Source organism: Crinia signifera, chromosome 9 (assembly GCF_055691185.1).
Source record: "Crinia signifera chromosome 9, ASM5569118v1, whole genome shotgun sequence".
In the NCBI taxonomy this organism is placed as follows: Eukaryota; Metazoa; Chordata; class Amphibia; order Anura; family Myobatrachidae; genus Crinia; species Crinia signifera.
In genome coordinates, this window is record NC_139225.1 from 146,998,532 (window position 1) to 147,140,909 (window position 142,378).

The window sequence follows — 142,378 nt, forward strand, 5'->3', positions numbered from 1 at the left end:
TGTACGCCCTATGTGAGAGCTATAGAGGGGTATAGACGGGAACACATATGTCCTATGTGGGAATTATATAGGGGTGGCTCTGAGATTTGGAGCTTATGGTGGTGTGGGCATCCCTGGCACTGCAGATGGGGCATCAGTGGAACTGCAGTTGCAGTGTTTCTGGAAGATGGGTGTTAGGAATAGCAGAGGGCAGTAACGAGTGTAGCTGTGTATTAGGGGTGTGTACTTCCTCCTCTCACATTCCCTCTCCTCTATGCTGTATACAGTATGTGACCATCCAGCCTGGGACTGAGAGGGGACATTCAGCGCTGTCACAGTGAGTTCTATGTGTGCTTTGTCCTGCTGCATTGTGTCTCTCCCTATATTACTGTGCATTGTTCTAATTTCCATTTATGTCTCCTATACTGTATATAGACATTATATAGTGGTGCCCATGTTATCATTTTTCTAAGTTGTATGCTGTATCTCTCATGCTGATATACTTTTGCCAATTACATTGTCATTACATTCTCTGTTCTATGTTTAATCAATCTATCTATCTATCTATCTATCTATCTATCTATCTATCTATCTATCTATTTTTTATGATCTTGATGGGTTTGGAAAACCTCAGTTGCATCCCAATATTTTTGCAAACAACTATAGAAAATTGTTCCTCATCTGCACCCCAATATTAATTCCCATTGGCCAGGAACTCAGAAGCAGCCGAGCATACCTGTCCAAGAGGGCATCCTTGATTGGATGAGAGTGTCACGTGACCAGCTTATGCCTTACCTTGGGATGCCATCTTTGTCTAGGTACGCCCTGCTACTGATGTACCTTATTGGTCACAATCTAATGCGGTTGTAGGACCAGTGCTAGGCAGAAGGGTGTCACAGACAATTTACATAGTTTTGTTAATTATTTGCTTTATTTGAACTTTACAGTGAACATTTCATTACATAAGTTATTCTAGATCCGTAATTTGCTCGTCCCCCCCCCCCCCCGTCCCCGTCCCCCCGTCCCCGTCCCCCCTCGCAGACGGCACACGTGTGATAATTGATCGGCATGTTTCCACCGCACAGTAAATCTCTCCGGTTCCCTATATGTTGACATTACATTGTGCAGGAAATCTGGGATTGACAGGGGGGAAGAGCTGATGATAAGGGAGCTGAATTTTCCATTGAGCAAAGTTTTTGATCTTTCCCTAGTGCAAAATGATAGCGCCGCTGAGGATGCGCCCAGCGTCCACTGCTATATGGGGCGCTGCGCAGGCGGTGAGGGCCGGCCGACACGTGGGGATGTAGACCCTGTATGGTGACCCCTGACTGCCAGATCTGCAATAGGTTCTTATAGGAGCTGCCTCATTTTGGGGTCACATGAAATGAAATGTAGACACATGAAAAGAATCAACATGCATTAGGTCAAAGGGTCGACACCAGTAATAGGTCGAAATGAAAAGGGTCAATATGAAAAAAAGTAGATGTGAGTTTTTGGTTATTTTGTTGTTGTTGTCTATGTCGACATAAGTCTACATGGGCACCGTATAAGTGTTCCGCCTTCGCTCGCCATGCTCCGGGGACGGTGCCTATATTCTCACTCTATGGCCCTTATTCAGATCTGATCGCAGTACTAATTTGTTCTCAAAATGGGCAAAACCATGTGCACTGCAGGTGGGGCAGATGTAACATGTGAGTTAAATTTGGGTGGGGTGTGTTAAAACTGAAATCTAAATTGCAGTGTAAAAATAATGCAGCCAGTATTTACCCTGCACAGCAACAAAATAACTCACACAAATCTAACTCTCTCTGCACATGTTACATCTGCCCCACTTGCAGTGCACATGGTTTTGCCCATTTTGAGAACAAATTTGTACTGCAATCAGATCTGATTAAGGGCCTATGTCCACTTGGATAGTAAAATATGAATAAGCCTCTTTATTTGAAAATAAATGTGAAAAACCCATATCAAACTTTTTCATGTCGGCATATGGCATGTGAAAACCTTTTGACTAGGGATGCCAATCCCGGGGCATTTTTCAAACTCGGGGTTCGGGATTGAAAAATGCTCAATTGCGGGAATCCCGGGATTGGTCTCCCTAATAAAAAAAACATGACCCCTGCCCGCCCGCCGATCTTCCCCGTCCCCCCTGCCCTGCACTGTCACTTACAGAGGTAGTGGTGACAGGCAGCAGCAGGACTGACCATCCATCCATCTCCTGGCCGGGTGGGCGATAGCAGCACAGCGGGCATGTGGCTGGGCGTCCGGATCCCGGGCAGTGTGCTGCACTGACAGGCATGGCGGTGGCCGGGCTGCACAGTGTGGCGTGATGTCAGGGGTATTCTTTTTGTTCCATTTTTGCTTGGAGGCACTACAGAGCATGTTCTGGTGTAGGGATAATTGTGCCTCACTTGTCTGGAAATGTATAATATTAAATTAAGTTGACATGAAAAGAAACAAGAGAGTTTGGGAGAGAAAGCAGGAGAAAGAGGGGGAAACAAGAGGGAGGGAGAGAAAGAAAGGAAGGGGGGGGGGGAGAGAAAGGAAAAGAGAATGAACCCCTTACATCAGTGGTTTCCAAACTGTGTGCCATGGCACCCTGGGGTGCCTCGGAACACTTGCAGGGGGGCCTTGGCTGGTGATCAAAGACAACGTACAATTATTTATGGTCAAAGTATTCGTGAAAACCACTGCTATTGGCAAATATTGTTGCTCAGTCCATAATTAAACCTAAGGATGGCAAATACACACAGTTTACTTCATTTCATATTTATTTCTATCTAAACTTGTTAATAAGAAACTTTTGGCCTAGGGGGGGCCCTAAATGTAAATTCTGATAATCCTGGGTGCCGTGATTCAAAAAGGTTGGGAACCATCGCCTTACACTGATTAGGCAATTGGAAGTTATCAATGAGCTAAATTGGGGCCAATAAATGTATGTCATAATGGGGGACAGATATTTGTCCGGGGGGGGGGGGGGGGGGGGGGGGAAGGGGCGCAATTTAAGAGTTACACCACCAGACGTAGCACGTTCCCTGCTGCGGTGTTTGGCCAACTAAATCTGCAGCTGTGGATATGGATAGCTGCAGGTGTCACAACGGTTTACCAGTACCGACCGATAATACATTGCCCCCTACTATTGTCATGCTACACAGCAGCGCCAATAATAACAGGAGCACATAGTGCCTTCCCAAATGGGGGGGAGATAGGCATTAGCCAGGGTTTTCCTGATCATTGCCAGGGGATTCCTGCTTATTTCCAGGGGTTACATGCTCATTGCCAGTGGTTATTTTGCTCATTTCCAGGGGTTAAATGCTCATTGCCAGTGTTTTTTTTTGCTTATTTCCAGGGGTTACATGCTCGTTGCCAGTGGTTTCTTGCTTATTTATGGGGGTTACATGCTCATCGCCAGGGGTTTCTTGCTCATTGCCAGTGGTTACATGCTCATCGCAGGAGGTTTCTTGCTCATTGCCAGAGGTTACATGCTCTTTGCCAGTGGTTTCTTGCTTATTGCCAGGGGTTACATGCTTGTTGCCAGTGGTTTCTTGCTCATTACCAGGGGTTACATGCTCATCGCCAGAGGTTTCTTGCTCATTGCCAGGGGTTACATGCTCATCGCCAGAGGTTTCTTGCTCATTGCCAAGGGTTACATGCTCATCGCCAGAGGTTTCTTGCTCATTGCCAGGGGTAACATGCTTGTTGCCAAGGGTTTATTGCTCTTTGCCAGGAGTTACATGCTTGTTTCCAGGGATTTCTTGCTCATTGCCAAGGGTTACATGCTCGCTGCCTGGGATATTATGCTCATTGCAAAGGGTTTATTCCTTTTTGTCAAGGGTTACATGCTTGTTACCAGGTTTTTCTTGTTCATTGCCAGGGGTTACATGCTTGTTACCAAAGGTTACATGCTCATTGCCAGGAGGTTACATGCTTGTTGCCAGGGGATTTCATGGTCACGGTGCACCAACGCTCCCAGAATCCGCACTTCTGGGCAGCACTGTACGAGCTGCACTCTTCTGATGGGCGCTAGAGGTAGGACCTCTAGCATCTGCCTCCTACTCACATTTTTGAATGACCAGTTTAGAAGATTCCTTGCAGATGGCCATACTGTATGGAATCTGCAGAGACCCGGCCCCATGCCAGTGCTTGGTCTGTGGTGGTGTTTTTAGGCCACTGATCCCTGTGCTGATTGGTTGGTGTTTTATCTCTGTCCACCTCATCTCTCTCCAAGCTTGGTAAATAGGCCCCTATGCTACTTATAGGTTGGTCCAATTAGCTGTGAGTTTGTTTAAAGAAACCTGTATAGATCGCACCAATGCACGCACCTGATTCACAGTGCGAGTTCCACCTGGGAACGGTCTGCAGGACCCAACAAGCACCTGATGGAATGACCCCTCATTTTATTGATTTTGTAAATTATTTTCACAATTATTTTTTCCTGTTTCCAGAACTCGTTATAATACTTTTAAATTGTTGAATAAAAATTGATGATACGCACCCTCCATACTGTTACCATTATAGAATAACCCTGACCTTACACAGTTTGACAACAGTACCGCCTAATGCTAGCATTACCTGGCAACATGTTTCCTGTGCCTTCTCTACTGTGCCTGTGCAAATCTCCAGTAAAATGGCTGCCACCCTGCCTCCCCATCTGTAAAGTCCCCATCACCACTCGCTGCCCCACCCAGCAACATTTTTCCTGTGATTTCTCTACAGAACCTGTGAAAATCTCCAGGGAAATGGCTGCCACCCTGCCTCACCATCTATACTGTACCCATCACTGCTCGCTGTCCTGCCCGGTGACATGTTTCCTGTGATTTCTCTACTGTACCTGTGCAAATCTCCAGGAAAATGGCTGCCAGGCTGCCACACCATTCCCAGGGGGGGGGGATACAGTCATTCGGTGAATATACATTGGGTCGACCACTGAAGGTCTGAGGTCGACACATGAAATAGGTCGACGTGGCTAAGGTTGACAGGGTCGGAAGGTCAACAAAAGCATTAGGTCGACAATGGGAAGGTCAACAGTCAAAGGTCAACATAAGTTTTCACGTTATTTTTGAGCCGACATGTGCCGACAGGCGGTATTCCATACCCTACCATCCTCTACAGCGTGGTGGGAGAGTAAAATAGTGTGCCCGAAGCATGGCGAGCGCAGCAAGGGGACGCAGAACACTTTGACGGTGTCCATGTTGACTATGTCGATATTTGGGGCAAAAATCATGTCAACCTTTGCACTGTCTACATCCACATTGCTGACCTAATGCTTGTGTCGACCTTCCAAAGCTGTTGACATTAGCCACGTTGACCTATTTCACGCGTCGACCTGCAGTGGTTGACCCAATGCATGTCGACCTAATATACTGTAGGTCAACCCAATGACCCCTACCCGTATCACTTAACCTAGATTATACTCGGGTTAGACACCTGACATTGCTGCGTTACCCAGGTTATTCCCGGGTACAACCCAGCTCGCTACCTGGTCACTCACCCCCACGTTTTTCGGGGACCAGTTCACACCAGGCAACAATCAGGGTCCACCCAGCAATATCCCAGGTTATTTTGGCGATGTGAAAGTGGTATTAGATTGTAAGCTCAGGGGGGCGATTCCCTCTCTGTCATGTCTGCTTTATTACACTCCGCTGTGCAATATGTTGGCGCTTTATACAGTAAGCAAGGCGCTCTAATAACAACAGAATGTGTTTGCCTGGCAGGTGGACCTCTCCATCACCATGACTGTCTGGGCGGCTCTTGTCATTGTAATGGGTGTATCAGCAAATGCCCAGGGGTCCAGGTGAGCAAACTTCCACCCTCCAATATACAAGCATTGTATGCCTGGTGCCGACGCTAAGAATTGTGCCGACGCTAAGAGTGGTTCAAAGATCGGCGCTACTCTCAGCGCTGTTGCGTATCTGCATGCAGCAGAGGTAGTCTCTGGGGCTGGAAGGGTTATTTAAACTTGGAGAGAGATAAAGTATCAAACATCACCTGTCTTCATTTAGGCTGTTGTGAAAACACGATGGGTACAAGCTGATTGGCCGGTACTTAATCTCTCTCCAATATTTAATTGTTCTCCCTTGGAAATAGTGTCTGTGAGACGGAAGTGAACTGACTGGTGTGATGGGCTGTCCGGCACTAACCAAGTTCTCCGTGTCATGGAGCCTTTACTGTAAGATATATATATATATATATATATAGGAAATGTCCACCGGCAATTGATGAGAGACAAACTCATTAATTATTAGAAGTGCAGTGCAGTGTCTGAGGGAAACACAGGATCTTCCGGACTGTCACCCCAGCTATTTCCTATTATAAACACACAAGCAGAGTATATGCAGTTCCTGCCCTGGTATAGTCTACAAAGTCCTTATTCGGGAAATATGCAATTTATTATAGAAAGGCCCTGGGCACCGGGTCCCAACAGCCAGCAGGGTAATGACACAGCTGGGCATAAGGTCCCGAAGCCATAGCAGTAACCTCCTGGAGGAGCGGGGATTTGGCAATAAAGGGGTCCCTCCCCTCAGGTCCACCCCCAGCCAGGGCACCCCTGGGCAGTGGGCGCCGGGTTGATAGCAGTGAAGAGTAAAATTAAGTTTGAACGATTTGGATTCTGCTGTGGAACAACAAGTCCCTGCATGCAGGGCATTAAAGGGCCCACTGGGACTTGTAGTGCCACAGCAGGACCAATACTAAAATAAATGCGCACACATGCTTCATCACATACGGATGGAAAATGTGTTGAATTCGCTGCCGAAATCAGCCTTACGAATCATTGTAAAGTAGATAATAATAATAATAATAATAATAATAATAATAATAATGATATTTATATAGCGCTTCTCTTCCAATAGGACTCAAAGTGCTTCACCATTGTCTTTACAGCTCAAAATACAAAACAAGCTTAACAGTGGATGTCAGTGAAATGCTTGAGTAAATAGATAAGTCTTTAGTCTATTTTTAAAGGATTCTACAGAGGGGAGAGTTCCATAGAGTTGAAGCAACGAAGTTGAAAGCTCGACCCCCAGATGAATTCAGGGAGACTCTGGGTACTGTTAGTAGTCCTTCTTCAACAGACCGTAGTAATCGAGTAGGACAGTAAGGAATCAGCAGCTGCTGCAGGTACCTTGGGCCCTGGTCATGTAGGGCCTTGAAAGTGAGTAAGCCAATCTTGAAAATGATTCACCATTTTACAGGTAGCCAGTGAAGGGCGTAGAGAAGGCAATTTGTCCGAATGTGGCGCCCATTAGAAATTTTCCAACTGGCAGGTCCCGGCAGTGACTATGGTCGAATGGGTACATTTCTACCCATGCGATCTTAGTAAATCTCCCCCTTTGTATCCAAGCCACAAAAACTAGGCTGTCCTGGGGGATTATACTCAGTACTACAATAAAGTACTGCACGTAGGTCTGTATGTGTGTGTGTGTGTGCACTGGCGTAACTATAGCACCGCAGCCCCCGCCACCGCGGGGGGGGGGCGCTGTGCATATGGGGGCGCCGGGGGCTGCGGTGCTATAGTTACACCTCCCCCCAATCCCCAGCAGGCTTACCTATTTCGCTGGTCCCGGCGGCTCCGTTCTTCTGCTGAGGACCACCACAAAATGGCCGCCCCAATATAGCACACAGTTCTCTGAAACTGTCTGCTGTATGGGGGCGGCCATTTTGTGGTGGTCTTCAGCAGAAGAACGGAGCCGCCGGGACCAGCGCGAAAGGTAAGGCTGCGGGCGATTGGGGGGGTTTGAATGGGCGGCGGGGGGGGGCGCCCAAAACGTAGCTACGCTGCTGTGTGTGTGTGTGTATATATATGTGTGTGTGTGTGTGCATGTTTCTGTGTTTTATAGTCAATCTCAGCTGTCATCCTTTTTTCCAGCTCCTTCACTGGAGTTTGTTCAAGACAGGTGGACAAGATTCCAGTTGTATACAATGAGACCTTCATCCAGCCATTATACCAGCCCTACCTCACCATGTGCCGGGGCCAGCGCACCTGCAGCACCTACAGGTAAGGGGTCATGTAAAAGGGGCATTACCGCCTCCTTCCGCCGGGATCTCCCTGCTCAGAAGGAAAAGAGTCACAGACTGATACTGGTGTTTTGTTGTATCATTTATAGTACAATAGGGATAACCATCGACCATTCGTAATCATCGATGGTTTATGACCAATGTAAAATAGATTTGCCATTGACGGGGGAGAACCAGATGGTTTCCCTCCATCAATGGATCACCGTAACCGAATAGTTTTTTATTTTCCCCAAGATGCTGGGACACTGAGCATAGCTCCACCCCCAATACCCATTAAGCCACACCCCCAGGTTCTGATTGGCCTACATGCCAGTCAATCAAGGAAAGCTGGGCAACCAAAGCTAGACTTGATTCCTAGGCAACCAACGATAACCGTTTGTACTATCACAATCGATGGCAACCATCGATGGCGATAGCACTGATGGCCATCCCTACAGTAAGTGACATGTACAGCTGACACTGGACAGCATAGCCAGATGTGAGAGCGTCCAAAGAAGAACTGACCCACTTGGCCATGCGCAGATGGACATTCTGCACCTATGGTGCACCGCAGTGTATTAGCACAGTGACAAGCCAATACTGGGGAGTGTTAGCATACAGTCACAGTCTTCCTGTGACAGAAGACACGGTTGGGGCTGCAACTGCGTCCACATACAAATTAGGCCCACAGTAGCCTATACTACTACACCTGAGACTGTACTATACATGGGTGTGTTCTACAAAGAGGAGATCCATCCAGGGGTGCTGTGCTGGAAAAAGATACCATGATATGCAGATACTTAATTGTTTAATAATAATATTAATTTGGAGTGAAACCACATCCGCATCTAGAAACTTTTATTGCCTGCAGAGATCAGAGGGTCACACACCTAGAACCGCTAAAAGCAGCACATTATACTGTATAGTGGGGTGGATACTGCAGCCTAACCATCCCCTCCCACAGCCTAACCCATCAGTCCTGCACCCTAACCCAACCCTCCCGCCCTGCAGCCTTACCCTAACCCTCTCCTCCTGCAGCCTAAACCTAACCCTCTCCTCCTGTAGCCTAACCCTGCCCTCCTGTAGCCTAACCCTCAGCTCCTGCAGCCTAACCCTCCAGTCCTGCACCCTAACCCTAACCCTCCCGCCCTGCAGCCTTACCCTAACCCTCACCTCCTGCAGCCTAAACCTAACCCTCTCCTCCTGTAGCCTAACCCTCAGCTCCTGCAGCCTAACCCTCCCCCCTGCAGCCTAACCCTCCCCTCCTGCAGCCTAACCCTCCCCTCTTGCAGCCTAACCCTAACCCTTCTCTCCAGTAGCCCAACCTCCCCTCCTGCAGTTTAACCCTAACCCTCCCCTCCTGCAGTTTAACCCTAACCCTCCCCTCCTGTAGCCCAACCTCCCCTCCAGTAGCCTAACCCTTTCCTTCAGTAGCCTAACCCTCCCCTCCCACAGCCTGACCCTAACCTCCCTTTCTGTAGCCTAACCGAACCCTCCCCTCTTGCAGCCTAACCCTAACCTCCCCTCCTGTAACCTAAGCCTAATCTCTGCTCCTGTAGCCCAAACCTAAACCCCTCTCCCGCAGCCTAGCCCTAACCCTGCCATCCTGCAGCCTAACCCTAACCATTCCCTCCCCCAACCTAACCCTCCCTCCTGCAACCTAACCTTAACCCTCCCCTCCTGCAGCCTAACCATCCCCTCCCACAGCCTAACCCTAACCCTCCCACCCTGCAGCCTAACCCTAACCCTCCCGCCCTGCAGCCTAACCCTAACCCTCCCACCCTGCAGCCTAATCCTCACCTCCTGCAGCCTAAACCTAACCCTCTCCTCCTGTAGCCTAACCCTCCCCTCCTGTAGCCTAACCCTCAGCTCCTGCAACCTAACCCTCCCCTCCTGGAGCCTAACCCTAACCCTCCTCTCCAGTAGCCTAACCCTCCCCTCCTGTAGCCCAACCTCCCCTCCTGCAGCCTAACCCTCCCCTCCAGTAGCCTTACCCTCCCCTCCCACAGACTGACCCTAACCCTCCCCTCCTGTAGCCTTACCCTCCCCTCCTGTAGCCTAACCCTCCCCTCCTGCAGCCTAACCCTCCCCTCCTGCAGCCTAACCCTCCCCTCCAGTAGCCTAACCCTCCCTTCCCACAGCCTGACCCTAACCCTCTCCTCCTGTAGCCTAACCCTCCCCTCCTGTAGCCTAACCCTCCCCTCCTGCAGCCTAACCCTCCCCTCCTGCAGCCTAACCATAACCCTTTCCTCCAGTAGCCTAACCCTCCCCTCCCACAGCCTGACCCTAACCTCCCTTTCTGTAGCCTAACCCAACCCTCCCCTCCTGCAGCCTAACCCTAACCTCCCCTCCTGTAGCCTAAGCCTAATCTCTGCTCCTGTAGCCCAAACCTAAACCCCTCTACCGCAGCCTAACCCTAACCATTCCCTCCCCCAGCCTAACCCTCCCCTCCAGTAGCCTTACCCTCCCCTCCCACAGACTGACCCTAACCCTCCCCTCCTGTAGCCTAACCCTCCCCTCCTGCAGCCTAACCCTCCCCTCCAGTAGCCTAACCCTAACCCTTTCCTCCAGTAGCCTAACCCTCCCTTCCCACAGCCTGACCCACTCCTCCTGTAGCCTAACCCTCCCCTCCTGTAGCCTAACCCTCCCCTCCTGCAGCCTAACCCTCCCCTCCTGCAGCCTAACCCTAACCCTTTCCTCCAGTAGCCTAACCCTCCCCTCCCACAGCCTGACCCTAACCTCCCTTTCTGTAGCCTAACCCAACCCTCCCCTCCTGCAGCCTAAGCCTAATCTCTGCTCCTGTAGCCCAAACCTAAACCCCTCTACCGCAGCCTAACCCTAACCATTCCCTCCCCCAGCCTAACCCCCCCTCCTGCAGCCTAACTGTAACCTTCCCCTCCTGCAGCCTAACCTTAACCCTCCCCTCCTGCAGCCTAACCTTAACCTCCCCTCCTGTAGCCTAACTCTCCCCCTGCAGCCTAACTCTAACCCTCCCCCCCTGCAGCCTAACTCTAACCCTCCCCTCATAGAGCCTTGTCCTAAACCCACCCCTTTCACAGCCTGATCCTAACATCCCCCCCCCCCCCACCCAGCCTAACCTCTCCTCTCAAAGCTTAACCCTCCCACTGATACTAAGGTTCAAGTTTGTTACGTCAGGATTCCAATGCCAGTATCTGACTGCCGGCCTCCTACCTTTTGGGATGCCAACTACATCCCACTATAAACATCCATGTTACTCTTCTGACTGTAACACAAATCATTCTCCTTTCAGGACGGTGTATTCCGTATCTGTCCGACAGGTGAAAAAGGAGATCCTACAGGTAAAGTCAGTCTGCTGCCCGGGGTGGAGGAAGAAGGAGCCCACATCAGAATCCTGTGAAGAAGGTGAGAAGGGCGGAGAAGACCGCAGTATGTGGGTTTGCTGCTTTATGACTGCGGGACAGTCGGGTCAGATGCTGGAGGAGTTGGAGAAGTAAAATGTGTTATTATACAGAAATGGATCATTTGTTTCCATGGGAACCCATTACCCATTAGGGTTATAGTGACGAAGGCTTGAAAAAGTATATCTACCACTACTGTGGGGTGCTATGGTGTCCAGCAGTAAGGACCATCTGGCAATCCAGGCCCATCTTTCCGAGGCCTCCACTCGGCTTGCCTGGACAATTTTGTCCATCGAAGGGGTCACCATTTCTAGTCTCCATTGATGGCACCATTGCTACTGGTCATTTATGGCAGGCAACCATCATCAGAAATCCTCAATGGTTTGAGTCATCGATAGACATCCTTGGTACATGAGAAACATCCCTAAAAAAAGTGGGAAGTCCCATATACAAAGCTCATTGTTACAACATTATCATCAACCATTGATGATAGAGAACTGGTGGCAAATCCTTCCACCTTAGAGGCCAATTGTTCCTACAATTGATGGTCAATGGGAAGCCCTGGTTCTATGGCAGTTTAGCCCCCCTTGTGAGGCTTGATCCACCCTCCCTAGAACCCAACTCCATTATTCATAATTTTGCCTACATGCAAGATGCAGATTTTATTGGTATATGGATTTACTTTTTGTGAGCAAATATATTTAAATGAAAGTTAATTTATTTATTTACAGTTTCTTATATAGCGCAGCAGATTCCGTTGCGCTTTACAATAGTAATGGAAGTGTCATGGGTGTATTGGAGTTTCTATAATGGATGCACTGTGTGCAGTGCACCTGGGCCCCTGTGTCCAGGGAGCCCCACACTGCACACACTGCACCCATGTTTTTTGTTACCTAAAACTGCAGCTGTGACGTAAAACACAGCCAAAATGGCCACTGCACTCGCGCAGTAGTGAAATATGTGTCCGGGACATGATGGTCGCCATGTTTTCAGAGACCTGCACAGACTCTGGCACAATGCTGGTGCTCAGACAGCTGATGATTGCTGATTTGTTCTCCGTGCACTATTAATAACTATCCTTCCTTTCTGTACCTAGCTGTGTGCCACAAGCCGTGCCAGAATGGGGGAACCTGCATCAAGCCCAACATGTGCCGCTGCGTGCCAGGGTGGGGAGGAAGGCACTGCCACATGGGTGAGTTAGCCAGCTATATGTGTTGTACATTTGTAGTTATCGCACCTTGTCCATCTCTCTTTGCTGTAAAACACCAGTGGCCGCCAGTATCGGAGAGAGGACCCTGTTCTGCACAAAAGACAAAACCAGTTCCTGCAATTTGGTGTTCCGGGAACAATACCCATTGGCCCTTTGGCGCTGTCACCAGCTGCTAGGGAACAAGGCGTCTCTGAGATAATGCTGGAGGTGGCTACCTGGGATCTGGATACTGGGGGGGGGGGTAGAGAGAACGGGACTAAAAATGTAACCAATATCTTCATCCCATCCTACTTTCCGCATCAGTGACCCATTTGTGGCCCTGTGCAATAGCTGCTCATGTCATCGGTTTTGGATAACTGGTGAGAGTCATTGTGAATTGATTTGCCACTTATGCTACGTCCTTGCGGAGAGCGGTCTCCATGGCAACAGTAACAGACCGTATCCAACTCGCGAGCAGGCGTCATTATTATAAATCATAATTGCCAATTAATGACTGAAGTTACAAGTTAATACCTAACTCCTCGTTTACTGACTAAAACGATAGACAGTATTTCACTTACTGACATGTTATCACTCAACTGCTAATTTACTCTGAGTGATAATAATACTTTGCTTAGTGGCAGCCATCTTGCTTCTGCCGTCTCCTCTCCCCTGTGATATTCATGCCCTCTACATTCCAACTACACCACGTGACTGGCTCTACTCGGCCCTCTGCTTAAATAGCACCCAGCCGTGGCGCCGTGCAGCTTCTCCCGCCCCTGGATTGGATTCTGGATGGCGGCGGCGGGTCAGGTGCGTCCGCATAATGCAAATGACATGCAGGGCGGGTGTCGCGTAGTGATGGCCAGGAGGCAGCGGGGCAGGCTTTGGATCGGCTGCGTCAATATGCAAATTACATGGGGGAGGGGGTGGCGCACAGGACTCGAGGCAGCAGGGCGGGCTCAGCGCTACTGCAGAAAGTTCTGAGAACTTTCGGCACAAAGCGGCCCACAAGGCCATCGGCCCTTCTGGCATTTGCCAGAAGTGCCAGATGGCCAGTCCGGCCCTGAACATTTGTATAGCAGTTTTCTTAGTGTCATGTGCGGCTCTGTTGTAGAAAGCATTTTGTGGTGCAATGGTCGTCATCGTTGTTCTATCTTCTCTCCCTAGATATAGATGAGTGCAGACGTCCCACTCGTTACTGCCCCCAGCTGTGTGTCAATACCCGGGGCAGTTACCGATGTGACTGTAATGTAGGATACGTTCTAGGGGAAGATGGGAAATCCTGCATAAAGAACAAGACGCCTGTGGTTCCGGTTCAGCAAGCTGAAGGTAACAGTGCGAAATGGGGGTGATAAGTAGGCACTACACCCCCAACATGTCCTGACCACTGGCCATAATACATCTATTACACCCTATACAGACATAGAACACTACATCCCCAACATGTCCTGACCGCTGACCATAATACATCTATTACACCCTATACAGACATAGGACACTACACCCCAACATGTCCTGACCACTGGCCATAATACATCTATTACACCCTATACAGACATAGGACACTACACCCCCAACATGACCTGACCACTGGCCATAATACATCTATTACACCCTATACAGACATAGGACACTACAACCCCAACATGACCTGACCACTGACCATAATACATCTATTACACCCTATACAGACATAGGACACTACACCCCAACATGTCCTGACCGCCAGCAATAATACATCTATTACACCCTATACAGACATAGGACACTACACCCCCAACATGTCCTGACCACTGGCCATAATACATCTATTACACCCTATACAGACATAGGACACTACACCCCCAATATGACCTGACCGCTGGCCATAATACATCTATTACACCCTATACAGACATAGGACACTACACCCCAACATGTCCTGACCACTGGCCATAATACATCTATTACACCCTATACAGACATAGGACACTACACCCCCAATATGACCTGACCGCTGGCCATAATACATCTATTACACCCTATACAGACATAGGACACTACACCCCAACATGTCCTGACCACTGGCCATAATACATCTATTACACCCTATACAGACATAGGACACTACACCCTAACATGACCTGACCGCTGGCCATAATACATCTATTACACCCTATACAGACATAGGACACTACACCCCTAACATGTCCTGACCACTGGCCATAATACATCTATTACACCCTATACAGACATAGGACACTACACCCCCAATATGACCTGACCGCTGGCCATAATACATCTATTACACCCTATACAGACATAGGACACTACACCCCAACATGTCCTGACCGCTGGCCATAATACATCTATTACACCCTATACAGACATAGGACACTACACCCCAACATGTCCTGACCGCTGGCCATAATACATCTATTACACCCTATACAGACATAGGACACTACACCCCAACATGTCCTGACCGCTGGCCATAATACATCTATTACACCCTATACAGACATAGGACACTACACCCCCAATATGACCTGACCGCTGGCCATAATACATCTATTACACCCTATACAGACATAGGACACTACACCCCTAACATGTCCTGACCACTGGCCATAATACATCTATTACACCCTATACAGACATAGGACACTACACCCTCAACATGTCCTGACCGCCAGCAATAATACATCTATTACACCCTATACAGACATAGGACACTACACCCCCAACATGTCCTGACCACTGGCCATAATACATCTATTACACCCTATACAGACGTAGGACACTACACCCCAACATGTCCTGACCGCTGGCCATAATACATCTATTACACCCTATACAGACATAGGACACTACACCCCAACATGTCCTGACCGCTGGCCATAATACATCTATTACACCCTATACAGACATAGGACACTACACCCTAACATGACCTGACCGCTGGCCATAATACATCTATTACACCCTATACAGACATAGGACACTACACCCCTAACATGTCCTGACCACTGGCCATAATACATCTATTACACCCTATACAGACATAGGACACTACACCCCCAATATGACCTGACCGCTGGCCATAATACATCTATTACACCCTATACAGACATAGGACACTACACCCCAACATGTCCTGACCGCTGGCCATAATACATCTATTACACCCTATACAGACATAGGACACTACACCCCAACATGTCCTGACCGCTGGCCATAATACATCTATTACACCCTATACAGACATAGGACACTACACCCCAACATGTCCTGACCACTGGCCATAATACATCTATTACACCCTATACAGACATAGGACACTACACCCCCTATATGACCTGACCGCTGGCCATAATACATCTATTACACCCTATACAGACATAGGACACTACACCCCAACATGTCCTGATCGCTGGCCATAATACATCTATTACACCCTATACAGACATAGGACACTACACCCCAACATGTCCTGACCACCGGCCATAATACATCTATTACACCCTATACAGACATAGGACACTACACCCCAACATGTCCTGACCGCTGGCCATAATACATCTATTACACCCTATACAGACATAGGACACTACACCCCAACATGACCTGACCGCTGCCCATAATACATCTATTACACCCTATACAGACATAGGACACTACATCCCAACATGTCCTGACCACTGGCCATTATACATCTATTACACCCTATACAGACATAGGACACTACACCCCCAACATGACCTGACCGCTGGCCATAATACATCTATTACACCCTATACAGACATAGGACACTACACCCCAACATGTCCTGACCGCTGGCCATAATACATCTATTACACCCTATACAGACATAGGACACTACACCCCCAACATGACCTGACCGCTGGCCATAATACATCTATTACACCCTATACAGACATAGGACACCACACCCCAACATGACCTGACCGCCGGCCATAATACATCTATTACACCCTATACAGACATAGGACACTACACCCCAACATGTCCTGGCCACCGGCTATAATACATCTATTACACCCTATACAGACATAGAACACTACAACCCCAACATGACCTGACCACTGGCCATAATACATCTATTACACCCTATACAGACATAGGACACTACAACCCCAACAAGACCTGACCACTGGCCATAATACATCTATTACACCCTATGCAGACGCAGGACACTACACCCCCAACATGTCCTGACCACTGACCGTAATACATCTATTACACCCTATACAGACATAGGACACTACACCCCCAACGTGTCCTGACCGGTGGCCGTAATACATCTATTACACCCTATACAGACATAGGACACTACACCCCCAACATGACCTGACCACTGGCCATAATACATCTATTACACCCTATACAGACATAGGACACTACAACCCCAACATGACCTGACCACTGGCCATAATACACCTATTACACCCTATACAGACATAGGACACTACAACCCCAACAAGACCTGACCACTGGCCATAATACATCTATTACACCCTATGCAAACGCAGGACACTACACCCCCAACATGTCCTGACCACTGACCGTAATACATCTATTACACCCTATACAGACATAGGACACTACACCCCCAACGTGTCCTGACCGGTGGCCGTAATACATCTATTACACCCTATACAGACATAGGACACTACACCCCCAACATGACCTGACCACTGGCCATAATACATCTATTACACCTTATACAGACATAGGACACTACACCCCCAACATGTCCTGACCACCGGCCATAATATATCTATTACACCCTATACAGATATAGGACACTACACCCCAACATGACCTGACCGCTGCCCATAATACATCTATTACACCCTATACAGACACAGGACACTACAACCCCAACATATCCTGACCACTGGCCATAATACATCTATTACACCTATACAGTTATAGGACACTACACCCCAACATTAATTAGTTCCACAGCATAACCCAATGGTTTATTCTATTTTTTACACTGGAATCAGCCCGGTACTGGGGACTGGGCAGGTAGGTTCTGAAGGGGGGGGGGGGGGGCTTCATTGGGGGGATCCCCCACTCCCCCAGGACCCCTGCCCAGGCTGACTGGTCAGTAGGGTTAATGTTTTGGCTGTTGGACCTTATATAATAAGTGTCCCCCGGCTGTGACATTACCCTGCTGGCTGGTTTGGCCTGGTGCTGGTTCTTAAAATATGGGGGACCCCTATTCATTTTGTCCCCCGTATTTTGGGAACCAGACCCGGCCCTGGAGCCTGGGGCTGGTTTTAAAAAGTAAGCGGAGCTCTACGCAATTTTTTCCCTGGTTTTTGAGAAGCCGCCCCGGCTCTTTGAGCCTGGTGCTGGTTGCGGCCGTGGGGGGTGACCCCACGCCGTTTCATTTATTTATTTTTCTGTTTTTTACACACTGAAGCCTGCACGGATCTGACTGATCCGTGCAGGCTAAAGCCAAATACGACAGGAAAATAAAGTGTATTTTCCTGGCGTATTTAGCCGGCAATTAGCAGCCATTTTAAGCTTATTACTAGCCGTATTTTCATTACGGCCGGATAGTAAATTAGGAATCACCATTCTTTTGAATGGTGATTCCTGTCGTATTCTATCGAGGGTGTATTCATTCGTATTTTTAAATACAAATACGAATGTCCCATCAATACGAATAATCGTATTTTTGGCATAGTAAATGCCAAAAATACGAATACGCCCCCAAAAAATCATATTTTACTATGAAAATACGATTTTTTTTAACGATATTTGCTTAGTAAATTTCCCCCTGTATGTCAGCAACCGTTACCTGGATATGTGAATATTGTATAATTTATTTTGTTTGCATTGACAGATGCCTCCCACAGACTCTCTAACGAGGTGCAGGATCTGCGCAGTCTTGTTACTACCTTAGAGCAGGTGAGTGTAGTCACTGAGTGTTACACTTGTACAGGTCACTTGCTGGGTGTCACTGACTCATAGAAGTCTAAATAGAATCCATACTTGACAAGCTTCTCCGCGGCAGTGACCATCTTAGTCTGAGTCAACGTGTTGCACCAAGCCCGGGCCAGCTTGTAAAGCTTGGTCCTCGCCAGCCTGGCATACTTTGCCCATACGTGCCAGCCTGGCATACTTTGCCCATACGTGGCAGGAGAATCAGCCACTGGACGATTGTTGAGTGGGTGCGTGAGTGTATCCTTGGTAATGTGGGCATCGGAGCCCTGCTGGTCATTCACCTAAGGGGATGGAGTTTACTAGCAAAATATCTCAGTGGGTTATTCTCCCTTAAAATCCCAGATCCATTTTAAAAACATTGGCTTAAAGCAGAACACATTGTGGACCCCTGGAGGTGACTGACACTGTAATCCCCTGATAATGTTTATCACTGTAATCCCTTATAGAAGACTAACAGTAATCGCCTGATAATGTCTATTATTGTAATCCCTTATAGAAGACTAACAGTAATACCCTAAGAATGTCTATTATTGTAATTCCATATAGAAGTCTAAAAGTAATCCCCTGAGGATGTCTAGCATTGTAATCCCTTATAGAGGTCTAACATAAGGATAACATTGTGATCCCTTATAGAGGTCTAACATTTTAATCCCCTAAGGATGTCTAGCATTGTAATTCCTTATAGAGGTCTAACATTGTAATCCCCTGAGGATGTCTATCATTGTAATCCCTTATATAAATCTAACAGTAATCCCCTGAGGATGTATATCATTGTAATCCCTTATAGAAGTCTAACAGTAATCCCCTGAGGATGTCTAACATTGTAATACCTTATAGGAGTCTAACATTGTAATCCCCTGAGGATGTCTAGTATTGTAATCCCTTATAGAGGTCTAACATTGTAATCCCCTGAGGATGTCTAGCATTGTAATCCCTTATAGAGGTCTAACATTGTAATCCCATGAGGAGGTCTAACATTGTAATCCCTTAAGGATGTATATCATTGTAATCCCTTATAAAGGTCTAGCATTGTAATCCCCTGAGGGTGTCTATTATTGTAATCCCTTACAGAGGTCTAAAATTGTAATCCCCTGAGGGTGTCTATCATTTTAATGCCTTATAGATGTCTAACATTGTAAACCCCTGAGGATGTGTAGCATTGTAATCCCTTATAGTGTATAACAGTGTAATCCCTTGATGATGTATAACACTGTAATCCCCTGATGATGTATAACAGTGTAATCCCTTGATGATGTATAACAGTGTAATCCCCTGATGATGTGTAACAGTGTAATCCCCTGATGATGTGTAACAGTGTAATCCCCTGATGATGTGTAACAGTGTAATCCCCTGATGATGTATAACAGTGTAATCCCCTGATGATGTATAACAGTGTAATCCCCTGATGATGTATAACAGTATAATTCCCTGATGGTGTATAACAGTGTAATCCCCTGATGATGTATAACAGTGTAATCCCCTGATGATGTATAACAGTGTAATCCCCTGATGATGTATAACAGTGTAATCCCCTGATGATGTATAACACTGTAATCCCCTGATGATGTATAACAGTGTAATCCCCTGATGATGTATAACAGTGTAATCACCTGATGATGTATAACACTGTAATCCCCTGATGATGTATAACACTGTAATCCCCTGATGATGTATATCACTGTAATCCCCTGATGATATATAACAGTGTAATCCCCTGATGATGTATATCACTGTAATCCCCTGATGATGTATAACACTGTAATCCCCTGATGATGTGTAACAGTGTAATCCCCTGATGATGTATAACAGTGTAATCCCCTGATGATGTATAACAGTGTAATCCCCTGATGATGTATAACAGTGTAATCCCCTGATGATGTATAACAGTGTAATCCCCTGATGATATATAACAGTGTAATCCCCTGATGATGTATAACAGTGTAATCCCCTGATGATGTATAACAGTGTAATCCCCTGATGATGTATAACAGTGTAATCCCCTGATGATGTATAACAGTGTAATCCCCTGATGATGTGTAACAGTGTAATCCCCTGATGATGTGTAACAGTGTAATCCCTTATAGTGTATAACAGTGTAATCCCCTGATGATGTATAACAGTGTAATCCCCTGATGATGTATAACAGTGTAATCCCCTGATGATGTATAACAGTGTAATCCCCTGATGATGTATAACAGTGTAATCCCTTATAGTGTATAACAGTGTAATCCCCTGATGATGTATAACAGTGTAATCCCTTATAGTGTATAACAGTGTAATCCCCTGATGATGTATAACACTGTAATCCCCTGATGATGTATAACAGTGTAATCCCCTGATGATGTATAACAGTGTAATCCCCTGATGATGTATAACAGTGTAATCCCCTGATGATGTATAACAGTGTAATCCCCTGATGATGTATAACAGTGTAATCCCCTGATGATGTGTAACAGTGTAATCCCCTGATGATATATAACAGTGTAATCCCCTGATGATATATAACAGTGTAATCCCCTGATGATGTATAACAGTGTAATCCCCTGATGATGTGTAACAGTGTAATCCCCTGATGATGTGTAACAGTGTAATCCCCTGATGATGTGTTACAGTGTAATCCCCTGATGATGTGTAACAGTGTAATCCCCTGATGATGTGTATAAAAGTGCAATCCCCTGATGATGTGTATAAAAGTGCAATCCCCTGATGATGTATAACAGTGTAATCCCCTGATGATGTGTAACAGTGTAATTGTCACAACTGAAGGGCTGGATGAAGTCGTGTGATGTGTAGCAACCGGAGACGGACCAGAGGAGGAAGGATTAAATCGTGCAGGTTTAATAATAGAATTCATAAATGGAACAATACACACTTGAATACTTTCTTTAAGTGGCAGTTAGTGGTGATAATAATAATTGGCCAAGAAGGCACTTGAAAGAAGAAAAAGTTAATTTAAACAATGACAGTTCAGGACACTGAGGACGGCAGGCTGGGGTCTTGAAGAATGAGAGAATCCGGAAAGAGAATGTGCTTGATGGAAATGAGGGATCCTTGAAGACTGAAAGAAGATGGATAATGACTGAAGAATGGGAAGTTGCTTGGAAGCATACGGCTTGAAGAGCTTAGGCCAGGAAGCTCAGGGATGCAGGCAGAGACCAGACTGTGGAGAGAACTGGCAGCGATGGGGTTAAGCTGAACCGAGACCAAACACAGAGCACTGGAAGCAAGGCACCAAGTCAGGAGAGGTGAGTCAGAGAGCCGGAGTCAGCTGGGAGCTGTGAACGCCTCTGGAGACTCTTTGTACTGACACTGAACAGGCCTAGGCAGATCCCCTATATCCCTAGAGGGCGGCTGCCATTGGCTGTCAGGTCAGTATGGGCGGAAACCTCAGACATGGACCAATCTGCTTATTTGCCCTTAATCAAGATGGCAGCACCGGCCTCCCGGCCCCCCTACAGCACATACCGCAACACTTGCCGGCGTCCCACGCTGCCTGCTGCCCACCAGACTGCCACTGCCTGCTGCCGCTGACCTGGAGACCACTACACGCTAGCCGACGGCGGGCGCGAATGGGTGAGTAGTATGCCCGCCGCGCACCGCCGCGGCTGCGTGTGACAGTACCCCCTCCTTTCTGGGTGACCCCAGGGCACCTACGCACCTTGTGAGGATTCCTTTGAAAGAATTGTCTCACCAGACGGGGAGCATGGAGATCTGCAGCATCAACCCAGGAATTCTCTTCAGGACCGAATCCAAGCCACTCTACCAGATACTGAAGATGGGTATTGCGGCAACGTGAGTCGATAATGCGCCTCACCTCGAACTCTGTCTCTCTCTCTGAGCCAATCTTGGGCGGCTTAGGCACCTTCTTCTGATATAAATTCAATCTCAAAGGCTTCAGAAGAGACATATGGAAAGAATTTGATATCTTCAAGGAAGAAGGGAGCCGTAGTCTGTAGGCCACCGGATTAATCACCTGAGTGATTGGGTACGGCCCGATGAACCGAGGAGCCAGCTTCATGGATGGTAACCAAAGGCGTATATGGCGGGTAGACAGCCATACTCGATCTCCAACCTTCAATTTAGGAGCCGCTCTTCTTTTCCTGTCCGCCATCCTTTTATATCGAGCGGATGCTTTGAGGAGAGCGGTATGAACGTCTGACCAGATCTTTGCAAACCGTTGTAGGGAAGAAGCAGCTGCAGGGACATCGGGCAATGATAGATCTGAGAACTCTGGAGATCGGGGATGTTTGCCAAAGACAGTAAAAAAGGGAGTGGTGCCGGAGGATGAATGATAGGAATTGTTGTGCGCAAATTCCGCCCAAGGCAGAAGGTCTACCCAGTCGTCTTGAGAGGAAGAGATGAACAAACGAATGAAGGCCTCCAAGTCCTGGTTGACTCGTTCTGTCTGTCCGTTGGTTTGTGGGTGGAAAGCAGTGGAGAACTTGAGCTTGACTTGTACAGCGGAACAGAGAGCCCTCCAAAACTTTGCGACAAACTGTACTCCACGGTCAGATATAATCTCTTTGGGCAACCCATGGAGTTTGAAGATGGTGGAAATGAAGAGCTGAGCCAACACTGGAGCGGATGGAAGGCCTTTCAATGGGAAGAAGTGCACCATTTTAGAAAACCGGTCAACCACCACCCAAATTACCGTATGCCCATTGGAGGGAGGAAGTTCGCAGATAAAGTCCATAGACAGGTGGGACCATGGTTCTGTTGGTATGGCTAGAGGTAGAAGAGGACCGGCAGGGGACGTGATGGAGGTCTTATGCTGGGCGCATTTTACACAGGAGGCGACAAAGCTGGTTACATCGCGACGAATGGTAGGCCACCAGTATGAACGCAACAGGAACATTAAAGTCTTCTGTGCCCCAGTATGCCCTGCGAAACGGGAAGCGTGTGCCCAGGACAGCACTCTCTTGCGGAGACTGAGGGGGACGAAGGTCTTGCCTGGCGGAGGTGAAGACTGGACTGTTACTTGAGCAAAGACCAGAGGGTCGAGGATGGGTCAAGGAGGAGTCTCAAGGTCAGCTGAAGTTTCAAAAGAGCGTGAAAGAGCATCGGCCTTGGCATTCATCGTTCCGGGTCTGAATCTGATTTGAAAATTGAAGCGTTCAAAGAACATGGCCCAGCGAGCCTGACGAGCTGTAAGACATTGGGCGTGCTTGAGGAATGAGAGGTTTTTATTGTCGGAATACACAGTGATTTTATGTCGTGCCCCCTCCAGGAGGTACCGCCACTCCTCCAACGCAGATTTGACTGCCAGTAACTCCTGCTCCCCAATGGGGTAATTCTTCTCCGCTGGAAGAAACTTCTTGGAAAAGAAGGCACAGGGGTGAAGCACCTGATCCTCCCCTCTCTGCGACAAGATTGCCCCTACCCCCTCTGAGGATGCGTCCACCTCAAGAATAAAGGGTTTGTCGAGGTTTGGCTGGAGAAGGATTGGGGCGGAGACAAAAGCATCCTTTAGTTGTTGGAAGGCTTGAGAGGCCTCAGGTGACCACTGACTTGGATCTGAGCCCTTACGGGGCTAGAGCAGTAAGGGGTGCAGCAAGGGTGGAGAAGTTCCGGATGAAACAACGATAATAATTTGAGAAGCCCAGAAACCTCTGGATACCTTTAAGCGTGGTGGGCGCTGTCCAGTCTAAGATGGCTTTTACTTTTTCTGGATCCATCTCTATCCCAGTGCTGGAGAGGATGTGGCCAAGGAATGGAATGGAAGTGACCTCAAAGACGCACTTGTCTAGCTTGCAGAACAATTTATTTTGTCGAAGGCGCCGCAAGACCTCAGCTACTGTTTGCCGATGGAGATGGAGGTTAGATGAGAAGATGAGGATGTCATCGAGATACACCACAACGGAATGATATAGTAGATCTCAAAATATGTCGTTTACAAATTGTTGGAAGATGGCTGGAGCGTTGCAAAGACCAAATGGCATCACCAGGTATTCGTAGTGGCCGTCTCGGGTGTTGAAAGCCGTCTTCCACTAATCTCCAGATCGAATTCGGATCAAGTTGTACGCCCCTCTTAGATCCAGTTTAGTAAAGAGGGAAGCCTCTCGGATTTTATCGAATAATTCGGTGATAAGGGGTAAAGGATAGCGGTTCTTGATCGTGATATCGTTCAGACCCCTGTAGTCGATACATGGCCGGAGGGTTCCATCTTTTTTTTAAAAAAGAAAAACCCCGCTCCGGCTGGCGAAGTAGATGGGCGAATGAACCCTTTATTCAAGTTCTCACGAATGTAGTCAGACATGACTTTGGTCTCAGGCAGAGACAAGGGGTAGATGCGGCCCCGCGGAGGGTACTTCCCAGGTATCAACTCTATCAGACAGTCCCAGGGACGATGAGGCGGCAGGGTATCGGCACCTCCCTTGCTGAAGACGTCAGAAAAAGAAAGATATGGTGTGGGTAACGACAAGGGTGAAGCTGGTCTTGATTTTCCCCTGAGGGCACACAAGGGTAACAGGAATGGTGGGTACAGTTGAAGAGGGAGATGAAAGCAGGACTCCTAACCTGGCCTCCCTCGAGGAGGTTAGGAGCGGTCGTTTCCCGGACACAGTGGACAGGAAGACAGCAGATGAGTGGAAGAACCGCAGTACATGCAAAGATTCTCACGACGTCTACGGGACTTTTCTTCAAAGGAAAGCCGAGAGCGGTTGATCTGCATGGGTTCATCTGGAGGTGTGGTTGTGGAGGGACCTGGTCTAGGAACAGGAACAGCATTGATGGTGAGACGAGGACGGAGACGATCGGAACGATTTCTCTCTAGTTGACGCTCCTGCATCCGTAGATCTACTTTGTTGCACAAGGAGATGAGTTCAGCCAAAGTAGCAGGAGGGTCATGGGTAGTTAATTCGTCCTTGATACGACCTGCCAGCCCATTCCAGAAGGCGGAGACGAGAGCCTCTTCGTTCCATTTTAATTCCGAAGCCAGAGTCTGAAACTGCACAGCATATTGTCCCACTGAACGACTACCCTGGCGAATCCTCAGGATCTCAGTAGCGGCAGAAGACACTCTGCCAGGTTCATCGAAGATACGACGGAAAGAGGTAATGAAAGCTTCATAGTCATGGAGCAGGGGATCAGCATGTTCCCAGAGTGGGGACACCCAGTCCAAAGCTGACCCTGCCAAGAGAGACACAATATAAGCCACCTTTGCCTTGGAGGTAGGAAAGTGAGATGACTGTAAGGTGAAATGCACATCGCATTGGTTCAGAAACCCACGGCATCCTTTCGGTGAACCATCATATTTGCTGGGGGTTGGTAATTGCATGTGATGAGGGACTACGGGTCCAGGTGTAGGAACAGGAACTGGAACCTCTGGTGCTGAAGCCACAGAAACTGAGGGAGCCGCCTGGGGCGGGGACAAGGCCTGAAGAAACTGAGCCACTTGGCGTTGGGTAGCCTCTACTTGCTCCAGACGAGCCACGCTGCTGTGAAATGCGTCCGCCATGGAAGCCTGTTCTTCACCCAACTCCATCGGGTCAGTACAAACTGTCACAACTGAAGGGCTGGATGAAGTCGTGTGGTGTGTAGCAACCGGAGACGGACCAGAGGAGGAAGGATTAAATCGTGCAGGTTTAATAATAGAATTCATAAATGGAACAATACACACTTGAATACTTTCTTTAAGTGGCAGTTAGTGGTAATAATAATAATTGGCCAGCAAGGCACTTGAAAGAAGAAAAAGTTCATTTAAACAATGACAGTTCAGGACACTGAGGACGGCAGGCTGGGGTCTTGAAGAATGAGGGAATCCGGAAAGAGAATGTGGTTGATGGAAATGAGGGATCCTTGAAGACTGAAAGAAGATGGATAATGACTGAAGAATGGGAAGTTGCTTGGAAGCAGATGGCTTGAAGAGCTTAGGCCAGGAAGCTCAGGGATGCAGGCAGAGACCAGACTGTGGAGAGAACTGGCAGCGATGGGGTTAAACTGAACCGAGACCAAACACAGAGCACTGGAAGCAAGGCACCAAGTCAGGAGAGGTGAGTCAGAGAGCCGGAGTCAGCTGGGAGCTGTGAACGCCTCTGGAGACTCTTTGTACTGACACTGAACAGGCCTAGGCAGATCCCCTATATCCCTAGAGGGCGGCTGCCATTGGCTGTCAGGTAAGTATGGGCGGAAACCTCAGACATGGACCAATCTGCTTATTTGCCCTTAATCAAGATGGCGGCGCCGGCCTCCCGGCGCCCCTACAGCACATACCGCTACACTTGCCGGCATCCCACGCTGCCTGCTGCCCACCAGACTGCCGCTGCCCTGGAGACCACTACACGCTAGCCGACGGCGGGCGCGAACGGGTGAGTAGTATGCCCTCCGCGCACCGCCGCGGCTGCGTGTGACAGTAATCCCCTGATGATGTATAACACTGTAATCCCCTGATGATGTGTAACAGTGTAATCCCCTGATTATATATATCACTGTAATCCCCTGATGATGTATAACAGTGTAATCCCCTGATGATGCGTATAACAGTGTAATCCCCTGATTATATATATCACTGTAATCCCCTGATGATGTATAACAGTGTAATCCCCTGATGATGTATAACAGTGTAATCCCCTGATGATGTATAACAGTGTAATCCCCTGATGATGTATAACAGTGTAATCCCCTGATGATGTATATCACTGTAATCCCCTGATGATGTATAACAGTGTAATCCCCTGATGATGTATAACAGTGTAATCCCCTGATGATGTATAACAGTATAATCCCCTGATGATGTATAACAGTGTAATCCCCTGATGATGTATAACAGTGTAATCCCCTGATGATGTATAACAGTGTAATCCCCTGATGATGTATAACAGTATAATCCCCTGATGATGTCTCTGTCCCACAGAAGTTGGATGGCACCATGGCGGCTCTGCAGAGACTCTTCCCAGTTAAACTATCAGATATCCGTATAGAGCAGGTGCAGCAATTCTGGGAGCAGATCCGCAGTTTGGATCGGGTGGATTTCCTGAGTGATCAACTGATGTACATGGAAGAGAAGATGGGGGAGTGTAAGTAATGGCAGCGAGTAATGGCTACAAACCTGAGCCTCTGTAAGAGACAAACGGTCCCTTATGTACCCTCCCATGCCCCCCCCCCCCCCCCCCCCTCCACATTGCTCTTTTCTCGCCACAGAATCTCAGAGGCTGCTGAGGCGAGGTTCTCACCATGATCCCTTCCTCTTACACTGTACCTTTTCGGGGGAGGGGGGCTGCCTGTGGCCGTCACAGTGCAGTCTCACAGACTGCATCTGGTTTCACTACAGTGGCGGCCCATAGGTAAAAATCGCCTCTGCTCTTACAGTCTCCATACGCACTGTACATTCATTACAGGAGGATGGTGACACAGAACAATCATTGTGTGACTGGCAGTGAGAGTACAGGGGTAGGGGATACAGTGTAGGGCCTAGCTATGCCCCTCCCAAAGAGAACGGCTGCCAACACTCTGATAGGTGGGATAGCTTCATGCATTCACCAATCATCATGCTGACAGCCATTCACTGTCTGGCTGCAGGCTGGGTGGCCAGTAGAGTATACTGCACTCTGATAGGTGGATAGCTTCATGCATTCACCAATCATCATGCTGACAGTCATTCACTGTCTGGCTGCAGGCTGGGTGGCCAGTAGAGTATACTGCACTCTGATAGGTGGATAGCTTCATGCATTCACCAATCATCATGCTGACAGTCATTCACTGTCTGGCTGCAGGCTGGGTGGCCAGTAGAGTATACTGCACTCTGATAGGTGGATAGCTTCATGCATTCACCAATCATCATGCTGTCAGTCATTCACTGTCTGGCTGCAGACTGGGTGGCCAGTAGAGACTGCTGCACACTGATAAATGGATAGCTTTAGGCATTGTCCAATGAGAAGGCTGAGAGCCATTCACCATCTAGATGCTGGCTGAAGGGCAGGTATGGTTGCTATGACGGTGTGACCACCAACTGCCCTAGAATTGTGCAGCTGCCTAGTGTGCTTACACATTAGTGGCTTTGACAAGACTTTGGATGTGCCAGGGTGCCCTGAGTCATTGTTGTTATAGAGGGCACCTGCTCCCCCTCATCGTATACATTATTATAGTGGGGTCCTTGATTGTGGTATCCCAGGGGTGTGGGGACATCTCTCCTGCACAACTGGTTCCCTGCAGAGGACCAGGTCATCTGCACCCTCTCCCTATCCTATTGGTACCCCTGTATGTAACATTGAGGCATGAGGCACAGAAGATGTACCGTACCCCCTAACTCCGCAGATGCTCAGTGATGTCACAAGATCCCATTGTCCAATAAGCAGCACTCTCATCCTCTGTGTTTGATTGGCAGATATTCCTGCCCCTGTCTCTGGTTTCATTACCGCTCCGGAGCTTGTATTTCACCTCTGTATAACTGCGCAGGAAATAACATGAAGGTTCATCTCATCCCTCTCTCATCTCTCTCTCTCTCTCATCCCCAGGCTCCTGCCGCGGAAATGACATTGAGATGCCTGTAAATCTGAAGCGCTGACCCCCAAAAGAGTCACCCAAATTATTTATATGCCCTCCGTTGAACCAGCTTATTTATGACCCCTTTTTCCTATTTATAACTGTAATTCCTCTGTGTCATGTCCCAGTAATCAATAAATGCTATTTCTATAGAAAACAAACGTGCTGTTATCACTCATAGCAACAGACTGGCAGCTCATCTTACATCTTCAGAGGTGGGGGAGATGTACCAAGCTTGGGAGAGTGATAAATGGAGAGAGATAAACTACCAACCAGTAACTTCTTTCTGTCATGTTCCAGGCTGTGTGGTCTATGGGGTGATTCTGATTGGCTAGGTAAGGCCGCTGCAGGAGAAATCATTTGATGTTGCATTTTCGGGCGCCAGGATGAAGACAGGACGGGTGGACGACGTCATGTGACGGGCATCGGCCTGTCCACGCACCCATGGGAACGCCCAGCACTTTTTTACGGTTATGCCCATAAAATGCTGGGCGTTTCCTTGGCCCAGCGCCGCCACCGCCCACCCTCGTCCCTCCCTCCCCAATGTGAACGGCCCAGTGGGTAACTTGCCGCAGCCGTTCTCAGTTGTGTTTTGCACAAATCCCAACCATCGGGCTGGGGACGAATTTGGATCACTATGAGTGATCCGGAATGGCCCCTATGTACTAAGCATTGGAGAAAAATGAAGTCAGCTTCCAACTGCCATGTCCCAGGCTGGATTTGAAAAATGACAGTCAAGAGCTCATTGGTTGGTACTTTGCGTCCTTGACCCAAGCTGCGTAAAAAACACTGGTGTTCCTCAGATGACCGATGTTCATGCAGAGAGTTCCGATGTTGTGTCTTTGGATACAGCATCTGACCTTACATAAGATTTCTCCTCTGTTATTAGCGTATTATTGCACAGGCGCTGCTCATCCGGCCATCTCTGAATCGGGCCCTTTATGTGGCGCTGCAAGTACTGCGATGAGCAGCGTCACAGATATCTAGGGGTGAATTCCGGAATTTGCTTTGTAGACTGAAACGTCCAAGCTGACCAAACTCCTGCAAGCTCCGAAACGCGTCCACCGCTGAAACGCGTCACCACAAATAAAGGCCCTTTTTCAGATCTGATCGCAGTACAAAATGGGCAAAACCATGTGTACTGCAGGTGGGGTAGATGTAACATGTGTAGAGAGAGTTAAATTTGGGTGAGGTGTGCTGAAACTGAAATCTAAATTGCAGTGTAAAAATAATGCAGCCAGTATTTACCCTGCACAGAAAAAAAAATAACTCACCCAAATCTAACTCTCTCTATACATGTTACATCTGCCCCACCTGCAGTGCACATGGTTTTGCCCATTTTGAGAACAAATTTGTACTGCAATTAGATCTGAATAAGGGCCAAAGTGTTTCCATTTGTATCTCTTTTACCTTTTAAGTTCACAAAATTAAAGTAGGAGACAAGCCAATGTTTCAAAGTCACCACAGATGTCCAGTGAGACCGAGGACAGAGCACCTGGCAGGGGCGTAACTAGATATTCGTAGGCCCCATAGCAAAATTTTGTAAGGGCCCCCCTATTTAGCAACTGATGGTGATAAATGCATGTAAAACATATTACTTAGATGTAGAGATGGGCCCCCTTCAGCTCTGGGCCCAATAGCAACTGCACCCCTTGCACCTATGGTAGTTATGCCCTTGGCTCCTGGGTTTAGAAGACTTCTTCCTTGCTGGGTTTAGCCTGCAGACTGCCCTCATCAGACAACTCCAGTCAAGACATAGAGCTCAGTCTTAACTCGCAGCCATTGTCTTCCAATCGACTACTGAGCTTCCCTTCTCCTCCTCCAGCCTCCGCACACTCCAGTACGTGCTCCCTGGAGTGCCCTCTATGTAAGTCATCTACTTGTGGGGACAATGGACAGGTGGTGCCCACATCTTGGGATTGTGCTATAACATATAGGCTTCTTTGTCCCCATGCCACGCTATTTCAGAAGGCCTGCAATGCTCTCTCGATTTGGCCAAGAAGTTTTTAAAATAGTTCCCTCACCAATACCCACTCTACCAGGCTGAAATAGTTGTCCCTGACCAGCCTGCCCTGTGGCCTCTCTCCCAGGACCAAGCTTTAAAATTAGATTCTCCTGGGCCAAGTGGTAGTAAGACCATTCCTTGGGTAAAGTCGTTTACAAAATCAATGGGTTAAACCCTTCCCTGGGACATGTTGCTTGAGGAACCTTCCTTCTCTGGGATGGACCCTCACAAGTCTACTGTATGCAGGAGCTTGGCCACACAGTGGTAGATTGAGCCTACAGTATATCAATCATGTACGTAAAGGTGCAGTGTGGGTGAGTAATGTTACATTGCGCCAGTATGTACTGGTAACAATTTATGTATTAATAGAATAAGTATGTATCGGTGCAATGTGTATAAGTAGCCATTGATGTATGTATTGGTACAATGTGTATAAGTAGCCATTGATGTATGTACCGGTGCAATGTTTATAAGTAGCCATTGATGTATGTACCGGTGCAATGTTTATAAGTAGCCATTGATGTATGTACCGGTGCAATGTGTATAAGTAGCCATTGATGTATGTACCGGTGCAATGTGTATAAGTAGCCATTGATATATGTACTGGTGCAATGTGTATAAGTAGTCATTCATGTTTGTACCGGTGCAATGTGTATAAGTAGCCATTGATGTATGTACCGGTGCAATGTGTATAAGTAGCCATTGATGTATGTACCGGTGCAATGTGTATAATTAGCCATTGATATATGTACTGGTGCAATGTGTATAAGTAGTCATTCATGTTTGTACCGGTGCAATGTGTATAAGTAGCCATTGATGTATGTACCGGTGCAATGTGTATAAGAAACCATTGATGTATGTACCGGTGCAATATGTGTAAGTAGTCATTCATGTATGTACTGATAGTGGTTCAGTATTGGACAGGCACACATCATCCCAAGGTGGGGAGAATGAGCTACATTTGGGGGGGGGTCTGACCCCCAAATTCTACCATCTCGGAGCTGAGTGTAACGCTGCCCTTATCCAAGCCGGAGGGCGGTAAAGTTACATATTGTACTCATTATTTCCGCTCCTGGTTGGTTGCTTGACTCCATTGTCTGTACCCCACCACCCGCCCAAGCTTCTGTGCATCCTACACAGCAATCTTCTCATCCAATCTCTCACACGGAACAGGGACCTTTCTATGCTTCAGTTCCAAACCTTTCCCTGCCTGAGCGTTCCCATCTCTCCGGTCTCTTTCCTGTTACTCTCCCTCTCCCCAGCTGCTGGTTCACGATAAGGTTTAAATCAAGAACTGCTCAGACCCTCTCCTCCCTTCCTGAGATGGGGGTGGGGGGGGGGGGGAGGGGTGCTGGGTGCGCCTCATGCAAGGTGCTTGCCTAAACAAAACCCTTCCCTGTAGTATAAACACAGCAGCCTGCAGTAAGTGAGTGTGACTTCTGGCTGCAGGGGAAGTACGTCTTTGGGGAATGGCAGATCTAATGTTGTGATGGCTTCACAGCATAGATATATATATATATATATATGTGTGTGTTGTCCTATGGGCGAGGGGAAAGTTTAGGGGAGCCGATGATCATTACAGAGCAGCTGGTGATCACTGAATACTTGCTGTGCGCATGCGTACGGAATCTATCAGTGGAGGTAGGTGAGCTGGGGGCTGCCCCGCTGCTTGGGGAGTGCTGGGCAGACCCCTAAAATGATGAAAATGTGGATTGCACCATTAGGGCACAGCCCTTCACCAGAGCGCCATACACCGAAGGGCAACAAAAACATACCTCCCAAATTTAGTAGCCTGGCCGGCGGAACCCCTGTGTGTGCCTTTGGGGGCATGGTCTAGTCCAGGCCACGCCACCCATTTTTGCCACTGAGGGGCTATGTACCCAGCCCCTTAGTCTCCGGGAATAGCACAGCAGTGAGTAGCAGTGGGAAATCCCAACTGCCCCCCCCCCCCCCCCACACACACACACACACACACACACTTCAGGAAACTGCTGACCCTGGGAGGGATTTGGGACCGTTCCAAGAAAACGGGACAGTCCCACAAAAGTCGGGGCCGTTGGGAGGTATGACTAAAATGGTGCATGGCCTACAGCAGTGAAGGGAAAGGAGGGATATGATAGAGACTGTCACATATACCAAAGGTATTAACAAGATGCAGGGGGGAAACATTCCTTATGGAAAGAGAAGTATTAGAACACGAGGACATGCACTTACACTGGGGGGGAGGAAGTGTGAGAAAACATTACCTCACAGAAACGGTAGTGGACAGGTGGAATAGCCTCCCATCAGAGGTGGTAGAGACTTAAGGCCCCCATACACTATGCGATTTTGGGACGATTTCATCCAATTTCGTCCCTTTGGGCCGATAACCGGTTGAAATCGGCCCAAAATCGCAGTTGTGTGACATCTATTCCGATCCGATGCGCGGTCCCGCGCTCTCTCAGCCAATTAGAGAACGGCCAGTCATTTGACAGGTATTTTGAAAATGTAATAGCCACCACTGCACTGCCCGTCCCGCAGCGCTGCTATTTGTGATCACAGCATGCCCGGCCAGGTCAGCATCACTCGCCGCACCCGGCACCCGCCGGGAACTCATTTGAGAGCTGCCGCCCACCCCCACTACTGCCGCTGCCGGGCGGCTCACAGGAGAATTGGGTCCGACTTGTCCTAAGGACAAGACGGCCTAATGTATGGGGGCCTTTAAGGTGCCCACACACTAGAAAGATCTGCGATCGGAAGATGTGCGCATAAATTAGCCATGAATTGTCCAGGACGGACAAAAGATTTCCGGCAAGCGCACATCTTTACCAAAGATTTATCTTAAGATCCCGTGTGCGTTCCTATGGATCTTTTGTTAAATCTTCTGATCTTTTATGCAGCACGTAAGATTAGAAGATTCAGCTAAAGATCCACGGAGCGCGCATCGGACAAAATCGGCCGATTTTCGACCAATTATCGGTAAACATCGGACGATATATCGGCCGATTTATCGGAAATCGGCCCAAAAATCGTTCTAGTGTGTGGGCACCTTAAGGCCTGGTACACACCAGAACGATCCTGATTGTTAGTAGATTGTTAGCAGATTGTGTGATGCTCGCACGATCTGTTGGGTGCACACAATCTGCTAACGATCTGCATCCAATCTGATCCCAATCCGATCTGAGTCTGTATCCAGTTGAATGGATCTTTTACAGATCCTCACTGCAGCAGGTAGGATCTGTAAAACGACCAAACTACAGCGGGGACGCGCATCGGATCGGAATTGGACCTAAACATGCCCAATCTACATACAATCTGCATCCAATCGGTCGGAATTGGATCCAGATTGATGGAATTGAGCCCTAATCGTTCTGGTGTGTACCCCCCCTAAGTCTCCAGCATCGCGGACCATCCCCCACCAGAAGCCCCACTCTGCCTAATTGTAAGGGGCATAACTGTGTGAGGGGCCCCATAATATGGTGTGGGGGCATAATATAGTGTAATGTAGGGTACACACCAGGACGACCCGCTCACGATGCACATCGTGAGCGGGTCGTCAGTGTCTCGTCCGACCCGCTCACGGTGACGCGGGGGGGCACGACCCGCTCACGATGTGCACCGTGAGCGGGTCCGATCCGATGGCGACCCGCACCCGGCTGTATGGTCGTCATTGAGATCCTACCTGCAGCAGGTAGGATCTCAATAACGACCGACCGACCCGCGGGACCGCGCATCGGATCGGTATCGGTCCACACCAGGTCAGAAAAGGGCCCAATCAGCACACAATCTACATCCAATTGATCGGAATTGGATCTAGATTGTGGGGATCGGGCCCTAGTCGTCCTGGTGTGTACCCAGCATAAGGGGCAGTATGGTGGGGCATAAAATGCTGTAAGGGGCCCCATAATATGGTATGGGGCATAATATGGTTTAAGGGGCAGTACTGTGTTGGAAGTATGTAGCCTTTTCTTGCAAGACCACACCCCTGCCTTCAGCCCATGCCCGGTGTTTGGTGGACACAATGGGCCTTCACTGTATATAAATATTTAGATTTTTACAATGTGTATGGGGTGGAGGGGTGAATTGTTTTTGTGTTCGCACTGGAAGCCATATTGTCTAGGAATGGCCCTGACCTGGAGAAACATGAAGTAGGGAGAGTAGCCATCAATAATCTCCTAACTGTCATTTTTCAAACACAGGGGTCTATGCATGAAGGCTTGGGGAGAGATAAAGTACCAAGCTGTCGGCCCCCAACTGTCATTGTTTTCAAACACCTGTAATATGCCTAATTGGCCGGTGCTTTATTCCCCTCCACCCTATCTTTCTCCAAGGATTAATACATAGGCCCCACATAATTAAAAGTGCCAGTTAGGAGCTGTTTCATTTGTACTTTATCTATGTGCTCTTTATCTCTCTCTCTCCAAGACTTGATCCATCTCCCCCTAATGCACGACTGATGTCATCTAGGAATGCCAAACATGACTGTCTCAGTATTTCCCAGGGGGCGTATTTGTCCTCCTACCCTCTGGAATTTGGGCACGCAGATACACTGTCGCCACACGCAGGGACATCACCCCATGACAATGATACAATACATACCGCCGTCCTTGGGCCCCTGACTTATAACAGTAACATACACTATAGGAGAACCTTTATTTCTTATTATGATTTTTCTCGCATAGTGTCTATAAAATATCAACATACTGTATGTGTTCTATCCATTGGAAGCTGTGTTATATGATGTAACAATGTAACATTGTCTTGTGTGCAATTAGAAGTAAAACAAAATGTTATTTCTAGTAATGGTTAGAAGAGAACAATCCAGTTATGAAGAGGTTAATACTATCACTGCTTGTTACTTCCAGTATCAGAGATACAGAAACATTTCATGGTCAGTACTGCCCTCTGCTGGTGAAGACAGGAACATGTGATACAAGACACAAATCGTAGGAGAGGACGGTCACTAGACAGACAAGCATTAGGTCGACACCACAAGGTCGACATGACTGAAGGTGGACAGGGTCATTAGGTCGACATGGGAAAGGTCGATAGTCAAAATGTCGACATGGGCTTTTCCACTTTTCTTCTGAGCCAACATGTGCCGACAGGCGGTATTTAATTTTAAGATTCCCGTAGTGGCCAAAAATGCATCAATTCATTACCAGCAGTTGCTGTAATCACCCCACCGGCAATGAGTTCCAGAATGTTACTGCTCTAATGGTGAGGAATCCTCTTTTTAATTCAGTACGGAATTTCTTTTCCTCAAGCCTCAGTACATGCCCGCGTGTCCCAAGTATAGGCCTGTTAGTGACCAATCATCTCCCAGTTCCATATGATCCGAATCCTGTATGTGAACATACTAATCATATCACCTCTCAGCCTCCGTTTCTCCAGTGATAACATATTCAGCCTGGTATAACCTGTCTTTGTATTCTAGTGATTCAAGACCTTTTACTAGCTTAGTCGCCCTTCTCTGTACCTGTTCCAATTCATTTATGTCCTTCCTAAGGTGCGGTGCCCAGAACTGAACACAATTTTAATTTCATTGACATTTCATGCCCTACCATCCACTACGCAATATTGGGAGAATAAAATAATCCCGGAGCATGGCGAGCGCAGCAAGCCATGTGAGGGGACGCCGTTCTACGTTTCAGTGTCCATGTCGACTGTATCAAAATTCAGGACAAAAAAAGGTGAAAAACCCCACGTCGACCTCATGACCCTGTTGACCTAACCCCATGTAGACCTTCCATCATGTCAACCTTGAGGCATGTCCACCGTGTGGTGTTGACCTACCGACTGTCGCCCTAATAATCCCATTCCGACGGAGGAAGGGGCCCACAGGATATTTTTGCACCTACACTTTTTTTGATACCAGTCTGCAGAATGACAACACACCCATTGGAATGACCCTGGCCTCTTTCATGTCGTCAGTAGGCATTGGACAATCTTACACCGCTGTATGTTGGTGCTTATAGGAACAGCGTAGAGTGCGGCCTCTTGTTCGCCATTGTGCTGCTCCAGACTCCAGTAATACAGACATTGGGAATCTGACAAGTTGTGTGATTCCATGCTTGGCCCTAGGTCGGTTCAGAAAGAGATGATATTACACTTATGGGGAACCTCCGGCCCTCCACTTATGGGGAACCTCCGGCCCTCCACTTATGGGGAACCTCTGGCCCCCCAGCTTTTATTGAACTACACATCCCAGCAACTGTAGCAGCGCATGCTGGGATGTGTAGCTGGAGGGCCAAAGGTTCCCCATCTCTGCTTTATATAGATGAGAATGATTTAAGCCCTGCTATAGTGCCAGATGCAGTTGTTAAACCCTGGGGCGATGATCCAGCTCTAATTCCTAGATTGTGGGTAATACCCAAAGTTTAAAAATGTAACAAAAATCTGTAAAAAAAAAATTCTAAAAAAAATCTGTTAAAAAATGGGTACTTGTTTCCTAGCACGGCCACACCGATTTACATCGGGGTGGTCGTGTCGGAAAAATCGGGTCGATCGCATAGCATGCGATTTGGTCGCATGCGATGCGATCGACGCGACCGACCGATTTTCGACCCGATTTTTTGATTGAATGAAATGTAAATCGGGTCCCTGGGACCCGATTTTACATTGGATTCAGTGTAAAATATTCCCAACCCCCCCAAATTTAACGGCGTAAACCCCACCCCACGATAGACGCCAACCCGAAGCGTGGCGAGCGCAGCGAGCCCGCGAGGGGCGGCGGTGCGCGTCCTCCGACCTTTTCATTCCCCTACTATCCACGTCGGCGTGGAGTTGAGAATAGAATAGTGTGGCGCACCTGTGCAGTTATACGCGTCCCCTTGCGGGGCTCGCTGCGCTCGCCACGCTTCGGGCTCGGTGGCTCGCTGCGCTCGCCACACTATTCTATTCTCAACTCCACGCCGACGTGGATAGTAGGGGAATGAAAAGGTCAGAGGACGCGCACCGCCGCCCCTTTGCGGGCTCGCTGCGCTCGCCACACTTCGGGTTGGCGTCTATCGTGGGGTGACGACGGGGACATCTATAATGTGAAATGGGTCATATTGGCCCATTTCACATTTTCTCACGATTTCAATGTTAAAAAATATTTTAACATTGAAGCCTATGGAAAAATCGGGGGCATCGCGTCGGGACCAATGTTAATGGTCCCGACCGACGCGATGCCCCTGATATTTTACCTTTCCCGACACGATTTCAATGTTCAAATATTTTTTAACATTGAAGCCTATGGAAAAATCGGGGGCATCGCGTCGGGACCAATGTTAATGGTCCCGACCGACGCGATGCCCCCGATATTGTGTCCTAGCCGGCAAAATGGACCTGATTTCAAAGGAAATCGGGTCCATCGTGTGGATCGTGTACCTTAACTTAAAGGTACACGATCCATAAGATTGTGGCCGTGCTAGGAAACAAGTACCAAAAAATGTGTTGATCACCTGGTCCTAGAGGTAGAACACGCCCGCTAGGTAACTCTCTGAGGGGCTTCATCTTTCTCCGAAGATCCAACGTGTAGGGGTATGCTTCCGGACAGGACTCATTATGTATAGGATAGCAGTGCCAGGAGCTGTGTGACCCACAGATAAGATGATCTTTCCAACCACTCCCAGCGTACAGTATATTGCCTCAGAGCTCGGAATTCTAAGGAACAGACCTGATACCCTGGACATGGTGAAGATCACTTACTACTCGGTGTTTGCCAACTTCAGTCCTAAGGGATCTTTAACAGCGCAGGTTTTCCAGATCTCCTCAGTGACAGAATTATCTACACCTGGGAATCTCTTATAATGCGTTAGCCAGTAATTAATTCATCTGTGCACCTGCTATGACATCTGGAAAACATGCCCTGTAAGAGATGAGGACGCTGCTGCCTTCTCCATAGCAGTAAACGGGACCCGGGTCGCTCGACCTAGGTTACCTGTTCAGACTGTCCAGCAACCCAGTTCCGACCTAGATAAAACCTTCCTTTAACCCGGTCAGAATGCCGGGTTGCTGGACCCGGGTTTTTCACCATGGGCCTTTTACACTGCACAGAGACCCGGGTTATTTGTGCGGTGTGAAAGGGGTATAAGAGACTAAGGGGGAAATTTACTAAGATGTGAAATACACTGGGGGCAACCAATCAGAAGCTACTTCTTATTTCTTTTTCACCCTCTAGAAGATAGTAGACAGGATGTGATTAGTTGCCAATAGCAACATGACCTGTGAAGTGTATTTCACATCTTAGTAAATTTCCCCCTAAATATCCCTTGATATATATAGTGGAATAACGGTTTGGGAGCAGGGGTATTAGTGACTGCTGCCTTGGGGGTAAGGGAAGGAACCTGGTCATTGTCCCTGCAGTTAGCGCTGCATTATTGCTGGGCGCGGGTGTGTTTCTCTATAGGATGTTCGGATCAGGGAGATACAGAAGACACCAGGGGTGAGATTTAATAGGATGAGAGATTCAGAAAGTGAGAGATTTGGTGAGAAATCTCCAGTTTTTTTAAAGCGGCAATCATTTACACTGCAAAATCATACTGGTTTTGCAGTGTAAATGATTGCTCCAAATCTCTCATCCTATTAAATTTCACCCCAGATGGGCAGTACGGATGGTGTAATGGTTACATTACTGCCTCACAGCGCAGAGGTTATGGGTTCTATCCCCACCATGTGTTATATATACGGGGCAGTACGGATGGTGTAATGGTTACATTACTGCCTCACAGCGCAGAGGTTATGGGTTCTATCCCCACCATGTGTTATATATACGGGGCAGTACGGACGGTGTAATGGTTAGCATTACTGCCTCACAGCGCAGAGGTTATGGGTTCTATCCCCACCATGTGTTATATATACGGGGCAGTACGGACGGTGTAATGGTTAGCATTACTGCCTCACAGCGCAGAGGTTATGGGTTCTATCCCCACCATGTGTTATATATACAGGGCAGTACGGACGGTGTAATGGTTACATTACTGCCTCACAGCGCTGAGGTCACGGGTTCTATCCCCACCATGTGTTATATATACGGGGCAGTACTGATGGTGTAATGGTTAGCATTACTGCCTCACAGCGCTGAGGTCACGGGTTCTATCCCCACCATGTGTTATATATACGGGGCAGTACTGATGGTGTAATGGTTACATTACTGCCTCACAGCGCTGAGGTTATGGGTTCTATCCCCACCATGTGTTATATATACGGGGCAGTACGGATGGTGCAATGGTTAGCATTACTGCCTCACAGCACTGAGGTCATGGGTTCTATCCCCACCATGTGTTATATATACGGGCAGTACGGATGGTGTAATGGTTAGCATTACTGCCTCACAGCGCTGAGGTCATGGGTTCTATTCCCACCATGGCTCTAACTGTGCGGAGTTTGTATATTCTCCCCGTACTTGCGTGGGTTTCCTCCGGGTACTCCGGTTTCCTCCCACAATCCAAAAATATACTGGTAGGTTAATTGTCTCCCAACAAATTACCCCTAGAATGTCTGTGTGTGCGTGTACATGTGGTAGGAAATATAGATTGTTGTTGAAGGGACTGATGCGAATGATATCCTCTGTAAAGCGTAGTTGACTATTCGCGTATGTACTGTAATGCCGCCCATTCGGCGGCTGTGCGGGATGCCGGCTGAACTGGGACATTTGTTAAAGGGGCAATCACTTACAAGGCAAAACCATGGCTTGTAAGTGAGTTAAAAAAAATGTTAGGTAGAGAAGATGGCGCTCAACCAGTGCGATCATAGGTATTTCTTTACTTATCTTTTTGGGTGTTTCTTCCTCCAATATTTTCGTGTGTTATCACTCCCACGCATGGTGTGATCGAGATTTTTGCATAAAAAAGGACAAAAAAGGGGAGGAGTGTTAGGTTAACTGGATCATCAAAAATTCTTTTAAATTTTGGTTTTGTCCCAGGTGCATTCAGAGTTCCTAGCTCACTGACAGAGCAATGTGGTGAGGGTAAGATTATCTGGGTTTCTTTTTACTTTTTATCTGTTCTTCAATGAGTGTACCTTCACTCACACAAATAAATGCTGCAACAGTCATCAAAAGGTATCTTTTTAGATGGTGCACCGGTACTCACGTTAGGTTGAGGAATTCACTCACATAAAGGTATCTTTATCCAAAATTTCTTTATTTGTATAAAATGTTTTTTTAGCACATAAAATTGTGAAATATATGTTTACTGGTGGGGAGGTGCAAAAGCCACCTGGGTTGGGCAAGACGAGGGTGCAGAGCTGCAATCCGGTTTTGCAGACAGTGTGCCCTTTAAAAGTGGTCTTATCTCTCTCCCAAGCAAGGCGATAGCATCAAAAAACCCCAGCAAAGAAAGATCAGCGCGTTTCGAGACAGGCATCTCTTTTTCAAGGTTTCGCCATCTTACCCTCACCACATTGCTATGAAAGTGAGGCAGGAACTCTGAATGCACCTGGGACAAAACCAAAATTTAAAATAATATCTATGATCACACTGGTTGAGCGCCATCTTCTCTACCTTACATTTTTTTAACTCATTTCCCTTTTTGGGACACAAGGGAAATGTCCCGCTTTGGGTGGCTTTGAGGCAGCATACAACCAGACGAAGCGCCCGTTTTTTTTGCATGGCTTGTAAGTGATTGCCCCCTTTAAAAAAACATCAGAGTTTTTTCTTTCATGGAAAACATGAGCTGTTGGTAGATCTTGAGGACGGGTTTGGCAGCTTGGACCTAGACACTGTGGATCTATCATCCGTATACCCACCAACTCCACCCTCGTGTGTGGATCAACATGAGCAGCAAGTCTGCCCGGGTAGGGATAGCCATCGACCATCGATGATTCTAAATCATTGTTGGTTTATGGCCGATGTCGAATACATTTGCCATCGATGGGGTGAACCAGATGGTTTTCCGCCTTCGATGGCACAGCAAAACCGATGTTTGTTTTTCTTTCAAGGCGCCGGGACACAGAGCATAGCCCCAACACCTGACAACCCTGAAGCCCCACCCCTACCTTTTTATTGGTCCACGAGCCAGCCAGTCAAAGAAAATGGATGACCATAAATTGATAAAACTATCGATGGTCATCCATCACATAGTTTGTTACTATCGATGGCCAACTGCAGTATTCCCATGAATGTCAACCGTCGATGGCGACTGCACCGATGGCCATCCCTATTCCCGGGTGTCTGTCAGTCAGGACATGCCAAGATAGAGATGTAGCACCCTTTCTGACCCTGCAGCTTGGGCGCAGGGAAATACCAAACTGGATGCATCTAAAAACGGGTGTGGTATGGTGGTCCAACAGGGGGGATCCCGGCGGTCAGTATCCCAATGTCGGTGCTCCGACAGGGGGGCGAGCGCAAAGAAGCCCCATGCTGGCTCGCTTCACTCGCCACAGGGAGAATGGCCCCTGTCAGTCGGAATCCCCCATGTCGGAGCACCGGCAGTTGGGTTTCCGTTGTCGGGATACTGACCATTGGGATCCCCCCCTGTCGGGCAGTCACCCGGCACCCTCTAAATAAAACCCAGATATTTCAGGTCTGTTATCGCGTCAGTAATCCACAACCTTTGATGTTAAATTGAGTTTTACTTGCTCTTTAAAACCCATCTTTGTACCAAAAACATTGAAATAAATAGAACAAATACTTTATCTAAGAACCTAACTGGCATTGGAATCTTCTCTAGGGTACAGACGTACAATTTATAGAGATACACCATGTTTGGCAAGGCGACATGCTCCGAAGACCACATGAAAAAATCTCTACAGCCTATGGAGATTTTACCGGATGAGACTGAGACACTGGGGTCAGACGTCAGGTGAAATGAGCAAAAACAAAGATAATTCAGCCTATCCCGTCACTGGAAACTCATGACATCATTGAGGCACCAAATGCCTCATGCCTCAGAGAGAGGTCTCTAGTGAATAGACGTTTGCATTAACCTAACGATCGGTACAATCTGAATGCAGTCTGTTCTGCCCCCCCCCCCCATGTATGGGAAATATGAACAAGCACATGTGGCAGCGGGGGACGTGGGGTTGCTGCTGGAGGTCTCCTCTGTAACGGCCGATCCAGAAACCACACAAGGGATTTATTAATAGGGCACAACATAAGCTTCATTCAGAGCCAGTCATGTGTTCTGCCGACTTTTACCAATCTGCGCCTTTTTCTCTAGCGAATCTGACGCGCGACGACTCTCTTGGAGCCTGCTTCTGTCGCACGATTGTGGAAGGGTCAGTTACTCACATTTGCAGAGCAGGAAAAAGGTTCATAAAGTGCGTATGGAATTGTGGGTGAGCAGCGAATAGCAATCCATTTACAGACTTGCGCGGGGCGGGTTTTATTTGTCTGGGCGGTGACTATATGCTAGCAGTCATCTGCAACTGTGCAGATTGAGCGATCGTGTCCGAATTAGGCCCTGAGGTTGGGATAGGCATGCAGTGTTCTGGGCCCTTAGACAAACATGGCTGCCCGAAGTCTCAAACTCTTCCAGCCTCCCGAAGGGGCGGAACTTGCACTGACCCTGGCGTAAGTGTAAAGCTTATAGTGATGACTGCATCCGATTGGTTGCAATAATGAGAACCCACCCATTTATTCAAATGCATAAAGACAGCAGGATCAGTCCTTAAAAGGACACAACAGGGAACCATTGATTTCCAGAAGACTCCTAATACCCCTTTCAGGCATAAAACACAGGCCTTCAACCTGGATCTAACCCAGGACCCTGAGCACAGGCTAAGGTTTTCTGATAAGGTCACGATTCACACGTAGGTGACAACCCGGGTCATTCCTGGGTCTTCCAGTGACCCAGGTCTCCTGGCTTACAGTAGGGAGTTTGAATGTGATGCCGAGCACTAGTCTCCCACACCAATCAGCTCCTTTTAGACATGACCTGGGTTATCAAGAACCGGGACAAGTACCTTTTAGGCAGGAGCTGGGGCCTTGTCCCAGGATCCTAGCTCTGAGAATAACCCTGGTTGATTTAAGTGTAACAGGACCCTGCACTGCCAACAAGGGTAGACCCTTACAGAACTAAGGGGGGTATTCAATCTTGGCTAAGTCTTTCAGTATTTAATCACGTTTTTTTAGTAAATTTTTTGAATACGGCTGTAAAAACGGGCAAATAATGGCCGCAAATTCACCATAACCATGTGAATTTGTGGGAATTTCGCCGATACACGCGGTGTTTCACCAATACTGGATTTTTCGGCCAGGATAAAAACCAGCACTGAGATTGAATAGGGCGAATCGAATGCGCTCAAAAAAACGGCGAAAACTGCAGATTTTTTTGCCTGGTGAAAATTTTGCTTGGGATTGAATAGGGGCTTAAGCCGGAATGGGATCAAAGCACTGTTTTTTGGATTATGCCTGAAAGGGGTATACTGGGGAAGGCCACACGTCTATGTACAGTTCTGCGCAATATTATTGGCACCCCTGAATTTTAAGCACAACCTGAACAATATCTCCAGAAGTGTAAATGTACCAGCTTCGTATGATTGGAATGTTTTAGTATTCAGAAATTCTGAATCGTTACCAACTAACATGTAGTCATCTCTCAGACCAGATACAATATTTGTCCTGGGACCTTAATATATGTTGTCACATCCTATGGCAGCAATGGCTGCGTTCCGTGCAGCCATCTCTACACTCCTTGCACCTGCTGGTAGCATTTCCCACTCCTCCTGCGCAACTTGGTGAAGCTCTTCAATATTTCTTTTCCCAATGACAGAACTCAGCTCTCTCCACAGATTCTCAATTAGGGGTACATTTACTAAGATGTGAGTTCTATTGATGGGTTGCAACAATCAAATTCGATTACCTTCTAGAAGGTGCTAAATCAGTAATAACCTGATGCCAATAATGTTGACCAGAACTGTATAAGTGTTGAAATTAAAAATTACATTTCTTTGAATGTCTTGAGACAATTCAGATGCTTTAAAGCCACTTGGGTCCTATACCAGCAGAGGCGGGCCATTATCCTCAATGTATTTCCACTGCATGCTGTGATTTTAGCACTTTTGCTGTCAGTGAAGTCACGCCTCCACTCGCAGCCCAGGGGGAGGCAGTCAAAGCCAGGGGGAGGGAGTGGAGCCAAGAGGAGGGAGTCCCGGTTAGCGGGAAGGACTGGCATCCAGGCAGAGAGAGTCGCAGCCACAGGGAAGGTGTCGCATCCAAGGAGAAGTATTAGCAGCCAAGTAGAGAGAGTTGCAACTTGGGGGGGTTCGGGGGGGGAGTCGCAAGCAAGTCAAAAGAGTCACAGGCAGGGGGAGGGGGTTGCAGGCAGGGGAAAGGAGTCACAGGCAGGGGGTGGGGGAGTCACAGGCAGAGGGTGGGGGAGTCACAGGCAGGGGGAGGGAGTCACAGGCAGGGGGAAAGACTTACAGGTGGGGGGGGGAGTTGCAGGCAGGGAGAAGAAGTCGCATGCAGTTGGTGGAGAAGTCACAGGCAGGGGGAGGGAGTCACAGGCAGGGGGGGGGGGGAGAGTTGCAGACAGGGGGGGGGGGGAGAGTTGCAGGCAGGGGAGGGAGTTTCAGGCAGGGGGGAGGAGTCACAGGCAGTTGGTGGGGGAGTCACTGGCAGGGGGAGGGAGTCGCAGACAGACTGAATGAGTCGCAGGTGGGGAGAAGGAGTTGCAGGCAGGGGGAGGAAGTTGCAGGCAGGGAGGAGGAGTCACAGGCAGGAAGAGTCGCAGGAAGGGGGAAAGAGTCGCAGGCAGTTGGTGGGGGAGTCACAGGCAGGGGGAGGGAGTCGCAGACAGACTGAATGAGTCGCAGGTGGGGAGAAAGAGTTGCAGGCAGGGAGGAGGAGTCACAGGCAGGTGGAGTCGCAGGCAGGGGGAGTCGCAGGCAGGGGGAGTCACCGATCAAAAATTGAAGATGCGACTGATTCAGAATATGTCACAGAGATGCCATTTTTTTTTTTTAAGCTGTGATTGCGTCTGACTCTGAATAAAGATTATGGCAGTGTGAGATGTTGTCTGGGTTTAAAACTCATTTAAGTTTATCAAACCTTTAATTTATTGCCTCTGTGAGTGCCACATCCACGGTTTGGCACCATGTTGTAGATGACTACAACTAGCCAGTTACTTTATATATCCATCCTTAGATGTCATAAAATGCTACACAAAATTGTACAGTATATACAGTGTTTAAATATCACAGGCAATATGGAGACAGGAGACCCCAAACAACCCTCCAAGCGCTCTTCTAGCACTGGGTACCTTTCCTCACCCTGGAGCCACCTGGGCGGTCCTATGCTAATTCACATTTACAGGACAGGAGAGCAATATGCCGCCTCCCGCCCCCTGCACATCATCCCGCCCCACGTCATACCCACATGACATCCTCTTCCCCCTCATCCATAGCTAGGAATACATTGGCACATGTATCTCTCCCACACCTCCCGCTAGTACATGAGGAGCGCGTGGAAAGGGGAGGGAGATATGAAGACAAATAAGGGGCTGGGCAGTGGAGTGTAACAAAATGTGGATATTCTTAGGCCACGAGACAGGAATCTGGGTAGAGGTGGAAAAGTCGCGGGTCGGTGGTTGTGGAGTGATGAGAGCTGGAGCACACGGGAAGGCTTCCTGGGCAGAGGCCATATTTGGGCAGATCAGTTCCTGCCCCCATTTCAAGTCCGTATCTTTTTTACAGAGATCATTGGCTGAAGAGAGCGGATAATTAGGGCAATTCTTCATATCTCATTCCCTAAATAACTGACCTTCTCCATTCCGTTGTTTTGAATCAAAGAGAGACTGGAGGTGAGAGAAGAGAGAGAAGATGCTGAAGATGACCGTGGAGACTTGGCAAGGAGAGAGGTGGAGAGACTGGCGCTGGCCTCACATTAATATAGAATGAAGGCACCCCCTCATAGGTATCCAAATTGGCTATTTCATACTGGTGATTCCCATCCCCCACCCTCCCCGTAATGGAATGTTCTCCAAGTACCTTTCCCGTGTTCCTCTAACATTATTCCCACATTGGCAACTTTTAAAAAATTTCCCTTTAACATTAAAAAACATTTTCTTCACAATTTTTACATTTGGATTGGTGATATTTTTGGCCAATAATAATCCTAAACAGTGTTCTCCTGGAGGGAGGCATTATGGTCCAAATCTTGGTCTGTTTCAGAGGACTCTTCTTTAACCGTACAACTTTATCTTCTATCTTAGCTGGGACGACAGAACATCTCTCCTAACCTAAACTCTTTATCGAAAATCCTCGTCCTCCTGTCTCTTCTTACAGGGGTGACCCTTGATCCATTGTTTCCATAGCCTACAAGATCATTCACCCATTGCGTCTTAGGAAGATTCTCTATAAATTCTCTATGTGATTGATATTCGGCGCCCTTATTGGTGGGGTTGGACTGTCGATTTCTCACTTCCTCTAAACTCTTGTTGCTTTTGGCCTCGGGTCTACTCCAATTACGGTCCGTAAAGCCTCTCTCCTTGTTATCTTCTCTTGGTGGTAGCAATTCTCTCACTTTTTTTATGGAATTAGTCTAGTTCCAAAGGCATCGGCCCTTATGGTTAAGGAAAAGTATTAAAGCCATCTTGTACTCTCCTCTCTCTCAGTGGTATCCTTCCTCCCAATTTCTCCTGCATGGGTGGGGGTTCCCTGGCCAAGGATGATAGTAAAAGATGGTTGAAGGGGGATCAATGTGCACCCCCGGGCTCTTTCCCGGGACGTTCAGTTGAAATGTGAGTGAAGGCCTCGAGCATCAACGCCCGCACTTCGTCAGCAAGGTCAGGGACATCGTCGGCACATAAACCCCGGGTAGGAACCCCTGGAAGGATCTGCACGGTGCACTTTCCTGAAAGAACAAAGAACTTTTCAGCGACAGTTCCGTAAGGTTTCCCCAGTTGCCCGGAGGCTAGATAAATATTGATGCCCCCCCCTCCCCACACACACCAACCTTATATAAATATATTTATGCATGTGTGTGTGTGTTGGCGGTCTATGGTCCTGCTAGGAGGGGGAGTCAGCCACAGAAGCGATATCGACAGCTTTCAATTAACTGTTTCAAACTCGCAGGGGAGGAGAGGTGCCCCCTTGGGAGCAGGAGCCCGGTGGCAGTTGACTCCATTACCTCTCAGATTTTTTGCCTTGGGTGCGATGGTGATGATGGGTAAAACCATGTAAACATACATTTGCTGGAGTATTTTAATCCATAGTAAAATGCCTCATCTTGCACCATGTGGAAATCCACTGAAATACATTAATATACTTTCCCATCCAACACCACGGAGCTGGGGACTGACTGATAGCTCATTAAAGTGCAAAATTAAAAGTGCATTTTTAAAGTACACACAGGTCAAAAGGGTTTACACATATTAGATGGTAGTGGATCCTCTGAGAACTTCATCCCACAGTAACTCCATTGAATTTATAGCCAATCATAGGCGATAGGAAATGTAATAATAATAAAATGTACTTGCCCACCGGTAGAGTGACTTGCCCACCGGTAGAGTGACTTGCCCACCGGTAGAGTGACTTGCTCACCTGTAGAGTGACTTGCCCACCGGTAGAGTGACTTGCTCACCGGTAGAGTGACTTGCCCACCGGTAGAGTGACTTGCCCACCGGTAGAGTGACTTGCCCACCGGTAGAGTGACTTGCCCACCGGTAGAGTGAATTGCTCACCGGTAGAGTGACTTGCCCAACGGTAGAGTGACTTGCCCACCGGTAGAGTGACTTGCCCACCGGTAGAGTGACTTGCTCACCTGTAGAGTGACTTGCCCACCGGTAGAGTGACTTGCTCACCAGTAGAGTGACTTGCCCACCGGTAGAGTGACTTGCCCACCGGTAGAGTGACTTGCCCACCGGTAGAGTGAATTGCTCACCAGTAGAGTGACTTGCCCACCGGTAGAGTGACTTGCCCACCGGTAGAGTGACTTGCCCACCGGTAGAGTGACTTGCCCTACAGGAGAGCTTTGTGCTCAGAGGGAATCCACCCTTGTGTACTGAGGGATCTAAGCTCAGTTATTGATGGATCACTATTACTTGTATCTATAGAATCCCTCATTACAAGAGCAGGGCCATACAATACGGCCCCAATCTTTAAAGAGGTATTTGGTAAATGATAGGAGTACAAGTCCTTTAATGTACATGAAGCTAGTCAGAGGAAGGGTGAGGAGCACTACCTTGTGGTAAATGTCCAACTGCAGAGAGCTACAAGGCTCGGAGCGGGGGACGTACGTGTTCACATCCGCGGGTTTCCATGTGTGCTATAGCAACACACCCATCGCTGTTACCCTTCCACCGTCTACTACCCTTCCCCCATCAGCCTGCTATAATGTGCCCAACAAGATGTCTCTATACCCCAGACCTCTCCTGAGCGTAAAATAGCACCATCGGGGACCCATCAGCCTCCTTATAATGTCTCCTCTGTTTGCTGATTGTAACATGGGTGGTGATTCATTATTAACTATTTCCGTAGCTCAGGTTCTTGTCCCACCCAACAAAGATGCCACTGGGAGCAGCTCATCAACAAGTCATCCTGCTGCTTCCAGGCGACAATGTCCACATCCCAGTGACAATACTTATCAAGCTGCATTTTGAGGCCCCCATAAACTAGTCCGTTTGCCCTTGAGCTCCCCCGGCAGCTCCCCGGGAGGCTCGCATACGATTTGGCACTTGAGGAGCTTGCAGTGGAAAGGAGCGGGCAGTGGGGTCCGGCCAGCAGTTGGAGCACCAGCTGGGAGGTGGTAGCGGCATTTGCCGGGCGGTGGGGCGCGAAGTGCTGCTGAATATTTTTTTTTAAACTGGCCGGCCGGTTATTGACTGAGAGAATTCTGTCAGCCAATCATCAGCCTCCCATAAAATTGTCTGGGAGAATTCTCTCAGCCAATCAGCGTCCAGCAAGTCTTTTCAAAATATTTTTTTTAAATTCAGCAGCGCTTCACACCACACCGCCCGGGCAAATGCCGCTACCACCTTCCAGCTGCCACTCGGACCCACTGGCCAGGCCCCACTGCTGCACATAGGTGTGTGCCAGGGGTGCTTCACTGCTGGCACACACCTAGGATCAGACCCAACACATCGTGGGTGCTAAAAAGCACCCGCGATGTGCCACTGATGGGTCCGATCCAACAGATTGAACCTGCAACAGGTTCAATATGTAGGGTGTGACCCGATGTGCACGGGACCTCTGATTTGGGTCGATTTCTTGATCCGATCGGACAAAATTGGCCCAAATCGGATAAGTGTACATTTTGTCAGCGGCCCGTTGTAGAATGATGAGAGTACAGTACGGGGAACATAGGTAAGGCTGCCGAAACACACAGGCCCATCACAAAATCTCACCTGTAGAGAACTTTTTGTCTTTCTTGCTGTAGAAGTCCTTATAGGAAGACATGATGACAGGAATCACTGGGACCTGAGGAACACAGCGACTCATTAAAGTGCAGAAAATACAGATAAATGGTACAGTTCCAATTGCTGTTATATAGCACCCAGAATGCTGTGGTTATTACCAGATATAGAACATACTGCAGTATAGCTAGGAACAAAGGGGGGCGGGGGGACTGAAGCTTACAAATAGCCGAGAGTTTTAACAAAGTGCGGAAAGCAAGCATTGGCCATCACTGAAATCTGGTTGGAGATCCTGCATTCACTGCAAAGTACTGGGGGCATGTGCAGGCCCTGTCCTTCCATGTCAGTGATTGACAGTCTCATGCCATTTTGGAGCAGGAAAGGGCCAGTAACACCAGGATCTCCATTGGTGGACAGATATTTCCTGAGTATGACTGATCAAGGCGTATGTCAGCCCAGTACTGGTATTTATGCGTTTGGATGACACGACCGGTGACGTGATAACCAGGGGCAGGACTTCATATAGAACTGATATGATGATGTCACCACCAGCTCTTCTACCAGCGATGATGACATCACTGACTGAGTACCCCCTGAACTTCTACGTGATACCTTTATTGACATATTTTACTGTTGGTACCTGAGCTTGCACGGCCAGGTGAAATGCTCCTCGCTTGAATGGCAGAAGAGACCCGTTGTGGTTTCGAGTGCCCTCTGGGAATACCCACACCCGCACCTGACAATAGGGAGAATGAGGAAAAGGGGATTAGTGAGAGATAAAATACAGACAATACTCAGTTCTATGACCCATCCAGACAACTTTAGTGAAAGACGCCAATGAGCTGACCAGTGCTGTGTAGGTGTGGCCAACTCCATGTGGGTGTGACCAGTACTACATGGGTGTGGCCAGAGACGTGGATCTGTACACCCCTTATGCTATCAGTCCCAATGTCTCCTCAAATACATAATTCTGGGCAATAAAATAGAAATACAGAACTTCTCCCAGAATATGGTACAAGTGGGACCCGATTATCTCATGAGACTGAATACCACCCCTGACCGCAACCCATACCCCCCCCAACAAACACCCCCCCCCCCCCCACCCCCAACACTATATCCACCCAATGATTTGGTTCCTCACATCCTCCTTCAGCATGGTTTCCGCAGCCTCTGTCATCACGCTGATGGCATCGTCCGTTTTTTTCCGATTGATAAAGATGACGCCCGCCAGCCAGCATGCCAGCCCGGCGGTGCCGGCATACATGAGCTCGCGCTTGGCAATGGGCACACAGCGACCGGGCAAGATCTCCATCATCCCTGGGGGCAGAGGAGACACAAACGCTTATTTTATTTTTTCATTTCTTTCATGATTTTATTTTTGAATAGACCCATTTTTCTCCACCGGATTACCTGGTTATTTACCAATATTACAGAAAGCGTTCCCACACCAGCACATTAGCGCAACACGCGCCAGCCTTGAGTTCTTAGTAATTAATGCCGCACTAATTAGCAACTTCCCTCTCCTTCCAGTCAGCACAAGGGGCCTTATTCTGGTTCACTCTGAGGCAAATTCCTTCTCAAATGGAGAAAAAAAACATGTGCACTGCAGGTGGGGCAGATGTAACATGTGCAGAAAGAGTTAGATTTTGGGTGGGGTTTTACTTCAAAGTGAGATCTATATTGCAGTGTAGAAATAAAGCAGTCAGTATTTTCCCTGCACGGAAACAAAATAACTCACCCAAATCTAATTCTCTCTGCACATGTTACATCTGCCCCACCTGCAGTGCACATGGTGTTGTCCATTTAAGAAGGAATTTGCCTCTGAGAGTGAACCAGAATAAGGCCCAAAGTCAGAGCACTGTGAGGTAGATGTATGAAGCAGTGATAAGGGAGAAGTGAGCCAGAGGAGAAGTGGCCCATGGAAACCAATCAGCCGCTCTGTATTATTTTATAGTATGCAAATGATAGATGTTACTTCAGTGCTGATTGGTTGCCACAGGCCACTCCTCCTCTGGCTCACTTCTCCCTTATTAGTGCTTCATACATCTGGCCCAGAGTTGTTCTCTATACATTGCACCATGCTCTAGGTCACTGGCCCCCAACCTGTTCCATCCGCAGGGGCCCCATATGTCAGTGTACTTTTATCCTGAAACCAATAGAGAGGTACCAGATGTAACAAGCTTAAAAAAAAAGCCATAAAGTGGAGAGTGATAAACAACCAGCCAATCAGCCCCTAACTATAATTTCCCAACCCGCCTGTGACAGTTGGGAGCTGATTGGCTGATTGTTTTATTGCCTATAGCAACCAATCAGATTCTGTCTATAATTTAGTAGGATGCAATAGAGAAATGTTAGACAGAATCTGATTGGTTGCTATAGGCAACAGCACCACTTTTCATTTTGAGAAGCTTTAGTAAATTTACCCCCCATAACTCTTTTTTTTGGGGGGTCTGCCTTAAAAATACCTGTAAACCTCTAATCTATATCTTTGTCCTGGGTAACGTCTCCCCTTCTATCTGCTACGCACACTAAGCAGGGCCGTCTTAGCATATGGGCTTAAAGGGCAGTTGCCCTAGGGCCCAAAATGCTAGGGGCCCAAAGACTGCCAGCCCCCGTTGACAAGGACCCCCCCTCCCCACGATCGCAGCCTGTACACAAGCCATCTCATCCTGAAGGACCCCAGCCAGCACATAATTACACACACATACCCCCTGATAATAGTTGCTGCCGATGCCAGCTGCCCTCCGCACAGAGCATTACTGTGAATGTAACATGGGAGGAGACGCGTCATGCAGTGGCCGCACCAACCAGCGGCCTGAGGTGGGAGGCGGGATCGCTGCCTACTCGCATGTTCCGCTCTGCGAGCAGCAGTGTAGCATGGCAGCGCGGCAGTGTCCTGTGACTGTGCTGAGGACTCCAGGTGACCACGCACCCCAGTCGTCCATCCTGCTGGCTGGCTGCCCTCCCTCCCTCCATGCTCCAATTCCCACCACTGACACTACTGTGTCACTCCCCATCTGGACCCAACATCAAAGGTAACCGCAGCTGGCAGGGGAGGGGCAGCGTCTGCAGTGCATATGAAGTGGCACTTTGCACCTTGACAAAGGGGTATAGTTGACCCCGAAACTTGGATTATATGCACCCTTGAATAATTCTGTAAAAAAAAGTCTCAGAGTGCCTCCACCGATCAGCACATATCCACAATTACCTGGAAGGCACCTGAGCGGGTGATTCAGCCAGACAGAGGGTGAGTGCTGATCCTCCTCACAAACCATTTTATATGTCACCCACTGCCCATCACCCTCATGCTGCTGTCACCTACTGCCCCTCACCCACCTCCCATCACCCTCATACTGCTGTCACCCACTGCCGTCACCCTCACTCACTGCCCATCACCCTCATGCTGCTGTCACCTACTGCCCCTCACCCACCTCCCATCACCCTCATACTGCTGTCACCCACTGCCGTCACCCTCACTCACTGCCCATCACCCTCATGCTGCTGTCACCTACTGCCCCTCACCCACCTCCCATCACCCTCATACTGCTGTCACCCACTGCCCGTCACCCTCACTCACTGCCCATCACCCTCATGCTGCTTTCATGTACTGCCCCTCACCCACCTCCCATCACCCTCATACTGCTGTCACCCACTGCCCGTCACCCTCACTCACTGCCCATCACCCTCATGCTGCTTTCATGTACTGCCCCTCACCCACCTCCCATCAACCTCATACTGCTGTCACCCACTGCCCGTCACCCTCACTCACTGCCCATCACCCTCATGCTGCTGTCACCTACTGCCCCTCACCCACCTCCCATCACCCTCATACTGCTGTCACCCACTGCCCGTCACCCTCACTCACTGCCCATCACCCTCATGCTGCTGTCACCTACTGCCCCTCACCCACCTCCCATCACCCTCATACTGCTGTCACCCACTGCCGTCACCCTCACTCACTGCCCATCACCCTCATGCTGCTGTCACCTACTGCCCCTCACCCACCTCCCATCACCCTCATACTGCTGTCACCCACTGCCGTCACCCTCACTCACTGCCCATCACCCTCATGCTGCTGTCACCTACTGCCCCTCACCCACCTCCCATCACCCTCATACTGCTGTCACCCACTGCCGTCACCCTCACTCACTGCCCATCACCCTCATGCTGCTGTCCTGTACTGCTTCTCACCCACTGCCCATCACCTTCACTCACTGCCCACCACCCTCGCGCTGCTGTCACCCACTGCTCGATTCATCACCCTCACTCACTGCCAATCACCCTCACCCTGCCGTCACCCACTGCCCCTCATCCACAACCCTCACACTGCTGTCACCCACTACCCATCACCTTAATGCTGATGTCACCCACTGCCCATCACCCTCATGCTGCGTCACACACTCACATATATATAATAAGGTCTGGGCCCCACTGTGCTGCTTTGCCCGGGGGCCCATAATGCTGTTAAGATGGCTCTGACACTAAGTGGTTATGTACTAAGATGGGAGTTCTATTAAAGATAGGTTGTTGCTATGGGCAACCAATCAGATACTAAATAAATAAGAAGTAGCTTCTGATTGGTTGCCCGTAGCAACATTCCATCTTTAATAGAACTCTTATCTTACCCCTAAATCTTAGTGTTTGTTCTAGCTCCCGCTATCTTTGAAAACCCTGCAGTTCCTCTTCCCTGCCTGGGGTGTCACTGTCTACTGTGGTGTTTCTAGCACAGGTCTGGTTTGCATATCAGTGCTGATATACAGACCACACTGTGCTAGAAGCACTACACCAGACAGCGACACCCCAGGCAGGGAAGAGGAACTGTACTGGTTTTCAACACTAAATCTGTCCATGACGCTAAAAGCCCCAGCATGCTTTGCCCCATTATGGTAGCTAGCAAGGCATGCTGGGACTTGTAGTTTCGCCCCTGCCTGCCCAATCCGATTACTTTATAAAGCATTTGTAAGAACTCAGGCAGTAGCATGAAGTGTTTATGTCTGTGGGGGAGGAGGATCAAGCCCTGGAGAGAAATAAAGTACTAGCCAATCAGTCATGTTCCAGGCTATGCTGGGTAAATGACAGTTAGGAGCTGGTTAGAACATTAATGCTGTACATCACCCCCAGTGTGAGTCACACAGTGTCCCTGATTCAGCCTGGTTGAATGTGTACAGGGAGATCAAGGTGCCCAGCGGTGAGCTGCATGTAGGGATCTATATACAGGGATAGAACTTGTGATCCCCTGCAGTATTACAGGCCATGGTATTAGGCCCAGCGAATTCCAAGCATACCATGGGATTATAGCCATCTCCTGTGTACAAATCGCTGACAGCGCTGTTCACACAGACAGACATGATTACAAACAAATACCATCATTATTTCATTCTTTTTCGGGTGACTATAACAAAGGGGAGAATATATTCGGATTTGTGCAGTTTGTTGGTAGAATTTACACATCAGTGACATTGGAGCAGATGTATTAAGCCTTAACAAGAGATAAATCCAAGGGTGATAAGGAGAGATAAACGTCCAGCCAATCACCTGCTAACTGCCATGTTACAGGCTGTGTTTGACAAAAGTCAGTAAGGAGCTGATTGGCTGGACGTTTATTTCTCCTTATCACCCTTGCATTTGTCTCTTGTTAAGGCTTAATACATCTGCCCCATTGGTCCTTATTCATTGCAGTACAAATTTGTTCTCAAAATGGGCAAAACCATGTGCACTGCAGGTGGGGCAGATGTAACATATATAGAGAGAGCAGTTATTTTGTTTCTGTGCAGGGTAAATACTGGCTGCATTATTTTTACACTGCAATATAGATTTCAGTTTCAACACACCCCACCCAAATTTAACTCTCTCTGCACGTTACATCTGCCCCACCTGCAGTGCACAGGGTTTTGCCCAATTTGAGAATAAATTTGTACTGCGATCAAATCTGAATAAGGGCCAATAAGCCCAAATAAAGTCTATTACAAGCAGCAGCTGTATACTGTGGGGGTTACTCAGACCTGATCGCTGTGGCGATATTTAGCAGCGCCTTGCGATCAGATAACCGCCGCCCAAGACAGAGTGAAATCATGCCCCCCAAAAAAGGCTGCAAATCCCTTTGCAACTCGCAGAATCCGCAGCCCAGAGATCCGCTCTGAATAACCCCCTCTATCGGGACCCTGAGGTGGAAAAGCAGATTATTAAAGTGTTGAGGCCCACAAAATGGCTGCCGCCACCAAAATGGTGTTAGGATGGTGATGTGGAAAATGGTTGTGAGGGAAAAGCTTGATTTGTTTTATTTGTGGTACAAAGCAATAGCAGCAGGGGAGCGCCATAAGAGGGTGGCAGAGGGACGCCTGTTGCTGGTCATGCCCCTAAACTAGTGACGTTGTGTTGTCACCCCTAGGGGGCGCCGCCACTGGCTCTGGGAAGTATAACAATGCCCAGGACACTCGCAGATGGTAATCATGATGCCGTGAACATAATGGGCCTATTTTCTGTGGATGCCTGGAGGTGTAGTTCCCAACCACCCCACTTACCCAGCAGGTCCAGGGAACTCTGGTGATTTGACACAATGACGTACGGCTCCTTAATGTTAAAGTTCTCCCAGCCCCGGACCTCGATCTTGATTCCGTAGAGATATTTAATATGCAGGAGCATGAATCGGAGAACCCTGGAACCGAGACAGGGAGAAAAGTGCAGGAACAGAAATGGTCAGCAGGAGAAGGACCCCAGAAATGGGATGAGCACACATCGCAATATGACAATACCGTGGACAAACTTTAGAAGGTGGCAGCAGTCTATTTACAGTGTGGCTTAATAAAATTTGTCTTCACATTTATGGCGTGTTGTTTTATAACACTCTTTGAGTCACAAAATACCAACACGCCGGCACAGAATAGTACCTAGGGGCCGAATTAACTTTTAACGGTGAGATTTGTCATCGCTGAGACAGGTTTTATAGGCCGTTCCGCAAAACAGAAAGTGCTTAGGGATCAGAACTCACGGGGACTGAGGAGAAAATGCATTGGATAACCCTGATGGCACAGCAGAAGTTACATCCACACAGAAAAAAACTTAGGCGGAGATAAAAAAAAAAAAAATAATCAAATCCATTACTCTTCATGCTGAGAGTACCAATGTCATGCAAATATCATTAGTACATGAGCCTCCGTCCTGCCTATGGGGAACGATTGGGACCATCTAGCAGTTTCAGCCAGCCACATGAGGTCAAGGTGACTGTAGTGTATGGGCCATACCATTATTCTCTGATTTCACACAGTACAGACATGATCATGGTGTAGCGTATGAGGTAAGGATGACTGTAGTGTATGGGCCATACCATTATTCTCTGATACCACACAGTACAGACATGATCACGGTGTAGAGTATGAGGTCAGGATGACTGTAGTGTATGGACCATACCATTATTCTCGGATACCACACAGTACAGACATGATCACGGTGTAGAGTATGAGGTCAGGATGACTGTAGTGTATGGACCATACCATTATTCTCGGATACCACACAGTACAGACATAATCACAGTGTAGAGTATGAGGTCAGGATGACTGTAGTGTATGGGCCATACCATTATTCTCTGAACCACACAGTACAGACATGATCACGGTGTAGAGTATGAGGTCAGGGTGACTGTAGTGTATGGGCCATACCATTATTCTCTGATACCACACAGTACAGACATGATCACGGTGTAAAGTATGAGGTCAGGGTGACTGTAGTGTATGGGCCATACCATTATTCTCTGATACCACACAGTACAGACATGATCACGGTGTAGAGTATGAGGTCAGGGTGACTGTAGTGTATGGGCCATACCATTATTCTCTGATACCACACAGTACAGACATGATGACGGTGTAGAGTATGAGGTCAGGGTGACTGTAGTGTATGGGCCATACCATTATTCTCTGATACCACACAGTACAGACATGATCACGGTATAATGTATGAGGTCAGGGTGACTGTAGTGTATGGGCCATACCATTATTCTCTGATACCACACGGTACAGACATGATCACGGTATAATGTATGAGGTCAGGATGACTGTAGTGTATGGGCTATACCATTATTCTCTGATATCACACAGTACAGACATGATGACGGTGTAGAGTATGAGGTCAGGGTGACTGTAGTGTATGGACCATACCATTATTCTCTGAACCACACAGTACAGACATGATCACGGTGTAGAGTATGAGGTCAGGGTGATTGTAGTGTATGGGCCATACCATTATTCTCTAATACCACACAGTACAGACATAATCACGGTGTAGAGTATGAGGTCAGGGTGACTGTAGTGTATGGGCCATACCATTATTCTCTGATACCACACAGTAAAGACATGATCACGTTGTAGAGTATGAGGTCAGGGTGACTGTAGTGTATGGGCCATACCATTATTCTCTGATACCACACAGTACAGACATGATCACGGTGTAGAGTATGAGGTCAGGATGACTGTAGAGTATGGGCCATACCATTATTCTCTGAACCACACAGTACAGACATGATCACAGTGTAGAGTATGAGGTCAGGGTGACTGTAGCGTATGGGCCATACCATTATTCTCTGATACCACACAGTACAGACATAATCACGGTGTAGAGTATGTGGTCAGGATGACTGTAGTGTATGGGCCATACCATTATTCTCTAATACCACACAGTACAGACATGATCACGGTGTAGAGTATGAGGTCAGGATGACTGTAGTGTATGGGCTATACCATTATTCTCTAATACCACACAGTACAGACATGATCACGGTGTAGAGTATGAGGTCAGGATGACTGTAGTGTATGGGCCATACCATTATTCTCTGAACCACACAGTACAGACATGATCACAGTGTAGAGTATAAGGTCAGGGTGACTGTAGTGTATGGGCCATACCATTATTCTCTGAACCACACAGTACAGACATGATCACAGTGTAGAGTATAAGGTCAGGGTGACTGTAGTGTATGGGCCATACCATTATTCTCTGATACCACACAGTACAGACCTGATCACGGTGTAGAGTATGAGGTCAGGATGATTGTAGTGTATGGGCCATACCATTATTCTCTGATACCACGCAGTACAGACATGATCACGGTGTAGAGTATGAGGTCAGGATGACTGTAGCGTATGGGCCATACCATTATTCTCTGATACCACACAGTACAGACATGATCACGGTGTAGAGTATGAGGTCAGGGTGACTGTAGTGTATGGGCTATACCATTATTCTCTGAACCACACAGTACAGACATGATCACGGTGTAGAGTATGAGGTTAGGGTGACTGTAGAGTATGGGCCATACCATTATTCTCTGATACCACACAGTACAGACATGATCACGGTGTAGAGTATGAGGTCAGGGTGACTGTAGTGTATGGGCCATACCATTATTCTCTGATACCACACAGTACAGACATGATCACGGTGTAGAGTATGAGATCAGGGTGACTGTAGCGTATGGGCCATACCATTATTCTCTGATACCACACAGTACAGACATGATCACGGTGTAGAGTATGAGGTCAGGGTGACTGTAGTGTATGGGCCATACCATTATTCTCTAATACCACACAGTACAGACATGATCACGGTGTAGAGTATGAGGTCAGGGTGACTGTAGTGTATGGGCCATACCATTATTCTCTGAACCACACAGTACAGACATGATCACGGTGTAGAGTATGAGATCAGGATGACTGTAGCGTATGGGCCATACCATTATTCTCTGAACCACACAGTACAGACATGATCACAGTGTAGAGTATGAGGTCAGGGTGACTGTAGTGTATGGGCCATACCATTATTCTCTGATACCACACAGTACAGACATGATCACGGTGTAGAGTATGAGATCAGGGTGACTGTAGCGTATGGGCCATACCATTATTCTCTGATACCACACAGTACAGACATGATCACGGTGTAGAGTATGAGGTCAGGGTGACTGTAGTGTATGGGCCATACCATTATTCTCTGAACCACACAGTACAGACATGATCACGGTGTAGAGTATGAGGTCAGGATGACTGTAGCGTATGGGCCATACCATTATTCTCTGATACCACACAGTACAGACATGATCACGGTGTAGAGTATGAGGTCAGGATGACTGTAGTGTATGGGCCATACCATTATTCTCTGATACCACACAGTACAGACATGATCACGGTGTAGTGTATGAGATCAGGATGAGCTTGCTGTAAAAAACGGGCTTACCTATTCAATTGCGTCCGTTTTCGGATGGTTTTTAGTCATGTTTCGACTATGCAATTTCACTTTTTTAACACTCGAAACTGCATTGGCAAAACCTGACTAAAAATGGACGCAGCTTCGACAAATACATTTCAGTGTAAAGAGTTGCACTGAACAGCTGATTCACTGCAGTCCATCAGGATGAAGTTTGTCAAAAAGTAAGGATTTAATTCAAATTTTCAGTCAATTTAGAGGGAACAGCAGTCAGGAAAGTGTGAAAATATAATGCACTCTAGGGGAAGCGGGACCCCAGCTCACTTACTTCATGTTCTCCACGTTGCGCCCCCTCACGGCACATATAGGAATGGCCAGGATGGCCAGCATCAGGATCCAGCCATTATAAAACGCCATCTTGCAGAAGTACTTGAAGGAGAGGCTCCATTCATAGAGGAGAGGGAAAGCCACCAGACAGACCACGAGAAGCCACTGTGCCAGAGACAGCTCCATCGCACCTTCACGGGGAGAAAGAGAGAGGTCTGAGAGACGGGTGCCGAGAACGGGGGACTGGAACGGTGGCAGAAGGGGGAAGAGACATACTGAACCAGCAGCCCCTATATGTAACCAGTGTGACAGAGATAATCAGATGAGCAAGGCTGTGAGTGTCCTTTGTACAGACTGCCCCAGGAGACTGCCCCAGGAGACGGCCGCGGGAGACTGCCCCAGGAGACTGCTGCTCACCTTTGCGCACATTTCCATTCTTGCTCCATCCCACCCCCTGTATATATAAATACAATTTCTCCTCTCTCGCACGCGTTAATGTAGATCTGGGATTCTCAAACTTGGTCCTCAGGACCCCGCACAGTCACTTTTTCCAGGTCACCCGGCAGGTGCACTCGTTACTGACTGACACATTTTTGAAAGATCCACAGGTGGAGCTAATTATTTCACCTGTGATTCTGTGAGGAGACCTGTAAAACATGCACCGTGTGGGGTCCTGAGGATCGAGTTTGAGAACCTGTGATGTAGATTATAACGGTGTACGTACGCATGCACACTACAGTGCACAGATGCCATCCGTAACTAGGTAGGCAGTAAGGTTAGAGCATTTACTATACACGTATACAACACAAATGATCTACTTACTGGGTAGAGGAGAGTACAGGCCACACTCATTCTCAGCAGCCACCACGCCTGAGCCGCGCACCGATAACTTCATCTTATCTCACCATTAAGAAAACAATATCTCGTCATCTCGGCCAGGCTACAGCCCAGCGCGGCTGACTCACCCCCCTCCCGCCCAGTATAACAGACATCAGACGACCGATTAGTGCATTAATAACTGGAAGACTGCTAAATGACTACAGTCAGTCCCCCAGGACTATCCCCCCCCCCCCCTCCCATGACCTCTGCCACCAAGGGGAACCTCGCTGAATCTTTCTTTTGTATTCTGGTGCTAGCTCTTTGTCTGGCACCGTTTCACGACCGCCCCTGGTGCCAACTGCCAGACGGCACTGGGGTCACATGTGAGCCGGGCTCTCTCGGTGCAACTTTACACTTATCCCACACTCTCAGGGGGTCTGACAGATGGGTGCGGGACATTATTTCTAACATTGCACTGTAGTCTGTGTGCAGAGGTGTCATTATACACATCAAATCAAGGTTGACAGGGATAATGTTGACACCTGAAATAAGTCGACTTGGCTAAGGTTGACAGGGTTGGAAGGTGGACATTAACATTAGGTCGACAATGGAAAGGTCAACAGTCAAGGTTGACTACAGGTTTTAATGTTTGTATTCCTAAATGTCGACACAGTCGACATGGACAATGTTACAGTGTACCGCGTCCCCTTGCATGGCTTGCTGTGCTCATGTGACATCAGCTGCCTGCCCCATCGCCACACCTGCGTCTGTGGGGGAACGCCCAATTTAATGGGGACGCCCATAAAAACGCTGGGTGTTTCCCTGCTACCGACCCCCTGCTGTCCTAGAACGAACAGGCAGACGAGTGTGAAACCCGAGCTGTTCGAACAAGGGGGATGAGGACGAATTCGGACCCTAACAAAAAGGTCTGATTCGGCCCAACACAATGGTTGTATAGAAACCTGACATTATCCCCATCTACCCGCTATCGTACTATGGGCCTTATTCAGCACGGATTGATCATTCGATCATTCGCAAATCGCGCAAACGACTGCGCAGGTGCCGCGTTCACTTTGCACATGTGTGGGCGGATACTGTAAAAACGTAAGCCGGCATTGGGTCCCCTTTTCTCCATCCAACTAGTGGGAATATTCATAAATGTGACGATAAACGGATTTAGCGAAAGAAAGAAATAGCTAGAAAATCTGGCGCATGGCCACACAGGGGGTAAAGGGGGTGAGGGTCTCCCTGGCAGCAGCGAGGGCAATCAGCGGCTGATTACATTTGGGTTCTATGTAGTCTTGTAGGGATTAAATAAGCCAAATATACTACACTAGTAAGCCTGCTCGAAGCAAAAGCTTCGAAAGCTAGTCTGCTACCTTCTGTGTACGTGCATGTGTGAGAAAGAGATGTAGTGTCACTGACAGTGTTTCGGAGACTTGCGGACACTAGACATATATATATAGATGATAAAGGTGGTGCATTAGTTATGGGCGTCCTCCTCTCCCCTCCTGATGTACAAGTCGGCCCTCATTGCCTCTAATCAGGGAGATTGAGACCGGCCGTCATGTTAATTTAACTATGTTCAGTTTTCATCTGAAATGTTCTTTGCTTTTAATAACATAATGGAGGCCTATAAATGCATCTGGAATTTAATATTCAGGATAATTCACTCCATGCTGTAAAGGCTGCAGTTATTAAATATCACCGAGGACTGCGGTCATGGGGGAGGACGAGGCTGTGAGGCGAGGTAGCGCTATACTGGTAGCGATCTAAGGGAGCATCACTCCTCATAATAAACAAATGTTCCTAATGAACACTTCGGGGGGGGGGGGCAGAACTCTGCTTTTATAACGATGTTCCCTACAGCGGTCTGTAAGAGGTATTACTAGTGTAACTCGTGGTATTACGACAGCAGGGAAAAGCACGCCACTAGGAAATGACGCTGGTAGATGGTAATAGACAGAGCGTTAACAGGTTGGCAGCAGATGCTATACAGTCAGTAGGTCGATATGGACTGATATCGATGGGGGCTAAAGGTTGACATGCAAAAGGTCAACGCAAAAAATGTCGACACGTGGTTTTTCGTGATTTTCAGCCATGAGGTTGCTCAGCAGTTAGATGGTGCGACCAATGTGCACCTGATTCTGCGTCTTTGTGCGTCTTATTCTGCATTTTTGTGCGTCTGATTCGGCGACAGAAGATCGGGGATGCAGTCGGCGGGCATCTCTGTACAAAATATAACAGCACCGTTTCTAGGTACCGCTGCACAGAATGATGAAACAGGACTTGCTTCCACTTTTGAATCAGGCCCTGAGGCTCTGCTGGGTTAATATTCATCAGGCAGACTCATATTCAAGAGCTCCTGTCTAATATTCATGAGCCCTCACTAATATTCATGAGCCCTCACTAATATTCATGAGCCACTGCCTGAGCAATGCCACAAATGTGATCAAAGAACAGGTCATTGTCAGCTGTAACCAACTTGAAACAGTTTTGTCAAATAAAGGCCTCATTCGCATGTGGACGGAGGTGCTACAATCAACATTTTTGGGTTGGGAATATTGTATATTTCATGCTATGTGACTACCGTCTGTACAAATATCTACCCTCACGGGCTTGATCTGCTGGTAGGAGATTCCTATTCCCAATAGATGTCCATGTGGATAATTCTGTAGATTGTAAGCTTGCGAGCAGGGCCCTCCTACCTCTACGTCGGTCTGTTATTACCCAGTTTGTATAATCACTGTTGTTTCCAATTGTAAAGCACAACGGAACCTGCTGCGCTATATAAGACACTGTAACGGAACCTGCTGCGCTATATGACACTGTAACGGAATCTGCTGCGCTATATAAGACACTGTAACAGAATCTGCTGCGCTATATAAGACACTGTAACGGAATCTGCTGCGCTATATAAGACGCTGTACCGGAATCTGCTGCGCTATATAAGACACTGTAACGGAACCTGCTGCGCTATATGACACTGTAACGGAATCTGCTGCGCTATATAAGACACTGTAACAGAATCTGCTGCGCTATATAAGACACTGTAACGGAATCTGCTGCGCTATATAAGACACTGTAACGGAATCTGCTGCGCTATATAAGACACTGTAACGGAATCTGCTGCGCTATATAAGACACTGTAACGGAATCTGCTGCGCTATATAAGACACTGTAACGGAATCTGCAGCGCTATATAAGACACTGTAACGGAATCTGCTGCGCTATATAAGACACTGTAACGGAATCTGCTGCGCTATATAAGACGCTGTAACGGAACCTGCTGCGCTATATAAGACGCTGTAACGGAATATGCTGCGCTATATAAGACACTGTAACGGAATCTGCTGCGCTATATAAGACACTTTAACGGAACCTGCAGCGCTATATAAGACGCTGTAACGGAATCTGCTGCACTATATAAGACACTGTAACGGAATCTGCTGCGCTATATAAGACACTGTAACGGCATCTGCTGCGCTATATAAGACGCTGTAACGGAATCTGCTGCGCTATATAAGACGCTGAAACGGAATCTGCTGCGCTGTATAAGACGCTGTAACTGAATCTGCTGCGCTATATAAGACACTGTAACGGAATCTGCTGCGCTATATAAGACACTGTAACGGAATATGCTGCCGCTATATAAGACGCTGTAACGGAATATGCTGCGCTATATAAGACACTGTAACGGAATCTGCTGCGCTATATAAGACACTGTAACAGAATCTGCTGCGCTATATAAGACACTGTAACGGAATCTGCTGCGCTATATAAGACGCTGTAACGGAATCTGCTGCGCTATATAAGACACTGTAACGGAATCTGCTGCGCTATATAAGACGCTGTAACGGAATCTGCTGCGCTATATAAGACGCTGTAACGGAATCTGCTGCGCACAGTTCACATGGATCACATACAACGAGGGAAATTTACCAAGGGTTCTAAAACTGTAAAGAGGTGCTGTTGCCCATAGCAACCAGTTTCTGTCTATCATTTCTCTATTGCATCCCAGCAACATCAACTCTTTTAATTTTTAGGGCCAGATGTATCGAGATACAAAAAGAGATAAAACGGAGAGTGATAAACAACCGGACGGTCAGCGTCCAACTGTCATTCTTCAAACTCAGCCTGTAACATAGCAGTTAAGAGCTGATTTGCTGGTTGTTTATCACTCTCCATTTTATCACTTTAGAAGCTTGATACATTCGGCACTCCCCAAAGTGTTTGTCTTAGTTAGGGAGGTAAAGCCGGCATCCAAAGACCAGAACACTAACTCCCTGCAGCTTCCCAGGAACAGTAAGGCCCCCCTAGTACAAATCCGCCCCCTCTGCAATACAGTCATAAGGCTTTTGTTGATGTTGTTGTTGCTTCACAACCCCTGACCTAAAAGCTATTGTACTTGTGAAATCCAGCGTGAAAAATGTGAGTTTCAACTATTCGTCTGAGGAAACTGGGCATGGTCAGTCAGTAGGCGTCTGAGGAAACTGGGGATGGTCAGTCAGGAGGGGTCTGAGCAAACTGGGGATGGTCAGTCAGTAGGCATCTGAGGAAACTGGGGATGGTCAGTCAGGAGGCGTCTGAGGAAACTGGGGATGGTCAGTCAGGAGGGGTCTGAGGAAACTGGGGATGGTCAGTCAGTAGGCATCTGAGGAAACTGGGGATGGTCAGTCAGGAGGTGTCTGAGGAAACTGGGGATGGTCAGTCAGGAGGCGTCTGAGGAAACTGGGGATGGTCAGTCAGGAGGGGTCTGAGGTAACTGGGGATGGTCAGTCAGGAGGGCTCTGAGGTAACTGGGGATGGTCAGTCAGGAGGGGTCTGAGGTAACTGGGGATGGTCAGTCAGGAGGGGTCTGAGGTAACTGGGGATGGTCAGTCAGGAGGGCTCTGAGGTAACTGGGGATGGTCAGTCAGGAGGGCTCTGAGGTAACTGGGGATGGTCAGTCAGGAGGGGTCTGAGGTAACTGGGGATGGTCGGTCAGGAGGCGTCTGAGGAAACTGGGGATGGTCAGTCAGGAGGGGTCTGAGGAAACTGGGGATGGTCAGTCAGGAGGGGTCTGAGGTAACTGGGGATGGTCGGTCAGGAGGGGTCTGAGGTAACTGGGGATGGTCGGTCAGGAGGGGTCTGAGGTAACTGGGGATGGTCAGTCAGGAGGGCTCTGAGGTAACTGGGGATGGTCAGTCAGGAGGGGTCTGAGGTAACTGGGGATGGTCAGTCAGGAGGGCTCTGAGGTAACTGGGGATGGTCAGTCAGGAGGGCTCTGAGGTAACTGGGGATGGTCAGTCAGGAGGGGTCTGAGGTAACTGGGGATGGTCAGTCAGGAGGCGTCTGAGGAAACTGGGGATGGTCAGTCAGGAGGGGTCTGAGGTAACTGGGGATGGTCAGTCAGGAGGGCTCTGAGGTAACTGGGGATGGTCAGTCAGGAGGCGCGTCCCTTTGAGACACTGAAATACAACCAGTAGCAGCCAGCGGCTGTGTGTGTGTCATCACATTGTGACATGCAGCAACACAATTATAAAATACTTCACAACAACAAAGACAAAAATAAATAAAAACTAGGATCAAGAACAAAGACAAAACCAAAGCACGTCAATCTCACAGTCCAGATACAGCGGTGGTGTGACTGAATATCCAAGTGGCGCAGGGCCGGACTCAAACCCGATTTTTCTGCAGTTGAGCAATTATTAGCCAAAAATGTGCATGCGTCATTTGCAAAAACATTGGCACTAAGGGTTGGTCTAAGGCTACACAGACTGAACACAGCAGTAGCGGCACAGACGCCATGTTTTGCACATAGGAGTTAGCAACTCTCAGCAGGTACACGCTCCAAATGTTTCCCAAACACTCCCATAAAACAGGTCACTACACATGCGCAGTCTGACGATATCTCCCCTTCGGTAATAAAAGTCACTCAGAGCTGACTTTTATTTCTGTTGGAGAGTGCAGAAAAGGAGGCGGGCGCTGAGGTCATGTGACATCAGCCGCCTGCCCCGAGCCAGCATCTGCTCGACCGCGTTACCAGATGCAAGTGCCAGTTACAAATGTTGTTTTAATCATTTACAATTTTATACTTGATAACTCAACAATCTCAAAATGTATATATAAAAATACAAAAAGGATTCTGTGACACCTTACAACTAGCGTTGAGAAATCCGGACGCTACCGAACGGCAGGGATCTGAACGCCGTTCGGCATTTCCTGACAAGCTCGGCTCGCAGAGCGAGGCAAAACGGCATCATCCCGGAGTCGGATTCTCGCAAGATCCGAACTCTATATAAGTCACCCGCAACCGCCGCCATCTTCACTCCGGCATTGGAGATGGTTGAGTGAGGTTGTGTCTCTCTGGGAAGCTAGCATGGGGTGGTGACCTGGTCGCAGTGGTGGTGTTTTGTGCAGTCCAGTCCTGTGGTACTGTGCTGTCTGCTGCCAGTGCTGGTGTCCTGAGCTGCTGCATATGTCCAATGCAGTGGTGCTGTGCTGTTTAGTGCCGCCAGTGGTACTGCCGTTAAGTCCAGTACAGCTGTTAAGTCCAGTGGTACCGCCGTTAAGTCCAGTACAGCCGTTAACTCCAGCGGTTATTTTAATCCGTCTAATTTTGTTCAGACTTTGCCATGTGTGTGTGGTTTAGGCTGGGTACGCTCTCCTGTGTTTCATCCGCTAATAATAAATAACCCCAAAATAAAAGGGTTATTTTAATCCGTATACTTTTTTCAGACTTTGCCATGTGTGGTTTAGGGGTACACTTTCCTGTGCCGCATATTATTATAACTCCAGAAGGATAATGGAGAACAAAAATGTGGAGGATAAAATAGTGAAAGATCAAGAACCACTTCCCCCTAGTGCTGAATCTGCTGCCACTATTCATGACATAGAACATGAAATGCCATCAACGTCATCTGCCAAGGCCGGTGCCTAATGTCATCGTGGAGGGCATGTAAAATCCTAAATGCCAGAGTTCAGTAACACAGAGAAAAAAAACTAAATGTAAATCATTTGAGGAGAAACGTAAGCTTGCCAATATGTCATTTGCGACACGGGGTGGCAAGGAACGGCTAAGGGCCGGGCCTATGTGCATGACTAGTGGTTCAGCTTCACACGACGATAGACAAAGTCCTCCTCCTCACCCCACTAGAAAATTTAAGAGAGTTAAGCTGTCATCAAAAACACAGCAAACAACGGTGCCTTCAAAAGACATGGATTCACAAATCCCCAAGGAGAGTCCAAGGGTGTTGGTGGTTGCGATGACGGACCTTTCCATCACTGTACGGGAAGAGGTGGCTCCTTCCACCATTTGCATATGCTGGAATGAGTACCCACAGTCCAGTTCCTGATTTTGAGATTGAAGGTGTCAATGTTGTACACCAGGAGGAGGAAGCTGAGGAGGAGGAAGTTGACGAGGAGGATACCACTGATGGTGATGTGGTTTGCTTAAATTAGACAGTTGTTGTCCATGGGATGCGTAAGGCCATCACCATGCCTGGGCAGAAGACCAAAAAAGCCACCTCTTTGTTTTGTAATTATTTATATCCAGATCTGGACAATTGTCTCGCCATATGTAGCTTATGTAATGCTGCAATAAGCAGGGGTATTGCCGTTAGTCACCTAGGGACATCCTCACTTATGCGTCACCTGAAGTTTGTTCATAAGTCACCGTTTAGTTCAGAAACTGTGGCCAGGACCGTAAGTGGTCCCGGGACACCTAAATCCCTTGATCCTGTTTTATCTAAGCGCCTGAAAACCACACCAGCAACTCCCTCCTCGTCAATTTCCTCCTTGATCTGGATCAGAGGTAGTCCTGCAGGCCATGTCACCGGTATGACTGACTCCTCTTCTATCTGGGATTCCTCCAGAGGATCCTACAGTCCTATGCCTACTACTACTGCTGCTGCTGCTGGGAGTCAGTCATCATCCCAGAGGGGAAGACAGAACACCGTTACGTCTTTCACTAAGCAATTGAATGTCCAAGAGTCGTTTGCGACAGCGGTCATCCTAAGGCAAAGCAGATAATTGCGGACTTGACAGCTATGTTGGTGTTAAGACGTGCGTCCGTGGTCCACCATCAGTAGAGTGGGATTTAGACGATTGATGAAGGTATTGTGTCTCCGGTACCAAATAGATTCCACTTCACTAGGCAGGTGATACCCAGGATATACAGACATATGAAAAAAGGGTCCTCAGTGCCCTGAAAAATGTGGTTGTACCCACTGTCCACTTAACCACAGACATGTGGTACAAGTGGTACAGGGCAATCTAAGGACTATATGACAGCCCACTGGGTAGATGCATCGCCTTCCGCAGCAACAGCAGCAGCATCATCTCCTGCACGCCAGCTCCTTCCAAGGCAGGCTACGCTGTGTATCACCAGTTTCAGGAAGAGGCACAATGCCGACAACCTCTTAAAGAAACTGAGGGAAATCATCTCGCAGTGGCTTACCCCACTTAGATTCTCATTAGTAACATTGTGCGGGCATTAGATATGGGCAATTTCCACCATGTGCCATGTTTTGCCCACACAATAAATTTGGTGGTGCAGCATTTCCTTAAGAGTGACAGGAGCATGCAGGAGATCCTTACGGTGGCCCACAAAATGGAGGACTCTTTTGCCAATCTGCCACCGCCTGCCGAAGACTGGAGCGACATCAAAAACTCCTGAACCTTCCCTACCATCACCTCAAACAAGAGGTTGTGACACGCTGGAACTCCAACCTATATGCTGTAGATGATGGAGGAGCAGCAAAAGGCCATTCAAGCCTACACGGCCACCTACGACATAGGCAGAGGAGCGGGGCTGCACCTGGTCCAGGCGCAGTGGAGGCTGATTTCCATGTTGTACAAGGTTCTACAGCCGTTTGAACTAGCCACACATGAAGTCAGTTCCGACAGTGCCAGCTTGAGTCAGGTAATTCCCCTGATCAGGCTGTTGCAGAAGCAGCTGGAGAAAGTGAAGGAGAAGCTAAAGCGTTGCGATTCCGCATAACATGTCGCTGTTGTGGATGTAGCCCTCCTTACGCTTTGCCAGGATACGAGGGTGGTCGGTCTGTTAAAGTCAGAGGAATACATTCTGGCCACCGTGCTCGATCCTCGGTTTAATGTGTATATTGTGTCTTTGTTTCCGTGGTGCAAAGACCTGCTGGTCAGTTGATTGTCATCTGAAGCGGATCGTGACACGGCAACAGCTTATTTTGTGGGGGTCCAAACAAACCAATCATTTCAGCCACAGTCGTGTGGCAGACCATGTCGCTGAAATGATTGGTTTGTTAAAGTGTGCATGTCCTGGGTGGGAGGGCCCAAGGACAATTCCATCTTGCATCTCTTTTTTGGGGGGGCATTATGTGCTCTTTGAGGCCTAGTTTTTCAAACTACCATCTTGTCTGCCGCTGCAGTGCCACTCCTAGATGGGCCACGTGTTTGTGCCGCCCACTTGTGTCGCTTAGCATAGTCATCCGGCTACCTCGGTGCAACCTTTTGGCCTAAAAACAACATTGTGGGGTGTGAGGTGTTCAGGATAGACTGGAAATGAGTGGAAAATTAATGTTATTGAGGTTAGTAATAGTGTAGGAGCAAACAAAACAAAAAAAACTACGATTTTAGCGATTTTTATGGGTTTTTTTTCAAATACAGATCCAAAACACAAAACACTGAACACTGAAGGGTGGAGTTTTGATACAGATCCAGATCGAAAACACGTTTCACAGAACAACTAACAGTGGCCGGTGTAAATCACTACTTACAGCAGCCTCCAATACTTTAGACTACGGCCAATATCAGCCTCCTGCTCTGTCCGTTTAATTCACCGCTTTCCTGGGGTGGGGGGAAGGATGATTTCCCCACCTCTCACGCACAGCACGCAGTTTGCACACTGCAGAATACACAACATCAGTGCGATCCCCTGTGACTTCCCCTTTCTAATTCAATTGCGCAAGTTGTTCTCATAATTTTATTGACCAATCAGGACACAGCACAGAACCGAACCTGCCCCTTAAACATATGGGCATTAAGGGTTGGATGAGCAACTCCTACACATCCAGTTGCTAGAATTCCTGAGAATACCTGGGAAACATCACTGCTTAACCCTCTCCCACTGGCTCACCCAAACTTGTTAAAATACCAGTCTAGTGCCATGTCTAGGAGTTGGTACTGCCCACTCGCCAAGACATTTGTTACTAAATTATTTGCAGTAAAATAGGAAGCGCCAACGAATTCTTTGCAAATTGACGTGACACAAGGCAGCTGAACGGCAGCGATTATAGAACAGCAGCTATCTCTAAGTGCAATTTACAATCTGCCTTGTGATCGGTTGGGGAATATTTAGATAAAACTGGAGGCGTTCATTGCGTAGAGAAGGAACACTTTCGTTTTAAAACTCGGTTTAAAAAAATAGTCCGGTGAGGCTTAACCTGCACCACAATTACATCCATGCTGTAGTCTGTCTCATACAACATGGAAGGACACATTTTACTATAAAAATAAGCCAAGAGTTTGGTTGTGAACCGCAGACTTGACTATTATCAGGTTAAAGCCCTTTTAGATAAGGTGGAGCAACGCACTGATTCCCCCCCTACAACCGATCCACAATGATCGGTGATCTGTAGAAGGATCATGGGAAATGAAACACGATAAAAATCCCAGATTCCTCGACCCCGGTCAAGATGGGGGGGGGGGGGGGGGGAATCTGGTTTTATAAAGAGGTTTAATATTCCCAATGCCCTGACATCTATGGGGCCATTAGTTGAACTAGTCAATAGTAAGGAGTTGTCACATCTACTTCGGATCCCTACTCTCTATACTGTGGCTGGGCGGCACTACTACTAACTACGGTTACCTTTTTACATTGTTGTAACAACGTTGAAGTCCTCTGCAACACTGTTACCCCTTCCAGCTATAAAAAGGAGCAGAAAATGAAGAAATGTTTGCAAGTCATCTTACTAGGACGTGAAAAAATATGAATTTATATATAAACATTTGAGAGTCCTTTGGATTAGGGGGGAGGGGCTTAGCAAACAGTGATGCCATGGGCGGATCCAGGGGGAGGGGTGATCGAGGTGATCGCCCCCTAGCATTGTGTTCACTAACCTCCACCTTCGATCTCTGTGGGACAGATTTCTCAAGCTTTACAAAGAGTGATAAACAACCAGCCAATCAGCTCCTACCCAACATGTTTTTTATAATACAGTCTGTGACATAGTAGGTAGGCGTAGATTGGCTGGCTGTTTATCACTCTCCGTTTTATCACTTTTTGAAGCTTGGAACACCTGGCACTAGGAATGATAAATCTCCCCCTAAGTTTGGGTACCCAGCATGTTCGGTATGGAGGGAGTCCTCTCCCCCAGCCTCAGTATTATCAGGGGTAATGTGTAAGGTGCTCACGATTCCCCACAGCCCTGGACAGTGGGGGGGGGGGACAGGGCATACGTAAGAAAAGACTAAATGAGCATAGGAAAACCAAAGGTAAGGAGGGCCCTGCTCGTCAGAGCTTACAATCTACTGGGAAAACGGCAGCAGTGGCAAGAGGGGAAAGTGTGGTTTAGGAGGGGAGATTTGGGGGTGAACTAAGCCTTGGAGAGTAATAAAGTGGACAGAGATAAAGATTCAAAGTAGGTTTTAGCTTGGAGAACCTTGTGGGACCTCGAGAGGTAGTGGATGTAATACTAGCTTACAGTATAAGTCAGACTTACCTGTCACAGCGCTAGCCAATGGAGAAGCAGCTTTGACGACATTTGATGACATCACACGGTGCTCTGCAGAATACCTGCGGAGAACAATGAATACATGAAGCGGATACAATGAAAGACATGAGTCATATTTGGAGACTGAAAGGAAATATGATCCATATAATACAAGGTACCACTGATGCCATCAATGCTAATCAGACAGTGACACATGTAATCGGAATTGTCCTCCATTATAACAAAGTATACTGTATATATGAGTAACCATACACCCCCTGTGCCTCGCTGCTCAGCGCCTCTACAGTTATATGAAACAGATTCGGGGAAACACAGGAAATTCATGAAAACAAAAATAAATATTTCCCTGTTACCCAGGTTACGTCCTTCACATGTGCTGTCCGGGGAAATGCCAGCAGTGCAATCTGTGTATAATACATTCAATGACATGGTCTATTATACTCGTATATGGGTTGGATATGAATTATTGGCAGTCAGGGAAGCCAGTCTACTCCTGCAGCTAAATCTAGCCACCCCCCACCCTAACGCTCCTGCAGCTAAACCCTAACATGACCCCCCACAGCCTAACCCTAACTGTCCACTACAACAGCATAACCCTAACCCTCCCGCAGCCTAACTCTATCCACCCCCCACTCCCACAGCCTAACACTAACTGTCCACTACCACAGCATAACCCCAACCCTCCCACAACCTAACTCTAACTATCCCCCACTCCCACAGCCTAACCCTAACTGTCCACTACCACAGCATAACCCTAACCTCCCACAGCCTAACTCTATCCACCCCCCACTCCCACAGCCTAACACTAACTGTCCACTACCACAGCATAACCCCAACCCTCCCACAACCTAACTCTAACTATCCCCCACTCCCACAGCCTAACCCTAACTGTCCACTACCACAGCATAACCCTAACCCTCCCGCAGCCTAACTCTATCCACCCCCCACTCCCACAGCCTAACACTAACTGTCCACTACCACAGCATAACCCCAACCCTCCCACAACCTAACTCTAACTATCCCCCACTCCCACAGCCTAACCCTAACTGTCCACTACCACAGCATAACCCTAACCTCCCACAGCCTAACTCTATCCACCCCCCACTCCCACAGCCTAACACTAACTGTCCACTACCACAGCATAACCCCAACCCTCCCACAACCTAACTCTAACTATCCCCCACTCCCACAGCCTAACCCTAACTGTCCACTACCACAGCATAACCCTAACCTCCCACAGCCTAACTCTAACTATCCCCCACTCCCACAGCCTAACCCTAACCTACCCCTCCCAATGCCTAACTCTAACCTTTCCCTCCCACAGCCTAATCCGATCCTTCCCTCCCACAGCCAAATGGTAACCGTCCCTCCCACAGCCTTACCCTCATCTCACCTACCCTTCCCTACCCCTCCCACAGCCTAACATTAACCTTTCTCTCCCACAGCCTAACTCTAACCTTTCCCTCCCACAGCCTTACACTAACTGTCCACTACAACAGCATAACCCTAAACCTCCCACAGCCTAACTCTAACTATCCCCCACCCCCACTCTATCCATTCCCCACAGCCTAACACTAACTGTCCACTACCACAGCATAACCCTAAACCACCCACCACCTAACTCTATCCATTCCCCACTCCCACAGCCTAACACTAACTGTCCACTACCACGGCATAACCCTAATCCTCCCGCAGCCTAACTCTATCCATCCCCCACCACCAAAGCCTAACACTAACTGTCCACTACCACAGCATTACCCTAAACCTCCCACAGCCTAACTCTATCCATTCCCCACTCCCACAGCCTAACACTAACTGTCCACTACCACAGCATTACCCTAAACCTCCCACAGCCTAACTCTATCCATTCCCCACTCCCACAGCCTAACACCAACTGTCCACTACCACAGCATAACCCTAAACCTCCCACAGCCTAACTCTATCCATTCCCCACTCCCACAGCCTAACACTAACTGTCCACTACCACAGCATAATCCTAAACCTCCCACAGCCTAACTCTATCCATTCCCCACTCCCACAGCCTAACACTAACTTTCCACTACCACAGCATAACCCTAATCCTCCCGCAGCCTAACTCTATCCATTCCCCACTCCCACAGCCTAACACTAACTTTCCACTACCACAGCATAACCCTAATCCTCCCGCAGCCTAACTCTATCCATTCCCCACTCCCACAGCCTAACACTAACTGTCCACTACCACAGCATAATCCTAAACCTCCCACAGCCTAACTCTATCCATTCCCCACTCCCACAGCCTAACACTAACTTTCCACTACCACAGCATAACCCTAATCCTCCCGCAGCCTAACTTTCCATCCCCCACCACCACAGCCTAACACTGACTGTCCACTATGTGGACTGGGAATCTTATATTAATACCTGGGGTGCCAATTATTGAAAATGGGACTCTTCAATAATAATAATATCTGTATACTCTATAATATACGTTTATCATATATATCTGCAAATATATTACATCAGACTTACGACCTAGGCTAGCACAGGTCTGGTTTGCATATCAGTGCTGATATACAGACCACACTGTGCTAGAAGCACTACAGCAGACAGCGACACCCCAGGCAGGGAAGAGGAACTGCATGGGTTATCAAAAATAGCGGGTGCTAGAATGAACACTATACATACATGCAATTCTTATATATATATATATATATATATATATATATATATATATATATATATATATATATATATATATATATATATATATATATATATATATATATATATATATATATATATATATATATGAAATTATGATTCCGAAGTGAATTCAAACTTGGTTTTGCCGCTCTGATCAAAGATATTTTATTTACAGGAAAAACACAAATCATACAGAATAAGTTGTGCACGGTAGTGATATATATGCTAATTATACTTATATTTATACTTCCTTACAAAACATTGAACATTAAACAAATTAACAAATTAGACAATTACTAACACCAATTGAATACTTGCAAGTTCCTTGTTCCATTCCTTAGGTGTGAACATCTCCTTCCTCTCCTGCCCCAATCTTCATTCTGTTCCTCATCCTTCTCTCTCCGTAAGCTCCCCTCTGCTGACTGACTCCTACCCATAAGCTTATTCCTTTTGTCCCATATTTTGCCCATTCAAACTGGCCTATTCCCATTGTGCCCAGTGTGGGAGATAATTCTGGGCTGGCCAGATTCCACAGTGTCATAAAACATGCCCTGCTCATTCTGCCCCAAGGTGGTGAGCATGTAGGGTATTTATGATCTCGACATCATAATATGTAGTGTTTCTTTAATCTTCAGAGACTTCCCCTTGGTTGTGTTGATGTGTCAATGATCTGTTTTGCCTAGGGTATTGGCATGGACAATTATGACCTGTTGGGAGTAGTTTGTTATCATGTTGTCATTGCCTCTGGCCTGCCCTATAACTGGACAGTACAGTAGGTCAGCTGGCTTCTACACTTCTTAAGTTGTGCAGATCTGTGATTGTGATCTGTAACTTTGCATCTAAACATCCCCCTGCACATACCAGGATCTGTTTACATACTATGTGGCCTAACAACCAGATGACCTGTTGACTTTATTCTACCAGGTTCTAATGATTTATTTGCTGTGAATCAGGCATACAGTAGACATATACCTACATAATAATCCTGCAGTAAGACACAAATGTGCATCTATATACAGTACAGACATATTCAGACACTATCCTAATACATTCATATATATTCCTCACTATACACTATACCTATCTATCTACACTATTCTCTAAGGTCAAAATCACCTTTTATCATTAATATGGAAAAAGCAAACAATGGGGCAGATGTATCATAGTGGCGCGATAAGCGCCGCTATGATACTTCCTGCTTCGCCTCAATAGCGAGGCGAAACAGGAAGGGACATCGACAAGATGTATTAACATCTTGTCTGCCGAAGCGGGGGAGCGTTAACTCCCCCCTTCGGCGATGTCCATTTCTGGAGACAGCGTATCAGTTAATACTGATGCACTATCTCCTGTCCCCCGGCCGGCCGCACTGGGCATGCGCGGGATCTCGCTGTTCACGCGAGATCCCCAGCGCAGCCCAGATTTAACAGCAGGGACAGCGCTGTCCCTGCTGTTTAGATAGGGCTTCGCCAGCCTGATGCTGGCGTTCATACATTCGGCCTGCTATCATTTTGATAGCAGCGCCAATATGGACAGGGGCACATAGCGCCCCTGTCCATTACCGCATCCCGGCCGCTTCATACATGGGGGAGAAGCGGTATCAGTGCACATAACGTGCGCTGATACCCCTTCTCCCCCATAACGACACATTATACATCTGCCCCAATATCTCTGATTCTAATTTATATTTTATGCGATCAATTACCTATCTGGCAACAACTACCACAGCATAACCCTAACCCTCCCACAGCTTAACTCCATCCATCCGCCACAGCCTAAAACTAACTGTCCACTACCACAGCATAACCCTCCCGCAGCCTAACTCCATCCATCCCCCACAGCCTAAAACTAACTGTCCACTACCGCAGCATAACCCTAACCCTCCCGCAGCCTAACTCCATCCATCCCCCACAGCCTTACCCTAACTGTCCACTACCGCAGCATAACCCTCCCGCAGCCTAACTCCATCCATCCCCCACAGCCTAAAACTAACTGTCCACTACCACAGCATAACCCTCCCGCAGCCTAACTCTATCCATCCCCACAGCCTAACCCTAACTGTCCACTACCGCAGCATAACCCTAACCTACCCCTCCCAATGCCTAACTCTAACCTTTCCCTCCCACAGCCTAACCTTCCCTCCCACAGTCAAACAGTAACTGTCCCTCCCACAGCCTAACCCTCACCTACCCTTCCCGCAGCCTAACTCTAACTATCCCCCACTCCTACAGCCTAACCCTAACCTACCCCTCCCAATGCCTAACTCTAACCTTTCCCTCCCACAGCCTTAGCCGAACCTTCCCTCCCACAGCCAAACGGTAACCGTCCCTCCCACAGCCTTACCTTCACCTACCCTTCCCACAGCCTTACTCTCACCTACCCTTCCCACAGCCTAACTCTAACCTACCCTTCCCACTGCCTAACTCTAACCTACCCCTCCCATTCCCTCCTAACCACCACGCCAACCACCCTACAGCTTAACCCTAACCCTCCCAACGTCTAATCCACAAAATTCCCCTTCCTGCAGCCTACCCCCCTCCCCTCCCGCAACCTAACCTTAATCTTCCGCAACCTCATTGTCTAACCCAAACTCTCCCCCTAATGCCTAACCCCAACCCCTGTACTTACTCCCTGGGATGTGCTGGGATGCTGACTGTTGCAATACCGACTGACTGGATTCCTACTCTATGGCTGCTATGAGCCTCATATCGTAACATTCATCCACCCCCACCCTAACGCTCCTGCAGCTAAACCCTAACATGACCCCCCACAGCCTAACCCGAACTGTCCACTACAACAGCATAACCCTAACCCTCCCGCAGCCTAACTCTATCCACCCCCCACTCCCACAGCCTAACACTAACTGTCCACTACCACAGCATAACCCTCCCGCAGCCTAACTCTAACTATCCCCACTCCCACAGCCTAACCCTAACCTACCCCTCCCAATGCCTAACTCTAACCTTTCCCTCCCACAGCCTAAGCCGAACCTTCCCTCCCACAGCCAAACGGTAACCGTCCCTCCCACAGCCTTACCCTCACCTACCCTTCCCACTGCCTAACTCTAACCTACCCCTCCCACTACCTAACTCTAACCTACTCCTCCCATTGCCTCCTAACCACCACGCCAACCCCTCTACAGCTTAACCCTAACCCTCCCAACGTCTAATCCTAAATTCCCCTTCCTGCAGCCTACCCCCCCCCCCCTCCCGCAACCTAACCTTAATCTTCCGCAACCTCATTGTCTAACCCAAACTCTCCCCCTAATGCCTAACCCCAACCCCTGTACTTACTCCCTGGGAAGTGCTGGGATGTGTTGGGATGTGTTGGGATGCTGACTGTTGCAATACCGACTGACTGGATTCCTACTCTATGGCTGCTATGAGCCTCATATTGTAACATTCATCCAAGCTACCAAAATATGGACAAGGACAAGAGGATGCTGTAACTGAGTGTGAAGGCCGAACTCTGCTAAAAATAATCACTTGTGCATCTACGGGGAGGGCGGCACCAATAGTCTGTACAAGCTCTGACCCACAGGTCTCATTATTATCCGTTCTATTTAACCCTGAAAACCATTAGCCAGAGACATTGTACATGGAGATTACATGTATGATGCCCGGTCACCACATGTCTCAGACCTCCTCGAGAGCATAAAACTGATAGTCTGGAAGAAGTAAACAATCAGTACTAACCTTTTATTATAAAGGATATATGGACACATCTGATGGGGTTCATCCTTGACATGGTGGCTGGGCTCTCCATTACAGTCACGGCCTACCCCAGTGCCTGACCTCCCCATTACAGTCTTGGCCTACCCCGGTGCCTGACCTCCCCATTACAGTCACGGCCTACCCCAGTGCCTGACCTCCCCATTACAGTCACGGCCTACCCCGATGCCTGATCTCCCCATTACAGTCACAGCCTACCCCGGTGCCTGATCTCCCAATTACAGTCACAGCCTACCCTGGTGCCTGACCTCCCCATTACAGTCACAGCCTATCCCAGTGCCTGACCTCCCCATTACAGTCACGGCCTATTCTGGTGCCTGATCTCCCCATTACAGTCACGGCCTACCCCGGTGCCTGACCTCCCCATTACAGTCACGGCCTACCCCGGTGCCTGACCTCCCCATTACAGTCACAGCCTATTCTGGTGCCTGACCTCCCCATTACAGTCACGGCCTACCCCGGTGCCTGACCTCCCCATTACAGTCACGGCCTACCCCGGTGCCTGATCTCCCCATTACAGTCACGGCCTACCCCAGTGCCTGACCTCCCCATTACAGTCACGGCCTACCCCAGTGCCTGACCTCCCCATTACAGTCACGGCCTACCCCGGTGCCTGACCTCCCCATTACAGTCACGGCCTACCCCGGTGCCTGACCTCCCCATTACAGTCACGGCCTACCCCGGTGCCTGACCTCCCCATTACAGTCACGGCCTACCCCGGTGCCTGACCTCCCCATTACAGTCACGGCCTACCCCGGTGCCTGACCTCCCCATTACAGTCACAGCCTACCCCGGTGCCTGATCTCCCCATTACAGTCACGGCCTACCCCAGTGCCTGACCTCCCCATTACAGTCACGGCCTACCCCAGTGCCTGACCTCCCCATTACAGTCACAGCCTATTCTGGTGCCTGATCTCCCCATTACAGTCACGGCCTACCCCAGTGCCTGACCTCCCCATTACAGTCACGGCCTATTCTGGTGCCTGATCTCCCCATTACAGTCACGGCCTACCCCAGTGCCTGATCTCCCCATTACAGTCACAGCCTACCCCGGTGCCTGATCTCCCCATTACAGTCACAGCCTACCTCAGTGCCTGACCTCCCCATTACAGTCACGGCCTACCCCGGTGCCTGACCTCCCCATTACAGTCACAGCCTACCCCGGTGCCTGATCTCCCCATAACAGTCACAGCCTACCCCGGTGCCTGATCTCCCCATTACAGTCACAGCCTACCCAGGTGCCTGATCTCCCCATTACAGTCACGGCCTACCCCGGTGCCTGATCTCCCCATTACAGTCACAGCCTACCCCGGTGCCTGACCTCCCCATTACAGTCACGGCCTATTCTGGTGCCTGACCTCCCCATTACAGTCACGGCCTACCCCAGTGCCTGACCTCCCCATTACAGTCACGGCCTATTCTGGTGCCTGACCTCCCCATTACAGTCACAGCCAACCCTGGTGCCTGACCTCCCCATTACAGTCACAGCCTACCCCGGTGCCTGATCTCCCCATTACAGTCACAGCCTATTCTGGTGCCTGATGTCCCCATTACAGTCACGGCCTAACCTGGTGCTTGATCTCCCCATTACAGTCACGGCCTACCCCGGTGCCTGATCTCCCCATTACAGTCACGGCCTAACCTGGTGCATGAACTTACCATTACAGTCACGGCCTACCCCGGTGCCTGATCTCCCCATTACAGTCACGGCCTACCCCGGTGCCTGATCTCCCCATTACAGTCACGGCCTACCCCAGTGCCTGATCTCCCCATTACAGTCACAGCCTATTCTGGTGCCTGACCTCCCCATTACAGTCACAGCCTACCCCGGTGCCTGATCTCCCCATTACAGTCACATCCTACCCCGGTGCCTGATCTCCCCATTACAGTCACATCCTACCCCGGTGCCTGATCTCCCCATTATAGTCACGGCCTACCCCGGTGCCTGATCTTCCCATTACAGTCACGGCCTACCCCGGTGCCTGACCTCCCCATTACAGTCACGGTCTAACCTGGTGCTTGATCTCCCCATTACAGTCACGGCCTACCCCGATGCCTGATCTCCCCATTACAGTCACAGCCTACTCTGGTGCCTGATGTCCCCATTACAGTCACGGCCTACCCCGGTGCCTGATCTCCCCATTACAGTCACAGCCTATTCTGGTGCCTGACCTCCCCATTAGAGTCACAGCCTACCCCGGTGCCTGATCTCCCCATTACAGTCACATCCTACCCCGGTGCCTGATCTCCCCATTACAGTCACATCCTACCCCGGTGCCTGATCTCCCCATTATAGTCACGGCCTACCCCGGTGCCTGATCTTCCCATTACAGTCACGGCCTACCCCGGTGCCTGACCTCCCCATTACAGTCACGGTCTACCCCGGTGCCTGATCTCCCCATTACAGTCACGGCCTACTCTGGTGCCTGATGTCCCCATTACAGTCACGGCCTACCCCGGTGCCTGATCTCCCCATTACAGTCACGGCCTACCCCGATGCCTGATCTCCCCATTACAGTCACGGCCTACCCCGGTGCCTGATCTCCCCATTACAGTCACGGCCTACCCCGGTGCCTGATCTCCCCATTACAGTCACAGCCTACCCCGGTGCCTGATCTCCCCATAACAGTCACAGCCTACCCCGGCGCCTGATCTCCCCATTACAGTCACAGCCTACCCCGGCGCCTGATCTCCCCATTACAGTCACCGCCTACCCCGGTGCCTGACCTCCCCATTACAGTCACATCCTACCCCGGTGCCTGATCTCCCCATTACAGTCACAGCCTACCCCGGTGCCTGATCTCCCCATTACAGTCACAGCCTACCCTGGTGCATGACCTCCCCATTACAGTCACAGCCTACCCCGGTGCCTGATCTCCCCATTACAGTCACAGCCTACCCCGGTGCCTGATCTCCCCATTACAGTCACATCCTACCCCAGTGCCTGATCTCCCCATTACAGTCACATCCTACCCCAGTGCCTGACCTCCCCATTACAGTCACAGCCTATCCCAGTGCCTGACCTCCCCATTACAGTCACATCCTACCCCAGTGCCTGACCTCCCCATTACAGTCACAGCCTATCCCAGTGCCTGACCTCCCCATTACAGTCACGGCCTACCCTGGTGCCTGACCTCCCCATTACAGTCACAGCCTACCCCGGTGCCTGACCTCCCCATTACAGTCACAGCCTACCCCAGTGCCTGACCTCCCCATTACAGTCACGGCCTACCCCAGTGCCTGACCTCCCCATTACAGTCACAGCCTACCCTGGAGCCTGATCTCCCCATTACAGTCACAGCCTACCCCGGTGCCTGATCTCCCCATTACAGTCACAGCCTACCCCGGTGCCTGACCTCCCCATTACAGTCACAGCCTACCCTTATGCCACTGTACCATTCACTTCAGATTTTCATCCATTAAATCTCTAGTGTGCACTGCACTTTGTTTCATGTAAACACGGTGGCTTCTCACCCAAGTGCATCATGCCACCCCAATCCAAAATATAAAAGCCTGTGCCCATCACATACCATCCAGTGTCAACAGCCTCTTATGTAACAGCACTGTGCTACTTTGAGACACAGAATCTGGGATTCCCCTTCTATAGCGGATGCTTACTCAGGTCATGCACCAGTAAACAAAACAGACTGCCTAGGCTGTGCCAAGAATCGGACCAATCCCAGGACTCCTCAGCGCCTCCACAGGAAACGGTGCTCGGAACAGTTCTCCCGTTGCAACTGAAGAGAGCGTGCTCTGTATTGCCTGGGTCTCTGAGCATACTGGGGGCATTCGTTAGAGAGCCCCAGGATGCCAACCACATTTCTGAAGCAGAAGCAAATAAACAAGGGTTTCGCCATATACAGGATGTACCGTGTCCCTACAACGTTGCCCAACTACTGACGCCACAGAACAGGTGTTGCCCCTCGCAGTGTTCTGCAGGCGGGATATTATCGCTGTGCGTGTTACACTGTGTCCTTACCACTCTGTCTGTCTGATCTTACCCAGCCTGTGTTTGTATCTCGATTGCTAAAAGCGATGGAATATAATAATGACAATATCCAGCCCACAACCTGTCTGGTTCCAGTCATTAATTTATTTTTTAACCACCCGGACAAAGTTCTCCTTTTTTTCCCCTCATATTTGTCCTCATCACTGATCTCTTTGTCTCCTCTCAGTTTCACCAGTGATCCCCCCCCCCCCCCCACCCACACACTCTGCCATCGACGGCAGAGCCCTTTTTTCATCACCCCCCCCCCCCCCCCTTCCCCTTCTCCCTCCTGACTGTCGCAGCTGCTGACGTCTTTCCCAGGCCAGATCATCAACCTATTTACTTCCCCGCGACCACAAAGGATGCCAGGCATCCAGACAAGTGTCCGTCATACAGCGTCTGACAGGCTGGCTGGGGCCTTTGTATTGGTTCACAGAGTGTATGGCAGCAAGCGTGACAGGGCCGCCCAGAAACCAGTGATATGGGAATAGGATTTAGGGGGTCATTCTGGTTGATTCGCAAAGCTGCAAATTCGCAGTCTTGCGAGTCCACCATACCCCGCCCATGGTCGCCGAATGATGTGGAACGTGCTCGCATATCTAAGTGATTCTCAGGTCACTTGTGTGCACCCTCAGGAGGAAGTAGGAGGGCAGATGACATCCGGAGATGTCAGCTGCCCGCCCCCGGCACAGATGTCGCGGCCCGATTACCATGGGAATGGCCAGCGTTTAGATGGGAACGCCCAAGAAGCGCTGGGCGTTCCCATGGGTGCGACTGTCCACCGCCTCCCCCATGCCCTCCAGCCGCAGTCTGTTCACCCTGGCCACACGTGCCCGGCGTATTCACATGCGCAGAAATGACCCTGCGCATATGCCCACCATCGATTCCTTGTGCCAATGTGCTGATCCAGAATAACCCCCATACCCAATTGGTAATCCGCACAGGGAAGAACAAAGAGGCTGATGAATCCCTCTCTCTCACATCGGGCCTGATTCAGACCTGATCACATAACCAGTGATCAGTTTAGTCTCCGCCCCGCTACGTTGAAACCCCACCCCTGCGAATTAATGTGATCACTGTGTACAGCGGCACATACTGTAGCACCCGAGTGAAAATGTCCAAAACTCATCGTAACCATCTCACCATCGAACGATAGATAAAATGGTCACAACTCAGGACATTTTTTGTTACTATCAAAAACCAGTAGTTTCCACCCTGACGCCCACTCCCTGTCAATCACCAGCAAACAGAAATAGTTGCAGGATGTCATTGCAGCACGGCCTCTCGCATGCGTACCGGGAACCGCATGCATGCGCAGTGTATCGATAATCGGCTGCGAATGTGCAGCCTCTAAATCAGACCCATCGCTCGCTTTTCTAATACCCATCCAGAGCCATGTTGCCCATAGCAACGGGTATAATCTAGAGGGAGGTTGTCTACTCGGCGGAGCCTTTTGGGGGGGAGGAAAGGCTATGCATAAAGTAATTGCACTACGAGGGGCAGATATGGCTTTTCGGACCAGGTTGGGATCATTTGGTCTACAGTGTGATGGTCGACAGTCATTAGGTCAACATTGGTCGAGGTTGACATTGGAAAAGGTCGACATGGTTCTAGGTCGAAAGGTCATTAGTTTGACATGTCGTTAGTTCGACATATCGTTAGTTCGACAGTGTCTAGGTCAACAGTCAAAAGGCCGACATGGGGTTTTTCACTGTTTTTGAGCCGACAGGCGGTATTTAATCCCCTACCATCCACTAGGGCATGGTGGGAGAATAAAATAGTGTGCCGAACGTAGCGAGGCGCCGTGCCCGACGCACTGCGAACGCAGCGCAGTTTGACAATGTATAGGTCGACAGTCATAAGGTCAACATGGGGTTTTTCACTGTTTTTTTACCTGAATGTCAACACAGTGGACATGGACACTGCATCGCATCCCCTTGCATCGCTCGCTGCGCTCACAATGTGTCGGGCACGGTGCATCGCTACGATCAGCACACTATTTTATTCTCCCACCACGCCCTAGTGGATGGTAGGGCATGAAATACCGCCTGTCGGCACATGTCAGCTAAAAAAATAGTGAAAAACCCCATGTCAACCTTTTCACTGTCAACCTAGACACTATCGAACTAATGACCTGTCGAACTAACGACCTGTCAAACTAATTACATTTCGACCTAGAACCATGTCGACATGTTTCCATGTCGACCATCATGCTGTAGACCAAATGACCGCATCCCTTTCGGACCTACCTAGTTCTCTGGTACTGTCATGCCTTCTAGTTTTATCCTTAGGAGCAAGGATTATCCCTATTTTATCCCTATGAAACCCTTATAATTATGCAAATAGTTTAGGGAATAATGACCTGTTTCGGGGGTTCACCTCTGTTTGCACGTACCCTTTTATCAAGCCAAATGCACCTTTAAAAATGGCAGCAAAGTTTCTACAGACCAACTTCATACTTAAGGGCAGATTTATCAACAAGTGGTATTCCTGTTATCACTGGTTACTAACGGTAACTGATGCTCCGGCCAATTAGCTTCTGTCATTTTTCCAACACATGACCGTTAAGAGCGGATTGGCTGAAGCACCATTTATCATTCGTAAGAAGTGATAACAAAAATATCACCTGTTGATAAATCTGCGCCTTATTTGATTTACTGCTCCCCACTATTATTCCGAGGTTTATTACTAAAACGATTAGTAATATACATCATTTAAATGTACTCACGTTATGTACGCACACACACACAAAAGCCATATTAAGGCGCTGTTCATCCTTTAGGATAGGCTAAGGTGAGATGGGAGACTCTACAGCGGTGGTGACACCACGGGACATGACAAGGACCTACACATAAACCACGTCAGGCCACAGCGCAAATGACACAAGGTTCAACCTAAACGCTCGGTACATTATAGCGGATTCTATCGGCAGCGCACGTACACACTAACACGTTTCGCGAGCCCTAAAACAGACCTCGCTGTAAGTGATCTGCTCTCTGACAGGTCCCTGTGCCCACGTCTGGTGACAGATGCAGCAGCGACGGGCTTGCAGGAGCGAACAACAATACGTCTCAGCGCTTCCTGGGAGGCCGCCGGTAATTGCTGCTACAGTCATTTAGGATTTTTTTTCCACTGCGCTCTATGTACACGGAAAAAGGTGAGAAGCGGAAGGAATTAATAGATCTCTGATCCCTATGGCAATACTGGCTCCGTGCAAACACACTACAGTGCAATGGAAGTCGCACCAGGTTCACAGCGTGTGTCTGCTGAAACCCTCAGGGTATAAAACGCTCGACTCACAACAGCCATAGAAAGGCATCTGTTGTGTTAGCGGGATACACTCTCTAGTCAGGCAGGACTTGGCATGTTGCAGGCCCAGCGCCACCGCGAAACGTCGGCAGTGAATGTGCGCATGCTATACAGTATATACCACTCTGTGAGAACCTGACGCGTGCTGCCTCCTTCTTACCCAAAGGGCTTTCCAGCTCTACAGAGCGGAGGACTGTGGTGTGCGTGTATATATATCATACATACACACACACACAAACACGTATGTATATACACAGCATATAGTATGGTATGATGACAGAAAACGTGTACTAGGACACATTGGGCAGTATTCAATTGTTTTTACCCACCATTTCAGCTTGTTATTACCAGTGGATGATGAGCTGAATTGTGTGAATGTGTAGCTAAACCTGACCATAATGAGTACGATATGTGCAAAACCATAGATCAATTGAATACCACCCTACGATCTTGTGTCTTGAATACCACCCTACGATCTCTAGATGGGAGATCACGCGCAATATAACAATTGAATACCACCCATTGAATAACATAACCGTGCATTATTTCCCAACGAGCGCACACTTTCCAGCATAACAGTACACTTTCACATGTCGCTGACAGCAGCAATATCTGCCTCACTGACAGCAGCAATATCTGCCTCACTTACAGTAGCACATCCCCGCCTCACTGACAGAAGCACATCCCCGCCTCACTGACAGCAGCACATCCCCGCCTCACTGACAGAAGCACATCCCCGCCTCACTTACAGCAGCACATCCCCGCCTCACTGACAGCAGCACATCCCCGCCTCACTGACAGCAGCACATCCCCGCCTCACTGACAGCAGCACATCCCCGCCTCACTGACAGCAGCACATCCCCGCCTCACTGACAGCAGCACATCCCCGCCTCACTGACAGCAGCACATCCCTGCCTCACGGACAGCAGCACATCCCTGCCTCACGGACAGCAGCACATCCCTGCTTCGCTGACAGCAGCACATCCCTGCCTCACTGACAGCAGCACATCCCTGCCTCACAGACAGCAGCACATCCCTGCCTCACAGACAGCAGCACATCCCTGCCTCACTGACAGCAGCACATCCCTGCCTCACAGACAGCAGCACATGCCTGCCTCACTGACAGCAGCACATACCTGCCTCACTGACAGCAGCACATACCTGCCTCACTGACAGCAGCACATACCTGCCTCACTGACTCCTCACTGACAGCGGCACATCCCTGCCTCACTGACAGCAGCACACCCCTGCCTCACTGACAGCAGCACACCCCTGCCTCACAGACAGCAGCACATCCCTGCCTCACAGACAGCAGCACATCTCTGCCTCACTGACAGCAGCACATCCCTGCCTCACAGACAGCAGCACATGCCTGCCTCACTGACAGCAGCACATACCTGCCTCACTGATAGCAGCACATACCTGCCTCACTGACTCCTCACTGACAGCGGCACATCCCTGCCTCACTGACAGCAGCACACCCCTGCCTCACTGACAGCAGCACACCCCTGCCTCACTGACAGCAGCACACCCCTGCCTCACTGACAGCAGCACACCCCTGCCTCACTGACAGCAGCACATTCTCGCCTCACTGACAGTAGCACATTACACTTTTATCCAGTTACATGTATATTCACTGAAAATATATATATTTATATATATTTTTTTGTGAATCTGTTCCACTCTAACTTATTTCCACAGGGGCCAATTTATAAGATACCATAGATATTACCACTCTAGGGCGTCTGGTTGCATTCTGATTTACGCAAGCCTTGGGTGGTTGTACCCATCATGTCAAAGTGCCAACAGCCATGGGGATGAGGGTAAAATGAAGAATCTGTCATATTTGCCACGCCCCCTTCCTACATATAGCAGTTCCACTAGGAACATCCACCCATTATTCTAAGGGTCCACGGAACTCCAAGAAAACTCGGAAGTCAAATTATCTATTCTAATATCAATTCAGCCAATCATGCCGCAGCAGGAGAAACGCACAAAACCACGCAAATTACCAAATACCATATTGGTTAAAGATTGTGATCAAAGTGATTTGACCAGGGAATAATTTGAGCATGAGAAAACTGCTGATTCTCTGTGATTTTCATGCAAAACAATTCTGTAGAGTTTACAGAGAGTGTTGCGCAAAAGCACAAACACCCAGTGAGCGTCATCTCTGGGGACGAGAAATGCCTTGTACACGAGAGAGGTCAGGGGACAGTGGCCAGACTGGTTCCAGCTTCCAGGAAGGTGACAGTAATAGCCTGCATTACACCATAGGAATGCAGAACGTCAACCCTTGCAGAGGATGACCTATGGCAGGAGAAGTCCACACCGGTTCCCAGTTCTGTTAGGAAGCTGGGGGACACAGTGGGCACAGACTCACCAGCACCTGAAGACTGGAAAATGTTGCCTGGCCAAATACTTGAAAAAACAACACGAATCAGCTAAGACTGGAGGTGGTATAGTCATGATGTCGATGTCGACCGTGTCAACATTGATCATGGAGACAGCGATCAAATATCAGTGTTAGAATGTTGACAGCACTCCTGGTGGCCTACCAGCGATTTACCTGCTCCTGACGAGCCGGCTGCAGTGGCGTCTTCAGAGTTCCAGCAGGTCATGTGACTAGGACTTTGGGGTATTTACCCCCTATGTCTAGTTCTATCTCTCCCCTAGTGCTTAGCCCTAACATCAACCCCGAACCCCAACTTTAACCTTCCCCCACACCCAAAGCTACTCGCTCACAGCCTAACCCTAATGTCGACATTCTTTAACAACTGAGTGTCAACATAAACACTGTGGTGTTGTAATTTTGAATGTCGATAATGTCACATCCCCTGGCACCAAGGACCAAACATGTGACATAGCGATTATCCTTTTGGAAAAAAATACAAACCCTCTGACCCAGGGGAACGGTGTTTCATCACATCAGTGACAGTCAATATCTGCACCATCACCTGGGGGAAGGGCAGGAGACCTAGGCACACCGTACAGGTGACGTCCCTGGTTCCTAGCCATCTGTTAGGCCCTATTATAGTGTTCATTCTAACACCCGCCATCTTTGAAAACCCATGCAGTTCCTCTTCCCTGCCTGGGGTGTCACTGTCTGCTGTAGTGATTCTGTGTGGTCTGTATATCAGCACTGATATGCAAACCAGACCTGTGCTAGAAACACCACAGCAGACAGCGACACCCCAGGCAGGGATCAGGAACTGCATGGGTTTTGAAAGATAGCGAGTGCTAGAATATACACTACTATTATAATGAATATTGCTGTTCTGCGCAGGACGCCAATGCGCTTTTAAATAAACCTTTTGATATTGTAGTGCTAAATTGCTGCATCTAATATCTTAATTAAACCCAAATTGGCGTCTCCTCTTCTACATTTGCCGCAAAGCCTTAGTAGCATAGATGCAGGTACATGTAACAGGTTCCACCGTCTGACCACTGACAGCCATAAATAACAGTGCATGTCTCTTGTATAAACAAGGATGCCTTAACAGCAGAGTAATCACATTAATGCATAGCTCCTCCTAGGGGACGCACACAACACACTGTGTTGCAATGAAGGCAGATCATAGGATAATATTTATCAAACCATCAATTCAATAAAATTTAGAAATATTATTATTATAATACATACAGATATGTAATTACACCACCTGGCACCGGCACATCGGCCGCCTGTCTGATACAGTATACACAGACCACACTCAACAAGTCAGAGAGCAAATCACTTTACCGACAGCACAAACACACACACACACAACACACAACCCTCGGACAATCCTGTGCATCAATCATGTTTGCACTGTGTACACAATAGGATATTGGCAAACATATGCTCGCAAATGGGAACACACAGGAAAAGGTTGGGTGTAAGATAAATACAAAGTTACTGTAGCAAGCCAAACACTGATAAAAAGGGAAAGACATCCGACAGACCATTCCTGTCCTATGCATGGGATTATATTCTGAATGGAATGACAGTTTTGTTACGCCGGTTCTGGTTCTGTGCTGGAAGTACTGAATCAGCTACACAACATATACTGTAATGTGATAGGTATGGATGGATGGATGTGTCAATTCACAATGACTGACCTGTATGCAGAGGTTCGAGTCAGGCTCCAGTCTTCCTGTTGTGCTTTAGCAGAGTCTGGGATGGAAGAAGAGAGAGGATTGGAGAGGGAGAACCAGCCCCTGCCACATTGCCTACTCTCCTCCTACAGATACAGATGCAGTGATGTGTGATCCTCCTGACTAGGGATGTGCTGAACGTTACCCAGCAGCCATACACGCTATCTGTAGCTGAATTATTCCCCTTCCTCTCTGTAGGTCCCTTCACTTCCTCCACTGCCCCCTCCTCCAATTCACTCTATGCCTTCCTCACAGTGACAGCTTCCTCTTCTGTATACAGGGTCTCCATTCTCTATCACTGTACAGAGTGCCAGGGTTCTATGCTCTGTAATGGTAGTGTCTGTCTCTACAGGTCTCCACTATCCATCCAGACCCTGGGTCCAGAGTCTTCATTCTGTAACGGTACCTGATGTCCAGGGTCCTCACTCTCTAATGGTACCGCATGTCCAGAACCTTCACTCTCTAACGTTACCGCGTGTCCAGAGTCCTCGCTCTCTAATGGTACCGCGTGTCCAGGGTCCTCACTCTCTAATAGTACCGCGTATCCAGAACCTTCACTCTCTACCGGTACCGCGTGTCCAGGGTCCTCACTCTCTAATGGTACCACATGTCCAGAACCTTCACTCTCTAACGGTACCGCATGTCCAGGGTCCTCACTCTCTAACGGTACCGCGTGTCCAGGGTCCTCACTCTCTAATGGTACCGCGTGTCCAGAACCTTCACTCTCTAATGGTACCGCGCGTCCAGGGTCCTCACTCTCTAATGGTACCACATGTCCAGGGTCTTCACTCTCTAATGGTACCGCGTGTCCAGGGTCCTCACTCTCTAATGGTACCGCGTGTCCAGGGTCCTCACTCTCTAATGGTACCACATGTCCAGGGTCTTCACTCTCTAATGGTACCGCGTGTCCAGGGTCCTCACTCTCTAATGTTACCGCGTGTCCTGGGTCCTCACTCTCTAATGGTACCACATGTCCTGGGTCCTCACTCTCTAATGGTACCGCGTGTCCAGGGTCCTCACTCTCTAATGGTACCTCATGTCCTGGGTCCTCACTCTCTAATGGTACAGCGTGTCCAGGGTCCACACTCTCTAATGGTACTGTGGGTCCTCACTCTCTAATCGTACCGCGTGTCCAGGGTCCACACTCTCTAATGGTACCACGTGTCCTGGGTCCTCACTCTCTAATGGTACCTCATGTCCTGGGTCCTCACTCTCTAATGGTACCGTGTGTCCAGGGTCCACACTCTCTAATGGTTCCGCATGTCCAGGCTCTTTACTCTCTAATGGTACCCTGGGTCCAGAGTCTTCACTCTCTAATGGTAGCGCGTGTCTGTGGGTCCTCACTCTCTAATGGTACTGTGTGTCCTGGGTCCTCACTCTCTAATGGTACTGCATATCCTGGGTCCTCACTCTCTAATGGTACCGCGTGTCCTGGGTCATCACTCTCTAATGGTACTGTGGGTCCTCACTCTCTGATGGTACCATGTGTCCAGGATCTTCACTCTAATGGTACCACGTGTCCAGGATCTTCACTCTCTAATGGTACCACGTGTCCAGGATCTTCACTCTCTAATGGTACAGCGTGTCCAGGATCTTCACCCTCTAATGCAGGCATTCCCAACCACGGTCCTCAAGGCACACCAACAGTGCAGGTTTTGTAGATATCCAGGCTTGAGCACAGGTGACTTAATTAGTATCTGAGGGATTCTGATTAAACCATCTGTGCTGAAGCCTGGATATCACTAAAACCTGCACTGTTGGTGTGCCTTGAGGACCGTGGTTGGGAATGCCTGCTCTAATGGTACCGCGTGTCCAGGATCTTCACTCTCTAATCGTACCTGGTGTCCAGGATCTTCACCCTCTAATGGTACCGCGTGTTCAGTATCTTCTCTCTCTATTGGTGGCACCACGTGTCCAGGGTCCTCACTCTCTAATGGTACCGCGTGTCCAGTGTTTTCACTTTCAAATGGTGCATTGTCCAGGGTCTTTACTCTCGAATGGTACTGTTTGTCCAGGGTCCTTACTCTATGTGTACCACATGACCAGGGGTCTTCTATCTGTAATGGTACTATGTGTCCAGGGTCTTCCATCTAGAATGGTTCCACATATCCAGGGTCTTCACTCTCTTATGGTACCGCGTGTCCAGGGTCTTCACTCTCTTATGGCACCGAGTGTTCATAATCTTCACTCTCTTCAGGTAATGTATGGTATTGTGTATCCAGGGTCATGGGCTTCAACCTCCTGTCTACACTGATGTACCCCACACCTCCTCCAGCAGCCAGCTCACTGTCCATCCTTTCAGTACCCAAATCTGTAATGCTTCACCTACTACCCAACCACACAGTTCTACCGAGATCTATCCTAAGTGCCTCCCATCTTACTGTAGTCTCTCCTTACATCAGTCTTCATGCACTTCTATTGCCCCTCTCACAAGCTCCCAGAGGTGTCCTGCCCAATCCTGTTGTAACTAAAAACCCATAAATAACCCAGTACTAACTGGTAACGGGGGATGACCCCCGAAGAGCTGGGGAAAGTCCAAGTCCAACAGCTGCCCGCAGCAGGGGGGATGGGGGACAGGTGGAGGGGGGGCTATGAAAGGGGGCGATGAAGAGGGTAGTAGACACAGAAGAGATGATTTAGGGGATAGTAGAGGAGAGGGGGTAGATTTATGAAAGGAAAAGGGTAGAGGGGGCAATATGCACTGTGTAGGTGGGGGCAGATGAGGGATGTAGATGTAGAAGAGGAAATGGGGGGATAACAGAGGAGGGAGGGTGGGGGAGATTTATGGCAGAGGGAGATGCAGTGTATAGAGAGGTAATGCACAGCAGCAGGCACCAGGTGCAATGCCAAGAGATGGAGGTGGCAGAATGAAAGCAGGGAGAGGAGGGGAGGGGGCAGGGGAGGGGGGGACACTGGGAACGCTGTAGATGTAGAAGCTGGCTGGATGGAGATAGGGGTGATGGTGGTCAGAGAGGGGGGCGACCCCTGCACAGTGGAGGAACCTCAGATGCCCACTTCAGCCTGCAGCAGATGTAGCGGTACAGCAGCCAGGGAGGCAGGGAGGAGGAGTCAGGCACAGCTGCTGCATTGTGGGCAATGTAGTTCTCACCCTCCTCTCCGGGAGCCTGGCTCTGCTGCAAAGCATTGTGGTCCCTGCTGCTGCCGCTGCCTGATGTCTGCTGCTCCCCTGCTAATCCGTGTGATCTACTGCTCATCTTCCCCTGCCGGGGCTGTAATCCCTGCACTGTGATCCCGGCAGTCCCGATCTTTATCCTCTTTCCTCTGTGCTGCTCAGCCCATCATCCCCCTACCGGGGCTGTAATCCCTGCACTGTGATCCCGGCAGTCCCGATCTTTATCCTCTGTGCTGCTCAACCCATCATCCCCCTACCGGGGCTGTAATCCCTGCACTGTGATCCCGGCAGTCCCGATCTTTATCCTCTGTGCTGCTCAGCCCATCATCCCCCTACCGGGGCTGTAATCCCTGCACTGTGATCCCGGCAGTCCCGATCTTTATCCTCTTTCCTCTGTGCTGCTCAACCCATCATCCCCCTACCGGGGTTGTAATCCCTGCACTGTGATCCCGGCAGTCCCGATCTTTATCCTCTTTCCTCTGTGCTGCTCAACCCATCATCCCCCTACCGGGGTTGTAATCCCTGCACTGTGATCCCGGCAGTCCCGATCTTAATCCTCTATGCTGCTCAGCCCATCATCCCCCTACCGGGGCTGTAATCCCTGCACTGTGATCCCGGCAGTCCCGATCTTAATCCTCTATGCTGCTCAGCCCATCATCCCCCTACCGGGGCTGTGATCCCTGCGCTGTGATCCCGGCAGTCCTGATCTTTATACTCTGTGCTGTGATCCCTGCACTGTGATCCCGGCAGTCCCGATCTTTATCCTCTGTGCTGCTCAGCCCATCATCCCCCTACCGGGGCTGTGATCCCTGCGCTGTGATCCCGGCAGTCCCGATCTTTATCCTCTGTGCTGCTCAGCCCATCATCCCCCTACCGGGGCTGTGATCCCTGCGCTGTGATCCCGGCAGTCCCGATCTTTATACTCTGCTGCTCAGATCATTATCCCCTAACCGGGGCTGTGATCCCGGCAGTCCCGATCTTTATACTTTATGCTGCTCAGCCTATCATCCCCCTACCGGGGCTGTGATCCCTGCGCTGTGATCCCGGCAGTCCTGATCTTTATACTCTGTGCTGTGATCCCTGCACTGTGATCCCGGCAGTCCCGATCTTTATCCTCTGTGCTGCTCAGATCATCATCCCCCTACCGGGGCTGTGATCCCGGCAGTCCCGATCTTTATACTCTGTGCTACTCAGATCATTATTCCCCTACCGGGGCTGTGATCCCTGCACTGCGATCCCGGCAGTCCCGATCTTTATATTCTGTGCTGTTCAGCCCATCATCCCCCTACCGGGGCTGTGATCCCGGCAGTCCTGATCTTTATACTCTGTGCTGCTCAGATCATTATCCCCCTACCGAGGCTGTGATCCCGGCAGTCCCGATCTTTATACTCTGTGCTGCTCAGCCCATCATCACCCTATCGGGGCTGTAATCCCTGCACTGTGATCCCGGCAGTCCCGATCTTAATCCTCTATGCTGCTCAGCCCATCATCCCCCTACCGGGGCTGTGATCCCTGCGCTGTGATCCCGGCAGTCCTGATCTTTATACTCTGTGCTGTGATCCCTGCACTGTGATCCTGGTAGTCCCGATCTTTATCATCTGTGCTGCTCAGCCCATCATCCCCCTACCGGGGCTGTAATCCCTGCACTGTGATCCCGGCAGTCCCGATCTTTATCCTCTGTGCTGCTCAACCCATCATCCCCCTACCGGGGCTGTAATCCCTGCACTGTGATCCCGGCAGTCCCGATCTTTATCCTCTGTGCTGCTCAGCCCATCATCCCCCTACCGGCGCTGTAATTCCCTGCACTGTGATCCCGGCAGTCCCGATCTTTATCCTCTGTGCTGCTCAGCCCATCATCCCCCTACCGGGGCTGTAATCCCTGCACTGTGATCCCGGCAGTCCCGATCTTTATCCTCTGTGCTGCTCAGCCCATCATCCCCCTACCGGGGCTGTAATCCCTGCGCTGTGATCCCGGCAGTCCCGATCTTTATCCTCTATGCTGCTCAGCCCATCATCCCCCTACCGGGACTGTGATCCCTGTGCTGTGATCTCGGCAGTCCCGATCTTTTTTTTTTTTTATTCAGTATTTCTTTATTGAAAAAAAAATTTCCCATTAAAATTTGCATATATAACATTTACAATATATAAAACATAAGACACTTTTCAAACATCTTCATAGTTATAATATTCCAGCACACTTTTTTACATATACTTTCTTTCTGAAAATTCATCACAAATTAGCACCTTTTTTTTTTTTTTTTTATTTGATTTGTATCTAGGAATATCTATTACTTATATGCTTGCAATTACCCCCCCAACCCCACCCCGCATCCCTACCCTTATCCCTTGGGCTTTTTATAATTTGTATTGTAGATTAACGAATTGTTGGCAATATTTGTCCTTACATCCACACCGTATCTGATCCATGTTTTTTTTTTTTTTTTATATATATATATATATATTTTTTTTTTTTTTCAACTTTTATATTAAAGTGCAGTAGTATTTCGATTTCAACCATTTATCCCACTTCTTCAAAAATTTACTCAACTTATCCTTATTATTAAGGTACATGTGTTTTTCGTGTATAATAGTGTCATTTGTCAATTTAATCCATTCTGCTTTTTTCGGGCAATCTTTTGCCATCCATTTCCTTGCCATTAAAACCTTGACAAGTGTAATCAAACATTCAATCATATCACCCTCCAACCCTCTTGTGTGGTTCATTTTTATACCCAAAATACATAGCCTACAGTCTATATCTTGTTCCCTACAACCTATTTCTTTTAATATGGCTATTACCTCCTCCCAAAGTTTTTTTATTGCGTTGCATTGCCAGATCATATGAAAAAACGTTCCAGGGCTGTTCTTACATTTAGGGCATATGGCACTCCTGCTCACATCATATAGGTTGATTTGAACTGGAGTGACGTATGCCCGATGAGTAATGAAATACTGAATTTGTTGAAATTTTATGGACTTAGTAGCTCGGTTAAGTGATGATATTGCTTGGGCCCATTCCATGTCGGTGAATCTACCCATATCTTGCTCCCATTTAGATCTAATATTTTCTATCTGTGGGACGGCAGTCCCGATCTTTATCCTCTGTGCTGCTCAGCCCATCATCCCCCTACCGGGGGCTGTGATCCCTGCGCTGTGATCCCGGCAGTCCCGATCTTTATACTCTGTGCTGCTCAGATCATTATCCCCCTACCGAGGCTGTGATCCCTGTGCTGTGATCCCGGCAGTCCCGATCTTTATACTCTGTGCTGCTCAGATCATTATCCCCCTACCGAGGCTGTGATCCCGGCAGTCCCGATCTTTATACTCTGTGCTGCTCAGCCCATCATCCCCCTACCGGGGCTGTGATCCCTGCAGTCCCGATCTTTATTCTCTGTGCTGCGGGTGTGAATTGTTTGGTTTACAACAACTAGGTCGACAGACAGCAAGGTCGACATGGGTCTAGGTCGACAGGACATTAGGTCAACACAAACATTAGGTCGACATGGGCAAGGTCGACAGTCACGCAGACTCCAGTAACTGTTACATACATATCACACAGGACTCCAATAACTGTTACATACGTGTCACGCAGGACTCCAATAACTGTTACATAGGTGTCACACAGGACTCCAATAACTGTTACATATGTGTCACACAGGACTCCAATAACTGTTACATATGTGTCACGCAGACTCCAATAACTGTTACATACGTGTCACACACTACTCCAATAACTGTTACATATGTGTCACTCAGACTCCAATAACTGTTACATAGGTGTCACACAGGACTAAAATAACTGTTACATATGTGTCACGCAGACTCCAATAACTGTTACATATGTGTGACACAGGACTCCAATAACTGTTACATATGTGTCACACAGACTCCAATAACTGTTATATACGTGTCACAAAGGACTCCAATAAATGTTACATATGTGTCACGCAGACTCCAAAAACTGAGCATATGTGTCACGCAGGCTACAGTAAATGTTACATATGTGTCACACAGACTCCAATAACTGTTCCATATGTGTCCCACAGGACTCCAATAATTGTTACATATGTGTCACACAGACTCCAATAACTGTTACATACAGTATGTGTCACACAGACTCCAATAACTGAACATATGTGTCACGCAGACTCCAATAACTGTTACATATGTGTCACACAGACTCCAATAACTGAACATATGTATCACACAGGACTCCAATAAATGTTACATATGTGTAACGTAGACTCCAATAACTGAACATATGTTTCATGCAGGCTACAGTAAATGTTACATATGTGTCACACAGACTCCAATATCTGTTACATATGTGTCACACAGGACTCAAATAACTGTTACATATGTGTCATGCAGACTCCAATAACTGTTACATATGTGTGACACAGGACTCCAATAACTGTTACCTATGTGTCACTCAGAGTAATAACTGAACATATGTGTCACGTAGACTCCAATAACATTTACATATGTGTCACACAGACTCCAATAACTGAACATATGGGTCACGTAGACTCCAATAACTGTTACATATGTGTCACACAGACTCCAATAACTGAACATATGGGTCACACAGACTCCAATAACTGTTACATATGTGTCACGCAGACTCCAATAACTGAACATATGTGTCACGCAGACTCCAATAACTGAACATATGTGTCACGCAGACTCCAATAACTGTTACATATGTGTTACACAGACTCCAATAACTGTTACATATGTGTCACACAGACTCCAATAACTGAATATATGTGTCACGCAGACTCCAATAACTGTTACATAGGTGTCACACAGGACTAAAATAACTGTTACATATGTGTCACGCAGACTCCAATAACTGTTACATATGTGTGACACAGGACTCCAATAACTGTTACATATGTGTCACACAGACTCCAATAACTGTTATATACGTGTCACAAAGGACTCCAATAAATGTTACATATGTGTCACGCAGACTCCAAAAACTGAGCATATGTGTCACGCAGGCTACAGTAAATGTTACATATGTGTCACACAGACTCCAATAACTGTTCCATATGTGTCCCACAGGACTCCAATAATTGTTACATATGTGTCACACAGACTCCAATAACTGTTACATACAGTATGTGTCACACAGACTCCAATAACTGAACATATGTGTCACGCAGACTCCAATAACTGTTACATATGTGTCACACAGACTCCAATAACTGAACATATGTATCACACAGGACTCCAATAAATGTTACATATGTGTAACGTAGACTCCAATAACTGAACATATGTTTCATGCAGGCTACAGTAAATGTTACATATGTGTCACACAGACTCCAATATCTGTTACATATGTGTCACACAGGACTCAAATAACTGTTACATATGTGTCATGCAGACTCCAATAACTGTTACATATGTGTGACACAGGACTCCAATAACTGTTACCTATGTGTCACTCAGAGTAATAACTGAACATATGTGTCACGTAGACTCCAATAACTGTTACATATGTGTCACACAGACTCCAATAACTGAACATATGGGTCACGTAGACTCCAATAACTGTTACATATGTGTCACACAGACTCCAATAACTGAACATATGGGTCACACAGACTCCAATAACTGTTACATATGTGTCACACAGACTCCAATAACTGTTACATATGTGTCACACAGACTCCAATAACTGAACATATGTGTCACGCAGACTCCAATAACTGAACATATGTGTCACGCAGACTCCAATAACTGTTACATATGTGTTACACAGACTCCAATAACTGTTACATATGTGTCACACAGACTCCAATAACTGAACATATGTGTCACGCAGACTCCAATAACTGTTACATATGTGTTACACAGACTCCAATAACTGTTACATATGTGTCACGCAGACTCCAATAACTGTTACATATGTGTCACACAGACTCCAATAACTGTTTACATACAGTACGTGTCACACAGACTCCAATAACTGAACATATGTGTCACGCAGGCTACAGTAAATGTTACATATGTGTCACACAGACTCCAATATCTGTTACATATGTGTCACACAGGACTCCAATAACTGTTACATATGTGTCACGCAGACTCCAATAACTGTTACATATGTGTCACACAGGACTCCAATAACTGTTACATATGTGTCACGCAGACTCCAATAACTGAACATATGTGTCATGCAGGCTACAGTAAATGTTACATATGTGTCACTTAGACTCCAATAACTGTTACATATATGTCACACAGGACTCCAGCAACTGAGCATATGTGTCACACAGACTCCAATATCTGAACATATGTGTCACTTAGACTCCAATAACTGTTACATATATGTCACACAGGACTCCAGCAACTGAGCATATGTGTCACACAGACTCCAATAACTGAACATATGTGTCACACAGGACTCCAATAACTGTTATGTTGAGTTTTAGGAATCATATATCTCTCTTATCCCAATAATAATTATTGAGAGTGAAATATTATATAAAATATATTTATTATATCTTGTATTGATATAACATATATATTTGACATCTGCAATTATATTCTAATAGACTTTACAATACAATATGCAGAGTACTAGTCATCGGGTGGTATTCAATGAGAATACCTGCGAGGTGCAGGTATTCGCCACGTTCCGGAGCCGGCGGGCTCCGGTATTCAACGTGTCAGGGGCTCGCTGCCCCTGACTGGCGAATATGAGCTCCTGCGGCGTTTGCCGCAGGGAGCCTGAGGACGGTGCCAGGCAGAGAGATGGTAGTCTCTCTGCCTGCCCCAGAACTTTGTGGGGGGTAGGTGGGCTCCCCGGGTGCCAGGCAGCACAGGCTGCCCCCCGGGGGTGCCAGCAGGGGAGCATATATTCACTATACCCGATCGTAACGATCGGGTGCAGTGAATATATGAATATGTAATGAGCGGCTCGGCTCCGGCGCCCCCTGCTGGCTGCTGTGTAAAAAAAAAAAAAAAAAAAAAAATTTTTTTAAATTAAATATATATTCATGTGCTTACAGCACATGAATAAAAATAGCATGCCCCTCCTCAGAATAAAATTCCTGATTTTTTGACACCAAATGTAAAAAACAAAACACTTTATTTTAAAAGTTCACATTCCACTTCACCATAAAAAGATAGCGATTGCTACTCGGTGAATCATGGTGAAAAAAACCTTGAAATGTATTCGCCATGTGGTCATTGAATAGGGTGATTCACCGTTTTAGTCAGAAATTCGCCAAACAGCACAAATTCGCCATAAAAACATGGCGAATCAGGCTCATTGAATACCGCCCAGAATCTAATTCCCAAAATATAAGAGTTCAAGACTTGTAATTTTAGCTCAGAAAGTCTGATATTTATTTACAGGCAAAACAAACCATTACAGAATACATTAACACAGTAATTTATGTATATGCTATTATATATATATATATATATATATATATATATATATATATATATATCTTATATATTTGGCTACATCTGTCACTCAAAGTGTGTCTGAAGCTGTAACGCTGGGTGGAGCATCTGACTCACATGACTGACTCACATGACAGAGAACCAGCCCAGTGAGCCCACAGACAGTGCCAGACACCCTCTGCCTCTCCATGTTACACAGCAAAGACACAGCTACTAACCAGACACACCAGGTGAGCGCCCCACACCTCCATACCTCCCAACATGACCCTCTCCAGGAGGGACAGAATGCTCTGTTTGTGGACTTCCATCTTAATTTATGATTGTCATCACCTGTCATTTTAAACAGGGTAATTGATAAGAAAGGTGTTTAAGCACAGGTGATGGTAATCCATAAATTAAGAAGAAAGTCCAGAAACAGAGCAATGTGTCCCTCCTGGAGAGGGTCATGTTGGTTATGCACCTCCCTCCCTCAACCCCCCCCCCCCCCATTCATGGCATCCCCACGATTAAATGGCACATGCAAAACACTGACATGGCTATGGTCGACAATGAAAAAGGTTGACAAGATTTATTTTTCACTTTTTCAATGTTTTCATATTCATTCTCATGTGTCGACATGGACACCAATGAAGTGCCGCACTTATGTCAACATTTACATGTGTTGACCTTTCTGTGTTGATTTTCTCTTGTGGCGATTCGCGGCACCCCCCCTCCCGCGATTTGCAGCACACCGCCCGCAATTCGCGGCACCCCCGGTGACTCCCGCGATTCGCGGCCCCACCCCGTGACACCCCCCCCTCCTGCGATTCGCGGCACCCGCGACCCCCCCTCCCGCGATTCGCGCCAACCCCCTGGGCCCCCCCTCGCGAGGTTCACGGTGCCCCCCACGACCCACCCAACCGCGATTCCCCACCCCTGACCCCCCCTCCTGTCATTGCAGCAACCCCCCGCGACCCACCCTCCCGCGATTCACTGCAACCCCCCACGCCCCCCCCTCCCACGATTCGCAGCACCCACACCCCCCCCCCCGCAATTCATGGCATCCACCAACGACCCCTCCTCCCGTGATTCGCGGACACCCCTCACCTCCTCCCTCCCCACCCACCCCACCCCCCGCGCGCGATTCACGGCAACCCCAGGATTAAATGGCACATGCAGGGCTATGGTCGACAATGAAAAAGGTTGACATGAGTTTTTGAAGATTTATTTTTCTTTTTTTGAATGTTTTCATATTCATTCTCATGTGTCGACATGGACACCGATGAAGTGCCACACTTATGTCAACATTTACATGTGTCGAACTTTCTGTGTTGATTTTTTCGTGTAGCAATTTTTTTCCAGTGACAACTATGAACTATGTGCACGTCAACCTACACATCATCAACCAATTCTTTGTATAACACCTGTTCTGTTTTACTGTAGGTGTTTTAAGTCAGATCTTTTACTGATACTATTACTGTTTATGTAAATGCATTCTGAATGACAGCAACATCCTACCATCCTTCTACAAGAATATATAACCAACTAGGTGATTCATCGCGCCCCGTGCCCCCCCCCCCCCTCCTGCAATTCACGGACCCCCCGCGCACCCCCCCTCCCGCGATTCGCAACCCCCCCTCACGCAATTCACGCCCCCTCCCACGCTTTGCAGACCCCCACCCGCGATTCGCGGACACCTGCGCCCCCTCCCTCCCTTGATTCACAGCACCCCCGCGCCCCTCCCGCAATTCACGGCACCCCTAAGCCCCTCTTTAGTCCCCCGTATACTCACACACCCCTATCACTACCCAGCTTCCTGCTCTCCTCAACCGTAACTTCCACTACTGGGGAGTCGCTGACGCTGTTTTGCCCACATGCCCCTATCATGCCTCATAGCCCAGCCTCCTGCTCTCATGCACCCGAGCTCCCACCCAGTAGGAGGAGACACTGACTAAGGGCCACCATCCTGTACTCCTGTACTGCCACGCTGGACCCTCACCCACGGGCAGAAGCTGCACAGTATCTCCCACCCTCCTCTTTAGTCCCCCTTATGCCCACACACCCCTATCACTACCCAGCCTCCTGTTTTCCTGTGTCGTGACCTCCGCCAGTGGGGAGCCGCTGACTCAGAAACACCCTACTATACTATTGCACACACACACCTAAACAACACACACAGCCCCCCCCCCCACACCCACAAATGTCACTGTACCATCCACACTATCAATGTACATCTTACTCTGTAACCGCTTTTTAATTAAACAAAACAATACACACCCCCTTCCACATCATATGCTCTCTATTTAACACATTTCACCTATAACTCAAGTTGCACTACAGGCCATCTTACATACAATTCTAACCATATTTCTCATATACAAATGTTCATAAATTAAGGGGGCGCAGCCCCTAACGACGGTGTGAAGAGCGCCCGTAGGGCGCAATGAATCACCTAGTATATATATATATATATATATATATATATATATATATATATATATTTATATACGCCTCCTTGCTTATATTACATAAAACAACATTAAAACAATTGACAGTCCTAGACTGCTACAATACTGACATAAATGACATACTTACAAGTTACATGGGCATAGTGACCAGTGAATACCAATAGCTACCTGTGACCAACACTCCTGCACATTCTTCTGTTCCTGGCTTGCTGATGTCTTCTCTCACTGCATAGTGTGCGTGTCTGTGAGTGTCTGTGTCAGTCAGAGTGTGTGTCAGTCTATCTACCTCTTTCCTTATATCACAAATTCACTGATTGAAGTTGCCTAGTTCCAATGGAAATATTGGTTCCCAAGACTCAAGGTGTCATAAAATCTAGTCTTTCTTTGAAGTACCCCAGTTTAAACGGTTTTATCCTGTCCTGCAGTATAACTGGCCAATAGCTAGTTTGCATTTGCTAAACATATACAGTCTGTGCTAATTATATACAAGTTTGACTGGGAATGAATGCCTAAACAGCATCTGTCCGCATATCAGGTGGGCTTTGTTCTATTCAATTTGTATCCTTGGATGTAAAGTACATTACTTTGTTTATACTTGGTATGTTTGTAACTGGGGGAATCCACATATCTCTATCTGCTAATTAGCATGCCTTAAGGCCCCCATACACTAGGGTGAATTATCCTTAGGACAAGTCGCCCCCGACTTCCCCCTGAGCTTCCCCGGCTGCTCCCCGGGGGAGCTTGATTAGATTGGCACTTGATGTGCCATTTTTTACATGTGATAAATCGTCTCGATTTATCACATGTAAAAAACCCGGGGAGCAGGGGGGGGGGGCCTACAGAGGTGGGAGCAGGGGGGCTGGGGACGCTGCGGGGGACACAGGCGGCATAGAGCCGGGAGCTGTCAGTGCTAGAAAAAAAAAGCCTATACAATGAATGGGCAGCATGTGATTCGCTGAGCGCTCTCTCAGCCAATTGCTGACTGGCTGAGAGAGCGCTCAGCCAATCACAGGCCGCCCATTCATTGTTTGGGCTTTTTTTTTTTATTCCGTACTGACAGCTCCCGCCGGCTCCCCCTGCCCGGCTCTATGCCGCCTGTGTCCCCCGCAGCGTCCCCAGCCCCCCCTATTCCCTCTACCGCCGCGCCGCCCCACTAGGTCCCAAGTCGGGTGGTCGGACGTGCAGCAGGTCCGACCACCCGACGCAGATCCGATGCGCACGGGACCGCGCATCGGATCTGAGGGGACATCAAAACTAGCCGATTTTGGTCCGATTTCGGCCAGATCCGACTGATCTGGCTGAAATCTGACCAAAATCGGCTAGTGTATGGGGGCCTTTAGACATTTTGTCTCCTAAATGAATTCAGTTGCTTTTGATATGTTCACTTTTGTGGGGAAAAGGGGGAATGGGGTGTCGACCAGTGCACAGGTTAAGTCAAAAAAGATGGTGACAGTGTATATTTTAAATCCACAATAACTCGATCATTCGAGAGTTGCATTTGATATGTTACAAAGTGGTCATTCATATTATCTAGTAAAACAAAAGCTATACTACCTGTACAATGTCTAAACATTAAACGGCACTGTTTACCTAGAACGGCGCCCACAATCTATATCGCGGGTATCTTACCGCAAATTGCAGGCATCGCATGCATCTTATGTGTTTGTAATGTTAAATTACCTTCCAATCAACCAGATCAACCCAATGGACGTGGATAGTGGGGGTATGAAAAGGTCAGAGGACGCGTACCGCCGCCCCTCGCGGGCTCGCTGCGCTCGCCACGCTTTGGGATGACGTTGACCGTGGGGTGGCGTTAACAATGAGGGGGGGGGGGGGGCATTTCACACTTCAGGGTGCTTATTCTATTCAATTTGTGGTCTGGGGGCTATTTAACATTGTACCCTATGTAAAATCGTGGCCATTGGGTTGATCTGGTTGATTGGAAGGGAATTTAACATTGTTCCCTATGTAAAATCGGGGTAATTGGGTTGATCTGGTTGATTGGAAGGGAATTTAACATTGTTCCCTATGTAAAATCGGGGCCATTGGGTTGATCTGGTTGATTGGAAGGGAATTTAACATTGTTCCCTATGTAAAATCGGGGCCATTGGGTTGATCTGGTTGATTGGAAGGGAATTTAACATTGTTCCCTATGTAAAATCGGGGCCATTGGGTTGATCTGGTTGATTGGAAGGGAATTTAACATTGTTCCCTATGTAAAATCGGGGCCATTGGGTTGATCTGGTTGATTGGAAGGGAATTTAACATTGTTCCCTATGTAAAATCGGGGCCATTGGGTTGATCTGGTTGATTGGAAGGGAATTTAACATTGTTCCCTATGTAAAATCGGGGCCATTGGGTTGATCTGGTTGATTGGAAGGGAATTTAACATTCTTCCCTATGTAAAATCTCTACAATCGCACCCATCGCATCGCAGGCCACTATAATGGCATGCGATGTACATGCGATCAATGCGATGGGCGCCGTGCTAGGTAAACAGTACCCATTAAACACTGATATCCTAATAATTAAACTATTCCTATTTTTATATACACATACATAATATATACTATGGTTAAAATCCCATTACATTAATGATGGTATAAAAAAATATCTATATGCCTATATGGTAACAGTTACATATGTGTCACACAGACTCCAATAACTGTTACATATGTGTCATGCAGACTCCAATAACTGTTACATATGTGTCACACATGACTCCAGTAACTAAGCATATATATTACACTGGCTACAATACCTGTTACATACAGTATGTGTCACACAGAGTCCAATAAGTTCATATCTGTCACACAGACTACAATAACTGTTACATATGTGTCACAGAGCAGGGTCTGTCTGAGCTGCGGCGGTGGCTGGGAGCTTTTAGCTGCATTTTGCCGGGCGGGATGCTGAATATTTTGAAATGATTGGCCGGACATTGATTGGCTGAGAGAATTCTCTCAGCCAATCAACATCCGGCCAGTCATTTAAAAATATTTTGCATCCCGCTGCCCGGCATAATGCGGCTACAAACTCCGAGCCGCCACCGTTGCTCAGACAGACCCTGCTCTGTGACACATATGTAACAGTTATTGTAGTCTGTATGACAGATATGCTCTTATTGGACTTTGTGTGACAGATATGTTTGCTTGCTCACCACTACGAGCTGCCCGCCCCCTGCCACCACCACCAGCTGGGACACCCCAGGAGGGAGAATGTGTCGGCATTTCGGCGGTCGGGATTCCGGCGTCGGGATTCTGAACGCCGGGATCCCGACCGCCGGGATTTTAACTGCATCCCGTATCTATACCCTTCAAATGTACCTTTTGGTAGGTATACTACAGTTTTTTAATGGTTTGGACCGTTTTTGGGGTCTCCCACTGCACATTGTAAGTATAAGAAAGGCCACACACCCTTTAAACCCCACCTCCCATTTGTTTACTTATAGAACGTGTTCATTGTAATTTTCACCATGGGTTCATAAAGTTATGTTAAACAGGAAAAAAAATCCATCTATCTGCACCACGTCTTGTGATTATGTAAGACTAGTCACTAGACGTTGCAGCGGGGCGGGATACCCACTTGACAGACTGTCATCCCTCCCTCTCGATGCCGTGCTTTGCTTCAGTGCAGCCAATCAGCACTTCCCTATGCGATCCACACCTGATTGCATCAGGTGGTGAAGGCGGGACAAGCTGGTCCAATGAGTATCGTGAGCGGCTGACGAAAAATCATTGTGACCAATAGGCTGCCAGGTCGGGCTTGCGGCCACCCTCCATCCCTTTGACCTCTCCCGTGACGCTCCGCCCATTGTCCTGCTAGGTTCCGGTCTCTCGGTTGCCATGGCGGCGGCTGCTGGCAGCCCCGGTGTGGCCTATGAATGCAATATCTGCCTGGAGACCGCACGGGAGCCGGTGGTCAGTGTGTGTGGCCACTTATACTGGTAGGTGCACTTGCCTGTATAATACATAATCCTCTATAGATAGCCAACCCTCCAGTCCAACCTTCCGCTTATATAGTGGAAGGAAGAAATCCGCGGGGAGAACATACAAACTCCATGAATGGCTTGCTGGGAATAGGAACCAGGACCCCAGTGCTTATGCGCACCACTATGCCAACCATGCTGTTCCTATATATATATATATATATATTTTTTTTTTCTATGCTTGCAAGATCCCTCCAATCCTGTATGATAATAGGCTAATGCTGCTCTTTCAAAACCCATGCAGCTCCTGCTGTGGTGCTTCTAGCACAGTGTGGTCTGTATTGCAGCACTGATTTGCAGACCAGACTGTGCTAGAAGCACCACAGCAGAGAGGGCGACACCCCAGGCAGGAAAGAGGAACTACATGGGATTTGAAAGATGCAGGGTGCTAGAATGACCACTAGAATCGCTGCCTCTGCGCTCCGACTAAGTTCCAGATCAGCCATATTTTATTGAGTAATGCCGGAAATCAGCTACGCAGTGATCTGCTCGAGTATTGGTGGGTCAGCCGGACCATTGTATGGTGTATTGCTGCGACTGGGCAGTCATTAACTGTCTGTCCCACGTGCAGAATCGTCCAGCCTGTATGCAAGATGTGATCATTGGTGCTCAGATTACAGTTATCTGACATGTAGGATAATCAGTCTCAAGCCCTGTACACACGCTTAGATTTGCTTTAGATTTGATGTTAGATTCGATTTTCTATTAGATCTGGCATTAGATCCTCCCATTCGATTTGGCATTGGATCTGTACTTTTGCATTCGATTCGATTTCACAATGTAGGCACAATGTACTCATTCGATTTACTGGATCGAATTCGAGATTTCCTTGGCTGCACAGTAGATTTTTCTATTCGATTTTGAGAAAACGGGAGCGCGCATCGAATCGAATGCAGATCCAAAGTGTCCTAAAAACCATTCGATGTGGATTCCATTTTGCTTCTGTAAGCAAAATCGAATCGAAAACAGGGAAAAATCTAAGCGTGTGTACACAGCTTCAGTTATATTACCCATAGATCTTCATGTGACTGCATTTCTCCAATGAAGCAGGCCTGGGATAGTTTGCTTGGCACTGTGTGGTGGACACCCGGCCTTTTATGGGCGTGCCCACAAAAACGGTGGGTGCGCACATAGCTAGGCTGGGCAGCCCCCTGGGAATGCAGATGTTTTCCATGTCACATGACGCCAGCGCCCGGCCCCAATTCGGACAACAACGTGCAGTAGAAAAGTAAGTCCTGGGCTACTTTTCTACTGAGAAACCATCAAATGATTTCTCCTCTGTGATGGTGCAGTGTAGCAAGGAGATTCGGGTGGGGCGTGCGTTAACTTGCTCACCAATGTCCGCAAATACGCTCCCGAGCGAGCAGTTCTGAATAAGGCCCATGTTTGTTGTGTATATTACCTATGGCATAGAACGGCATTGTGTATACTTACAGCATTTCCTTCTTGTTTTACAGCTGGCCTTGTCTTCATCAGGTATGTCGGTATAGTCTATGTAAATCCTTACTTATAGTATTATATTACACTACTGGTGCGTAAGTAAGCAGAATGCTGGCGTCTGGGTGCTGTCCTGGTGAGTGTAATCCCAGAAGGGAACGTTGTTCTCCATTCCTACCCGATGGTACTGGGTACTGATCACCTCTATGATGTTCCATGGGTATGATTTGTGCCACCTGTGTGCCATCAGCTAATAGCCTGGTTTAGTGATATGATGTATATGGTTATAATTCATGTTGCCCTCTGTTTCCTATGCTGGGTACACACCAAATCGATTTGGGCACAATCCCATAAATCTGGATCCAATTCAGACCGATTGGATGCTGATTGGCTCAAAATCGTTTGGTTGGATCCGATTCTGATCCTACCTGCTGTATAAGATCCATTCATCTGAATACAGATGGAATCGGATCGTATGCAAATCGGATCATACGATTTGCATCCAATCCAAATCATTTGTTTTTTACCAGTAGTATACATATATATGTCACGTCCACAGGTAATATTCATTGAAAGGTTCATCATGGACCAGAAACATACAGTGTAATGTAATTGCTCTATAATACCCCGTTAAATTCGCAAACCTGGGTCAGACCCAGGATCACGCTTTCATATTAAACCCGGCTCGCCCATTATAGAGAGGGCGACTCGGGTTTAACGACTCTTATAACCCGGGTCGAATTCGGTGTTGTGCGTTCACACCGCACCTCGACCTGGGACGACACATCACCGACCGGGGTTATTTGTGTGATGTGAAAGGGGTATAAGTTTTGTTTGTATGCACCCATATAGTGGCATAATCCACGTTTACTGAGCCGTATAGAAGGGGCTGTTTCCATGGTGTGTAAGAAATAATTACACAACCTGTAAAATAACGGCAGCTGATTGGTTTGTACTGTGGCTCTAAAGCCGGCCATACACCTGAATGACCTGATCGTACGCAGGCCGTAAGTGCGGTTGGACAAGCGATGGTATGTGCTTTAAAAGAATCTGCTAACGACTGCAATGAAAGCAGACGGATCACACGTGCAGCACATACAGTATGATCTCAGGACTGCTTTGCGACAGCTCCCTCTTTTTTTTTAAGTGTGGGTGTTAAGCTGTGTACACACGGTACACTTATCGCTGGCAATATGGTTGCTATTGCCAGCGATTGGAGTGTGCACCGTCAATAAATCGCCGGGTGCGCGCTCTCGTTTTCAGACCTCTAATGGTCTCCAGCGGCTTCCCCTGCCTCTTCTCCCGGCAGTGTGTCATTTTCATCAGCGACCAAAACAGGACACTGAGCAATATATTGCTAGCGATCATATTGCCCCGTGTGTACGCACCTTTAGTATTGTTTGGGTCTGAGAGACCATACAATCCAGCCTGTGTGGGACACTAACAGACCATTGATTGGCCCAGGGGGCCTGTACTTAGCCACACATGTACTGGCCCAGTTGGCAAACTAACAGACCATATCTATGGGGTGTCCTCCTAACAGTCTGCGCAAGAGCAACCTATGGTGGTGATTCTGGTTCTTCTTTAATCAACAAAATCATGCTGCACTGCGGGTGGGGCAGATGTAACGTGCAGAGAGAGTTTGATTTGGGTGTTATTTGGTTTCTGTGCAGAATAGATACTGGCTGCTTAATCCTTACACTGCAATATAGATATCAGTTCGAACACATCCCACCAAAATCTAACTCTCTCTGCACATGTTACATCAGCCCCACCTGCAATGCACATGGTTTTGCCAATTAAAGAAGTAGTTTACTTTTGCAAACCAACCAGAATCACCGCCCATGTGTAGTTCACAATTCGTAAATGGATATCACCGGACAAACCATAGAAGACTGACTAGCACTATCAGACCACATGTATTGATGCTGAAAAGCCATAACTTGGAATAAGTGGGGGGATCTGGACTGCACACACTAATTTCAGGCACAGTAACGCTACCCATACACTTATACGATCGGATTCGATGCGACATTTAAGTGCGTAGTCCATCGAATTCGATCGCATCTCATGGTGCAAAACTTGCCCCCTTTCAGCAACCGATTTCGCATTCCATCTTGCAATGGCACATTGGGTGCTAGAAGAGGGCGGTGGAGTAGCGTATCGCTAGAAGTTGCGCTAACAAGTGGCGAAGGTCAGTGTGGCGACAGAATTTGAAAAAAAAAAAGGTACTTATTTCCTAGAACAGCCACAATCGGGGGTAATCGTGTACCTCAACTTAAGGTACACGATTACCCCCGATGGACCCGATTTCTTTTGAAATCAGGTCCATTTTGCCGGCAAAGGCAAAATCTGGTCCATTGCGTCGGTCGGGTGCATTAACATGGCACCCGACGCGATGCACCCGATTTTGCCATAGGGTTCAATGTTAAAATATTTTTAACATTGTAATCGGGGAAACAAATGGGAAATGGGCCAATATGGCCCATTTCTCATTGTATATGCCCCCCCCCCCCCCATTGTGAACGTCACCCCACGATTGACGCCAACCCGAAGCGTGGCAAGCGTAGCGAGCCCGCAAGGTACGTGTCCTCCGACCTTTTCATACCCCTACTATCCACGTCGGCGTGTAGTTGAGAATATAAAGTGTGGCGAGCGCGGCGAGGCGAGCGGACGCAAATACCTGTGAAGTTATACGTGTCCCCTCGTGGGGCTCGCTGCGCTCGCCACGCTTCGGGCTCGGTGGCTCGCCACACTTTATATTCTCAACTCCACGCCGATGTGGATAGTAGGGGTATGAAAAGGTCGGAAGACACGTACCGCCGCCCCTCGTGGGCTCGCCACGCTTCGGGTTGGCGTCAATCGTGGGGTGCCGTTGAGGGGGTTAAAATTGGGGTCTAGGGAGACTTTTACATTGAATCCAATGTAAAATAGGGTCCCAGGGACCCTATTCACATTTCAATCAATGTAAAAATCGAGACCATCGCGTCGGTCGCATCGCATGAGATTTGGTCGCATGCGACCGACCCGATCAACATCGGTGTGGCCGTTCTAGGAAACAAGTACCAAAAAAAATTAAAGCTTTGGGCGGCCCTCTGATTGGCTGGGTGAGCTCACCCAATCCAAGTGCTGCCCAGTGTTTTAAGCAATTCTGCCGCCACCGCTGACCCCCACTGCCCGCTAGCACTACTTCTAGTGCTACACTACTCCACCACCCTCTTCCACGCCGCCAACGTCCCTCTCCCCAAACCCCATGCCTCCGAAAGTGTCCCCCCCCCCCCACCCATGGATTGCATTCCTGCAATTGAATGTGGTTAAAATCCACATGTGATCGCTCCTACAATTCGGTAGATAGTATGTGCAGCACATACTATCTATCAATGCTACATTCGATGGCGGGTCCGCGTATCATGTCGAATGGTCCCTTAAAAATGCATACAATCATTTGATTTATCAGCCAGATGTGGTCTAAATCGAATGATTGCATGCAATATCTCACAAGTGTATGGGCAGCATAAGAGGTGCTAGCATGCAGAGATGTAATGGTACCACATTGTCAGGTAGGACAGTGACCATTGGGCTGAGCACAGGACCAGGCAGAAGGACCGGTGCCATGTCAGGTCTGTGTATTGCTGTTAGATTGCAGTGACTGTGCAGTATTATGCAATGTGTCCTTGGCATTACATCTCCCAATCAATGTGATGATGTAACACACTGCCGCTGTATTCAGGGCAGACCAACATTCTAGCCACATAACACTGTGTTGTATTATTTAATCCGCGAGGGCTGAAAGCTCTTAGCAGACATCCTATGTAATTATATGGGCTCTGTGTATGCTCGCTGGTAGCATGCCGTGTAATGTGTATAATGCCTGCTGCTGTTTTTCTTTTCAGTGGTTGGAGACCCGGCCGGAGCGTCAGGAATGTCCAGTGTGTAAGGCCTGCATCAGCCGAGACAATGTGATCCCAATATACGGCAGAGGGGGCACTAACCAGCAAGACCCCAGGTGACACAGACAGGAGGAGCTGTGTGTCTGTCCCTCCCCCTGCAGGGTGACATAGTGATACTGATAGAAGGGAGCTGTGTGTCTGTCCCTCCCCATGCAGGGTGACATAGTGATACTGACAGAAGGGAGCCGTGTGCCTGTCCATCCCCCTGCAGGGTGACATAGTGATACTGACAGAAGGGAGCTGTGTGCCTGTCCCTCCCCATGCAGGGTGACATAGTGATACTGACAGAAGGGAGCCGTGTGCCTGTCCATCCCCCTGCCGGGTGACATAGTGATACTGATAGAAGGGAGCTGTGTGTCTGTCCATCCCCCTGCCGGGTGACATAGTGATACTGATAGAAGGGAGCTGTGTGTCTTTCCCTCCCCCTGCAGGGTGACATAGTGATACTGATAGAAGGGAGCTGTGTGTCTGTCCCTCCCCCTGCAGGGTGACATAGTGATACTGATAGAAGGGAGCTGTGTGTCTGTCCCTCCCCCTGCAGGGTGACATAGTGATACTGACAGACGGGAGCTGTGTGTCTGTCCCTCCCCCTGCATGGTGACATAGTGATACTGATAGAAGGGAGCCGTGTGTCTGTCTCTCCCCCTGCAGGGTGACATAGTGATACTGATAGAATGGAGCCGTGTGTCTGTCCCTCCCCCTGCTGGGTGACATACTGATACTGATAGAAGGGAGCTGTGTGTCTGTCTCTCCCCCTGCAGGGTGACATAGTGATACTGACAGACGGGAGCTGTGTGTCTGTCCCTCCCCCTGCATGGTGACATAGTGATACTGATAGAAGGGAGCTGTGTGTGTGTCCCTCCCCCTGCAGGGTGACATAGTGATACTGATAGAAGGGAGCTGTGTGTCTGTCCCTCCCCCTGCAGGGTGACATAGTGATACTGATAGAAGGGAGCTGTGTGCCTGTCCCTCCCCCTGCAGGGTGACATAGTGATACTGATAGAAGGGAGCTGTGTGCCTGTCCATCCCCCTGCAGGGTGACATAGTGATACTGATAGAAGGGAGCTGTGTGTCTGTCCCTCCCCCTGCAGGGTGACATAGTGATACTGATAGAAGGGAGCTGTGTGTCTGTCCCTCCCCCTGCAGGGTGACATAGTGATACTGATAGAAGGGTGCTGTGTGTCTGTCCCTCCCCCTGCAGGGTGTCATAGTGATACTGACAGAAGGGAGCTGTGTGCCTGTCCCTCCCCCTGCAGGGTGACATAGTGATACTGATAGAAGGGTGCTGTGTGTCTGTCCCCTCCCCCTGCAGGGTGACATAGGGATACTGACAGAAGGGAGCTGTGTGCCTGTCCCTCCCCCTGCAGGGTGACATAGTGATACTGATAGAAGGGAGCCGTGGGTCTGTACCCCTCCCCTGCAGGGTGACATAATGATACTGATAGAAGGGAGCTGTGTGTCTGTCCCCTCCCCCTGCAGGGTGACATAGTGATACTGATAGAAGGAAACTGTGTGCCTGTCCTTCCCTTTGCAGGGTGACATAGTGATACTGATAGAAGGGAGCTGTGTGTCTGTCCCTCCCCCTGCAGGGTGACATTGTGATACTGATAGAAGGGAGCTGTGTGTCTGTCCCCTCCCCCTGCAGGGTGACATTGTGATACTGATAGAAGGGAGCTGTGTGTCTGTCCCTCCCCCTGCAGGGTGACATTGTGATACTGATAGAAGGGAGCTGTGTGTCTGTCCCCTCCCCCTGCAGGGTGACATTGTGATACTGATAGAAGGGAGCTGTGTGTCTGTCCCTCCCCCTGCAGGGCGACATAGTGATACTGATAGAATGTAGCTGTGTGTCCCCTCCCCCTGCAGGGTGACATAGTGATACTGATAGAAGGGAGCTGTGTGTCTGTCCCTCCCCCTGCAGGGTGACATAGTGATACTGACAGAAGGGAGCTGTGTGTCTGTCCCTCCTCCTGCAGGGTGACATAGTGATACTGACAGAAGGGAGCTGTGTGTCTGTCCCTGCCCTGCAGGGTGGGATAGTGATACTGACAGAAGGGAGCTGTGTGTCTGTCCCTGCCCTGCAGGGTGAGATAGTGATACTGATAGAAGGGAGCTGTGTGTCTGTCCCTCCCCCTGCAGGGTGACATTGTGATACTGACAGAAGGGAGCTGTGTGCCTGTCCCTCCCCCTGCAGGGTGACATTGTGATACTGATAGAAGGGAGCTGTGTGTCTGTCCCCTCCCCCTGCAGAGTGACATTGTGATACTGATAGAAGGGAGCTGTGTGTCTGTCCCTCCCCCTGCAGGGCGACATAGTGATACTGATAGAATGTAGCTGTGTGTCCCCTCCCCCTGCAGGGTGACATAGTGATACTGATAGAAGGGAGCTGTGTGTCTGTCCCTCCCCCTGCAGGGTGACATAGTGATACTGACAGAAGGGAGCTGTGTGTCTGTCCCTCCCCCTGCAGGGTGACATAGTGATACTGACAGAAGGGAGCTGTGTGTCTGTCCCTGCCCTGCAGGGTGAGATAGTGATACTGATAGAAGGGAGCTGTGTGTCTGTCCCTCCCCCTGCAGGGTGACATAGTGATACTGATAGAAGGGAGCTGTGTGTCTGTCCCTCCCCCTGCAGGGTGACATAGTGATACTGATAGAAGGGAGCGGTGTGTCTGTCCCCTCCCCCTGCAGGGTGACATTGTGATACTGATAGAAGGGAGCTGTGTGTCTGTCCCTCCCCCTGCAGGGTGACATAGTGATACTGACAGAAGAGAGCTGTGTGTCTGTCCCTCCCCCTGCAGGGTGACATAGTGATACTGACAGAAGGGAGCTGTGTGTCTGTCCCTCCCCCTGCAGGGTGACATAGTGATACTGACAGAAGGGAGCTGTGTGTCTGTCCCTCCCCCTGCAGGGTGACATAGTGATACTGATAGAAGGGAGCTGTGTGCCTGTCCCTCCCCCTGCAGGGTGACATACTGATACTGATAGAAGGGAGCTGTGTGTCTGTCCCTCCCCCTGCAGGGTAACACACTGCAGACAGAATTGTAGAATGTCCCTTGGTAACCTCTACAGACAGCCTTCCTATGTCCCATGTTAGTGTGATACAGGCAGCATATCCCTCCCATGCCATCTTTACTCTCTTTCAGGTTGAAGACGCCCCCGAGACCCCCGGGACAGAGGCCGGAACCGGAGAACAGAGCAGGAGGGGTAGGCTTGTGTCACATTACAGGGAATCCTCCTTTTACTAGAAGACATTTGTTCCTCTATAGTGAACAGTAAAGCTGTGATCTATTCTGTGCAGAGAGCATGTATTGTCTGTCTGCCCCATTATACCATACATACTGCATTGTAGGTATATAGTATAGGTGTCCGTCTGATGTATAGGATGTTCCTTTAATCTACAAATACTGCTTACTAGAAGTCCCCCAGTAACACTCCTAGTGCCTAGCTTCATTCCAATGAATATTGAGTGTGGGGATGGGTACAAACTGACCGTTCTCATTCACCCAAATATGTTAAAGGTAAAGTGCAGTGCTTCCTTGTAGCCTGTAGGTGGCACTGTTGTGTGTAGCACCCTATTACTGTGTAACCGCAGCACATTTCACAGTCTGACAATCAGTTAAAGGAAGACTCATTCTGAGTGTCAGAGAGACACGTGGGCTATCCTCTGTACATACACTATAGACCTTGTGTCACTGAGCTGTGACACTGATGTGGATACTGTGCGCTGTAACTACTTGTCCTTCTGTCTTGTACGCAGGGGGTCCCCGGGTTCACGGACACCGGCTTCCACATGTCTTTTGGCATCGGAGCTTTTCCTTTTGGCTTTTTTACTACAGTCTTTAATACTAATGACTTCCAGTCAGCACCACGAGCAGGTAAGTTCCCCTCAGCAAACCCCCAATAATACCTTACACCCCCCAATAATGTGCGTATATCCACTGATTTATTCCCTCATAAATGACAACTAAATACAATTTCCAATAACAGTCAGCCATCATCTGGCCCCTGCCCAGTAACTGAGCCCCCAAACCTTACTTACATTATACCTCGACCAGAGCGGCCAATGACTGAGCAGATCCGCTGAGTACTCTATGGCTGTAGTGTAGTGGTCACAGCGCTTGTGCGGTGGCCCTACGGGTCCCAGTGTAGAGCGGGGTAACTGAGGATGCAAACACTTTGTCCTACTTCCACTGCATACCACGTAGGGTGGCACATTCCGGGATCGGGATTTGACTGCCAAGATTGGACCTTGCAATCCCGGGATTAGTTTGCGCATGCACAAATCTATTAGCGGGCAGCAATGAGCACCTGCTCATTCAACCAGAATAACCCCCATTGTACAGTGACCATAGTTGCTCCTGTCTGTTCCAGCCACTGGATGGTGCTGTTGAGCCACTTTGCGAATAATGTGATATTAAGTTTCAGGCGTCATTATCATTTCTTATGTAACGTAATCAGCGTTTGGGAGTCGGACACAGAATACGGTGTCATTTATTTGATGACGTGTACATGTTTTGAAGATTTGAAGGATGTATAGTAAATTCTCATTGTTAATGTCGGGACCATTGTGTGTAACACTGCACCATTCCGAACCTGCCTTTAGTGCCGTAGCAATATGTAAATGAGGCACTGGCATGGGCGGAGCTTCCTGTGACATTGGCTCACTGTAGCTGAGGTGCCTGAAGCTGGCAGGTTGATGTTGCGGTGTGTTTTGTGGGAGCGCAGTGAACGTGCTCATTGCCAGCACCTGTGCGACTCCTTTCCTCATACCCATAAATACTCATTGCTGCTCAGGTGACGGCTGACTTTATTCTGGCGTGTGCAAAAGTGACACCCAAAACTATCCAGCTGTAATACGTTCAGCATTACACCGGTTTAGCTGCTACACGTTCTGCAAAATGAGGATTTAGCCGTATGATCAGGCTTTGTGCATAGGCTAGTTCTACTTATTATTTTTCATAATGACTAATGTCCTCACTAGCACATCGTCGTCTCCTGATACACTCTGTGCTGCTGTGGGGTCCTGCTCCTTCCTCTCTATAACTCTGTAGCTTCCTGCTGCCTCCATTCCCCTCCTCACATCATGTCGCTGTCCATGCCATATGTAGCCCTGTCCTCACTGACACATCGCTCATCCCCTGATATACTCTGTGCTGCTGTGGGATCCTTCTCCTTCCTCTGTAGCTTCCTGCTGCCTCCGTTCCCCTCCTCACATCATGTCGCTGCCCCTGCCACATGTAGCCCTGTCCTCACTGACACATCACTCATCCCCTGTTATACTCTGTGCTGCTGTGGGATCCTTCTCCTTCCTCTGTAGCTTCCTGCTGCCTCCGTTCCCCTCCTCACATCATGTCGCTGCCCCTGCCACATGTAGCCCTGTCCTCACTGACACATCGCTCATCCCCTGATATACTCTGTGCTGCTGTGGGATCCAGCTTCCTGCTGCCTCCATTCCCCTCCTCACATCATGTCGCTGCCCCTGCCACATGTAGCCCTGTCCTCACTGACACATCGCTCATCCCCTGATATACTCTGTGCTGCTGTGGGATCCAGCTTCCTGCTGCCTCCATTCCCCTCCTCACATCATGTCGCTGCCCCTGCCACATGTAGCCCTGTCCTCACTGACACATCGCTCATCCCCTGATATACTCTGTGGGATAATGATGAATACAATAAATGTTCTGACCTCTTCTCTCTCTCTCTCTCTCTCTCTCTCTCTCTCTCTCTCTCTCTCTCTCTCACGCTGCGTTTGTCTGTGACCTTTTGTACAACTTCACGTTTATTTATTGTATTCTCTTCCTTCCTCTTTATATTTTAGACACTGGGCTCCCCCAAGGCCGGATGTTCGGATTATTTGACTCTCTCTTTCTCGTCATTGCTGTCTTCTTCTTCCTCTGGCTAATCAGCGTGTGACGCCCAGGTGCTGCGCTACCTCCTACTCGCCCACGGGGGTCTTTAATCAGAAGCCTTCAGCCGCCGGAGTCTGTTATGGGCCGTGCCTCATCCTGTTCTGTTAAACGTTCCTCCATACAAAGTTATTGTTTTTATATCGTTAATATACACTTATTCTCCTTGTTTCCCCTTTGCACCCTGTAAATGCTTGTTAATGACAATTGAGGAAACAAACTTTGGGCGGACAAGATAGAGATGGAACGTTGTATGTCCGGCAATCACAGAATAGCTTTCTCTGTAATCTTTCTATTCGCTTCTAGAAAATTCCATTGGATAGCTCCTCAGGTCACTACAAAACATGACACCCGCCTAATGTTCCAGGCATCAGCTAATGGTCATTTATAGGGGGTAGGATGGATTTGTATATACAGTACCCCACAAAGATTTCACAGTGTCCCACAATTTAAGAAAAGACCCAGTGTTCCTATATAACATATACTGTTTTCTGCAATACCCATTTGTCTGGGCAGGAGGCGCTGTTGGCCCCAGTAAACTACAACAGACGCTTATGTAAGAGCCGCCTTTTGACTCAGAATGAAGCATCAACGTGGCAGAAGACCTTTTATTGGATAATCTACCAACCAATCGGCTTGTAACTGCCATGCTACAGGCTTTGTTAAAAAAAAAAAAAAATGACAGAAGCTGATTGGTCGGTGCTTTAGCACTCTCCAAGCTGTGATACATTCCGCCCATATTGTCTTAAACTGTTCCTGGTGCTACCAAGAGAAGATGGTACCACCCCCCATAGGGTCTATTGTCACACGCCACTACCAGAGGGCAAACATATAACTGCTTGGGTACGATCAGGTCAGGCTGAAACAAGACCATGGACCCGTTATGTCGGACTTGGTAAGGGCTGCAATCAGTTACTGACAGATAGTTCTATTGCTTTGTAACGCATGGTACATTTTCCCTATGAGAACGTGGTGTGATCTGGTAACCCGGCTGCTACATACAGTTACCAGACACGCGATATAGAAATGCAGAGCAACACGCAAGGGCTCCCTTTCTGCTCAATGTCTGTATTCCAGTCACCATTCATCTGCATGTCATCCATCTTGTTCTGTTTGGAAAGCTTGGCGTCAGCCATGTTCCCCACCTCTGATAGACCGCGAGCTCCATGCAATGATGGTCAGTTTCCTGCTGAGAGAACGACAATCTTCTATCGTAGATCTGAGGTTCCACTTCTCTGACCTCACCGGATCCCAGGTGTGCTCAATTCTAACACCCCCCCCCCCCAAATAATTGTCATCTCTACGCTGCCTTCACTCCTGGATATCACAGTGGAGCAGTTTCACTGATTGTAGATCATTGAGGATAAATATCACTGTACAGTCAATATGAGTTAATAAAATGTAACCAATTCAGAAGCTTTGTATGATCATTTTGTGTTTTTTCTGTTTCTGGGAACTAAAAGTCCCAGAATGTCCTTTCAGAACTAACTATACCCTCCAAAAAAAACCACAATGGTATAGAAATGTTATTTACATATAGCACCAACGCACTGTCGTGTGGGTACAAACACCAGATACAGTCGGGATGCTGGCAGTTACACTACCGACCGGGTATCTGAATGTAAGTATGGGGGTAGCGTTATGCTCTGGGGAGTCTTTAGCTTTAAGCTACAAATGGGACGCTTATGTTTAATCGGTGGGGGATCGGGGGTTAGGGTTATTCACTATCGGGGAAGGGGTGTTAGGCTGTGGAAAGATTAGGGTTAGGCACTTAGAATGGGAGGTTTGGGCTGCAGGAAAGGAGGGTTAAGGCAACAGAAATATATTGTACCCAAGTGTACAATCTCGAAGGCTTGTATGACTGATTGTGGCCCTTATTCTGGTGACTCGCAAAGGCAAATTCCTTCTCAAATGGACAAAACCATGCTGCACTGCTGGTGGGGTAGATGTAACGTGCAGAGAGAATTAGATTTGGGTGGGGTTTTAATTCAAAGTGAGATCTATATTGCAGTGTCAAAATAAAGCAGCCAGTATTTACCCTGCACAGAAACAAAATAACTCACCCAAATCTAATTATTTCTGCACATGTTACATCTGCCCCCCTGCAGTGCACATGGTCCTGTCCAGTTGAGAGAGAATTTGCCTTTGCGAGTGAACCAGAATAAGGGCCTTTATGCACCTTGTGCATAAAGGCCCTTAAGTGTGTTAGTGGGGTGGGGTACCAGATAGAGGGTAGGGATGGCCACGACCATCGATGATTAGAAATCATCGATGGTTTATGGCCAATGTTGAATAGTTTTGCCATCGATGGGGGAGAACCAGATAGTTTCTCACCATCGATGTCAATCTTAAATGAATAGTTTCATTTTTGCTTTTTCCTGAAGGTACCGGGACACAGAGCCTCCCCAGCACCCGCGAAGCCCCACCCCCACATTTTGATTGGCCCACAGACCAATCAATCAAAGAAAATGGATGGCCATCGATATGTGAAAACATCGATGGTCATCCATTGAATTATTTCTACACTATCGATGGGCAGTTGCACTTTTGCCATTGATGGCAAAGGCAACGATGGTCATCCCTAATAGAGGGGCCCATTTATCACACATCGATCTGGGCAGATTGTTAGTGCCCAGGATCGCATTGTAAAAATGCGATCCTAATGGCAGGATGTATCATCCCTGCGATGTGCTGAGCTGGGCACATGCGCGGTTAGTGCTGACCGCACTGCGATCCGTAGCCCAGGGATGCGATGCACTGCTGCCCAATGTTGATACATCGGGCAGCATTGCATCACCCATAGTAACCTATGGGAGTTGCGGCGGTGCAGGAGGGATTGCAGCAGGGATAGGATATTCCTGCTGCGGTTCCTCCTGATACATTCCAGTGATACTTAATATGTGCGGCTAACATATTGTATGATAAATGCGCCCCATAGTCACTAGAGGGGAGGTACATTGGGGCAGATGTATTAAGCCTGGAGAAGAGATAAACTGGAGATAAACTGGAGATAACTTGGAAGAGTTAACGCACCAGCCAATCAGCTGTGTTTGAAATATGACAGTTTAGATCTGATTGGCTGGTGCGTTATCTCCTTCCACTTTATCTCCAGTTTATCTCTTCACCAGGCTTAATACATCTGCCCCATTGTTACCTGACCCATCTCTAGGTTTCCCCATTCGGATGCTATCGTTGGTATTCAGACCACTGGCATCCGCACTGCCGGTCATCTGTATGTATCCCACAAACACAATTCTAAACCAAACCTGTGTGACAGCTAGACACCGGTACCTAGACCTAGTTCTCTATGTTGAATAGAAAGCAGTGATCAGATTGGAGAAGGTAGCTGCAGCAACCAATCAGCAGCTACTTACTATATTATAGTGTACTGTACTTGATAAATGTTTCCTCAAAGCTGATAGGATGCTAGTGGCAACTCCCCCTCTGGCCGCTTCTCCAATCTTTTCTCGGCTAGATACGTCAGTCCCCTTGTAGTTAATGAGGTTGGGGCTTACTGACTTCATAATCAGCTAAAAAGCTGCGTTTCCCTTTGAGTAAGAGAAATAAGCATTTGGTTTATAATATGTTTGTAAGGTGCAAGTTGTAGATTTCAGCCGACATAGTAGTCCCAAATATCACTTCCTTAGGGGATCTAGTTAATATGCAGACGGTCAGGATGCTGACGCCAAGATCCTGACTGCCGACATTACCACCAGCACACAGGGACTATTCTCCCTTGTGGGGGGTCCACGACCCCCATAGAGGGGGAACAGAACCTTGTGGTGAGGGAATCGAGCCACCATGCATGCAAGGGGCCGCCTTGTGCTCCCCCGCTGCCTGCATTACATCGTCCGGGATCCCACTGACGGGAAATCATACCAATCCCTTCCTTAGTATCTACATTACACCTTGCAGGCGACTCCCACGTGTCTGGTACAAAACTGCATCAGAGGAAACTAAAGATTCTTATTTTCTTCTGTAAAATACAGTTTTAAATGTGTGAAGAATATTTTTAATGTAATACAGATTTCTTAATATCTACTACATTAATAAAATGGGGAAATAAGGATTAGGTATGCCCACACAGTGACCCCTCAAATGATGCCACATATCTACGTAGATCCGTCACCATGCGCTGGAGCCATTTTGTTGGCTTACACTAGATCTTCAGGAGCATCTTGAAGGCATTCGACCCAGGAAATGGCAGCTAAGCGGAATCTGGGTATTATTAATAATGGTCATGCATTGCCTTAAGCTGTGTACACACGGTGCGATTTGGTCACTGAGCAATTTTGGCTTAATATCTCTCAGCAATATATTGCTCAGTGTACCGTTTTCATCAGCGAGCACCGATTTTGGCTGAAATTTGCAAGCTATTCTGTCTCTACCTCATTTTGACTAGAAATCGCTGGTTGCTGGTGCACAGGTGTAATCCTGTGTGGTACAGTGCATTGTGCACCAGCGACCAGCAATTTTTAGCCATAATCGGAGGAGAATACTCCTGCGACCAGCGATCATGAAGGGCTGGCCGCAGGAGCGCGCTCCCGGCGATTTATCTCTCACAGCACATGAAATCACTGGCAATATGGTCGCTCAGCAACCATATTGCCAGCGATATGTGCTGAAATAGCCCCCGTGTGTACACAGCTTAATTAATAGCACTAGTTCTCACAGTACATCCCACAAAAATGGCCCCTCTGCATAAACAAAAGGTGCTCTGTCAGTATCAAATGTAAGGCAGCTCCACAGAGGAAGCGGCCATTTTGTGGAAAACCATTCTCTATAACAATGTATCCTAGCGGGAGTGACGTCCTGGAGCCACAATATGGATGGATTACACCTTTGTTATGTCAATTTGGCAGAAATGAAAGGGCATAAAATGCCTCAAGTCAGTCAGGTTGCCTGGCCATTATCTGTAATGTAATAATAATTATACCAAACTGCGCTATAAGGCAGAATGCAAAAAAACTGCGTCTTTAGTAAAAAAAAGATGGCTGCTGACAGGTTCTCTGCAGATGAGGGGCCAGTGAAAATGCGTCTAAGGACCATTGGCTTCGGCACGCCCTGAAAGGGGGCTAACCTAACCTAGTTTTTTCTGTAACGCTCCCCCTCCTCACCGCCATACATCTCCAGCCTCACTGCGACCGACATCACAGGACCTGACATGCAAACATACAACGCAGTTCCGGGTTATGCGCAGAAAAATAAACAGAGATATGCGCAAATATCAAAACTCTGAATCAGTTCCATTATGCTGTTTCCAAAATTGGGGCGTAATTTACTAAAGAGAAGAAAATTCTCAGTGCTTACAACTTTAGTAATTACCAGCAGACTGGGCGTTGTTTTCAGTCATATCTGTCCCAACAAATCTATGTTGAGTTATTGATTTAGTGTTATAATGGGGTTTGTGCATTCCAGCTCAAGGTCATATACAGTGCCTTGCAAAAGTATTCACCCCCCTTGGCTTTTTACCTATTTTTTTACATTACGACCTGTAATTTAAATGTTTTTTGTTTTTGTTTTTTTATCTGAATTTTATGTGATGGGTCTGCACAAAATTCTCTAAAAAAAAAAAATTGAAAAAATTATGGGGAGACATGGGGAGGAGAGGAGGCGGGTAACCGCCACCGGCCACACCGGGCCCTCCTGGCTCTGGCATGCTGAGCTCCAGCACAGTCAGCCCTCACTTGACCTCCTGGGAGGCAGCCATAGCCCAGAGCTCCGGCCCAGAGACGATCAGTTTCCCGTGGAGGCCCCTGCCCGGCTCGGCAGCATATTACCTAGGTACTGTGCAGCTTGGCGGGTAGGTGTTCCCTGTGTGATCACTGTAATGTCCCTGCTGTATTGTTACCTACCTGGCTACCGATAACGGGGTTTTTAGCGCATTTTTAGTTTAGTGAATCTTCCTCTATGAGCTTGAAGAACCTTAGGAGCCCGAGGTGTGCTCCCTACCACACATGCAAAGGGGGCCGTGCGATCGAGTGGGCTTATCTCCCGAAGGAGACGGGCCCCGTTTTTCCCCTAACCCCTCTCAATCATAAGGCCGAAGAGGGGAAAATAGGGAACGGTGGGTCCTCTTCGCCGAAGCTTAGAGAGACCCTCTTTCCTCAACCCCCGGAAGGGTTAGGACGGTGGGTCCTCCGCACCCGAAGGTTTGGAGAGACCCTCAGTGGACTTCCCTCCGCCTTGCGGCTCGGGGTCGTCCTCGGGGGGACCGCAGCTCTCCCCAAAAGGCGAGAGCTTTGGCACATTGGGGAAATGGAAGGCCCGTAAGGGTCGACCACACTACCCAAAAAAACGTGACAAACTACAAAAAACAGAAAACGTGAAAGTGACGAACGTGAGAAGGAAAATAAATAAATAATAAAGAAAGCCCTAGCCAGAAGGCCGGGGTGGGGGTGTGAAAAATTGTCCTACCCCATCCAAAAGGACGAGGTAAGGACGTGAAGCGCTAACCTAGAGGGGAAGTGCGCAGTGCAAGTGCTTACTAGTGCATGGTGATTTTGGGATCACCCCTGCATGTTCGGCACCCCCGAGTTTCCCCGGGAGCACAGTGCAGCCTCGGACTCCAAGCAACCGATCGATCAGCGTCCGACCAAGGTTTCTCTGCTCCCATCGTAGGGCACTTTCCAGCCCCTGGCATGGGAATGGGTACTCCACTGGGCTTTTCCACTGACTCCCTTAGGGGCTGCGACCCCCTCGGAAGAGCAATCTACTCAGTCTCAGTGTTTCTCCGATCCCAAGGTTAAGGTACTAAGCTGGGCCTTTCGTGGTCTCCCCATCAGAGGCTACGAACCTCTGGAACAGGAGCTATCTACTCAGTCCCAGCCTTTCTCCGCTCCTTGGGAATGGATACTAGACTGAGCCTTTCGCTGTCTCATCCTTCGGGGGCTACGAACCCCGTCAAGAGAGTCAAACTACTAGGCCCAGTGTTTCTCCCCCCCCTCTTACCGGTGGATTTACGGAAGCAACACCTCCTACCAAAGGCAGAGGTGAAGGTACTCAGCCAGACTTTTCACCACTCCCAGGCAAAAAAGAGGGGTCCCACACCCTCCACCCATCAGAGCAGCTACTCAGTCCAGCCTTTCTCTATTCTCTGCCAGAGGCCAGTCCATACCCACTGATAAGAACAGATACTACACTTGATCTTAGCCAAAAGGCCGAGAAGCGATGTATGGGTATGGGTATGGGTATGCCTATGACCCAAGGGTATGGGTCATAGGCATACTTGCCTACCTGACCCTCGCCATGCGGGAGAAAAGGCTCTGCTCCGGGACTTCCCTGGTAATGTATGATTGCCATCACCTGTGGCGAACACACCTTTACCTAGCTCCCCACAGGTGATGGCAATCATACATTACCAGGGAAGTCCAGAAACAGAGCATTTTCTCCCGCATGGGGAGGGTCAGGTAGGCAAGTATGCCTATGACCCATACCCCTTGAAATATACAGTATGCTAAATTCAAAATGTGCAGTTAAATATCAGTGTGCCACCAGATGGCAGCACTGAGTCTGTGTTCTCCGTGATGATGATAGAACGTCCTGTGGGGGCAGGGAGGCCGCTGTGCGTCTGACGTGTGTTTTTGTATCTGTACTTCCTGTGTGTATGTACTAGCACGTCCTGCCCTATTACATACATCCAAACCTGTCACATATATGTTACCTCTACTGTATTGTGCTACAGTCCCATCTGATAATATGCATAAATCTTATTAATTAGGATATAGTGATTGTAGTATAGTGATTGGGTGCCTGGGGCAGGAGAGATGATTCTATTATATTGTGTTGTGCACACACGCACCTGCCAGGTTACTGCCTTTCTAAGCCTTGCAGTATGGTTGCTATAAAATCTGAGTACGGGTCATAGGATCAACAGACCACTAAAGGTCGACACAGGAAATTGGTCAACAGGCCTAAGGTTGACAGGGTCGGAAAAGTTGACGCAAGCATTAGGTCGACGATAGGAAGGTGGTTGTGGTTTTCACGTTTTTTTCGTGTCTGATACGGCGTCCATGTAAACTTACATTGACACAGTGTCCCGCATCCCCTCGCTGTGCTCGCCATGCTTCTGGCACAGGGCACTATTCTATTCCCCCTCCAGTGGGTATGAAATCAGAACGGCTTTATTTGGCCAGGTACACCGGCGTATACTAGGAATTAGGTGTGGATTGCTGTGCAACAGCCGGTAAGGTAGCAAGTAACAGTGATAGTACAGATATCAGGGTTGCCGACCCTCCCGGAATTACCGGGAGGATCCCGAAAATCGGGTCCTCCTCCCGGCCCCCCGGAAAGGTGGGCAACCCTCCCGGATTCCGGGGGACCCCCATGCCACCCCCCCCCCCCCCCCCGATTGCGGCGTCTTCCCCATACCTTTTGGATTGAAATAGTCAATCCGCGGGTGTCAGAGGAGGGGGCGGAGCTAAAATCGCATCATTTTAGCTCCGCCCCCTCCACGGAGATCCATGAATTGGGGGTTTTACCATCCTGGGGGCGGGGCTTAATGATGTAAAGCTCAAGCCCCGCCCCCCGACCTGCAGCTGGAAGTCTCCTCTCCGGGCTTCTCCCGGAGAGGAGACAGAAAAAGTCGGCAACCCTGACAGATATACATGCAGTGTATAAAAAACATATATAATAGAGAGAGGGAGGGACAGATAGATGTATATATTGTATTTAGAAACAAAGACACTCACAGGTGACTTTAAAATAAAACTTATCTTATGAAAAGTAGATTTTCAGTTCCTGATGATGTCATATTTAATTAGAGGTTCAGGAACTGAGTTCCTGCTGGTTCCTGCTGAAAAATAGCACTGTATATATATATATATATATATATATATATATATATATATATCTATATCTATATATATATCACGCAGCGATATATACCCTGGGGAGGGTGACGGACATGGGGAACATATATATACAGTACTTGTTTCCTAGAACGGCGCCCAATTTCACTACGTACAGTACCGTAGTAAAATCACATCGCATGGGGTTTTTGCGTGGCATGCGATGCGATGCGATTTTTCTATGTAATGTATTCACTGCTCCCTGGCAGTGAATAAATTACATACATCGTACAATGTCATTTATTAATGTGATTAAGGGCCCCCCCCCCCACTATCCACGCCACCCCGAAGCGTAGCGAGCGGCGGCAGAACATGTTCTCCCGACCGTTTCTTTCCCCCACTATACACGTTGGCGTGGAGTTGATTTTATATAGTGTGGCCACCAAACCCGAAGCGTGGCGAGCGCACGCGTAATACATGTAATGAAATCCGCATCCCCTCGCGGGGCTCGCTACGCTTGCCACGCTTCAGACTTGGTGGCTATACACTATATAAAATCAACTCCACGCCGACTTGGATAGTGGGGGTATGAAAAGGTCGGGAGGACACGTTCCACCACCGCTCACCACACTTCGGGGTGGCGTGGATAGTGGGGGGGGGCCTAAATCGCATTAATAAATTACATTGTATGTAATTTAATTGTATAGTACATTAAATGGCATCGCAGCCTGTAACATAGGATCCGATATCAGATGCGCTCACACACGATTTTATATCGGATGCAAAACTGGCATGCAATGCGATTTTCTTACGCAGAATAGCCCACTGAGCTATTTGCTTGCGCCGTTCTAGGAAACAAGTACCATATATACTGAGCTGCGCAGCACCTATGCAGCCATCGAGTGGCGCCACTTGGTCGCTGCAACAGCCAGATCGGTAAATACAAGCAGGCCATCTCCCCTTCAGCACTCCACAGGAGTCAGCCACGTGGATGGATCCCGAGGCTGTCCTGCTGTGGGGGCTCGGGTTGGAGCCACAGCTTGTGTGTGTGTGTGTGGGGGGGGGGAGGGGTCAGTGAGTCCTGGGGCCGCCGAAGTTGGACCCTCTCCTCTCTGGGCTGAGGTCCACCGCTGCTAACCCCGGATTCTGGAGCCATACCTTCTCCTGGGACATAGGGTGGGGTGGACGGGCTCTTACAGTCCACTGGAGGGCTTCAGTCTTGGCCTGCAGGCTGGGAGTCTCTGCTGTGCAGGCCGGCATCCTCCTCTGGCCGGGATGTTCCTCGGGGACGGCAGAGGCTTCTCAGGCCATCTGGAGGTTGTGCTGTGGGCCGCGGCTGTGGCGCCGGCCTGTCTCCAGCCGGAGAACGCCATGTCCAGCGCCGGGGACACTCAGCGCTCCTCCGCACTCTCCATCCTCCCTCCTCCTCCTCCAACCTCCTCCCATCCACGCTAAGCACTCCGAGGATGGAGGATTGGAGCTGTCCTGCATCCCAGGCCCTCACCGGAAGAAATACTGCCTGTTTTTTTTTTATTTTTCTTAAAAAAAAACAACCCATGTCGACCTTCCCATTGTCGGCCTAATGCTTGTGTCAACCTTCTGACCCCATTGACATATTTCATGTCCCACAAAGTGACATCCATAGGCAAACTTCTCAAACACATAACCTACGGCGTTATACAGACCTGATTGCCTGTATGCTAATATGTAGCGCCCCGCGGTCAGATCTGGCGCTGCACCGTGTAAGTCTGCGAATGGCTTGCAAAAATATCACAGGCCTGTGATCAGCTGCAAATCCATTTGCACCCGCTCACCATGGAACGATTCCCCAGTGTGCGCAGGATTTACTCGGCGGCTGCGATAGAATCAGGCTGATCGGGGCCAGAGCTGACGTCACAGACCCTCCATAAATCCCTTGGGCATGCCTACATTTTCCCTGACACTCCCAGAAAATGTCCAGTTCCCACCCACAAATGCCCGCTTCCTGTTAATCCACTTACAAACAGCTTGCGGTTAGAAATTACGCTTGATTTTATCGCTCGGTGGCCTCTCTTTTGCGCACTGTGATCCGTTATCATGTGCAGTCGTTCGATATTCACCCGGCCTGCAAAATTGCAGCCCAGTCTTCTGGTGTGAATAACCCCCTAGTCCACGCCGGACAGTTACTTTGTCTACAGGTAACTTGTGTTGTAACATATCCAATAAATACAGAGCCTCTGTTTTACATTTGTTGTTTTTTGAGGGCGGTGAATTTTAAGCCCAATACACCCTAGTCGAGATCGTAAAATATATCGTTCAGAAGGGCCCTTGCTTTCTTGTCTAGTGTGTACACTCAATACCGTTAACGATGCGTGCTCCCGTGCATCAGTACCGGTGATTGACGTCATCTGAGCATGCAGGTCAATTTGGCTATGTAGCCAAACGAACCGCACATTGAGCGGGTCACGGTGACGTCACTGAACAATATCGATTACCGTTATCGTTCAGTGTGTATGCACAATATTGGAATTAAGACCCTGGGCTCTTGGTCGCTACTTATGCTCCGCCCCCCAAGCATGCCGCGGCTGAGGTGGGAATGGACCGGACCTGCACAGTTGATCCGCCGAGATTCGAATCGGCCCCATAGTTTGTAATTTGCAATATTTCAGAAGTTCTAACTCTTGAATTAAATCATTACGTTTAAAAATACGATTGCTGATTTATGCATGGATTCAGGATTTAATTGGTACAAATTCTGTATGTATATATGTAAATATGTGTACCGTATTTAGAAATAGAACATATATTTATTAGAATGTAAATGTGCAGTATTACCATGTAGACAAATTGTAATTTATGGAAATAAATGTGTTCTACGCACATAGCTAGGTGAATACATTATTAGGTTCTGATGCGTCAATCCACAAAGCTATGTTTCTTATATTGAGGTGAGTGATCACCTGGGAAGAGGCAACCTATCAGGTGATGTAAGGGATACGGAGGAGAGGTCACCTGATGGAGGTCAGAGAGCACCGCGGTTATGTCACAGGCAGCTGACACTGCATATCACTTTCCGCTCACCCATAGAAGTGTCGGTGACACTGCTATTTTCTGCTAATTAGACTAATTAACATGCCTAATTAAAATGCAATTAGAGGGCCAGTGATGACAAACTTGCGGAATAATTAGTATTCATTAGAAAGCTGTTCTGTGCCAGAAAAAGAGGTCCCCTTAGAGCTATAGAGAGGAGAGGTCCCAGGTGTGTTATATGGAGAGATTTCCTCCATCATGTATATTATCACTGTGTTACATATAAATAGTGCAGGAGCCCAGCATCAGAGGTGTAATTGAAACCGGCATTATTGCCGCACATTGCCATATAAAGTGCAGTAGTCTCACCTGGGTATCTGCTGCCTGTTTACATGTAAGTGGCGTGCACGTGACCGAGGAACAGGGTAGTACGGATGGTGTAATGGTTAGCATTACTGCCTCGCAGTGCTGATATCATGGGTTCAGTTCCCACCATGGCCCTAACTGTGTGGAGTTTGTATATTCTCCCCGTGTTTTCGTGGGTTCCCTCTAGATACTCCGGTTTCCTCCCACAATCCAAAAATATACTGGTAGGCTCATTGGCTCTCAACAAAATTAACCCTAGAATGTCTGTGTGTGCGTGTACATGTGGTAGGGAATATAGATTGTAAGCTCCACAGGGGCAGGGACTGATGTGAATGTTCAACTATTCTCTGTAAAGCGCAGCGGAATATGTGTGCGCTATATATGAAACTTTTAATAATACTAAAATACAACAGGCGCTTACAGCTGGCCTGACCGAGTAGCACTACACCAGGCATGTCCAAACTATGGCCCTCCAGCTGTTGTGAAACTACAAGTCCCATGATGCCTTGCCGCAGTATTGCTATCAGGGAATGCTAAAACTATGTGAAAGCATGCTGGGATGTGTAGTTTCACAACAGCTGGAGGGCCACAGTTTGGACCAATTTAAGCATGCATGGGATAAGCACAGTGGCGGTTTTTACCTATGGGCTGCAGGGCTGCAGCCCCCCCCAGGTAAAATCCGCCACTGTCTCTGCCTAAAGTGAAGCCAGATACAGTCTGTGAGACTGCACTGGCTTCAATGTGACTGGCAGTGACTTCCTATTGGAAGTCTGACCTGCCAGTCACTCAAGGCATCCCATCGGGAGGTGTGCCTCTCTCTGCGCAAATGCGCGGCAGCCCCCAAAACGGGTTCTGGGAATGCGCAGTACCGCGGACCATACTGCGCATGCGCTGGAAGCCAGGAACCCGATCAAGTCTTCAGGGGCTGCTGCAAAGGCGCATGCGCAGTATGTATGACGTTACTGCACATGCGCTAGCCCCGTGCAGGGACAGGGGTGCGTGCGGCGTCAGGGGAATCGGATGGCGGCAGTGACGACAGCGGCAGCGGAGGGGGGGGGGACCGCATTGCGACAGCCCTCCCCCTCCATAATGGTAAGAGACGCCACTGGATAAGCATATGAATATAAAGACCTAAGGATCAAATAGGGTTGAGGTACCAAAAGGCTAAAAAGTGGCAGATTAGATGGGCGGTCATTTGGTCTACAGCATTGGGTCAACACCATGGTTCTAGGTCGACAGTCAAAATGTCGACATGAGGCTTTTCACAGTTTTTTGAGCCGACATGTGCCGACGTGCGGTATTTCATGCCCTACCATCCACTAGGGCATGGCGAGAGAATGAAATAGTGTGCCGAGCGCAGCAAAACTGTGCACTGGAAACTGTGTCCATGTCGACTGTGTCAACATTTGGTAAAAAAACAGTGAAAAACCCCATGTCTACCTTTTGACTGTCAACCTAGACACTGTCGACCTAATGCTTGTGTCGACCTATTGACCTAAACCCATGTTGACCTAGACCCATGTCGACCTAATGCTTGTCGACCAACATACTGTAGTGTAGACCAAATGATCCCAACCCGATGGACCAAGTGTAACCCTTAGCCTTCTGGGAAATGCTGACACACTATGACGATGTTAGTTACCGGTGGCGCTCCAGCTGCGATGGAACCACCACCCCAGCTGCGATGGAACCACCACCGCAGCATGCCTGCCACAGTGTTGCTGTTGGAATATGGCAGGGCATGCTGGTATGTATAGTTTTGTAGCACGGATGGTGTAATGGTTAGCATTACTGCCTCACAGCGCTGAGGTCATGGGTTTGATTCCCGCCATGGCTCTAAGTGCAGAGTTTGTATATTCTCCCTCTGCTTGCGTGGGTTTCCTCCGGGTACTCCGGTTTCCTCCCACAATCCCAAAATCTACTGGTAGGTTAATTGGCTCAGAACAAAATTACCCCTAGAATGTCTGTGTGTGCGTGTACATGTGGTAGGGAATATAGATTGTAAGCTCCACTGGGGCAGGGACTGATGTGAATGTTCAAATATTCTCTGTACAGTGCTGCGGAATATGTGTGCGCTATATAAGAATCTGTTAATAAATAAATTTGCATTGTGGTCTTTCAATGGACTAGCTAACATGCAAAGTCCACCTGCTTTTTTCTCTCTCTCTCTCTCAACAAATAGCAGACTGTGTGCTTGTTAATACTTACTTGATATAATGGCTTCATACCTTCTGTATTTATTACATATGCAGTATCGCAGATGATTTACCTCACAAAATGGCTGCAGCCACTGCTACATGGATGTGCGAGAGTACAGCACTTTTATGAAATACATTGCAGTTATGCCAGTGGCGTAACTAAGTTTTGGGCGCCCCCGCCCCCCCGCCAAGCACCCCCAATCCCCCGCCGCCCATGACAACCCCCCCCCCCCAATCCCCTGCAGCCTTACCTATCGTGCTGGTCCTGGCGGCTCCGTTCTTCTTCTGCTGGGGACCACCACAAAATGGCCGCCCCCATACAGAAGACAGTTTCAGAGAACTGTGTGCTATATGGGAGCGGCCATTTTGTGGTGGTCCTCAGCAGAAGAACGGAGCCCCCGGGACCAGCGAGATAGGTAAGTCTGCGGGGGATTGGGGGGGTGTAACTATAGCACCGCAGCCCCGGCGCCCCCACATGCACAGCGCCCCTCCGCGGTGGCGGGGGCTGCGGTGCTATAGTTACGCCGCTGACTTATGCTTTATTATTGAAAGGAAATAAAGCTATTTCCTCCACAGTTAGCAATACAGCCGGGTTATAGGTGGGAATGCCAGCCCTGGGACTCAGCACCCTGTGAAAGTGGCCTGCGGATGAGCACATACACCAGGCCTGGCCAAGGTTTTGCTATTAGGGAATGCTCAAACTGTGGCAAGGCATGATGGGATGTGTAGTTTGACAACAGCTGGAGAGCCACAGGTTGGCCACGTCTGACATAGACCAATAGGCAACTTCAAAATGGTCCATGCACCCCTAGAACCCCTGCTGAGGTGGTAATGGTGTGTAGACTGTGTGAGGGCATCATGTCCCCATGGGCCGAAGTTCGCAAGTGGTCTTTTCGGTACCTTGGCCCTTATTCACGTCTGATCGCAGTACAAATTTGTTCTCAAAATAGGTAAAACCATGCTGCACTGCAGGTGGGGCAGATGTAACATGTGCAGAGAGAGTTAGAGATTGGTGAGTTATGTTGTTTCTGTGCAGGGTAAATACTGGCTGCATTATTCTTACACTGCAATTTAGATTTCAGTTTCAACACACCCCACCCAAATGTAACTCTCTCTGCACATGTTACATCTGCCTCACCTGCAGTGCACATGGTTTTGCCCATTTTGAGAACAAATTTGTACTGAGATCAGATCTGAATAAGGGCCCTTGTGTCCGTACCACAAATAATTTAGACTGTTCTGTGGCTCAGATCTACGGGGTACATTTACTAAGATGTGAGTTCTTTGTCACATGGGATGTTGCTATGGGCAACCAATCAGAATCGACTTATTTATTTAGCACCTTCTAGAACCTGTCCAACCTGCAGGCCTCCAGCTGTTGTGAAACTACACATCCCAGCATGCCTTGCCATAGTTTTAGAATTCCCTAATGGAAAAACTATGTCAAGGCATGATGGGACTTGTAGTTTCACAACAGCTGGAGGACTGCAGGTTGGACATGCCTGTTCTAGAAGATAGTAGATAGTGTCTGATTGGTTGCCTATAGCAACATCCCTTCTGAAACAGAACTTACAGCTCAGTAAATTCCCCCCTGTAGTTTGTTCCTTTTTAATGCCTGTCGGACCAGGGCGGTGTCTTATGAGTAAATGTATGGACTGCACACTGGCTTGGTGCGTATATAAAATGCACAATAGGCCATATGCACACATGTAACTATCATAGATAAAAGTGAAGATTTATCGGAGTTGCAAACAGAATGATCGTGTTTTGGGCCTGGGGTGATATAGCGCAGGTTATGATGTTTGTGCGCTGCTGTAGTGAAGGTGTTTGGTGAATGGACAAATGGCACCATTGTGAATAGCCAACATGGAAATTGTGGAACACCACGTGCCAAGGATGTGAGGAGTGAACGTCGGCTATGAAGACGCCGATTGACACGACTGGAGCAGCTCAACATCAAAATTAACATGGAGGCTACCAGGCAAGAGTCTACAATGAAACCTCAGGGAACCCTGCTGCACACGGGGCTTTGAAGCTGATGGTCACCGAACCCATCCAACAAAGGTGGAAGTGACTTCACTTTGCACGGCCATATCGGAAGTAGACCACCGCTGTTGGGTGATGGGTTGCCTCCACTTATGAGTCACATTTTCTGCTTCATCGAACAGATGGACGTTGGATGCTCACTTGAGAAACCGCAGAGAACAAAAACATGGCAACCATTGCTGTAAGAATGGCCGTTTAAGCTGGTGGTGGCAACGTTACGGTCTGGGGGAGGTTTTGGTGGCATTTTATTTATTTTCTTTCCTCTATTTTGACACTATCTCTCTGAATTACACTGTGGTGCCAGAGCCATGGTTCTTCAATCCTGTGCTATACCTATTCACTCTGCATGCTTTCTGCCCCCTGGCAGGGTGTGTTGTGGCATGGGCCACGGTGCAGGGCTGTTATGGGTCAAGGTTGCAGGTGGAGGAGGGAGAGGACTACTTTGTCCGCTCTCTCTACCTGCTGCCGCATGTGCTGACCCTCCCTGCCATCCTCACTTCTTGCCTCAAGTCTCCTTACCTGCACCTCATGTCACCTGTCTGTCTCCCCCTCCTTCTAGATTGTAAGCTCCTTAGAGCAGGGCCCTCTTCCCTCTCACAGCACCCTTCTTGCATTTCAAATTACAGCTCTCTTACTCACCTACAATCTATACCTGCATCTATTCTCATACACGTCCCTATATCTCAGCTGTATTGTGGGTACTTGTGGAGTATCACGGCTCCCACGACCTGCATCGTATGCAGATCGTATGCTAAAAATCGCATCGCATGTGGCATACGATGCGATGTTTTACCGATTTTTGCTCAAAAATCGTATGCCATCGCATGGCATCGTATGCCATATGTAGTGGCATACGATGCGATACGATGTTTTACCGATTTTTGACCATTTTTGCTCAAAAATCGTATGCCATCGTATGCCATATGTAGTGGCATACAATGCGATACGATGTTTTACCGATTTTTGAGCATTTTAGCTCAAAAATCGTATGCGATCGCATCGGATGCCATACGATGGCATGCGATGCGATGGCACCCGATTTTGCATTAAAATGCATCAGAATGCATTGAAATGTGTATTAAACTTGTGAAATGCCCCCAAATGCCATTTTTCATAGTGCACCACCCCCACTATCAACGTCAACCCGAAGCGTGGCGAGCGGACGCGGATACCTTCACAGCTATACACGTCCCCTCGCGGGCTTCACAGGTATCCGCTGCGCTCGCCACGCTTCGGGATCGGTGGCTCGCTGCGCTCGCCACACTATTCTATTCTCAACTCCACGCCGACGTGGATAGTGGGGGTATAAAAAGGTCGTAGGACGCGTACCGCCGCCGCTTGCCACGCTTCGGGTTGACGTTGATAGTGGGGGTGGTGCACTATGAAAAATGCCATTTGGGGGCATTTCACTACTTTAATACACATTTCAATGCATTCTGATGCATTTCAGTGCAAAAATCGGGTGCCATCGTATGGCATCCGATGCGATCGCATACGATTTTTGAGCTAATATGCTCAAAAATCGGTAAAACATCGTATCGCATCGTATGCCACTACATATGGCATACGATGCCATGCGATTTTTGAGCAAAAATGCTCAAAAATCGGTAAAACATCGTATCGCATCGTATGCCACTACATATGGCATACGATGCCATGCGATGGCATACGATTTTTGAGCAAAAATGCTCAAAAATCGGTAAAACATCGCATCGCATCGTATGCCATTACATATGGCATACGATGGGAGCCGTGATACTCCACAAGTACCCTTACGTATACTAAGAATTGTACATGCGGATTGTTTTCCCTGGGGCTGATGGGATTTTCCAGCAAGACAACGTGACGTATCACACAGCTAGAAATGTCCAACAGTGATTATACCAGCATGGAGAAGACAACCAAGTATTTCCCTGGCCTTGAACCCAATTGAGCATGCGTTGGACCACCTGGATCACTACGTTTGCTCTATGGATCCTCCCCTGCCATGCCCAGAGTCTCCTGTGTGTGTCTGTGGCATACATAGGGCCGCATTTATCAACTAATATTTGCGGCAAATTCCCGAAAACACTCGTTTTCGGGGGTTTACCGCAAATATTAAGTATCCCCCTAACGTATCACAGGGGACCGCAGCAGGAATCTCCGATCCCTGCTGCGATCCCCCCTGCAGCGCCGCTGGCCACATCCCCCATAGGTTTCTATGGGGGATGCGAAGCTGGCCGATGTATCAACATCGGGCAGCCCGGCATCGCACCCCAGGGCTATCGCCATTCTGATATGGCGATAGCTCATTGTAGCCTATGGCTACACATCTCACAGCCCGAGCGGCAGTGCAGTCATCGGGGTCGCGGGGTTAGCGCGTAACCGCGCATGCAGATCTTTCGGAGCCCTGTCCCTGCACAGCAGGTAAGACATTCGGGCAAAAAAAATAAATAAATTGCATTTTACAATACGATCCTGGGCGGTAAAATTCCCCCCAGATCGCATTGTAAATGTGATCAATGATAAATGGGGCCCATAGTTAGTATTGGAATCACCAGGTCATTGGGGAAACAGCAGTTGATTTTTTTTTTTGAACGGTTTTAATCTTTTTGTATATTTGATATATACAAAGCCATTCAGTAATGTTTGTATAACCCACATGGATAATTTGATTCTGCAGGGCAAACACAAAGGATGAACACCAATGGAACAGTCCTATCATCTGACAGGTAACATTCAACTTTGGGAGACGGGTCCCTCTTTTGTGTGTAAGGGCCAGATGTATCAAGCTTCAAAAGTGATAAAATGGAGAGTGATAAACAGACAGCCAATCAGCTCCTAGGGCGGGATGTATTAAAATACATCGCCGCCCTGTCCCCGGCGCCTCCTCCTCCCCCCTGCAGCCGGAAAGACGTCCAGCTGCGTCACTAGGGGGAGGAAGGTGTTACCTTCCGGGTCCAGGAGGACCTGGACCAGGTAAGAGAGGGAGGGGGATCGGCGGGTTTTTCGGTGGAGGCGTCGGGCGGCGAAAAGAAGCCCATAGGCTTCTATAGGGTATACCCTACACTGCGGTGACGTGGCGGTCGGGTAATAGTACATTGGAAAATGCGGTAAAACAGGGGTTTTACCGCATTTTCCCTTTAGTACATCTCGCCCCTAATCTTTTTCAAACCCAACCTATAATATGACGGACAGGAGCTGATTGGCTGGCTGTTTATCGCTCTCCATTTTGTCACTTTTTGAAGTTTGATAACATCTGTCCCTTAGTCTTATGGGTGGACTTCCTCCTTTCTGTATTATGTTCCCTTACCATACAAAGAGATGCAGGCAAAGGGGATGCAGTCAATTTCCCGGTGGTGAAACTCCCAACGCCGGAATGCCGAAACTTTCTCCCTCTGTGGGTGTCCACGACACCCACAGAGGGAGAATAAATTAGCCCGCTGCGTGGCGAGCCCGCCGGGATTCCATACCGAATCCCTGCAAAGTTTAGCTCCTGACTGATTTGAAGACACATCGTCACATTGATAGCACAGACCAGGTAGTTTGGCTATTGGGCCAATGTATGCGAAGTGAGTTTTAACCATGAACCCATGGCAAGTATGGTCAATCAATTACACGACACAAGGCCGCATATTACAGTGCAGAGTACGGGTGATCCCCTTAACATATGTTAGCCTAACAATGACCATTTTCTGGTACACAATTTAGGGCACCATTACTGGAGGGCACACAACGTTCCATGCGACTGCATCGTCCTACGGACAGTTTAAGGGCACTAACTGCAGGGCCTGGAAGGCTGCTAATTATCTGGGAATAACCAAGACAATAGGCTGAGCCTTCAGGGACGCGGTCATAGTGTAATGGTGATTGCTTTGCACTTTTACCATAAACCCAATACCCCAGCATCCCTCGAGGTAGAGACCAGCTCTAACATTGGAGCCAGTGTAACTACCGGTAACGAACCTCTCCTTTTATTACCTAAATTAGTACAGGCACGCGTCACACTATGCATCACTCACAGACGCAGGCCATAGTCACATATGCTGTATCTGCAGTGCGGATGGGGTTAATGGAAAGGGAGGGGGAGGGGGTACTCTTATACAAAGGAAACTAAAGACAGTGACAGTTACCATGGAAACCAGGGAGGCAATTTCTAAAATCATTAGAAGACACAGTGAGGAGGGGGGTGCGAGCAAAGGGATAAACACAGAGATTGGAGACAGAATACAGGAGCTGGGAAGGAAGTTTGCAAAATAGGCTGAAAACGGGTTTAAGGGGTGGAGGGAGAGGGGGGGTGTAGAAGCAGATGCTCAGGGTCCCAGTAGTTAAAAAAGAGGCAACGTAGATATCGTTATTTTTTGTTTTTGTTTTTAGTGATTCCTTTTAATAAATGTGAAAGAAAAAAAAATTAATAAAACCTGATTCGAAAACCCCTCCCCCCCCCCTTCCAAAATAAAATAACGAAAAGTTTAAAGAAATCAAACATACCAACCCCAACAAAAATAGGGATCACAAAGAAATAATGATAATACAGGTAACAAATAGTCTTCTCTACAGATCACTCCCTATTTCCCCGAAAGCAGGACTGAGGCGGTATTACAGGGGAGAGGGGGCCGCACGTACACGCAAAATAATCAGCCGCACGTACACGCAAAATAATCAGCCGCACATACATGTATATTATACACACACACATACATACCAATATACTCCCATTGCCCTACTGCTAAATAAAATCCTCTCTTCGGCATGTGACTGAATCGGTCTTCGAACCCATAGACCCGGTGTCGGATGGTCCCATAGACCCGGTGTCGGGTTGGACCCATAGACCCGGTGTCGGGTTGGACCCATAGACCCGGTGTCGGGTTGGACCCATAGACCCGGTGTCGGGTTGGACCCATAGACCCGGTGTCGGGTTGGACCCATAGACCCGGTGTCGGGTTGGACCCATAGACCCGGTGTCGGGTTGGACCCATAGACCCGGTGTCGGGTTGGACCCATAGACCCGGTGTCGGGTTGGACCCATAGACCCGGTGTCGGGTTGGACCCATAGACCCGGTGTCGGGTTGGACCCATAGACCCGGTGTCGGGTTGGACCCATACACCCGGTGTCAGATGGACCCATTGTATTAGCCTTCATACACTAATAAGATACTGGTAACCATTATGCCGAATCGCACAGGCATCACCACAGGTATTAGCCATTACAGAAATGTTCCTGCAACTTTTGCCATCCGTATGTATATCACAACTGAATGCATCATATAAGGCTACAATGAGCCACATGAGCATCACTAGTGTTGAATGCCTCTACTACTACACTAGTGGGTACCGGGCCTTCTGCTGTATGCCACGGGCCAGAGCTGGTTACTTGCCTGGAGACAGGACTATAATATATGTTGGTGCAAATGAATTCTTCTGGCTCATTACAACCGGATAATCCAACAAGCAATCACCCTGCACCCACATCTAGGAAGGCCCGTGTTAGGTTGCTAAGCAACGCGTGATGGATAAATAGATGTGTGATTTTTCTCACCGTCCAGTATTCAATAAATCATTAATAATGAGCTGAATGTTACCAAATACAGCTTCTTCCTGACTATGGTGCAGATATATCATCCGCAACGAGTTTTAAAACCTGTTGCATGTGATAGGAGCTGATTGGCTGGAGAACCATCTAACTTATTTTACAAACACACGATAAGAGCTGATTGGCTGGAGCACCATTTGTTATTTTCCACAAGTTGTAAAGGAGCCCATACACGGTACAATTATTGTATACAATTTGGACTAGATCGCATCGGTTTTGCAATGCAATGAGATACAGCAATGAGCTGTGGGATGAGATGTGTGACAGGAGAGCGCATCTCATTGCACCCAGTAATTGTACCGTGTATGGGCACCTTAAGTTTGAACCCTTTGAGTGCCAATGTCAAAATAGCTGTGACCATTGCCAAGCAAACATTTTCATTCATATAATATATGAAAATATAATCTTTTTTTACACAAAATTTTATTTATTTGAATTTATATAACAAAAGTGAGAGACGCAGGCATTTTTAGTGGTTATTTTGTACATCTCTCAGAGATTTTAGCATTCAAAGGGTTACATTTCATAGATACTCAGTATACAGTATGTCCGACAGTAATATTTCATTAAACTACTTGGTAATCTGATGTTTTCTGAACAGTGGGGCTCATTTAGGAAAACTGGTGCACATGATCATTAAAGCTGTATCACCATTTCAGAGTTCATTACATGAAAGTGAATGTAGTGTGTTGGTTATTGGTCAGATAGATCACATTTTGCGATTTCTCCATTTTTTTTTTTTTTTAGTGTTTTGATGTAACAATCCTACTAAAAAGAGTTTTTATTAAACGTATTACATAATTTATCATCTTAGTCAATCACTGTTTGACTTTAAGTAGCATTACCAAATGCTATAATACATTAAGTTTTACAGCATTCAATACCTATGTATTTTTATATTTGATGGTAACTTTTATACGCCTGCGTAACATTTTATGCATTTTTATACCAACAGGCGCGCGCGCGCACACACACACACA

At 48.3% G+C, this 142,378-nt stretch overlaps 3 protein-coding genes and 1 pseudogene across 9 annotated transcripts; 2 read left to right on the forward strand and 2 right to left on the reverse strand.

The window, feature by feature from the left end:
• Positions 1-215: 215 nt before the first annotated feature.
• EGFL8 (EGF like domain multiple 8) lies at positions 216-29,168 on the forward strand. 3 transcript variants are annotated; one of them, XM_083160657.1, is made up of 10 exons: positions 216-316; positions 4,696-4,778; positions 5,694-5,773; positions 7,847-7,975; positions 11,246-11,358; positions 12,451-12,546; positions 13,714-13,875; positions 18,407-18,471; positions 27,359-27,521; positions 28,959-29,168. In XM_083160657.1, exons 2-10 carry the CDS (start codon positions 4,719-4,721, stop codon positions 29,006-29,008), a joined length of 918 nt encoding a protein of 305 aa, XP_083016783.1. In that variant the 5' UTR covers positions 216-316; positions 4,696-4,718; the 3' UTR covers positions 29,009-29,168. The 3 variants fall into 3 exon arrangements, with proteins under 3 accessions (XP_083016783.1, XP_083016785.1, XP_083016784.1); XM_083160659.1 differs by lacking the exon at positions 4,696-4,778 and having other exon boundaries at positions 249-316; positions 28,959-29,164; XM_083160658.1 differs by lacking the exon at positions 216-316 and having other exon boundaries at positions 4,696-4,792; positions 28,959-29,167.
• A 16,772-nt stretch (positions 29,169-45,940) lies between these two features.
• On the reverse strand, positions 45,941-94,203 carry AGPAT1 (1-acylglycerol-3-phosphate O-acyltransferase 1). 5 transcript variants are annotated; one of them, XM_083160137.1, is made up of 10 exons: positions 93,631-94,203; positions 91,098-91,152; positions 73,275-73,348; positions 72,422-72,478; positions 60,776-60,965; positions 56,775-56,908; positions 51,395-51,570; positions 50,894-50,989; positions 50,245-50,317; positions 45,941-47,753 (listed from the first exon to the last, which is right to left on the reverse strand). In XM_083160137.1, the coding sequence occupies exons 5-10, from the start codon at positions 60,958-60,960 to the stop codon at positions 47,596-47,598; spliced, it is 822 nt and encodes a 273-aa protein (XP_083016263.1). In that variant the 5' UTR covers positions 60,961-60,965; positions 72,422-72,478; positions 73,275-73,348; positions 91,098-91,152; positions 93,631-94,203; the 3' UTR covers positions 45,941-47,595. The 5 variants fall into 5 exon arrangements, with proteins under 5 accessions (XP_083016263.1, XP_083016261.1, XP_083016262.1 ...); XM_083160135.1 differs by lacking the exon at positions 72,422-72,478; XM_083160136.1 differs by lacking the exons at positions 72,422-72,478; positions 93,631-94,203 and having other exon boundaries at positions 91,098-91,334.
• A 13,622-nt stretch (positions 94,204-107,825) lies between these two features.
• RNF5 (ring finger protein 5) lies at positions 107,826-120,691 on the forward strand. The gene is made up of 6 exons (XM_083160138.1): positions 107,826-108,087; positions 109,587-109,605; positions 113,460-113,572; positions 116,656-116,716; positions 117,270-117,387; positions 119,331-120,691. Exons 1-6 carry the CDS (start codon positions 107,987-107,989, stop codon positions 119,423-119,425), a joined length of 507 nt encoding a protein of 168 aa, XP_083016264.1. The 5' UTR covers positions 107,826-107,986; the 3' UTR covers positions 119,426-120,691.
• A 5,763-nt stretch (positions 120,692-126,454) lies between these two features.
• Positions 126,455-126,590, reverse strand: LOC146039972 (U2 spliceosomal RNA; annotated as a pseudogene).
• Between the last annotated feature and the right edge of the window lie 15,788 nt (positions 126,591-142,378).

What these genes read in the sequence shown, in the direction of transcription:
- EGFL8 (XM_083160657.1), top strand. Translation starts at nt 4,719, where the DNA reads ATGGCTGCCACCCTGCCTCACCATCTATACTGTACCCATCACTGCTCG. An exon ending in ATCAGAATCCTGTGAAGAAG is followed by an intron (nt 11,359 to 12,450) that starts GTGAGAAGGGCG and finishes TTCTGTACCTAG; the next exon opens with CTGTGTGCCACAAGCCGTGC. An exon ending in AGGAAGGCACTGCCACATGG is followed by an intron (nt 12,547 to 13,713) that starts GTGAGTTAGCCA and finishes TTCTCTCCCTAG; the next exon opens with ATATAGATGAGTGCAGACGT.
- AGPAT1 (XM_083160133.1), bottom strand. Translation starts at nt 76,322, where the DNA reads ATGTTCACACCTAAGGAATGGAACAAGGAACTTGCAAGTATTCAATTG. An exon ending in ATTGGCTAGCGCTGTGACAG is followed by an intron (nt 60,966 to 73,274) that starts GTAAGTCTGACT and finishes CTCCCCGTGAAG; the next exon opens with GTGCGATGGAGCTGTCTCTG. An exon ending in AAACCATGCTGAAGGAGGAT is followed by an intron (nt 50,990 to 51,394) that starts GTGAGGAACCAA and finishes CCCTATTGTCAG; the next exon opens with GTGCGGGTGTGGGTATTCCC.
- RNF5 (XM_083160138.1), top strand. Translation starts at nt 107,987, where the DNA reads ATGGCGGCGGCTGCTGGCAGCCCCGGTGTGGCCTATGAATGCAATATC. An exon ending in CGGAGAACAGAGCAGGAGGG is followed by an intron (nt 116,717 to 117,269) that starts GTAGGCTTGTGT and finishes TCTTGTACGCAG; the next exon opens with GGGGTCCCCGGGTTCACGGA. An exon ending in CCAGTCAGCACCACGAGCAG is followed by an intron (nt 117,388 to 119,330) that starts GTAAGTTCCCCT and finishes TTTATATTTTAG; the next exon opens with ACACTGGGCTCCCCCAAGGC.